At 55.5% G+C, this 137682-nt stretch overlaps 6 protein-coding genes and 2 long non-coding RNA genes across 16 annotated transcripts; 5 read left to right on the top strand and 3 right to left on the bottom strand.

The window, feature by feature from the left end:
- The first annotated feature begins 4968 nt into the window (after window positions 1-4968).
- On the top strand, window positions 4969-7379 carry Ly6l (lymphocyte antigen 6 family member L). The gene is made up of 2 exons (XM_077800755.1): window positions 4969-5209; window positions 7123-7379. The coding sequence occupies exons 1-2, from the start codon at window positions 4969-4971 to the stop codon at window positions 7377-7379; spliced, it is 498 nt and encodes a 165-aa protein (XP_077656881.1).
- Window positions 7380-31737: 24358 nt separating this feature from the next.
- On the bottom strand, window positions 31738-33006 carry Ly6h (lymphocyte antigen 6 family member H). Its single transcript, XM_026409929.2, has 3 exons — window positions 32883-33006; window positions 32264-32383; window positions 31738-31973 (listed from the first exon to the last, which is right to left on the bottom strand). Exons 1-3 carry the CDS (start codon window positions 32947-32949, stop codon window positions 31738-31740), a joined length of 423 nt encoding a protein of 140 aa, XP_026265714.2. The 5' UTR covers window positions 32950-33006.
- Window positions 33007-53199: 20193 nt separating this feature from the next.
- Window positions 53200-65913, bottom strand: LOC144255810 (uncharacterized). The gene is made up of 2 exons (XR_013343947.1): window positions 65383-65913; window positions 53200-53619 (listed from the first exon to the last, which is right to left on the bottom strand). It is a non-coding gene; the product is annotated as an uncharacterized LOC144255810 (long non-coding RNA).
- Window positions 59479-63076, top strand: Gpihbp1 (glycosylphosphatidylinositol anchored high density lipoprotein binding protein 1). The gene is made up of 5 exons (XM_026409878.1): window positions 59479-59524; window positions 61157-61260; window positions 61608-61727; window positions 62198-62311; window positions 62407-63076. The coding sequence occupies exons 2-5, from the start codon at window positions 61209-61211 to the stop codon at window positions 62967-62969; spliced, it is 849 nt and encodes a 282-aa protein (XP_026265663.1). The 5' UTR covers window positions 59479-59524; window positions 61157-61208; the 3' UTR covers window positions 62970-63076.
- Window positions 65914-69525: 3612 nt separating the features above from the next.
- Zfp41 (ZFP41 zinc finger protein) lies at window positions 69526-83926 on the top strand. Of its 4 annotated transcripts, none has more exons than XM_026409835.2 (5): window positions 69526-69670; window positions 71466-71542; window positions 72880-74413; window positions 77119-77240; window positions 81373-83926. In XM_026409835.2, exon 3 carries the CDS (start codon window positions 73015-73017, stop codon window positions 73609-73611), a length of 597 nt encoding a protein of 198 aa, XP_026265620.1. In that variant the 5' UTR covers window positions 69526-69670; window positions 71466-71542; window positions 72880-73014; the 3' UTR covers window positions 73612-74413; window positions 77119-77240; window positions 81373-83926. The 4 variants fall into 4 exon arrangements, with proteins under 4 accessions (XP_026265620.1, XP_026265622.1, XP_077657525.1 ...); XM_026409837.2 differs by having other exon boundaries at window positions 72866-74413; XM_026409836.2 differs by lacking the exon at window positions 69526-69670 and adding an exon at window positions 69678-69799.
- A 69-nt stretch (window positions 83927-83995) lies between these two features.
- Window positions 83996-85472, bottom strand: LOC113197488 (uncharacterized). Its single transcript, XR_003302705.2, has 2 exons — window positions 85385-85472; window positions 83996-84564 (listed from the first exon to the last, which is right to left on the bottom strand). It is a non-coding gene; the product is annotated as an uncharacterized LOC113197488 (long non-coding RNA).
- Window positions 85473-85710: 238 nt separating this feature from the next.
- On the top strand, window positions 85711-93211 carry Gli4 (GLI family zinc finger 4). Of its 4 annotated transcripts, XM_026409833.2 has the most exons (5): window positions 85886-86039; window positions 86212-86328; window positions 86586-86746; window positions 88842-88937; window positions 89567-93211. In XM_026409833.2, the coding sequence occupies exons 2-5, from the start codon at window positions 86270-86272 to the stop codon at window positions 90484-90486; spliced, it is 1236 nt and encodes a 411-aa protein (XP_026265618.2). In that variant the 5' UTR covers window positions 85886-86039; window positions 86212-86269; the 3' UTR covers window positions 90487-93211. The 4 variants fall into 4 exon arrangements, with proteins under 4 accessions (XP_026265615.2, XP_026265616.1, XP_026265618.2 ...); XM_026409830.2 differs by lacking the exons at window positions 85886-86039; window positions 86212-86328 and adding an exon at window positions 85711-85775; XM_026409829.2 differs by lacking the exon at window positions 86212-86328 and having other exon boundaries at window positions 85886-86184.
- Window positions 93212-97914: 4703 nt separating this feature from the next.
- Znf696 (zinc finger protein 696) lies at window positions 97915-104406 on the top strand. 3 transcript variants are annotated; one of them, XM_077801397.1, is made up of 4 exons: window positions 97915-98520; window positions 101293-101438; window positions 102288-102388; window positions 103236-104406. In XM_077801397.1, exons 3-4 carry the CDS (start codon window positions 102373-102375, stop codon window positions 104309-104311), a joined length of 1092 nt encoding a protein of 363 aa, XP_077657523.1. In that variant the 5' UTR covers window positions 97915-98520; window positions 101293-101438; window positions 102288-102372; the 3' UTR covers window positions 104312-104406. The 3 variants fall into 3 exon arrangements, with proteins under 3 accessions (XP_077657523.1, XP_077657524.1, XP_077657522.1); XM_077801398.1 differs by lacking the exon at window positions 101293-101438; XM_077801396.1 differs by lacking the exons at window positions 97915-98520; window positions 101293-101438 and adding an exon at window positions 101479-101710.
- The last annotated feature ends 33276 nt before the right edge of the window (window positions 104407-137682 follow it).

Genomic DNA, 137682 nt, shown 5'->3' with positions numbered 1-137682 from the left:
AGATGAATAAATCGGGCACAGTGGCATAAGCCCATAACCTCAGCTGTGCAGGAGGTCACGTAGCAAAACCCTGTCTCAAAAAAGTAAAAACTGTGGGGGAGGTAGAAGCTTTGCTGGTGGAACTCCAGATTAGTACAACCACTCTGGAAAGCAGTGTGGACGTCCCTCAAAAACTAGGAATGAGTCGGGTGCAGTGGTGCACGCCTGTAATCCCAGTGGCTCAGGAGGCTGAGGCAGGAGGACCAGGAGTTCAAAGCCAGCCTCAGCAACAGCGAGGCACTAAGCAACTCAGTGAGACCCTGTCTCTAAATAAAATTTTAAAAATTAGGGCTGGGGATGTGGCTCAGTGGTTGAGTGCCCCTGAGTTCAATCCCCAAGACACCCCCCCAAATGAACCCCACTATGAAAAGTGAAGGAGGGGGAGATTTCTCAGTCAAAACAACTGATGGAATCCGTGGGCACAAGAGCTGCCTTCCAAGGAAGGTCAGAAGAAGCTCTCAGACAGTTTATTAGAACATTTGCCCCTCAAATAAGAAATTTATCATCCTTTTAAAAAGGGAAGCTCTTCAGCGAGAAGGAAAATGACATAGGTCAGGAGACAGGGTTTTCAACGGGATGAAAGAGCCTGGGAAGGAATCACTGGAGGTGAAACGGAGCCTTTCTTCTTCCTTCACTGTGACCCAGCGAACAACTGTCAGAGTAAAAATAGCATCAACAGATCTGCCCCCGACCAACCGCAGGCCTGGGGAGGGGCAGGGTGGCGGCTCGGTGGCGGAGCCTGCCTGGCTTGTGCGAGGCACTGGGTTCCGTTCTCAGCGCTGCATAGAAATAAGTGAATAAAATAAAGGCTCATCGATAGACTTTTTGTCAACTGCAGATACGGATGACTGGGTGAGGGACTGCAGTCTCTGGGCTTGGGAGGCCCAGGTGAGGGAGGAATGGCCACCACTAGAGGAGACAGGGAGCTCATGGGCCTGGCCAGGGGGACACCCAACTGCCACATGGAGTAGCACGTGCTTGTGGGAGGGTCCTGGACAGGTGGCCTCATGGGGAAGTCCCCAGACAGGAGTCTGTCCAGTAGCACCACGTGGCTGTCACTGCTCAAAAGGGAAGGAGAGCCAGGGCGGCCCAGGGCAGAAGATGGAGAGGGCTCGCCCACCTCCGCGGAGCCTCGCGGTGCGCCAGGGGTCTGGTAGAGCTGGAGCTGCGCACAGCCACAGGCCTCACCCTGTCTTCCCAGAGGTGGCAGCTGTTTGTGATATACCTAGCCTAGTTCTCTCATTAGATCAGAAGCCAGCTTGTCACAAGTTAGGAAGGATTCATTTCTGTTTTCTGTAAAATTATCAGGATGTCTGTATGGCCTGGCCGTTACGTTAGCTGATGTTGTAAAGCTGATTGGAATGCCTGCCCGTGCCCTGAACCCACCCAGGTCTGGTTTTCCCTGACCAGATAACCACCCTTTCCTAAACCTTAGTGACGCCTCATGAATTCTGGCCCTCCCTGGCCAGACAACGACCCTCTCTGAGTCTCTAAGATCTCCATAAATTCTGATGCCGGGGCCAGCAAAAATGTAAACTTGTGTTATGCTCCTCAGAGTGTTGTTATCTGTAACCCCCCCTTTGTGTAACTTTTTGGGCTATAAAACTGGGCCACAAAGAAGCCTCGGGGCTGTCCTTGGCTCCCATGATTTTGAGGGGCAAGGCAGCCCGGCCAGTAGAAATAATAAGCTTGCTTTAATTTGATTTTAATTGGAGTCAGTGGTCTTTTCTTGCGTCGTGGTCTAACAATTTGCAGTGTGCAAACCAAGCAGGCGCCAAATGGCTGGCGCTCTGCCTGTTCTGGTCTCGGTAAGATATTGGATACGCCATAATCAGAGCCCCAGCCGGCAGGCTTCAGGGTGTGGTCTCAGCCACAGTGAGCAAGAATAAAAAGGTCGGGGCTGGGCCCGGCTGATCTGCACAGAGTCCCTAAAACGTCTGTGAGGCACGTCACGTGAGGTGAATGTTGTAAAGGGACACTCGAACTCGAGGGCACCACCAAAAGTGTCATTGAAGCATGATTGATACGCTGCAAGGAGACGAAATGGAATCGTAAAATGCACAGTGAAAACCAGCGACGGCAAAGAAGCAAGGAAGGGCTGTGAAAGTAGCAGGGAAGAGCTGTGATGAGTACAAGGGCTGCAAGTCCCAAAATCAAGGATCCAACTGTGGCCATCACTCTGAGCGTGGACAGTGCAGACCCGGCACCAAAAGGCAGAGCCGGAGGGAGCGGGTGAAAGCACCAGGCTCAAAGACAGGTCGCTGAAAGGGCACATGTGCACACACGCGCACAGAGGTCAAAGGACGGAGAGCCACACACCGTGCAGTCCCAGCAACTCAGCAGGCTGAGGCAGGAGGATGGCAAGTTCAAGGCCAGCCTCAGAAACGTAGTGAGACCCTGTCTCAAATAAAAATCGAAAGGGCTGAAGGCGCAACTCAATAGCCAAGCACGTGCCTGGTGCGTGAGTCCCCGGGGCTCCACGCCAGCACCAAGGAGGTGAGCAAAAGTGAAGGGTGGAGAAACAGAGCACAAAAGTGCTAAACAGAGAGACGGAGCTGCCCTACACAAGAGGCTCCGGATCAGGCAAACGGCCAGGTGTGGAAAAGCCACTAGGGGGCGCCCCCCCCAGAGGACAAGGGCCCAGTGTGAGTGAGCCACCACGCCACACCATAATGAGTGGCAAGGCGGCAGCATCACAGGCAGATGCCAATGAAGCCACACACAGTCAGAGACCTCAGTGTCCCCCTCCGTCACACCTCCAGCAGAGAACCCACCAGGACGGAGCTGGACCAGCAGAGGCACCAGTCAACCAGATGGGCTGACATTTAAGACACCTGATCAGCAACAGAAGACACACTCCTCTCAGGCTTGTGGAGAGCACTCACCAAGGTGGACCACCAGGAAATGTGCACACTCGGCCCAGGAGGGGACCCAAGGAAATAGCGGGGAGCAGGCCAGGGCAGAGGAGGCGCTGGGGAACCCCCATGGCTTCAGACATGTGCATATGAGGGCTTCCCCAAGGCATCAGGGGGGCAGAGCAGCCCAGAGAAAGGACAGCTGAGTCCTGCATGGACACATCTGAGTGGACTGAGTGGATGCACTGGGCAGGGAGTCCCAGTGCAGGTGGATGGGGATCTGGAGCTCCTGCAGGGCAGAACAGGAAGAGTCAGAAGGAAAGGGAAATATGTAAGAGTAAAATAAGAGCTGAAATCCAGGGAATCGAGGGAAAAGGAGAAAACCGAGGACACAGAGCACCGGCTTTGGAAAGGACTGTCTTCCACACTCTACCCAGGCAGGGGTCAGCTCTGCTGCAGAGACAAACCGTTTCCTCAAAAACACAAACTAGGGCTGGGGATGTGGCTCAGTGGGTAGAGCGCTTGCTTCTCATGCACAAGGCCCTGGGTTCAATCCCCAGCACCACGGGGGAAAAAAAGACTCAAACTACCCAAACTCACACAACATGAAACAGAGGAATCCTCAGCTCCAGCTACAAAGAAACTGAGAAACAAGTCTCAACATCCTTCTGGTCTTACTGGAGAATTCTCCCAAAATTTAAAGAATCCCACCATTACCACGGTAGGGGAGAAAACCCTTCCTAACTCCCTGTATGAAGTCCCAATTTCCCTGATGCCAACACCAGACAAAAATTGTGCAAAAAAAGAATGTCACAGCTCCGTGTCCGTTCCTCATGCACATGAAGGCAAGCTCTTACCGAAATATTAGCAAGTCCACACTCCTGCACATTGTAAGAATGATCGTATTCCACAGGTAACCACGGGTAAGAGAGTCAAGACTGACCCCACGCTGGGAATAAGTCATTGTAACCCACCTTATCAAGAGACTGAAGAAGGGTCACATGGGCACACTGTGTGTCCCTCAGTCCTGGAGGCTGCAGTCCAAGACCCAGACCTGCTCCTCCTGAGGCCCCTCCTGGGCCTGTGGAGGGTGCCTTCTGCCTGGGTCTTTGCCAGGTCCTCCCTCTGAACATGTGTGTGCCCTGGACTCTTCTCCTAACTGGACACCAGTCCTACTGGATCAGGATCTGCCCTACGGACTCATTTTATCTTAATCAAACACTTTTATAGGCCCTGTCTTCAAACGCAGCGCATCTTGAAGCCCTGGGGGTTTGGGCTCCACTGTGTGATTTTACCGCCAGTGGATTTTCTTCAGTTGCTTTTTTTTTTTTTTTTTTCATGTGGCGCTAGGAAAGGAACCCAGGGCCTCACACGCTAAGCAAGCCCTCTGCCACTGAGCTACATGCCCCGCCCAGTTGCCTATGCTTTTATGAAAGCATTTCTATTTTGTGTTCTCCTCTTTGTGACTTTACATAAGGGTAGACGTTGGAAATGAACACGTTCCTGTGCGACAAAGTCCGCAGACAGGTCTGGATTCCAGAGCCCTTCTTTCCACCCGGAGATGGCTGCTGGGCTGCTGGGCTGCTGGGGAAAGGCCACTTGTTTCCCGCGGAGTGGGACAAGAGACTGAGAATCAGCGTGGGGCGTGTGACCATGGGAAGAACCAGCAGTGTGGGTGCTCAAGCTGCCCCTGCGGATCAGCCAGCCAAGCGCCCTCGGGCAGCAGTCACCGAAGAAGGAAAAGTGCCTCTGAGCCCCTCCCACACACACACCTGCTCGCGTTCCGCTGCGCGCAACCTCCCCGAGGCGCCTCTCCCTGGCGCCTGCTCTCCAGGAGCCCCGGGCCCTGCCGCGCGGGTCTGCGACCCAAAGAAGAGGACGCAGCAGGCGCAGGCCGAGGCGCGCGAGCTGCCCCAAGAGGCGCCGGTCGAGGAGACTCGCCGCCCGCCCGCCCCGCTGGCTCCTCCCCGGGGCCGCGCTGCCTGCCCTACTTCTGGAGAGCGCGGACGCCCGGGAGGCTCCGCGGGTCAGGACCAGGGCCCCGGGGCTGCAGCAGAGGGTCCGCGGGGGCGGCATGGGGCGGCTGGTGCTGGCGCTGTGGGCGGCTCTGGTGTCCGCGGAGCTCTCCCGCGCCGATGTCTGGCCAAGTCAGGGCCGGGGCGTGCGCTCTGCCCATGGCAGCGCCTTGGCGCGCACAAGTCAGAACCTGAGCTGCTTCCAGTGCTTCAAGGTCAACAGCTGGAGCCTCTGTCAGCCCGCCGTGTGCCCCGCCACCGCTCAAGTCTGCGTCTCCAACGAGGTGTTCCTCCTCAGGAGTGAGTCTGTCCAGCTGCCGCGCCTGGGTCCTCATCCGCCGCCCACGAGTAGGCTCCGTAGTAGGCTCCGGGCTTTGGGCTCCTCTCTCCCACCCTCCACCCCACCTCCGTCATTTGAAGTACCGACTCTTAAATGTCACTCCCCCTAAGATTGACACCAGGACAAAGGCCCCAATATGTCGCTGAGTTCGCAAAAGAGCAGGGAGGCAAAAGGAGGGTCCTCCAAGAGGGATAAGCCTTGCAGTCCCTGGGCAGTGGCACACGGAACCTGCCCTGCGACCCGGAGGCCACCACTTCCAGGGCGGGGACTTAGGCCATAGTGCTTCATTTTAAGAACGAGCTTAGAAAAGATGGTGAAGAAGAACGCCAACACCTTTCTTAGGCTCGTGCAAACACTTTTATTCAAAGTATAAAAAGAAGTCTAGAGAGGCCCAGGTAGACCGACAGAAGAGTTCCCGGCACACACCACCTCCTGGTGCTGGTTCCTGCCAGGTGGACCTGGCTCCCTGGGGACCTGCCAGTCTGGCGGAGATATCTTCTCCCTGTGGCTTCAAGTCCCAGGGGCCTGGATGCAGTGTGGTTCATTTATGGACACCCCACTCCCACCTGTGAACCTCGGGAGGCTCCTGTGGCCTCCTCCCCTGGGAATGACTCAAGAAGATGCATAGGGCACCGGGGCTTCCTGAGGGAGATCTCTGAAGTGGGCACCTGGGCAACATGCAGGCAGTCTGTGGAGTGGGCTCTGACAGGACGCCCTTCACAGGACTGTCCCGCTGTCCCGGGTCAGTGTGGGGCATGAGCCTTCTTTCCCTCCTTGGCCATTATGCAGAGGTGGGGTTTTCTGCAGGGAGGGCCATCAGACCAGTTCTCCAAGCTTGAGGCTCCTGTGTCCCTACAGCGACAGCCCCCACCCAAACCTCCCCATTTGTTAATTAAAATGAAGGAATTTTCCTATAGTGAGGGAGCGGACACTGTTGTCCACAGCCTTTTCCCCAGCTTGACTCTTCATTTAGCACTGCGCCCTTCACCTTTGGCTCTTGGTCTGAAAGGCAGTGTGACAGGAGGTCAAGCGAGAGTCTCTTCAGGGGCCACCTGTGCAGGTGCCTCCTGGCCTTGACCTTTGAGGTCTGCACCGCCAGTGCAGTCAATGCGTGGCTCACTGTCTTTGCCGGAGGATTCCCTCAGGTTATCCCAAGTCCCGTGCCGCTGAGCAGCGATGTACTTTGTGTGATGTGTCATACAGTGCAGTACAACGTGATATAGCACACTGCGATTTAATACGACATGCAGTCATGCAGTCTAATGTAATCCGCATGATACGCTGCAATGCGATATGACATAATGTAGTGCCATGCCATATAACCTATTGCAACTTAATGTAAGTAATACCAGGCAGTATAATAAAACATAATTCAGCATAACAAACAACAAGAGAGCAAATATAGTGTAAGATAACAGTTGAATTCTACCCCAAATGGCCTTTTCTCTGGTTGGGTTTTGATGGTGGCTGTCCTTTAGTGTCCTGAAAGTCAGATCTCCCCAGAAGCTCTGCATCTTTGGGTGAGTAGCTTGGAGACCTGGAGCCCCGCTGGGCACCCAGCAGGTTCTCTGTAGCCACCAGTCCTTTCCACTCTGCTCCCTTCGCCCCATGTCCCCACGACTGGCCCGCACTGATTTGGAAGGGGATCCGAGGCCTCATCTGGGTGCAGAGAAGAGCCCTCACCTCTTTGCTGAGCCCCAGGTTGAAGGTGACCTTGGATGCCATGCTCCCTCAGCTCTTCAGGCCTCACCTGTGAAGGGACAGCAGGAGGCTGTCCCCAGTGCCAGTTCCAGCTGCCCTCCTGACAAGCCCCGTCCCCTCTCTCCCTAACCTGGGGCCTCTGGAGCCACCCGCTGCCTCCTTTCTTCTGCAGGGTCAAGGGTCAGAATTCGGATCAGCAAGAGGTGCGCTGTCCGCTGTCCAAACTCCAACAGTGAGTTCGAGTGGTCATCCAGCCCTGAGCTGCGGGGCAGGATTGTCAGGCGCTGCTGCTCTGGGCAGCTCTGCAACTCGGCGCCTGCCGTCTGGGAGATACCCTGGGCCCTGTTCAGGTGGCTCCTGCTGCCAGTGGCCCTGGCCTGGGTGTCTTCTGGGCCCTGTTGTGAGGACGTGCCCCGCACCCCCTGGTGACTCCTCTTGTCCTGCGCCTCCAGCTGCCATCTGGCCTCCCTCCCAGACAGGAGAACACGCCCTCCCTGGACCCTGCCACTTGCCCTGTCCAACGGCTTTTCTCAAGAAGCCAGTGCCTGCTGGCCAACTCCTCCTGGAGAAGGGCCGTTCCCTGTGAGGGGAGGGAGGGCCTGGCGAGGTCAGAACGACTGGCCCACACCCGACTCTCATGGCTCCACTGTGGCCCCCCACCCGTGCTCTGGGACCACCGCCTCCCTCCTCTCAGAGACAATAAACTCTCACTGCCCCACAGCCTGGCTCCTGCCCCTTCTCTCTCCCCAGCCTCAGATCCCTGTCCCTCTCCCAACTGCCACCACAAGCCTCTGGATGGAGTGGCCACGCTGGACAGAACATCCAGTCGATAGCCACATTGAGGCAGGACTGTCCCTGAAGCTGGGGCCCAGCACCAGGTGAGCAGGAGGTCCTAGGCTTGAGTCTGGGTCCTAGGAGGCCTGCTGGCCACTGCGTGAGGAGGGAAGGGGACAGGGGGTGGAGGCAGGTATCCTGCAGGACGCTTGGCAGTTCTGCTGAAGAAAGGGAGACCTGGTGGGCGAGGGTCACCAACAGAGGAGCTGGAGAACCATGTGGAGCTCAGGCTGGCCAGGCGGAGTGGGCACCACTGGACATGGATGTCAGGAAGGAAGGGGCTGCTGAGAGACGACCTTGGTGTGGATGGTCTGGCGTCCTTCTCCCGGCTCCTCGTGCCTGCTGCCTCCCATCATCCCAAGGCGTTCCCTCCCTGGGCCACAGTAGGCCCGCGGCAGGTCTGCGTGACCCTGGGCCTGGCTCCTGATTCCCGGAGGCCACTGCTGAGTCCCAGGACCCCCTGCTGAAGCAGAACCCACTCTGAATTTCAGTCCCGCCCACTGTCGGGCTGCTGGGCTTTCCAGGGATCTTGGGCTTCAGGAGTCCCTGGGTCCCTGAAGCACCCAGCATGGGGGCACCCAGCATGGGGGTGCCAGGAGACAGGTGCTGAGGGGCAATCCGGCTGTGGTGGGTGGGCTTGGGGGCTCCCCCCGGGGCCCAGTTCTCTTGGGAAGACGTGTGCAGGCGTAACCTGGGTTCAGTATTAGGTCAGTGTCTACAAAACAACTAGTTGCAAACTTTTTTCCTGGTTCTGATGACCAAACCCAGGGCCTCACACGTGCTAGACCAACGCTGGACACTGGGCTACACCCTTCGCCCTTCTGTGATTTCGATTGGGATCGTGTTGAATGTGTAAACCAAACTGGGGAGAGCTGGCACCCTAACAGTGTGGAATCTTCTAGTCCATGAACATGGGGTATCTCCTCATTTTTTAAGATTTTCTTTAATCAGAGTCTTGTTCTTTTCCACATAGAAATCATTTGATAGATTAATACCTAAGTATTTCTTTCTTTTTTTATTTGTTTGTTGTACTTTTTTTGTTTGTTTTTTACAAAAACAAAAGGTGCTATTTTAAAAGTTACTTTTTAAAGTTTCAAATTCCCTTTGCCCATTGCTGATGGACAGGGAAACAAGTGGCCTATTAACTGTGTCCTCTGCCTTGCTGCCCTCCCTCGTCACATCTAGAGGTCTTGTTATCGATTCCTTGGGCGCTGGCTCTTTTTCTGCATTCCCTGCTGGGAGACTCAGGCCCTAGGCCAGCTCACCCGTGAGGGTGCCCAGTCAGGTCTCTGCCCCTGGCCGCCTCCGAGCTGGCCACGCCCTGCCCTCCCCTTCCTCTGCTCCGCCTGTTGCTGTCAATTCAGTTTCTGATTCTTGCACTTTGTGCTGGTTTAACTCCTTTTGCTTTTTTGGAACTGAGCCTGGGTAGCTCTGCCACTGCACCACGGAACCCCATCCCCAGCCCTTGTTACTTTTATTTTGATAGAGTCTCATTAAGTTGCCAAGGCTGGCCTTGAACTTGTGATCCTCTAGCCTCAGCCTCCCGAGTCGCTGGGCTCACAGGCGTGGCGGCTGTTTTAACTCTTTGTAATACGGGTTTGGTGTCTTCATTTCTAAGCCTCTGGTCATTGGTTCTGCTTCTCTCGCTGTCTTGGTCCTGAATCAGCAAACTGAGCTTGGGTGTCTTTCCTCAGACTGCCTGTGTGAAAAGAAGGGAGGAATTGCGAGCACGGAGGGTGGCCGTGCTGGGGACCCTCAGTAACAGGACCTTGGCAGCCTTGAGTGAAGGAGCTGGTGGGGTGCCTCCACATCTCCTCTGTCCTCCTTGCCCAGAACAGCAGCCCCAGACACTCCTGTTCAGAGACTGCCACTTCTGGGTCTGACGTGCGGATGGCTCGGGAGGTCACAGGGCCCAGCGGAGGCTTCTCGGTGCAGCCACCCCGACCACAGGCATTCCTACCAAACCCAGATATCTGGAAATTAAATCATGTGTTTCGATTAGTTCACGTGTTAAAGAAGAAATTCCAAAAGGGGTTTTCAGTCCCTTGAGCTGAGTGGTGATAAGAATCATGGCAGCTTTGGGTTTGAATGAAAGTGGCTCTTGAGAAATGTACAAACCCTCGCATCAGGGAAGGGGCGCAGAAATCAACAGGCCATGTGTCCAGGTCTGGGACTCCAGAAAGTCGGGAAACAGCCCAACAGACCTACAAAGCCCCTCCTCACAGAAGGGGGAGCTCTGGCAAGATGGAAAGAGGATGAAGAGGAAACACAGATGGACGACCTGGTGACAACCACGCCACCGACTCATCTGTGCAAAACTCGAGGTGGGAAAGCGCCCACTGCCCAGCCCAGCGCCCCCTGGAGGCAGCGGGGTGCTGTGAGGGGGAGGCAAAAGCTGACCCCAGTGTGGCCCCCCAGCACAGGTGGGTCAAAACCCACGGATGAAATGGGAAGCCCACTGCAGAGAAGTCGATTAAGCCACCGCAGGCACTCGCCCGCTTTTCATGGGACCCTCGGCACCCAGGAAGTTCCAAGTTCCCTTCTCAGAGCAGAGCACGGCCCGATGCCGCTGGCCTGAGAAGGGAAACCGCAGCATTTTTGTATCAGTGCAACAATCTTTTTTTTTTTTTAATATTTATGGGTTTTAGTTGTAGATGGCCACAATATCTTTATTTTATTCATTTATTTTTATGCAGTGCTGAGGATGGAACCCAGGGCCTCGCAGATGCGAGGCAAGCGCTCTACGGCTGAGGCCCAGCCCCAGCCTCTACGATCTTAATAAAACATCAGCCAGACAAAATCTGTAGCACAATGAACAGGAGCATGGGGCAGAAGCAGTGGCAAAGGTGTCCTTGTGTGTGTTCAAGACCAGCCTCGGCAACTTAGGGAGTCGTGAGACCCTGTCTCAAAATGAAAGATGAAATGGACCTGAATGTAGCACCGTGGTAAAGTGTCCCTGGGTTCAGTCCTCAGTACAACGAAAAAGAAAATTATCTAGGAAAACTATGAAAAAGTTGGATCATTGGGAAGTAATACTACTAGAAATTAAAATAGACTTTCAAAAATCTCAGAAATGTGCATGGTGAGAAGTTGTCATGCAACAGACAACCAAGGAAGTACAGTAGAAAGACCAGATAAATGCCCAGGAACACTGGAGAGGTAGGGGATATCGTGAACAGTAAAAGACCAGGGACGCTGGGGATCAGGGTGCCACAGAGGAGGAGGTCAGGCCTCCAACCAGAGGTCGATGTCTCAAACAATCAGTGCGTAAACAAATGAGCGGCTGCTCGGAGAAGTCAAATCGGATCTGCACTCAGGCATCCAGGTATCGTACATAAGATCTAAGTAGACGCCCCAAGAAAATGGGAAGCGAGGACCTGTCTAACCTGGGTGTGGGGGAGGACTTCCCAGGTGCACCTCTAGATCCAGAGAAGACCACTACTCGAGTACATGAAAAAAGACGTATTTCCTACGGGGTTGTGAGCGCGTGTACACACATGGCCATAAGGACTGGGCAGGGTGGGGAAAAGGCAGAAGCTTGGTGGAAAATTTGAGCAAAATGCAAAACTAATTAGCAAAAACAATGCGCAATACCACTCAAATATATGAAGAGGTGTCAAAAATGCAAATTAAAATGCCCCAGGAGAGGGCAGCCCCTCTGCATTTCCTGTGCAGCTGAGGGCACCACTGGTTCTGGCACAGGTCAGAGCCCCAGTCTGTTCTCCACGCTGCCCACAGCCACAGAGCAGAGTGGAATGCCCAGGAGCCCCGGGAGGATTGCCGCAGAAAACAGCACAGGAGATTGGGAAGCAGGCAGAAATTCTGAGTGTCACCAAACTAGTGGGAAGTCCCCTTCTCATTTCTTCTGGCAGTGCCACAAGGCAGACCTGCCTGCAAGTTGCAAGTGGACACAGAGCATGGACAGAGAGTGTCCCTCAGGCCTCTCAAAGTGAGGGGCGGTGGGACTGGAGCCTGTGGGTATCCAGGACTCCGAGGGGGGCTCGCTTCCAGGCAGAGGAGCTGCAGGCCCAAGAGGCAGGCGAATCCCTTGGCCCCTCTCCCTCCCGTCCCCCTCATGACCCAGCACTGTTGCAGGGTAGAAGTGAGAGTGACCCAGCTCTCTGGCCAAAAAGAGGGACCCCAGGTAACAGCAAAGACGGCAGGTAGCGTGTGCGAGGGGAACTGGGAAGCAAGCCCACCTCGTGTGAGTCATCCATGAAGTCCCAGGCTCACACCCAGGCTGAGCCGACGTGGCTTCGCCCTCCACAGCGTTCTGTGAGAACTAGACCATGCTGCCACCCTCCGAGACTGGCTGCCGGGACCTAATGCTCAAAGTCTGGCCAGGAGGCTGCCACCCACAGCAGCGATCTGCAGCTGCATGCAGCCCAACCAGGTGTACTACCTGCTGAAACAAACCCGGATGAGACTCGGCATCTCACAGCACGTGGCCCTGTCACCACCCATCCTGCCATCGATGCAGAAGATCAGGAAAATCTCAAGTAGCAAGGAAGAGGGCAGGAAGAGATGCCAGTCAGGGGGACACAGATGCTGGCACTGTCACGTGGCCCTGTCACCACCCATCCTGCCATCGATGCAGAAGATCAGGAAAATCTCAAGTAGCAAGGAAGAGGGCAGGAAGAGATGCCAGTCAGGGGGACACAGATGCTGGCACTGTCACGTGGCCCTGTCACCACCCATCCTGCCATCGATGCAGAAGATCAGGAAAATCTCAAGTAGCAAGGAAGAGGGCAGGAAGAGATGCCAGTCAGGGGGACACAGATGCTGGCACTGTCACGTGGCCCTGTCACCACCCATCCTGCCATCGATGCAGAAGATCAGGAAAATCTCAAGTAGCAGGAAGAGGGCAGGAAGAGATGCCAGTCAGGGGGACACAGATGCTGGCACTGTCAGCACAGCACCCTTAACATATTGTATAAAAACTCTCCAAAGAGGAAAGGCAAACACTCTTGGGAGGAGCAAAGAGGCATGAACTGTCTCAGGGAAGCAGAGCACACAGAATGACCCATCGGCAACGAGGAATTAGAAATATAATCTGCAAAATAAATAGCAGAACAAGACAAGAAAGAAAAGCACCATTTGACCTAAGTCCCCTGAGGACAGATCGCTTCACTTATCCAAGTCGAAGCAGGGAGAAGAGGCAAGGAAAACCAGGGAGAGGCCGGGACGGCGGGTCCAGCTTTCCAGGGGGAGGAGGACGGTGCGTGGGGCGCGCGCTGCAGGAAACTGGCTGACAGCCGTCCAGTTGGGAAAAAGCTAAACCCAAGGCCTGTGGACCGGAGGAGCCCCGTGGGCCTGGAAGAGGATGAATCCAAGAAACATATGGCCAGGCACCCTGTGACCAAGACCCATGTTGTCACATGCCCACATCGGGGAAAGGAGACAGAAACCGGAGCAGGGACAGCAGGTGCCACTCTGCAGAAGGGCCCAGGTCACAGAGGGAATCCAGACCCAGAGCCTGCCCCTCCTTGAGAGGACAAAGAGGCTGAATGAGCAAGAGAGACACTGACCCAGAGGGACGCTGGGCTGGAGTAGCTGCCGGGACACCGCTGGGATCTGAGCAGGTCTGCAGATATGACAATAGGTGCCGTCGGTGTGGATTTTGTGATTTTTGATCATTGCACAAGTCGTTAGGTAAAATGTTAGCTTAGAAAATCTGTGTGAAGGGTACAGAATAATTCCTGTACTTTTTTGAAACTTCTTAAAAAAAACTGAGATTATTTCAAAATGAAACGTTAAGAATGAACCCTCTCGGGGCTGGGGATGTGGCTCAAGCGGTAGCGCGCTCGCCTGGCATGTGTGCGGCCCGGGTTCGATCCTCAGCACCACATACAAAGATGTTGTGTCCGCCGAGAACTAAAAAATAAATATTAAAAATTCTCTCTCTCTCTCTCTCCTCTCTCTCTCTCTCTCTCTCTCTCTCTCTCTCTCTCTCTCTCTCTCTTAAAAAAAAAAAAAAAAAGAATGAACCCTCTCAACGGAATATCAGCCTCTGTTCTTTGATAGAAGCGAATGAGGCTCTAAAGGGCTCTCAGCAGCCCACGTGTGCTGCATTGCAGACGAGCTGGGTTTTCCTCAATTCACATTTTAGAAAAATACTGGAGAAGAATGTGTTCATTTGAAACGTGTTTCTTGAGCTATACCTGTGTGGTTAATCTCCACCTTAGTCGGGGCAGGTGACAAGGATGGAGGGGAGAAGGGTGACGAGGACTTGGAGAGGTGATAGAATCTGGACGCTGTGGCAGGAGGCCTTGCTGGAAGGTCTTGCTCAGCTCCCCGGCACCTGGGCGCCGTGGGTGTGAGAGCCCGAGGGGCCCCTGGGACAGCCTGTGCTTGATGAAACAGGCTGTCCCCGTCCCTCAGCCTGGGGCCACCCTTTCCAGGCTGGGGGACACAGGTCCCTCACTGAGCTGTCCCCAGGTCTCCCATGGTGTGGATCAGTGCCCTGCTCCTCCTCGGGGTCTGTTATGTGAACAACTGGAGGCATCAGGGCAGAGGAAGAGGTGGGGGCCAGGGGCGGTCCTGGGGCAGGTGGGAGGCCAGGCCCAGCTGCTCCTCCTCCCTGTACCAAGGCTGCAACTGAAGGGCCCCAGCAAGCCTCCTGGCTCCTTCTGTCCATCAGGGCAGGGGTGAGGTCAGGCAAGGGTCCTTGGGGTGCAGACCCAGGTGGAGACCAAGGGACCAGGAGGACTGGGCAGATGGCACAGAGGGCGTGGGGGGCTCCAGCCGAGGCTCTTCTTTCCTCCCCGCCAGTCCCAACCATATCATCATGAGAGGGACCCTCCCTGTCTGTGGCTGGCCTGGTGGGCACAGAGCAAGCGGGGAGCAAAGCTGCCCATCAGGGCTGCTTGCTGAAGGACCCCCTGGCCAGTGTGCTGTGTGCACATCGTCCTGCAGCTCTGCAGGGAGGAGGAGTATGGTGGTACCAGCCCATCTGAGATGCCTCTGGGGCTCAGTGTCCCTGAGCTGGGGTGCCCCTGGGGAGCCCCCCTCAGACAGCAGCCTGCAAAGCTGTGGCTGTGACCCCCAACACCAGCCTGGCCTGTGAGCCTGTCCTCTGCAGAGCCCAGGATGTCCTGTGCTGTGCCAGCAGGTGGTTGCCAACATCCGGAGCCCCTGCGGCCGGGCACAGTAGGCAGCCTCCGAGCTCAGCACCCTCTTCCTGCTCCTCCTGGCAGGCTGTAGCGAAGACTGGCCCAGGGACCAGCCTGGGCAGCCCCTCCCTGATCCTAGAGGGCTCACCAAGGGCCCAGGTTGGCCTCTTCCACTTCTGTCTGAAGCCCAGTTCTTGCCATTGCTGCTCAGAGGAGCCATCTGTGAGACAAAGAGGGCGCAAGGCCGGGGGCCCACAGAGGTCACAGAGAGCCACGGACTGGGAGATGAGGGTCAGCCTGGAGGAGACCACCAGGAGGCGGTCAGAGGCCCAGAGAGCCGTCCTTCTAGTTGGGCTCAGGTAGAAAGAGAATTTGTATCATCTGTTTCCTTCTGTGGGAAGACTCTGGGGAAGGGAAGCCCCTGCCCTCCATCGGGAGGAGCGTGAGTCAGGGTGGGTCCCCACGTGTCTGCAGAGGAACCGCTCGGGCAGGCTGCCTGTTACCTGGCCTGGCTTTAGCTCACTTCTGAGTGTTTTTCGAGACCAGCATGTGTAGAACTGGCTCCTGATTCCCGAAGGCTTAGCAGCCCCCTGGCCAGGCGGCACCCAGACCGCTGAGTCAAGGCAGCGGGACAGTTTCTTCTTTCTGATGCTTGGCCCCACTAGGCCTAGTGGAGAGGCACTAGGGGAGGCCGGCCTCCCCTCAGTGTACCTCTGTACCAACGGACACAGACGCCTGGCCGATGATGGCCCCCAGTGCTGAGTGCTCCCCCTGCTGGCCCACGTGGTCCGGGGCACCAGCTGGCAGTTGGGCGATGATGGCCGCAGCCCCCTCCTCGCAGGCCCGTTGCCATCTGCTGGGAACTGCTTCCTCACACTGTCCAGGCACCTCCGTTTCCTGTGTGGGGGTCTGTAGGGCAGCAGTCCCACGTGGCCTGGACAGTTCTTGCATTGTCCTCTCCTGTCTTCTCCTGGGCTCTGCTCGCTCCCCAGCTCTCTGGGTTCTCCTTGTTCAGGCTGGGAGGTGGGACGTGGGATAAGCAAGCAGGCTGAGGGCTGCTGAGGCTGTAGCTAGCGTCCTCCTGTCTGTCCTGGGGTAGGTCTAGGGAGGCAGCAGGGGGCTGTGGGGGCCGCTCAGCACTTGGGTCTCAGCCTCTGAGCTGTTACCTCCCCCAGCTGCCCATGCTCCTGGGGCAGAGTCCTCTAACCACCTCCATCCTGACAGTACAGCCTAGTTAGGGACTGGCCACACCTGGGTCTGGACACCCACCTGCCCTGGGTTCCACGCAGCCCAGCCCCAGGCCAGGCACAGGAGCAGGGGAGGAGGGGAAGTGGGTGCTGCAGCCCAGTTCTCCCTGGTTGACCCCTCCCGGCTGTGCCTCTGTGTCCTCCCAGGTCCTGACCACCTGCAGTCTAGCCTCATTTCTTCCTGGCACCTGGAGGCTCTGGCTGTGAGACCTTGTTCCCTGTGTCAGGTGTGGCAGATGTCACCGGGGGCTGCACCCACAGCTGCATCTTCAGGCTGCCTCCCGAGTGGAATGATTCCCCCAACAGGACTGTTGCACCAGGGCCCTGTGCTGTGCCACACCCCTGTCCCACCGGGATGTGGAAGGGCAGCCGGAAGCTCCACAGGTGCCTGTTCAGCTGGGGCTCTGCTGTGAGGACCCTCCCTCCTGCCACCTACCCCAGGCCCTTGATGTCTCCACCCCCGACTCCAGCCTCTAGCCTCTGTGGTGCAGAGTCCAGGATGCCCACTCTTCCTGAGCCTGGCAAGTCCAAGAGACAGCCCAGGGCTTGCCCCCTGGCCCACTGAGGCTGCTGAGTGCCTGAGTGTCCCTGTTCCAGCTTGCTCCCAGAAGCCACCTGAGGAGGGGCTGTCATCTTGCCACCTCCTGGCCAGCCAGATGGGCAGCACCTATGCCTGTCCACGGACGAGGTTCCACGTCCCACAGGGCAGCCAGTGAAGGCCCGTGAGGACAGAAAGGAGCTTGTGTCAATGAACACAGGAGGTCCCTGGCTGGATGCCAGCAGGGGGCGCGCCTAGTGTCCTCTGTCCAAGGTGCTGACCGGACCAAGCTCGCTCCGCCTTGGCTTCCCCGCACTTCCCGGACAGCACGCTTTGGCCTAACAGAGGAATGCGCCTGAGATGCTCTCTCGGTGTCCGCAGGGTCAGGCGGGCCGGAGGGGCAGCGCCCAGCTCCCTCCAAGAGCCTCACCGCGACCAGTTTGCGGAGGCCAGCGTGGACGCCGTCCATTCGTCTCTCTCCCTGGCGCTGAGCTCCTCGAGGCAAGGCGGGTGGGGACTGTAGTCCCCTTGCTGGGCCTCCTTAACCCCACTGTGGGCCTGCCCTGCAAGGAAGTGGCTCAGACCCTCAGAGCCACCCGCCAGCAGGGGCTCAGCCGGAGAGAGCCCTGTTGGACCAAGGCGTCCCTCCAGCTGCAGGGAGGACGGGATCCTTCAGGAGCACTGCCTTGCGTTGCTTGAGGGACCCTCGAGCACCCGCCCATTCGCACACCCGACCAGCAACCACTGACCGATTCTCCGCATCCTCACGGTCCTCATTTTCCACTCTTTACTGCAGCCGTCCTGGTGGGTGGGAAGGGGTCTCTAACTGGGGTCTGGGTTTGGTTTTCCCGATGGCCGGTGGCGTCAAGCCTCTGTCATGCGCTCGGTGGCCCTGCATGGCTTCTCTGAAGAATGCCAGTCACACCCATGTTCACAGAGGGTGGTGCTCCTCCGCGGGACAGGCTTCCCAGGGACCAAAGACGACGCGGAGGTGGATGAGAGGTGGCAGGGGAAGACCAGTGGCACCCACGCTGGACAGGCACCTGGCGTTTCTCCAGTGGTTCACCAGAAACTAGCACCTCCGTCCCTCCTGGTGAGCACAGGTCGAGGGCAGCTGGGGGGACCAGAGCTTGCCCCCGCAGTGTCCCTCCCAGGCCACGGCGGGCGGGGAGGGCGTGGAAGTCGGGCCACAGGAGCAGGGGTGTCACTCGCCTGCCTTGCTCCTGGTGTGACCAGCACCCCAACAACAGTCCCCCGGTGTGTGTCGAGAAAGCTGTTCCGGATGACACGGGTGGCCATCTGTGGCAGGAGTGGGGAGGGTCGTGTGCTCCCAGTGGCGCAGAGCAGGACGGCTCTCCTGTCCCCTCGCTCGGCTGGACTCCCAGAAATGGAAAGGGGTATTTGGGAACAAGGTGTTTTACTGTCCTCCTTTTCCCTAATGGTGACCCTCCAAGTTTTAATTAGGCGTTTCCTTCATCCTGATTGATTAATAGTAGCTCCTTCTATATGCTGTGTCTCAATCTCTCACCAGGTAAGTGATCTATAAATACTTTTCCCATCCTCGGGTGGTCTTTTTACGATGTCCTCTGATGGCTGGACACCCTAGTTTGACGCTGACCTTTATGGGTGTCTTGAATTTATCCCCTGCACAGGCGGCTGCCTGAGTGTCACTTAGCGGACCTTTCCATGACACTTAGCGGGTCTTTCCCTCTCAAAGTCAGAGCAGTGACCACTCCAGGTTCTCCTCAACCACCTTCAGAGTGGAGGACTCCAGTCACTGTCACCCCTGTGACAGAGCTGAGCCACGACATTCCTCAGACTGTGACAGGATGGGAAACGGTGTCATTCTCAGCTCCACCCTGCGCCCTCCCTGTCCTGTACTGGGGTGCCCACCCTGCACCCTCCCCACCTCCACCAGCCACTGCCGCCTTGGGCTTGTGTGCAGGGGCTCCACGGGGGGGGGGGCGGGCCTTCCTTTCTGGGCCCAGGTCTCCATCATTACCAGCAGCCCACACCACTGTTCCTGCTGTCTCCTTAAACTACCTGCTGCCCACCTGGCTGCTCAGGCTCCTTCTCCTGGCCCCACTGCCAGCCGACAGAGCCCAGACACAGCCCCGGGGCCCTGGGACAGCTGAGTCTCCTTCCCAGGCGCCCACCCTGCCGGTTCCCTTGGCAGGAGCTGCGGCAGCTGCCCCCCTGGGAAGGCTGCAGCCTGGAGGCGGGGTCCCCCAGAACCCTCCACCTCAGCAGCGTGGCCATCGGGGCGCGTGCTCAGTCCAGGCCCTGTGGAGTCTGCTCCTGCCCCTCTGGGTGCTGGCCGCCTTCTGCTCATCAGCAGGTCTTTTCCTGTGCTGTCCTACTGGTGGGCACAGGCTGAGGTGATGACCACATGCAGCAGGTCGACACACCCACAGCCTGGAACACGTGCCGTGTTTTGTGGTGGGACATCTGCAATCCATTCCCTTGTGATTTTCATGGGTACATATGTCATCAGCCAAAGTCAACGTGGTACCTCAGATCTGCAGAAATGCCTCTGCTGAAATTGACCTTCCCCCCACGTGCCTGTCTCACCTGGCCCCTGCTGACCACTGCTTACCTTCCACTGGAGTCCACTTGGCTCCGTCCACATGCAGGCAAGACCCCCACCATGCAAGACCCCAGGGCCTTAGGAGCTGTGTGCCCGGAACCTGGGGGGAGGGCCGCTACCTGCCCACGTTCCAGCTGGGCTTTGCTTATCTGTGACAGTAGCCCTAGGGACAGCACAGCACTTGGAGTGGCAGGTGCCCATCGGTGGTCTCTGACCCAGGAACCCGCTCTCATTGCCCTCAGGAGGTGCCACAGCTTGTCACCCAGCAGTGGGCCCCTTGAATTTGTGACGGACCTCTGAAGACTGGTCACTCAAGTGGGCAATGTAAATGTGACCAGCTGGCTGTGCCAACTAAAGGATACCCTGAGATTCTGAGGGGAAGGCTCTGGAGCAGAGAGGCAGCTGTCCCTGCACCCATCCACCTGTCAGGCGCGTCTTCCACTCTGCCTGAGCCAGAGGTGCCAGGGCCCAGCACCCCTCTGTTAAAGCTGGCACAACAGGCTCCTGAGGGAGATTCAGGCTGGCCGGGGCTTGACCCTGTGCCTACCAGGGACGCCTGAGACCAGGAGCAGGCGAGCTGTGGACCTGCCCCTGCAGGTGGGGCCATGGGGAAGCAGTAGCAGCTGCTCATGAGCCAGGCCGGTGGGTCGGACAGGCCCCGGCTTGATGCAGCGATCACACACACAGGAGGGCACTCAGGGGCCCGTGAGCTCCAGGAAACACTCCCCACGAGAGCCCAGAGAAGGACACTGCGGCCCGACTCCCAGAACCGCTGTGCCCACAGGCAGGGCAGCTGTAGGCAGGCCCTCCCAGCCAGGGCTGGTAACCCAAGCATCACCCGGAGGACTCTAAACACAAGGGAGCCGGCCCCCAGGGGACCCTCCTTGCTGGTGACCATCTGGCTGTTCTTGAAGGACCTCCAGGAAGCCACCTGGACTGGCGCAGCTGGCCTCTGGCTCCGCATGGCTGAGACCTGCTCGGGCAGCTGCCTGCATGGGAGGGGTACATGGCTGCCCTGCCCACGTCGCAGCTGGACCTGCTCCTCCCGGGGTGGACTGAACACAGCAAAGGAACTCCAGAGGCAGCCGGGCAGCCGGGATGGACAGCCTTAGCAGGTAGAAGCAACCCAGTGGCCTGATGGCATGGTGGAGTGCATCCTGGGGGTACACCTGGGACATCTGGGGGCTGTAGTCAGGGCATGCAGCTGTCCCCGTCCTGGAACGCACTGTTTTGGAACTACACCACGGTTCCAAACTGAGCCACTTCACCTTGTCTCCAACGGACACAAGCGGTGGTCAGTTAGGAGAGGCCCCACCCTGATGGAAGTTCTGCAGGGACATTGGTGTTTGGTCTTGGGTCCTGAGTCAGGAGGAAATCTTGCTCCTCAAGGCTCATCCCGGCGAAGGCCTGCCTTCCCAAGCAGGGACACCAGAGGGCAGCATTGGCCGAGGAGGCCCCCCGCACCAGCAGTCAGTGACTCCAAGTAGGCGGCCTTCAGATCCATGGGAGAGGGCTGGCCCCTCTCTTCTCCAGGAGAGGAAGCTGCACTTTCTAGTCCCCGAGCCTCTGGTGCCTTTAAATGACAGTGGCCAGGCTGAGCTGGCAAGTGATTTATGTCACAGCAGGACATGGCTTGTCAGAGTGACCCCTGCTGTTGTTCTCCATGGCCAGAGTTCCAAAAATATAAAGAGCCACCTGCCCTTGCCATCCTGCCACCAGCTGGGGCTGAGCATGTTGTTCCCGTGGGGGGATGGGTGTAAAGGTCCCTTGTCACAGTGACAGCTGTCTGCTGTCTGCAATGAGCTACCTGAGAAATGGTCACATCCAATCAGAGCACCTAAGGGCCAGCACACCCGGGGTTGGGAGCCAGGGGGCCATGGAGGTCTTTCTGTCACAGAGGATGGGAAATGACACCATGAGCTGAGTGCCACCTAGCAAACATTTCCACCCTTTCTGCCATGGCTGTGCAGTACGACCAAGAATTTATGAATTTGTTGATAGAATTAAACTTTTTAAACAGCAGGTTTATGCCAACAATGACCCAAGGAGGGGAAAATAGCTGGGGAGGCCCCCTCAGAGCCCTTGGCTGCCCTGCCGCAGCACCTTGAAAGGTGGGCAGGAAGATGCATTTGGCCTTTGAAACATTGCATGCACAATCGGCACCTCCAGGGGGGCATGAAAATGTCTTGAAAACCCCCCAGGTGATGAGGATAAAGAGACGCAGAGGTGCGGCATACCCTGGGGCCTTCCTGGAGTTCCTGAAGGACAGCCCCTGCCCTCCCAGGGGTCTCTAAGTTGAAAACAGAGTCCACACTGGAATCTCCCCAGGCAGGAGCCGGGTGGGACAGCAACAGGGTGGGGAAATCAGTGTTTAGCTGATGCCCCAGCCCAGGGGCAGGTGACGGAGGCCCAAGTCCAGACCTTGGGCCACAGTACTCTGGCGGGGTCATCTAAGGCTAATTCTCAAGGACCCTCCTCACTAGCAAGTACAATGAGTTCTCCATGTTTGCTGTGGTGGCGGCCCATGAGGTCACTGCAAACAGAATTGGTGATCGCCGGACACACAGGGTAAGTGTCCTTCCGGGCTCTGACTACATTTCAACACTGATCAAGACTTACCTCGTTTCATGTGCATTTTTGCTTAAAGACACTTATCCAGGGCACACGGTTGCCTCATTCACATCGAACACAGCAAGGGCACGTTGGTGCCTGCCCGAAGCTCACACCATGGCCTCTTCTCCCGCCCACTACAGCCCCCCATTTAGCGACCCTGGCCAGTGCTGTGCGCAGGCATCCAAACAGCAGAGTCGCCAACGAAAATGTGAAGAATGTGGTGCCAGAGGGCCATGAGAAGACACTTACAGACAAGGAGGAGGGTGGCTTCGCGTGACCTCAGTGGGGAGCCTGTGTGTGGGGTGACTCAAACACTTTGCCGCTCTGAGCATGTCCACAAATGTCAGCAAAAGCATTGATTTGGGAGTTACAAATAGATGTCAGCAGGTAGAGTTCATAACTATGGACTCTGAGCCAGCCAGGGTCCACTTTGCGCAGATGTCAGCGGGGCACAGAACGGGCTCCGGGTGCCTGCAAAAGGGGACACAAGGCCGCAGCGTGCCCCTGGGGAGCCGAGCGGCATCGGACCAGAGAGGTGTCTGGAAAGGCGCTGGGAACGCTCCCCAGGCTCAAGTCTGAGTGTCCTGGTTGTCTAGTGGGTAGACCCCTCTCTAACCATAGTGCTCAGCCACACCTGCCACCCCACTGCGACCTCCTGGATCAAGATGCCCACCTGCTTCTCCAAGCCCAGTTCCAGTGCCATGTCTCAGGCCTCCCCCAAGTTTCCCCGACGTCAGCACAGCACCCAAGGGTCTCCCTGCTGCTGAGTCTGCCTCATGCTGTCCTCCATTCCAGATCCCAAGTGGCTGCTTTTCCTTTGAGACAGGGTCTGGGCATGTGGCCAGGCTGGCCTCACATTTCAAGACTCAAGTAACCTCCCGCCTCAGCCTCCTGAGTACTGAAACTACAGGCACCACCACACCACCAGGTTCTGAGTGACCTTTTGAAACACAAAACAAATCATGTCACCCATTAAAACCCTTGGGTGGCTTCCCAGTGCTTCAAACAGCCACCGACAGTCTGGCCATGAGAATGTGACTTAAATCAGCTGGTTTTCCTAACCAAACACTGCTCACTCTCGGGCACTCTGGCTGCTCAGTTTTCCCCTCCAAGGGCACCTCAGGGGGAAGGCAGAGGGCACGGGCAGAGCGCTCAGCACATCCGCCAGTCGAGGCAAGGAGAAGGGCCTGGCTTCCACCTTCAGGCTCATGCAAGGAAGACTGCCGGGGCCCGGCATGGAGGCACACACCTGCGATCCCAGCCACTCAGGAGACTGAGGCAGGAGGATCTCAAGTTGGAGGCCAGCTTCAGAATCTTAGGCCCCAAGCAACTTAGTGAGACCCTGTCTCAAAAACTAAAAAGAGCTAGGGATACGTGGCTTGGTGGCAGAGTATCTCTGATTCACCTCCCACCCCCACCAAAATAAATAAGTAAGTGAAGGACTCCTGGGCACAGCAGGGACCGGACCCCCACCAGGCCCCTTTTCTCTGCACCTAGAACACTGCTCCCTTTGGGGACCAAATAAGTCCACTTCAGCCCCATCCTTGACAGCGGGAAGCCTCCAGCATTGCTGAGGTGTCCCGCACAGGCTTTGCTTCCCCAGGCCACCTGTCCCCTGGGTGCCAGCTCCAAGCTCCACCGGCTCTAGGACTCCTCAAACGGGCAGCAGCCCTCTCTGGGCTCCCCAGGCTGATTTCCAGAGTGGAGGTGGGCAAGCCCCCGCCAAAGACACCAGGGGCAGGGTGGGGGTGCAGTGGGTGGCCGGGGGACGCAGCCCTGGGGACAGGCCCCTTCACCTCCACCCACACCCTCAGAGGAGGCCTTACCTGGAAACGTCTCTGCAGGGCCAGAAGGTAAGGACAGAGACGACACTGTCCTGGTTCTCCCCGTGGGCCCTAACTGATGCCATGTCATCGTGGGAGACAGGAAAGATCCACATGACGGCAGAGCAGCTCAGACTCACGAGGCCCCAGGGACTCCTGAGCCACTGAAGCCAGAGGCAGACATCCCCTCCCAGAGCGTTCACGCAGCGTGGCACAAGCCACTGGTCCGCGGTGATGTGTCACAGCAGCCCCAGGAGACTGAAGCTGCAGGTACCATCTGTGGCTGCTCAACAGACACTTCTGTCCCTGGAGCCCACAGGGTGGCATGAGGCCATCCTGCCTGCCTCTGTGGCCACCGCCCACGGCCCCTCTCCCCGTTCCATCCTGCAGATACGTTCCTCCACCACTTATAGGCCCCTGGGAGACGGGTAGCTGGGCCATTCACAAGATGGGGTGAGCTCCCCGGAGACCCCTGTTCAGCACTGAGTGAGGCCGAGGCTTGGGCCCCAAACACCAAGGTCGAGGGTCTTTTGATGGGTTTGACTTGAGGGCATGGATAGTTTTGACGCCTCCAGTGAATAAGTTTGATCTTGTTGACATCTCTGATCTGTGACACCTTCTCATGGTTGGGCCCTTCATGGTCTCCTTCCTTCCTTCCCTCTACTCATGTGACAGCATCTGTGAGCTCACCACCAACACTTCCCTCCAGACAGGTAGACAGACAGACAGACCGATGCAAATATGATAGACCGATGGCCCAAATGTCTTATTAAGTGCAGCGGACGTGGTGGCCTGTGCCTGTGGTCCCAGCTACTCGGAGGCTGGGAGGATCACCTGAGCCCAGGGGTTGGAGACCGGCTCAGGCAGCACAGCAGGGTAGTGTCTCAAAAATAAAAGTAAAACACATGCACACCACAGTTTATTAAGCATATGAAGCTTTATTTCTCCTACCACCTGCCTATAAAGCACTGAGAGGTCACGTGTATCCAGGCCTCAGCTTTCTGTGGCCTTCTGGGACTCATTCATTCAGTTTCTCATTGTCAACCTTCGTCCAGTGAGTCTGTGGCTCATCCCCTGCACCTGGGGTACTTTGTCCCTCTGTGTGACATCACAACTCCCTATGCTGTCCTGTGGGTGGGGATCTTGTCTGCTTTGAGATTTCCATAATCCTGGAGTGGATCTTGGTGGAGGGTGTGAGGTAGGGATCCAGGGCCCCGTCCCCTGGGGCCAGCCCCTTCCTAGTTCCCAACACCCAGGGCCCTCGTTCCCACCTGTCGGACCTGCCCATCACCCCCTGGTTCTCTGAATGCGCCTGGGTCTGTGGCCGGTGCCTGGCTCTATTCTGCCTCCATCTTCCCTGCTGCGGGTGAGTCTTGACATCGGACAGCAAGAGTCCCAGCTCTCCGTTCTGACCCTTGATGCTCTCCAGCCGTGGACCCTGAACAGTCAGTCCACCCTCAGCTTCTCAGCTGTGAGTGGGGCAAAGGTGGCTTCCCCCACCTGGGGCTGGGAACCACAGCAGTGTCCACTGGGCACACAGGCACCCAGGCCCCACGCGGTCCTTCCTTCACTGCTCTGATGGCCATTTGGGATAAACCCTAAGTTTGGGGCTGGGCTCCCTGGAGATCTTAGAGGCCAGGCCTCCCTGTTGCCCCCAAGTGCTGAGCCCCATGGGCTGGCAGGGGACTGACAGCAGGGAGACTGTCACTCTCAGGAGGTGTCGGGCTTAGCAGGGCCACAAGGGTAGGCCCAGCCCAGCCCACACAGTGCTGTGTGCCCCAGGGGTGGCTCAGGGCCAAAGTGGGGCCACATGGGGCTCCAACGCAGTGCCTTGACCTCTTAAGCCTCCCTAAAGTAGAAATGGGACATTCCGCCTGTGTAATGGCATTTCCCAGAGGCTCTGTAAGGAGGCACAATGAGACTCACAGCCACAATAAAAATAGTGACCACATAAAAATTCAGAGAAAATAAATGTCTACTTGGCAAGAGAGCACCCAGGAATGGATAACAAGGAGGCAACTGTGGGACGGGAAAGAGAGGGAGGTCGGGAGCAGAGTGCCTGGAGAAACGCAGCCCCCACGACCATGGCCGCAGGAGAGGATCATGCAGGAAGGGGAAGCCAGTCACACCTTGGCAGCGATTGAAGGTTAAGTCGACCTGGGTCTGTGCACTGGGGCCACTCTAAAACAGCCAGTGCAGCAGCGTCTCTCACCACCAGTCAGCGGCAAAGTCCAACAGCCCAGGACCCAGGTGTCTCCACCATCGCTGGCGTGGCCCTAAGCAGCCACACCTGACAGGTGCATGCTCCACAGGCCCAGAAGGCCAGCCCCAGGGAACTTGCCCCCACACCCAGGTCAGGGGCACTTGGCCAAGGTTCTCCACCACAGCACTCAGCAGGGAAACAGGTGAATGACCCAAATACGCAGCCCGCGGAGGACAAGAGCAGGAGCCCAGCCGGAGAGCTGGCAGGCGTTGGCGGAGCACCCGGGAGGGCACCCATAGGGCATGATCTTCAAGGCGGAGACCAGGGCTGTCGGCAGCAAACTCCCCCATAAAGAGCAGACCACTGAGCTATGTCTCCTCGTACTTGCACAAGACGCCCCCGTGGAAACGGCGGGAGGACGCAGCCCGGGCTCAGGCCCACTTCTGGCTGGAGTACTGTGAGTTGGTGCAAATGAACAACATGCAGGAGCCCCCTTGCCTGATTCCCAGGACCAGCCCCCGCCCCTTCCTGCCCCATGCAACCTCCAGGCATTGAGGGGGAGCTGCTAATCCTCCAAATCCCACCCAACCCACCACTTCCTGGACTAGCATTCTGCCAGTGTCGAACAGAAGGAGCCAGAGGCTGGGCTTTGGGACCAGCTCGGCCTCCTGGGGCACAACACCCCTGAGCTGGGTGTGCCCCACCTCCGACCCAGAACTAGGCTTTCTGCTGGGATCGCACAGCAAGGAAGCAAGAGGGAAATCTGGATCCAGGCAGCCCTGCACTTCCTGCAAACGGTGACGGCTTCACGTCTCAAAGTCCTACTTCCAAATCTGCTTCTGGGTGTAAAGTGGGCATAACAAGACCTAGAACTGGACATGACTGGGTACAAAGAAGGGGAGATGGATGTGGTCTCCCAGCACCTGGGAGGAGGCCGGCACCAGCGACAACAGAGAGAGCAGGGGGGCACAGGCACCTGCTGGGGCCGGGAGACCCTTCCTGAGCGGGGGAGGCAGACGCCTGGGGCCTCTGCAAGGCTGTGGGACTCCTCGCCCCAGTGAAGATGTCGGAGGAGAGCCACAGCAGGTCTCAGCTGAGGCGCCCTAGACGTCCCACGAAGCACACGCCCTATGTGGCAGTGGGGTGGAAGAATCACAGGTCACAGGGCCAAGGTGGCTGGCAAAGCCCCTTACTGTACAAGCTCTTCATGAAGCAGAGAAAATACTTGGCAAAGGGGGTTTCTTCAAAGTCCATCAGCCGTTCCTGAGTTTAAAAATATAATTGAAATATGAATAAACAGTCCAAATTGAATAAAGACAGATTTGCAAGCACAACAGCAAACAGCTCCTGGTGTGCAGGAAAGCCTTCTGTGAAGAGACCTGCGGCCCAGGCCTCATTCAGCCACGCTCTGCAAAGCAGGCAGTGACCTGAAGCCCAAAGGAGAACGGGAGGACAGAGCTGCTCATCTGCAGGTGCCATGTGCACCCCTCAAAACCTAACAGGTGCCGCTCAGGGCTGCAGGGCTCAGGGACAGGGGCTCTCCTCCGCACAGGGGTGATGTCACTTGCAGCTACTTCAATCACCCAGACATTCTCTGCAGTTCAGCTCCTGCTCTGGGAACCCTGCTCCCCTCTGGAATTGGGGGACTTCATTCTGCAACCTCTCAGCCCCTAGCATTCGGCCATGAGACTTGGAACAGGTAGGGTGGAGCCAGGTCAGCTGGGCACCATGCTCCCACACCAGCCCAGTGCAGGCAGACCATGGGGTGGGCACCAGAGAGGACACTGCACACACAGGGGTGGACACCAGAGAGGACAGTGCACAGAGTCCACCATGCAGCCAGAAAAGGAACACATGGTGATGTCCCTGCCATTGTATTTCCACACCCACCTTTCTCTGGGCAGGAACCCATCTCTGTGGACGGAGCACACTCCACAGCTTCTCCCCAGGGCGGCATCCAACTGGGGACGAGGGAGCAGGGACAGAGCTGTCTACTCACACCATGGTGCTGACCACCCATCCACACAGGCTGCCGCCAAAATGACCTCCGCCCTAGTTTGTGTGGCCTCGCTGCCCCTTGTTGCTGGCCAAGCTACTACTTACGGCATTGGATGCCACCTGTGCCCTCCACACCGTCACTCCCCAGGCCTCCACCCCCAGGAGCACTTCCCAGGAAGCTGGGCACCTCTGGGCCCATCAGCCTCATCTCTCCTCTCCCCACCTGCTCAGGGTGCCTCCTCCTGGGTTGAGGGAGGTCCCCCTGCACCCAGGCCCTATTTTAAATGTCTGTGAGGCTCTTCCTGGGGATCTCCGTGTTCCTCAGAAAAGCCAGGATAGGGTGGGTTTGGGGTTCTGGAAGACGAAGACCAGAGACCCACGTTGCCTGCCCTGCCCCCGCTCCCCTAGACAAGCAGCCCCCTCATTCCCGTTTGAGTGAGGTGGGATGCTTAGGAACAGATGTCCCCAAGAGAGTCAAAACACCAGCTTCCCACCCCAAAAACAACCAGTTAAAGGAGAAGGAAAGGAGGAAATCCCATTTATAAAACCAGGGAAAGCTACAAGTCACCAGCAACGATGTATCAAGAAGGCGCCAAGCCCCAGGGAAGGGGAGTGGAGCAGCAGAGGGAGGCTGTGCAGGCGCTGCGCTGCCGGGAGGGAGCAGGAAGGCGCCCAGGGAGGGCGCCAACCCCAGGTCCAGCCCATCAGATGGGTGCTCCGGGCCTGGCCTGAGTCACCTCCAGAATAAGGCGGGAGGAGCGGGCAGAAGGGCACCGGCCTGAGCAGGAACTGAGAGGCTATGAACGCTGCCACAGCCAGAAAAGCACAGCATGACATGGGGTCCCCACGGGTGACGGGCCAGAGGCACCCTGAGGTAGGACGCATCATGTTATAAAGCTGACGTTTTAAGTCATCGGGGAAAGGTGAATTATTTAATAAATGGCGCTGAGAAAAAGGGGCCACTTGAGAGAATACCCGCCCTTCTGCCATGAATTGGACGTCTGAATGCAGCAACCAGGTCTGCAAACCTTCTGGAGCGTCCAGAGACTGTGCAGGGGGGTGGAAGAGGTCCTGAGATGCACAGCCTGAACACACAGGACAATGACCGCCGTGCACAACGGACATTCAGGTGGCGGACACAGCAATGGACCAAGGGTCATGCACCACCCAATCTGGGGACACCCGAGTCCCTGATACACAAGAGCAAAGGCCAGAGTGGAACGGGCAAGGGTGGGACAGACTGCATGGGGGAATCACAGTGGCTAACCAGCATGGAGTCCTTCGGCTGCACCCACAACTCTCTACGTGGATCACAGTGAGCTTCTTGTTATCCACTGAAGGGCAGAATGGCCGAAGGTGGCTAGCCCTGGCCACAGAGGGTGTGAGGAATTCAACCAACATGGCCTCACTGGAGCACCTACCTCCCAGTAAGATTTCCTCTCTGGCTCAGCTTTCCACTTGTGGGAATCAATCCTGCAGATGTGTCCCTTGGCCCACAGGGCTGTGAGGACACAGGTGGTCCCCTCACAGTTGCTGACGACATGCTGAAAACAAACCCCTACGCCCAGCAGTAGGGGAGGTTCAGTAAGCGCAGCAGCCGCGCAGTCCCAGGGAGCTCAGCAGAGGTCAGAAACAAAAGGTCGACCTAGAGGCACTGACCTGGAAAGAGGCCGCTGGACCTGCTGGGGAGAGAGCACCCAGGGCCCCCGTGGGCCAGCGCTGGCCGGAGGACGGAGGCTCCTCAGGCAGCGGAGTCTGTCAGCAGGACCGGCTTGAACTCCAGGGAGCATGCCAGCTTAGGGAGATGGGCCACTTGGCGTCCCCTTTGGGGTCCCCTCAGCTTGCTGCCCCTCATTCGGGAGCCCCTCAGGTGGGAATCGGAGGCTTCCTTCTAATTTCACATCTTCAAAGAGTTGGGAGAATTTCACTCTCTTTTGTTTTTAGATGCTTCTCTCAAACAATAAATCCAGCACACCAAGACTCGTGTGGACGCGGGCTCAGAGCACATCCTCAGCCGGTGGCCTCCACCGCCCAGCTCCAGGCTTCCCCAGGAGCTGCCACCTCCCTGCTCCAGGGCTCCCCGGCTGCAGCATCTTGCCCCTGGGTTCCAGAGATTCTCTGCACATCCCCCCCCGCCCCAGCTGGATCCCCAGCACCCACAAAACACCAGGCACCTGAGGGGGCCACACATTTCACTGAAGGGTGGGACAGCAGGGGTCCAAAACAGGGCAGCAGAGCAGAATTCAAATGGAAAGGGGAGATGGCTCTCCAGGGGCAAGTCCCTAGGCTGTGCCACGGCACGGAGCCAGCGTCACTGTCCAGCAGAGACTGGAGGCCGCACCCCACACCTTGGTCCACTCCTGCAGGGCCTCTGGGAGCAAAGCTGATCCCACAAGAACCACTTCTGTCTCTGAGGAACCCAGGACCCAGTATGGCAGGAAGTCCAGGTCAGTTACAGGTGGCACAAGGAGCACTAGCCAAAGTCCAAAGACTTGTGTGAAAATGGGCTCAGAGCACATCCCCACAGCTGGCGGCCTCCTGAGAAGAGGAGCAGCATGCTGTAAACCTGGGCCACGAGATGAACCCCATGGAGCTTCTGGCAGAGGGGCTCAAGGGGACGGGAGGCTGGGCTGGACTGGAGTCATGGATGAGATCTGAGCCCCCCAGCTGGCATGGAAGACCTAGGAGGGCACCTTGATTTACCTGGGTGGGTCTCCCTGTCCCTTGGCACAGGTGCCAGCCCACAGGAGGTATAGCATCCTCATGCCCTGGCCACAGGACTCCACCCATGCTCAATCCCAACCGAGGGTAGGGTGAGCTGCAGATACCCAGCAAGGGCTCATGTGGCCTGCAGCAGCTCCAGGGGCTCTCAGCCATCCCAGAGCCTCATCATCCAGGGACCCCAAAAGAGCGGCTGGGAGCAAGAGGTGATGAGTGTCCACATAGAACACAGCACTCAGGGGTGGGTGTGAGCCCAGGCGCTCACGTGAGTGTGCACTGGGACATACCAGGTTGAACTGGTGCTGTGGGGATGTCTTGGTGCCTATGCCAGCAGACACCTGTGGCTGAGCGGGGTGTGAGCACAGTCGAGGATCCAGGGTGCGTTGTCTGGGCATGGTGTGGGGGAACATCTGTGCACGCTGGCCATGTGTGCACACACTGCTGTCTGTGTGTGTGCTGAGGTGCAGCTGTGTACACCGTGGTGTCTGAGGGTGCACCAAGGTTCCCACACCCCACCTTTGGCCCACCCTGTGATCCTGTTCATCCTGACCCTCAGCCCCCCATGCCCACTGCTCCCAATCCTCACTAGGCCCAAGCAGCCCCCACTCAGGGCAGCTTCAGGCAGCCCAGTACACCCACCCACCACCTTGATCCCTGTGGTGACACCACAGGTGACAGATGCCCCCACCTGACTGCCATCTTAGCCCCTCCATGTTCTCCGCCAGGACCTGCCCGCCCATCACACCCAGGCTCAGACCCGAGCCTCAGGACTCAGAAGTGACTTTATTTCTCTGTAGACGATGCCCTTTAGGCCAGGCTTCTGGGCTGTGCCTGGCTTGGCCTCACTTCCCCTAGGGGACCTTGGGGTCCCAGCTCCTGCCCTCACCCCCAGTCCCCAGCCTCCTGCCCAGACACCAGGTGTCCTGGAGAAATCCAGCTGCCTGGGACATGGAGCTGGTGAAAAGGCAGGAGGTCTCACATAGGGAAGGTGAGAGCCACAGACCACAATACTGGCCAGTGGTGTCCCCGCCTGGGTCAGACCAGCCTGGGGTGAGGCAGTGCCAGCCGGACTCAGGGGAACAAGCTCAGAACCCTGCGGGAAGGAGGGACCTCAGGGCCCAGCCCAGAGGAGGGCAGGCCCCAGGCTGAGCAGGAGCCCCCCAGCCAGGGCCCAGGGATTGCACCCCACAGCGGCTGCCTGGTTGCACAAGTCCTTCCCACAGCACTCCACGTCGACTCTCAAGATCCCAGAGTTAATGAACCCCATCAGATAGTCTGAGAAAAAGTGCCGCTTGACGAAGTCACAGGAGGACGCACACATCTTGTTCACGGAGTGATCCTTCCTGCCTGGGGAGACAAGGGACTGGGACTGGAGCTCCACCTGGACCCTCTGCTTTGTCCCCAAGACCCTCCAGGTCAGTTTGGGGCCAGGGCCACAGAGCTGAGGCCTTCAACCCACCGAAGCTGGGATCTACAGAGAAAGGGGTCCTAAGGAGCCAGGGAGGGAAAAGCTGGGCAGCATCCTCCCCGCAAACCCGTACTCATCCCCGCCCAGGGTGGCTCAGAGAACCACACCTCTGACCTCTCCCCAGGGTCTGGCCTTCAACAGCCTCACCCCCACCCTGATCCCAACTTACTGCTGCTGGGGTCGGTGATCCGGACACTTGCACACACAGTGTCCGATGGCTGGCACTGCTTCGGGGTGCAGTGGCTGGAGTTGGTGGTCAGGGTGCAGTCCTGGCACCACAGGCCATGAGCTGGGCAGAGCATAGGGCTCAAGATGACCAGAGGAACTGGAGCCTGACCAGCCAGGTCCTGTCCCCTCCATCCCCACCTGCCCTCCTGGCAGAACCCCGCCCACAGAGGTGGCTCCAGCTCCCACTGGACAGGAATGAGCAAGCCACACCCCGTGTCCTGCACACTCCTGCCCCGCCTCACAGACACCCCCAGAGCTGGGTGGGTCCCAAGCTATTAAGGCCCAAAGAGGACTTGGTGGGTAGCCTGGTGGGGCTCTGGGAAGAGAAGAAGTGTGAGAACCCGGACAACTGGGCAGCAAGGAGTGCCCACGCAGGACCAGCAGCCCGGAGGAAAGGTGCCTGGCGCCGTCGGGGGCTGGGAGAGACCCGCGTGGCTACTGCCAAGCGGCAAGGGCCGGCTGGGGAGGCAGGGGCTGGGAAGGGGCGTGGTGAGAACCCGAACCCTTGGAGGATTCGGATATTCCGGTGACCTGCCCCTGCCCCACGGACCCCAACTCACCCGGCGCGGGACACAGCAGCAAGGCCAGCAGCGCCAGGCCCAGGCTCCTCATGGCTGCGGGCAGCATGCTCCGGGTGGGCCTCGGGGAGGCGCGGGGGCTACGGGTGGGGGTCCTCTGGGGCGCAGGCCTTGCGGGGAGAAGCCTCGGTCAGGAGACCCAGCCCTTGGCTGAGGCGCAGGGACCCTCCCCTTTTCTGGCCTCGGGATGAGTCCTCCTCCCAGAAATCCAAAGCTGGGGGTCGGCCAGCAGCTCGCAGAGCCCCACCCCCACCCATCCCCCAGCGCGTCCACCATCACAGCTTCCCCGCCAGGGAGAAAAGGTCTGCCCTCTCCAGCGAGGTGACCACCCAAGCTGCACCCACCCCGGGCCCGGCACCTGCAGCGGTACGGGGGAGGGGGGCGTCTCTCCTCCCTGGGGAGCTGTCAGTTCGTTGGGTCAGGCACGACAAGAGGAGGTGGGAGCGGACCGTACCTGCCGACAGGGGAGGGGTGCGCGCCTCGTCCCCACCCCTACCCCTGGGCTGGGGGGCCGGGAACCCCGCGCCTGGTCCCCTCCCCCGGCTCCCGCGCGCGCGCCTTGGCGCTCACCGCGGATCAGGGCGTCGAGCGCGGGCCTCGGGGTCGGGGGGCGCACTCACATCCCTGGGGTGTCCGCACTCCGGGCTCGGGCGGCGTGCGCGGCGCGGGGAGTGGTGCCCTTCGGTCTCCCTGCGGACCGGAACCCGGGCGCAGCCTCGTCTTTCGGGGAACGCAGCCGCAGACGCGGACCCCGCGCGAGGGGCGGGGCGGAGCCGGGGCGGGGGCCGCGCGGGGGGCGGGGGCGGCGGGGAGACGCGCGGGCGGGGGGCGCCTGGGGCTCGCGGCCCCGCGGCAGGTCGCTGGCCCTGGCCGCGCGCGCCCTCTCGGGTTCCCGCGCCCACCACCGCGGCCCGGTGCACCTCCCCCACCTCCCCACCCCCGCCCCCACCTCCCCCTACCCAGGCGTGGGCAGGATCCCTTCCCCCTCCGCTTGGCTGAGATCCCCTTGTAAATTCTCGGAAGAACGTCGACTGCGAAAGGAAGAGAAGCGCACAAAGACGCAGAGGGAGGGAGGTAAAGCCGCGGTGCTCCGTGCAGGTCCCGTCACCCACCGCTGGCTCAGCCTCCCAGCGTGGGGCCCCTCCCTCCCAACCCAGTCCTCGGTTCCTATTGCTCCAGGCAGTTCTCCTCGGGGCCTCGAGAAGACCCCCACCCTCAGCCCCAGCCGAACCCCAGGGACTGCTGTCACCAACCACACCCACACCCGGAGGGCTAGAATCCTGGCGAGGCAGCGCGGGTTTGGACCGGCTTTCCCTTGTGCCTGGAGTCGGTCTCAGCCCCACACTAGGTAAGCCAGAAGCCACCGTCCTACTAGACCTGCTTTCATTCTTTTGGCTAGAAAAAGTGCCACTGTTCTAGCGCTTGCGTCGGCGCTGGAAACGCGGTGAGAAGATAGAGGTAGGTCTTTGTCCTCCCGAGTCTTACCCTAGACAAATGGTTGCACTAGTACTATATCTTTGCAAGATGTGAGTCAATGTTTATTGAGCACATACTATGTGTTCCTCCTAGTCTAGAAACTTGGTGTATGCTATTCAGTACGATGGACAACGACCCTACTCTGCAGAATTAACCGTTTCCATCATACCTGCACAAAGGTTGAGCTCCCAGCTCAGGGTCACACAGTTGACCAGGTGACACGGCAGTATCGGGCTACAGCAGCTAAACATCTCGGTGCTCCTCCTCTGTGTAGCTTTGGAGGACTGTAGGCAAAGAAGAGATGGACAAGAGTTTAAGAGGACCGGGATTTGCATTTGGGTGGGAGAGAGCTTCTCCAAGGATGTGATCTTGAATTGACACCTGGAGGAAGAGTCAGGATTTAGAAGGTGCAGACATCAAGAACTAGGTCACAGCTCAAGCACAGCACTTTTGAAAATATTACAGAGCTCTCAAGAAAGTAAGAGGAATTTCAATAAATGAGTAAACAGGAGCCCCAGAGCTTGCCTGCTGAGAGGAGGCAGACACGGAGCCACAGGTGCCCTGGGCAGAATCCAGACCTGCACTTGACGGAGATCCTGGGTCTTGGTGTGGATTCTGCAGAGACAGAATCTGGGGCAAGGATTCCAGGGCAAGCTGTGTTTGGAGGTGCAGGGAGCGTAACTGGGGGTAGAGATTAGCATTCAGTGGTCCAGGGCAGGGAGGGAGGCCAGTAAAGGTGTGGTTCTGAGCAGAGTACCAGAGTGGGCCTGGAGCCTTGTCACAGGGAGAAGTACCGAAAAATGACATCAAACGAACCTGAGTGCTCTCGCCCCACAGGTGAGGAGCTGCAGTATTTTTTAAGCAATCCAAGGAGTCATCAAGGGCTGCTCTCGGGTTCATTCTCTAGTACCCACATAAGGTGGGCAAAGTACCTCTTTTCAGCTCAGAGATGCAGCTCCATCTGTAGGAAGCTATAGCCAAGCATACCCACACGGTTGCAGATTTGGGGGAGCATTTGCAACAAACCCCCAAAGTGTATGGGCAATGGGGTAGGAAGGGGGCTGGGCCTGAGACTCTGTAGAAAGCTGAGCCGCCAAGGGCACCAGAGTGGCCCACAGCAGCGGCCAAAAACAAAAGTGTGACATCTCTGCAGGTCAGCAACCTCCAGTGTAGAGACTGGTTCACAGGACTCACCTGACCAGCCATGAACTCAGAATAATAAAATCAGCTGCATCCAAAGAAAACAAAGTAACACTCAACAGAAACAAGGTCACAGTAGGTTCAAATCCCCAAATACTCACTACACTGGAAGTAGGAAAGATAGAGTCAATCTTCTCAGCATTCTGAAGATATATTAAAGAATGGAACAAGGCACTATCCAGCTGACCAGGGTCCATCTGGAAAAAAATAAAATCTTTAGAAATGAGATGGAAAAGTCAGAGAAACATTGAAAGAATCACACTAAATGAAAGAAGCCAGTGTATGTGTCTCTCACACACACCCCATTATATATTGTATCTTTACATTTATATGAAATCTCCAGAATTGGAGAATCCAACAGAAGCAGAAAATAGATTAGTGGAGCCTGGTACTGGGGGAGGGAGGGAGGAAGGAGAGGGGCTGTAATAAATGAAAATGATAAAAATCTCGAATTTTGGAGTGATGAAGATGTTCTAAAAATAGATGTGAATTGTATCTCAGTACAGCTGTTGTTTTAGAAAAAAAGCCTGTAGATGGGTTAGGCAGTCAGTTAGACACAGTTGAAAGGGAAATTTGTGACCTGGAAGATAAATTTAAAGAAATTATCAAGAATGTGGCACAAGGAATAAGGCAAGGTTAAAAGTGTAAAAGAAACATAAAAGCATGCAGAGAGCCAAGGGAAACCCAGCTGAAACTCCAAGGAAAGAGCTGTGTGGGGAGACACTTATTAAAAAATATTTCAGAACTGGTGAAAGGCGGGATTCCACAGGGAACATAAGGTATACTAACTAGAACAATGAAAAGAAAGTTTGCCCCAGGTACAAAAGAGTGAAGCTGCAGGCAGACTTCTAGATTCTTCTAGAATCTTCCGGCCCACTCTGCACTTAGCAGCAGTCAGAGGGTCTCATGGCTCTGGGGCGCCAGCTGTGTGCTTCCCGCTTCCTCGAACCTCTCCACTGCCCTCGCTGAGCTCTGCCCATGCCAACTGTGCCCTGGTGGTGGGAGGCCACCAGAGTGGTCTTCACTGGTGAGTGCCACTCCCCTGGGTCAGGTTCTCCAGAGAGATGGACCCAGCGGCTGAGCTAATGTGTGGACATGTGCTCTGAGGAGCTGGTGCTCCCGGTGACAGCGGCTGGCAAACCTAGAGCCTGCGGGGCCGGCTGCAGGCGGGAGACCAGAAGCTGTCCCCTGGCAGGATTCCCTCCTGCTCAGGGGTCCCCAGGCTACTCTTGGGTTCTTCTCAGGCCTTCGACTGATTGGGTGAAGCCCACCCATACCGTGGAGGACAAGAGGCACCAATTTAAATGCTAATCTCATCCAAAAGCACCCTCACAGAAAAGTCCAGAGCGGCCTGCAGCAGCACTCGAGAATAATGTCTGATTGACTTATTACCTCAGCACCATGGCTCAGCCAAGTTGTCACAAAAAATCAGCTCCTCAACAGGCATCTTTTACTTATAGTCCAAGGACTTCCGGCCCGCACTGCAGTTCTTCCCATGGCCTGCAGTGTGATGTCAAAGCCCTGGGGTTGTGGGCTCTGATAATTGCCCGCGTTCCCACCTGGCTCCACAGTCTCCCCTGCTCCCGTGTGAGGGCATCCGGCCTTCCTTGACTCCTGGACACGGGCGGTCTCTGCGCACCTGCCACAGCCGCGAGTAGCTCCCTTCCTCGAGTGCAGAGTGGGCCGGAAGATTCTAGAAGAATCTAGAAGTCTGCCCTGGATGCAGACGCCTTTAAGAAACAGTAGAAAAACAAAATTTGCCTCCCTAGATGTAGAAAATCCCCCATATCAAGTCTTACCATGAAAGATTTTTCCTTTTTCCTCTCACTCTCCTCACATTGATTCCTAACGTATAAATTCCAAAAAATCTTTACCTAATATTTCAAAATATAAAAATTTACAAAAAATCAGAAAAAAATCTTCTGGGAAGTACAAAGACTTCCCAGTCCCGCGCTTTTCCCATGGGAGAGGAACAGAGGTATCAATGTATCCTATTAATCACCTTAATAATTCTTTACATTAACTTATGGTCTCTAGAATTGCAAAATTAAAATTTTTATCTAAGTCACAGATTACACTTCTGTCTGATTCACTTACTTTCTACAATTCAGCCCACCATACTCTGCAATCCTAAACACGCTTAACTTCTGGAGAGACATTCCAAACCCACTACATTTCTAAAATCCACCCTGGAGTCCCAGTTCAGGCCTCCATTTGTCGTGACACGTGACTAACCCAGTCAGGGTCACCCCAGGTGAACTGGGCTGCACCAAGTAAACACACAGAGACAGAGAAATACCTTTTTCTCTGGTTCTGTGACGGCTCCTCCAACCCAGCTCCCACACGAGGCAAGACAGGCAAGAGAGAGCGTGCTCCTCGAACCCAGGTGTTATTGGGGGAGGCTGTTCCATGGAAGGTTCTACCCCCAAAGGGCAAAGGGGTAGGACTACAGAGGAACAGGTGAGTGGACTCAACCCAGCAGGTGACATCTACTCCTGGAGCCATACCGTGTTATCTGAGCTGGGGTAACGCCCAAGTTACTGTGACCTGTCCCGGCCGTGCCAGAGGAAGGCAGTGACTGTTCAGAACCCCGAGCCTCGGGATTTACAGGCGTCTGCTTCCAGGGCAGCTCCGACAGGACAGGGAATCAGTGGGCAACAGTGGCTCAGCAGGGCACCAGCTTGGAACGGTCTCTGCTCAAGACACCTGCCCGGGCCTGCTGGGGCACAGACGGGCCTGTGTGCAGGAGGTGGGGCCGGCCCTCCCACCCGAGGCTCGGGCAGCACCTGGGAGTCTGGGAGGCCTGGGAGGCGTCCAGCCAGAGGGCCTGGGAGCACCCAGAGCTCCAAAAGCCTGCACTGGAGGCCAAGATATAGCATGACAAAGAACAGGTGGATCCCCCTGCCTGAGGAGGGAGGGCAAGGAGCCACGGGAAGGGGTCCCATGAGGGGCCGGCAGCGGGTCCCAGCCTGAGCAGCAGAGGACTCGCTCCTCCTGCCAGGGGAAGAGCACTGCTCGGAGGCCCAAGCTCTGCAAGCTCCGTGGTGAATGCCACAGCGCACAACACCCGGCCAGTGCTCCCGGGTCCCGGCAGCCAAGTCTGGGTGCTCTCTGTCCCCACGTAGGCTGAGGGTGTCCCCGCAGGGCTCACACGAGGGGCCTCTTCCCCCTCAGCTTCCATCATTCCTGCCAAGCCACCCCTCCAGGTCCCTGGCCAGGCCTGAGGCCTGCACGACAGCCCCCACGTCCTTCCGCCTCCAAGAACCCCCTCCTCACCCCCACCCCTCTGCCTCGAGTCCCTGCTCATCCCCTCTCACCAGCCTGAGACTCTCCCTCCTGGCCCTGCTGGGCTGCGTCACCAGGGCTCCCTACGGGCAGGCGTGTGTGGGCGTCCCCACCCCAGCACAGATCAACAGCCCAGCACACTGCCCTGGGGGTCCCACAGTCAGAGGAGTGTTCCTGGAGGAGGTGGCACCGTCAAGCCCCAGGCTCAGACAGCCCCTGTCCCTCGTGCTGCCTTCCTGCAGCTTCTGCTCCCTGTTCCTCCCCTCCACACCACCACGTCCAGCTCTAGGGGCCGAACTCCCCTCTTCTGTCCACCTCTTTGCAGTATGAAAGCTGGGCTTCCTCTGAGCTGGCTGCTGGGGCCCTGCACATGCAGTGGAGGTCAGTTTTCAGGGCTGCTCCAGGACCTCACCCTGCCTGGACTGCAGGCCAGCAGTGCAGCACCTGGACAGGCAGCTGCCTGAGCCTGCGGGTGCGTGGGCCTGGGCTCACCACGCCAGCTCGCCAATGGCTGTCTGCAGTGCTCTGCAGGACCAAGATCTCAGGGTTCAGGCTTCTTAAAGTCACCTGAGAGACACACCCTGGAGCAGCTGAGCCCACAGCACTACAGGGAGCACCACAGCCCGAGCCCACCGCCAGTCCCGCCTCCAGGGACGAACCTGCACCTGCCCAGCCCTGCACGTAGCTGGGAAAAAGAGAACCAGATCCTGTGCCAGGGAAGGTGGGCAGCGAAGCCTCCTCCTCCTCCCCCTGTGCCCGCACACACTCTCCACTGCTTCCATGCTCACACACACTTACATTTACACACACTGTTCCTCATGGTCATACTGAGAACTCCAAGTCCCCCTGGTGGCTCAATTCCAGTGTTCTCCAATGCCACACACTTGCTGTCCCCATGTTCTCCTGGTATCTCACCTGTCCCCCTGGCTGGCCCTGCCTGGGGCTGCTTTCCTGTGAGGCACAGGGAGAAGGACACAATGGTGAGCTGCCACTTGGCAGGTGTGTGGCCCCTGCCCGTCCCTGTCTGTAAACGAGGCACTGCTACTAGGCACAAACAAGCATGGCACGGGGGCATCACGGAGGCCACAGTCACCTGCTCAGCAGGGCATCTGGAGAAGAGATGGCACCACCCTCTCCCTCACCCATCAGCTGGTCCTGACCTCAGACCTCCCCATGCCTGGCCCACTGCTGACACAGCCACAGCAGTGGAGGGCTGGCACCCGACTGCTTGGAGCTCATGCCAGCAAGGAAGGGAGAGCAGGGAGGCGAACAGGAAGGTGGCTACAGGGTGCACTGTGCCAGGTGAGGAGAGAAGACACCAGTGTGGGGGTGGGGGGCTGGCTCTGAGGGTGAGGCTCTGCAGACTCTGCATCCTGTCCTGCAGCCGAAGGAGGGCAGGGTAGGGCCACCAAGATGGGGAGCAGGCAGAGGCTGCTCGGGCTGGACACTCTGTTCTCCCTACCCCTCGTCCCAATCCTGGGGGAAGCCATGAGCCAGACCAGGTAAGTTCAGATGGAGCGCAGCCCAGCCCCACCTGAGAACAGGAGCCAATCCCGCAGGGCATCTGCATTCCTGCTCACTCATGCTGAGAAAAAATAGTGTTTTAAGCTCCCAAATTTGGGGGCGATTTACCACACAAAGGATAATAAAGGTGGGCAGGCCTGGCCTGTGCATGACCTGAGGGAGGTGAGGATATGGGAAGGAGCCAGGGTGTCAGAGAATAATAGGTGAGGAGGGGAGGGCGGCCTCTTGGGAAGCTAGAGGCTGAGACCCGCTCTCCCAAGCGGGGCTTGGTTGCCAGGGAGACGGAGATCCTTAACCTGGTTTCCAGGCTACTGCCTTCCTGCAGTGCACGTGGGCGCAGTTCAGCGCATCAGGATTTTTGCAAACAAGCTTAAGTGTGGTGGTTGTGATCAGCAGAAGGAAGGGCTTCCTTTAATAAACAGAGTGAAAGGACATCAAGATGTGGCCAAGAGCCCAGCAGAGGGCTGGGAACAGGGCCTTGACTTCCCTCTCCCAGCCTGACCTGTCAGACGCTGCCTATTTCCTGGAACGCAGGGTGACAAGGGACAGGACTCTCTGACAGTACCCTGAAGTCTAGGAAGACTCTAGACTTTTTGTGCTCAGGGTCCTGCAAGTGATTGGAGAGCCTGCTGTCTGCACCCAAGGCCACCTCTGGCCATGGCCCACGTCAGATCCGGGGGCAGCGTCAGAGGCAATGCTTTGGGGCCATTGGCTGCTGGGCCTGTGGGAGCTACAAAAGGGGACAGAAGCATAAGGACAGCGAGGCAGGGGTGGGGGACTCAGCTGTGTGGGCTCCTGAGCTCCCTGCCCTGCATTTGGGGCCAACATAGTCGGAATCCCTCCAACTCAGCCAAGACTGGACATGGGTAGGTCACAGGAGAGACACAGCCATCCCAGCAGCTCATGCCAGGTTGCAGAGAAGGGGTTGTTTGCCAAGGCTGGCCCAAGGACAAGTGCCCGCACGTAATCCAGAACAGGAGTGACACACAGAGGAGAAGGCCATGTGGCCACAGCCAAGGAGCACCTGGAGCCTGCAGGTGCCGGGAGGGTAGGGAGGAGCTCTCCTCGGACACTCAGCAGTATGGCCCCACGACACGGTCCCGTCTCATCTGGATATGCCAGGTGCGGGGAGTGCAGCTTGGTGGTAGAGCACTTGCCTGGCATGCAGGTCCCCAGCCACACAGACATACACAAGACATGCAGGACTTCTGCTCTGAGGCCACCAGAGCACACGTGTCTGATGTCCCTTAAGTTTCTGATTTGTCATGGCAGCCACAGGAAGTCAACATGCTGTCTAGCCAATGGGAGCCTCTTCCAGTTGACCCGTGCGTCCTCTGACAAGGCTTCTACGCAGTATTTTGTTATGAAAAACTTTGAGCACACAGAAATAGTTGGAAGAATTGTACAATGAACACCCCGATGCCCAGGGCCTAGAGGGCACCACTGACCAGGCTCTGTTTGCTGTGTTAGATATCCGCCATTCCTTAGCCCTTCGCTCAACCCATCCTACATGCCTGATGGATCTTGAGGTCAGCAGAAGACACCTGTACACCGCCCCTAAAGACCTCCCATGCACATCATGGGCCACTCAGCATAGGGCTCGGTGACATTTGAGGCAAGATTACATTCAGTGAAGTCTGTGAATCCTGAGTGTGCCCTTCCAAAGTCTGACAAATGCATGTAAGCACACAGCTCAAACCCCCACCCAAATGCCGACATTACCATCCCCCCAACCCCCACCCTCTCCCCTCACCAAAGGCAGCCCCCGTTCTGAAGCGTGCACACTGCGTGCTGTTCCGCACCTTGGCTTCCTGGCTGGCTTCCTGCGGGATGGACTCCTTTGCTTTGCCAGGTGGGACTCAGCCGACAGGAGCTTTCTAATCTCTTAGGTCGATCGCTGGGTGTGGAGTAGCCAGGCACAATGGCCAGGTAAATGGTAACCCAGAGTGTTTGGGCCATTCTGTGCTCCCCCAGCCAAGTGTGGTGGTCACGACTGCTTCGTGGCATGCAGGGGCTGGTGCTGCAGCGTGTCCCAGACCATTCGGCCACCTCCCCGCCTGGCACCCCACATTACTCGGTAGCCTTTCTCTTTCGGTGGTGACAGTACTTGAAGCCAGTAGTCTAGACATTGCTCACTGTGGGCGTCTTGGTCCGTTTTGTGTTGGAATGCCCTGACCCTGGGTGACCTAAGGAGAAAAGAGGTTGATTTGGCTCACAATTCCAGTGGCTGGAAAGTCCAAGCCTGCCTCTGGCAAGGGCCCTCCCCAGCCCTCAGAACACGGAGAAGAGCAGAAGAGGATCCTGTGCAGAGGTCACGGGGCCAGAGAGGAAGCAAGCAGCCAAGCAGGAGGCTGGTCAGGCTTTGTCACCGCCCCTCTCACCAACCCAGCAGACCTGACCCACTCCCAGAGACAGCCCTGGAACCTACCAAATTTTGGTAGCCCTGCCTCCTAAAGGCCCCACGGTCCCAACACCACCCTAGGGACCTTTGGAAGACAAACCACACAAATCCAACCATAGCACAGAGTTGTCCTTGCCTCCAGGTCTCTGCACTTGACAAATTAGAAAATAAGTATTCTATTTCAAAAGGAATAAGTCACATACTCATATTCTCTCTCTCTCTCTCTCTCTCTCTCTCTCTCTCTCTCTCTCTCTCTCTCTCTCTCTCTCTCTCCCTTTGATACTGGGAATTGAGCTCAGGGGCACTTGACCACTGAGCCACATCCCCAGCCCTATTTTGTATTTTATTTAGAGACAAGGTCTCACTGAGTTGCTTAGCACCTTGCTTTTGCTGAGGCTGGCTTTGAACTTGCAATTTTCCTGCCTCAGCCTCCAGCGCCACTGGGATTACAGGCATGCACCACTGTGCCCAGCCTGTAATCTTTTCATTTCACATTTAGGATTTTTTTTTGTGTGTGTGTGTGGTGCTGGGGATTGAACCCAGGGCCTTGTGCATGCAAGGCAAGCACTCTACCAACTGAGCTGAGCTATATCTCCAGCCCTCAGATTTAGGATTTCTTGTTTTTACTTAACTTCTTTGATTTTTAAAATCCTCCATCTCTTTCCTCTTATGCTGAGAAGTTCATCCCTAATAACAATAACATTTATTTGCTTTATTCTGTGATGCACATGTAGTAGTTTTAAAATGATGGCACTAACATTATTATAAATAAGACTAAGAGTTCAGGGTTTCTCTGTGGTCATCTTGTTCCTGGTGTGTATTACACAGGATGTACCTTGGGTCCATGCAGTCATGCCGCAGTAGCCCTGGGAGGCTTCTGACCCTTTCTGTTCTGAATAATGCCACAGTGAGGACTCTGTCCCTTGGTGTGGCTGGCGTACCTCTGGAACAGCCTCCTGGCAGTGGGCCCAAGGTGACCCATAGGCAGCTTGGCAAGGTACTGACAAGTGGAGTCCTGCATCCCCACAGCCCCCTGCCTTGGGCACCTGTTGATGGCTGAGATGCCACCCAGGTCTATCCAGTGGGTGAGAAGTAGTATCTCAGTGCAAGTTTAATTGGCATTTTTCTGAATATGAAGACGTTTGAGTCGCTTCTCACAGAGCTAAGAGATATTCGTATGGATTTTTCTGGAAACTCTCTATTGGTATGTTTTCCAGTTTTTCTGTTTTCTTCCCCCTGACTTTTCGGAGCTCTTTATGTATTCAAGGAAACCAGCCCTTGGCCTCTAAGTGCCGACCTCCACACCTTCCTTCCCTTCTCCCCCTTCCTCTCTCCTGTCCTTCCTGGTCGTGGCCACTGTCAGGCCCCTCTTTCCCAGCGGCCAGGCTCCCCCCAGCTGTGTGGTGGTGGCAGGTACTGTGGAACGAGGCACCTCCTTGGGGGTGCTGGGCCTCCCCCATGCCCTTGGCTGACAGGTCAGGGCCTGCGTGTCTGCGTGGTTTGCCCCTCTGCTTGGCAAAGGGGGCCTGCCTGGTGCAGGGGCTGCAAGGGAGGGTACCTGCTCAGTGCTTCAGCTGTGGGGAACCCCCAAATTCACTCCCCTCCTTTTTCAACTCTGCCCTGCCTCAGGAGGCCTGGGTCTGGCTTCCCCAGTTTCATCTGCCCCTGTCCACCTCTCCTCCTGTCACTAGCACTCTGATGGTATCCCTGCTATGCCATTCCGCTGCCCCCACCAACCCCGATGCCACATGTGCCAGGGTTCAGTACCTGCCTGTGAACAGCTGGGTTCAGTCAATGTCCAGGAGGGAAGGACTGGACGCAGGACCCCTCCCACAAGAGGCGCAGAGGGGCAAGGCCAGCTTGTGGAGGGGCTCAGGGGAGTCCTCCAGGAGGTCAGGGTGCAGACGTAGGAGGGTGGCCAGGTTTCCTGGAGGGGCTGGCAGCTCCCACCCCACCACCCACGCCAAGGACTCTAGGAGGCCACGTTTCTGCCCACATCCCTGTGGGAAGGCACCTGGGAGCTCCCTGGGAGCGGGAGGCAACATCACTGAGCTGGCGCCGACAGGCGAGCAGAACCCCAGCCTGATGAACTTGGGGCACCATGCGCTCCAGGGGGCGCCAGTCCCACAGAGCAGAACCCGGGCCACCCGCAGGTCTCGAGGTGGCAGGGCTCCGGTGCACCTGAGGGCCGCCTTCGCCACGCCCACATGGTGTGCCTGCGCTAGGGCTGTTCACTTGGCTGGCAAGGCAGGTCCCGCGCACCCCAAGCACCTGCTGGTGGCGGTGGTGGCACTGGGGTACCTGCACCCCAAGGGCAAACCGCTTTTCAGTGGCTGTCCCTATCCTGGAGCCAGAGGTTCTGGGTAGGGACCCAGGCCCCACGCTCTGGGCAGGGATGGAGACTGGATGAGGGCAGGCAGAGATTTCCTGGGAGCGCGGGGTGGAGGAGTTGTGCTTGAAGGAACTAGATATGCCTATTCCCTGGCTGTGCCCAGGCGTTTCTCCCACCCGGCGGCTGGCGCTCATGACCCTGGACTCCAGGCATTCTCAGAGGCCAAGGGCAACGTCCTGCCAGCTGGAGCTGCAGCAGGCCTGAGCAGAGCCAGCACCTCCCCAGAGCGTGGAGGACCTTCCCAGGGACAGGAAGTTCAGGTACATGACCCAGGTTAAGTCTGTCCTTGGCAGAGGAGCCATTGGAAATGAGGCTGAATTAGCCCTGTGTGGTGGCCCACCTGCAATCCCAGCAGCTGTGGAGTCGGAGGCCAGTTCAAAGCCAGCCTCAGCAATTTAGAGAGATCCTATGTCAGATAAAAAATTTTAAAAGGCTTGGGAAACTTAGTACTTAAGCATGCTTGGGTTCAATCCCCAGTACCAAAAAAGAAGAAAAGAAAAAGAAACAAATGAACGCGGCTGAATTACTGAGAAGCAGCTACATCTGATGAACACAGCTTCCTCCCTCAAACCCAGGCACCTCCTCGTGGTGACCCTCCCCTGCAGAGCCGGGCTCTGAGGGACCTAACTTTTGGGTCTGAGACTGTCCTCATCACCTCTCTGTCCTCAGGGAGGGTCCAGCTCACTGAGAGGTGAGGAGCCCTTGAATGGGCCTTCGGGGAGTCCCTGGGAAGGGCTCCTGCCTCCCCGTCGTCCACCTCTGCACTTATCCTCAGTTACCCCTTTCTTTGTATTGACGTTGCTTTCTCTGACTTCCTGAGACAGACGTGGCTGATATTTAAGGCCGACATTCTGCTGGGTGGAACTTGCCATTGTGAAGTGGCCTTCTTTTTTTTTTTTTTTTTTAAAGAGAGAGGAGAGAGAGAGAGAGAAAGAGAGAGAGAGAGAGAGAGAGAGAGAGAGAGAGAATTTTCAATATTTATTTTTTAGTTCTCGGCAGACACAACATCTTTGTTGGTATGTGATGCTGAGGATCGAACCCGGGCGGCACATGCCGGGCGAGCGCGCTACTGCTTGAGCCACATCCCCAGCCCAGAAGTGGCCTTCTTTATCTCTGGTGTTTATGTTTGCCTTCCAGGCTCTGTGTCTTCTGGGGACACAGCTACACCTGCTCTTGGGGTGGCACTGGGTGCCTCTCTGCTCTCCAGGGACCTATGGATGTCTGCAGAGGATCCACTGGGCTGTCTCTCCAGGTGGAAACCATCTTTCTGGGGCACCATCTTTCCCTCCTTCCCAGGTGCCGAGCTCTGATGGAGTGCAGCTGAGGTCCCCTGCCCTTGGCCTGGCCTGCCTGTCTTGACACCCCTTCCAGATAGTCCCTTCCCACCCTCCCACTCACCCAGGTCCCGACCCTGAACACTCCCGCAGATCTTGTCCCCTGTGGTCAGTTCACTCTCCTCACACTGAGGACATGTGGTTGTTCTGGTCACTGGTGTGGTCAATTGGTCACTCAGCTACCTCAGTCGTGGAGGGCAGAGACGCGGAGTCAACACACAGACACCGGGAGCTGGTGAGGAAGCTGGTTGGTGACAACCACGGTCTGCATACAACAGCCCGTTGTAAAATAGCATCCATAAGCCAATCATCTTATGCCTAATGTAACCACACTATGAGGAAGTTCTAAATGTGGCTGTCCCGTGGTGGAAAGCAGTCTGGAAGGATCTTGGTCCCTAGGGGAGGGGGCCTGAGGAGTCGGGGGTTTCATGCCCTGAAGCACCTGACTCCTGGTTTCCTGGCCTAGTGGCCTGGAGGCTTGGCGATGCTGACCACAAGTGCTGAGGATGTGAGTTCCCAGACGGCTCTCTGGAGCAGAGCCCTCCACCCTGCAGGTGTTCCTGTCAGGCCTGAACGCGCCTAGGTTTTCAAGCACCCCAAGTTGCTCCTAGCTGCTGGCTGTAAACCCAAAGTTATCCCAACAAGGGCAGGTGCCTAGGGTCCAAAGTCTTCAGCTTCACCCTAACCCCCAGCCAGTGCAGGCACCCTGCTCCACAGTGAGGGTGGACTCCGTTGACACCTAGCTCTCAGGTCCTTGACCTCCTTACCTCCAAGGTCCTCTCCCCGGCTCACCTCATGGCCCTGTGGTCTCCCCAGGTCTCTCTCCCTGTGTACTCCCCTCCTGCCTGCTCCCCTTCAGCCCTGGTCGGCATCCTGGGTTCCCTTTCTCCTGGTGACCAATAAACTCAGCCCTGCACAAAGCCCTGCTCCAGATTTCCCCTGCCACAGGGACAGCTGAGGTCCACTGAAAATCGCTGCTGAGCCTATCAGCCTCAAACCTCGGGTGCTGGGCACCCCGCAGCCCCTGCTGCTGTGGAGAGTTCACACTCTATAAGTCACCTGTGACTGAATCTAGGACTTACCCTGATCCAGGATGACCACATCTCAAAATCCTGGACTCAATTACACTTGCAAATACAGATTTTATCCAATAGGGCCATATTCACAGGTTCTGCTCCCCTGGGGGCACTGTGCAGCCCCTATGCCGTCCTTCCTGGAAATAGCATGGGGCTGCTCAGGGACCCAGAGTGGAGCAGGTCTGGCCCTGGACTCTGAGTGGCTGTGCCCTGGGAAGTGGCCACACAAAGGTGTTGTTGGTCTACTGAGCCCCACAGTGAAGGTGCTCCCCAAAGCCACCCCAATGGGAAGAGGGACCAGAGTGGCCCACTGGTCTCCTGCATCTCAGCCTCCCAGCCACCCGGGAGCCTGAGCTCCAAGGCTTTTGACAGATTCCTGTTCTGCTCCCGCCAACCAGGAGCCCTACGTGCCTTGGCGGCAGTTACACGTCCACTAGGGGCAGAGGACTCAGCACATCCCAGGGTACCTGAAGTCCCTTTGCAGCTCCTGCCCCGCATGCACACACAAGGCACTACGCACAGTTTGCAAGCTGTGGGATTCTGTGCAGAGGCTTCACGCATCCACACGGCCGGAACATCAGTCTGATGTGTTCTTGCTGCTGGCATCTGAAGGGACAAGCAGAGAGCTCTTTTCTTCTGTCCACCCCACCATCAGCCAAGGGTACCACCTGTGAGCCTGGAGGCCGGGGAGTAGGGTTCTCTTATAGGAAGACTAGAGGCTTTGACTGCTACAGCTGGGATGGTAGGAGGTGGGTTGTGATGGAGGAGAAGGAACAGGCCTTGGCGGGAGAGCAGCAGCAGGGTGGCATGGGCAGGGCAGGAAGAAACGGGGCACCTGACACCAGACCCTGCCAGGCTGGCACACAGCAGCTGTGCCCAGGGAGGCCAGCAGCTCAGCTGGCACGCTCAGCCGCCACGGGGACACAGGGGACTTGGGGATCACAAGGTGGTCCAAAGGCCTCAGGGTGCTACCTCAAAGGCCTGAGGCACTAAAGCCTGGTGGGGGCTGCTGGGAGCAGGGCTCAGAGCCGCCCGGCTGGCTGAGGAGCCCTGGCCCAGCAGGGAGGGACAGCACCAGCCTGGAAGGTGGGCAGTGGGACTGCCTCCCTCCTCTTGGCCACTCCCCGCCTAGGAGGGCTGGGTCTTTGGGCTGTAGGGTGGGACAAGCACTGGTTCTGCCCCTGAGGGTGGCCCTGCCCAATCCCTCCCGCAGCTCACTCTCATCTAGGCAAGCTCAAGGACCATTCGTCCTTGAGGCCTTGTGACCCAGCTGAGGTCCTTCCTGTCTGGCCCAGGAGGGCCTCCTTGGGAAGGGCTCTGGGGGCCAGCAGTTCCCTGGGGCAGGAGCACAGTGACACCACCCAACCTGCCTTTACCCACTGGCCACACACCCAGCCACACAGCCATCTGCTCCCCCGGTGAGTCCCCCACCCCACGTCCAGCGTCCGGTGGGGTCCTGCTCTGAGCAGGGGACACAATGTGCCTGCAGGTGTCAGCCTTGCCCTGGCCACATTCAGTCTGAGGGTGGCAGGGTCTGGGGCTGCTCTGGGGCAGCAGCAGCATCCTAGGCCAGCTTAGGGGTCTGGTGAGGACAGTCAGAAGGGGGCCCATGGCAGTGATGCAGACTCTGTACCTGCTGCAGGTGTGGCCCTGACTCGCCAACCTCTGCCGATGGCTGGGGCAGTGGCTGAGGCCGTGCCTGACCACAGGGTGCCCTCCTCCTGGGCCTCTGTTGGCCAACCTCTTCTGTCCAGTAGCCTTGTTATTGCCATTGAGTCCCATGAGTGAAATGTCACCAAGTCTGTCCCCCAGGTAGGGCCCAGGAGGCAGAGTCCTGACTGGGGAGATGGAGGGTGCATGGAGGCCGGGGGGGGGGGGGGGCACCTGCGCTGGGGTAGCTCCCTGGGCTTCCTCATCTGTGGCATTAACCCAAACTGCACATGGCCTAAGCACACCTGGGCACTGAGTCCCCATGCTGTGTGGCCTGGGGCTCGAGGAGCTAGCTGTGGCCACTGAGGTCTGTACCCCCTCCCTCCTCTGTGCATAGCACTGCAGGCCCACATGTGGCCCAGCTGAACCTGTTCCTGTTCAGAAGGCTGCCCAAGTGCAAATCGTCCTTTGCTCCAGGAAACTCTGTTAAATGTGACTTGACAAGGCTTGTGGACATCAAGTTCCCACAACTCTGTTTGCTCAGGAAAGCAAGTCTGGCCCAGGAATGCAGCAGAGCCCCGAGCCCTTCAGCTGAGGGCCAGCTCCGCCAGTCAGCCCACTGGGCACAGCAGAAGCTTGTGTGGTCTGAGGAAGCTCCAAGGAGGCAGAGACAGGGCTGCTAGTGGCCACCACTGCTCCTGCAGAGGGGAGTGAGGCCGGGCCAGGCACCCCCCACCCAGGAATAGCAGCAGAGGCCTATACTCTGGCTCCCCACTCTTCCTTCCAGAATGTATTCAAGGGTCGAGGTGCACACACTAGGGCCCAAGGCTGGGCCGAGTGCTGCCCCCACAGCTGGCTGCAGCTCCCCTGAAGCCCATGGCTCCAGGGTGAGGGCGTTCAGCCTGGTCCTGGCCTGCATGACCCAGGGAGTCTTACCATCCAGGACTGGCCCACAGGTCAGGCCCTGCAAGCCCCACCTCCCCTCTCCCACCCCAGATCCTGGCCCCTGAAGGAGCAGCAGGACTAGCTCCTCTTGGTTCGATGAGGCTGCCCTTCCCATGGTTATCTAAGACTCCAACACAAGCGCTAGGTGAGGACGGGCAGCTCCCTCACCACGGGGTGCAGAGCAGGAACCCCACACCCTCTTGCCTCCTCCTGCAGGGATGGCGCCTCCTCTTCCACCCTCCCCAGGGGAATCTACCTGAGGTTTCTCAACCTGCCAGGAGCCCTTGTGGCCATGCCCACCCAGCTTCCCACCCTCTGTGATGTGCAGACACTGCCATGGGGTTTTGTGTGACCAAGGCTGGGGACCACCATGGTGGACAAGGGGCTCCTGCTCACTGGGCCCCTGACTTTGGGTTCTGCAGCAGCTGGTGGCCCTGCAGCCACATGCACATCCTATGCCACCTTGTGGAGGCAGGGCCAGGCTCTGCACATCCGCTCCTTGCCTTCCAGGGACTTGGGAGTCGCCCCATGCTGCCTCCTGCTGGCTGTGAGCTTGGGCAGGCAGGGGCCAAGCTTTGGTGGACGCTCAAGGAGCCCCTCACCTATCCACGTCCTGCTTTTCTGAGTTAGGACAAGAGAACCGGCATAATTATGTTTCGAGTCTTTCCTATCTGTCAGGTGAGAGGGATGAATGTCGACTGAGATAAAATAAATGACACGCACAAAGTCTACCTGGCTCGTCATTTCCTAGGGGAGACATCAGTACCCCACACAGCAGTGGGAGTAGAGAAGGCTGAGCCTTGGGCCCTCAAGCCTGAGGACGGGCCTTCTCAGGGAGGATGGGCTGAGCTACTGCTGAGAGGGCAGAGCACGGACTGGGCCAGCACTGACCAAGGCCTGTGAAGGACTTTGCGGCCTGCTGTGCCAACCACAGATGGGTATTAGCCACCTCCACTGTGGGGGTCAGGGCTGAAGGAAGAGTCTCCAGGTCGCCAAGGGTGTCTAATGGACACTGAGGGCTCCTGGGGCATGGGACCATATGGAGGGAGAAGTGGCAGCCAGAGGAGGACAAGAGAAGAAGGTGCATGTCCAGGATGGGAATACCAAGGTTCTCAGAGACTGTGATGTGTCCCCTCGTGGGCTCCTGGGTATGGGTGGGGTGAAGGAATAAGTCCTTGGTCCTCCCACCCACAGCTGCTTCCGGAGTGCTCGTTCCAGGGAGGAAAGGAGCCTGCGCCTTACTAGCTGTGTCCACCACTCATTTCTGAGGGTTCGCCCTGTCCCTGCCCACCCAGGGGAGGAGGGTCTAGCCTCTGACAGAAGGGAAGAAGGTCAGTTACAGAGGGTGGAGGGAGCCCAGAGCAGGGACACAGGCACAAGGGCTGACATATGTGAAGCCCACTTCTGTGCAAAGGCCCCTCACCCAACACCACACCAGCCCCATGCCCTGGTGGCACTGCTGGCCCCACCCCAGCTCCACAGTGGCCTTCTCTGGAACACCTCCCTAACACCTTCCCCGTAGAGGAGTCTGATACTCCCAGAGACCAGCATGGGTGCCATGATGCCCAGGTCAGGCCACACAGCCCCCAAGAACTGCAGGGCCCACAGCACCCCCTCAGCATAATGCCAGCACTGACCTGCCTCTGTACCCCACCTCACCATCTCCGGCTGGAAGGAGGATGACAGCTGGATGCCCCCTGTCCACAGCCAGCATGGAGCTCTCAGCCTAGGGCTGCTGCTGCCAGAAGGGGCAGTGTGACCCACGTGGAGGAGGGACCCAAGATCAGTGGCCACAGGGGCCAGCCCCTGCCGCAGTCTGGCTGGGCACAACTCAGGAGCCACTTGTCAAAAGAAACGAACTTTATTTTTAGAACCACACACGCCAAACCACACAGCTCCTCAGGAAAAACCTTCAGAGCCCAACTGCCACCACCAGCTTCCCACAAGCCTCTCCACCTCCCCCCACTCCTCCTGCTCTTGAGGCTGAAGGCTGGGTCGCGTGCGCCGAGCCAAAAAAAGTCCCTCAATGAGCAGCTCCGTGGTCTGAAAGGGCAGGGAAACAGCCCAATGAGCATCACCGCACAGGAGCCAATCAGTTGGCAGCTAGAAGTTGCTGGGGCCGCTGTGATCCAATCATCAGCTGGTAGCTGGAAGTTTGCTAGCAGCTGGAAGTTTGCTGGGGCGCCTTCAGCTGTGGCTCTCAACATCTCCCCCTCTCTGTTTAAACAACAAGCGTGTGGCTTGGGGACCGTGCCTGCCTTAGGTTGTCCAATAGTACATATGGTCCTTACCATTCATCAAATGAGCTGACCTCAAAGCGTCAGCCTCCTGTCTTAGGTTGGTACCATTGCAATTGGATCTTACCCGTCATTGACTACCGGTCCAGCATACAGTTACACCTGTGGATAGGTCTTTGTACCAGCAGGGGGGTGAGGTTATTTGCCTCACCTCTGTTGGCCCCCAAATTTTAGTTGAACGACCATGACAAGCAGAAGGGAGGAAGATACACCAAGCCAATTGACAGCTCCTTTTGGAAAAATTGTACCACCGATGACACCATCAGCAAAAATACCCCAACACTACCACAAGTCGCTGCACCAACAGATAGTTCACAATGCATACAAGTGAGTTCACAATGCATACAAGTGACACATAGTCCAGGCAAGTTCTGCAAGCAGTTCAGTGATGGCTATTGCAGAAGCTGTAGATTGGTTTTATCTTTGTCTTCACCAGCACTGGGATGAAGATAGGAATTCTGGCAATAATTGCTAAAGAAAAAATTATGTAACATTCCAGAAGGCACTAAAAGAAAACAATTTTCTTAACAATTTACATTATCTTGAACAGAATTATTAAATATAATAAAAAGGAAAGGTGAAAGTAAACAAACAGATCTGTTAACCTCCTTTTTTGTTCACATATTAAAACAATCCTCAACAGCTGTTTACCCAATTTAAATTAAACAATTTAAATCACGTGAATAAAAAAATATTTGGATCCATTTTTTCATGAGCGCTCATCATATATGATATATGGACATATGTACATACAAACATACAACATAAAACACAAGTGTGCACACATAATATAATACGTATAACACATAACATAATAGTAAAGGCCTTATAACTTTTAACTGGTGAAATCTCCATTGCAATGTTTAAAAACTCTATAGTCAAAAAATAGAACTGATCAGCAAAACATTAACCTAGGTCTGTATGAGCTCAAAAAACAAAATAGAACTTCATGATGTGAGAAAGGGTAATAATAAAATAGATATTGAAAAAAGCATCCTGGTTCTGTCGCAGATGTAAGGATAGCCAAACTGGAGTTCTGGATAACAGCTGTTATGGATTTGAGCCAAATCATCTTCTTTTTGGTCTGTAGAAATCGCTTTAGTTAGTCTCCCTGGAATCCAAATTCACTGCTGTTCTCCCTGTGGAAACACACAAAAAGACCCCCGACTCCAGACAATCACTGGGTCAGGACATTTCCATTGTCCTGTTAGAATATCCTTCCAAAGTACCTTGGGCTTATGTACATTTTTTGGACACATATATCTTTCCACAGCACTAAGTCCTGATGAATCCAAATTTAAAAAGTTTAGAGTAAAAGGGTTATTTTAAGTTTATCTTTGGGGAATATATACCCCTTCCCAATTCCCTCTTTTTGCTTTAATAAGTACATTTTAATAGTTTGATGAGCTCTTTCAACTATGCCTTGTCCCTGTGGATTGTACGGAATTCCTGTTATGTGAGTAATGCCAAATTATGAGCAAAATTGTTTAAAAGAGGTAGAGGTATAGCCAGGACCATTATCTGTTTTTAACTGTTTTGGAATGCCCACAGTGGCTAAATTTTGTGAGCAATGAGCTATAATATCTTTAGTTTTTTCTCCGGCATGAAGGGAGCCCATCAAAAATCCAGAAGAAGTATCAACTGTATCATGCAAATATTTTAATTTTCCAAATTCTGGCAAGTGTGTGACGTCCATCTGCCAAATATGGTTAGGTATCAGTCCTCTAGGATTGACTCCAAGATTAACTTGTGGTAAAAAGGTCACACAATTTTGACATTGTTTTATTATTTGTCTAGCTTGTTCCTTAATTATTTTAAAATGCTTTTGTAAAGTATTAGCATTGACACGGAACTTTTTATGAAAATTTGTAGCTTCTTCTAGTGTAGAGAAAATATGTATGTCATGTGTAGTTTTATCTGCTAAATCATTGCCCAAACTAAGGGCTCCAGGCAATCCTGTATGTGCCCTGATATGTCCTATAAAGAATGGATCTTTTCTGTCCCAGATTAGACTTTGTATAGTGGAAAGCAAAGAGAAAAGAGTAGAGGAAGGGGAAATCCTACCAGCATCTTCAAGGGATACTATAGCATTAATTATATACTGACTATCAGAAAATAAATTAAATACAGAATCTTTAAACATCACAAAAGCTTGTAATACTGCATTAAGCTCTACCTTTTGAGCTGATTGTTTGGGTACTAAAAATCTAAAAGTTTGATCAGGTGTAACTATTGCTGCTGTACCATTATTTGACCCATCAGTGAATATATTTGGAGCATTCATGATAGGTGTTTTTATTGTCATTTATGGAAAAATTACAGGATGCAATGACCAAAAAGACAATAAAGGATTAGATGGTAAGTGGTTATCAAATGAAACATTAGATTTGCACATGATTATTGCCCAAGTACTTAACTCATTGGCTAACTCATCAATTTGATTCATAGTATAGAGGAATAATAATTTTATTGGGAGAAATTCCAAACACTCCCCTTGCTGCTTTTATTCCTTTGAGTATTAATTGTCCTACAGCCTCAGGATACCTAGTAAGAATAGTGTTAGGAGAATAAGATAAATGTATCCACAATAATGGACCTTTTTGCCAAAATACTCCTGTAGGAATATTTTTTGTTGGTAGTACAATAAATAATAAAGGCAAACTTATATCAATTCTATCCAAATGCATATTTTCCATATATGTTTCAATGATTTTTAATGCCTTTCTTGCTTCAGGCATTAACATGCGGGGTGAATTTGGATCTGATGGACCTTTTAGGATATCAAATAAAGGTCCCAACTCTCCTGTTGGTATGCCTAGACAAGGCCTTAACAATTTATGTCTCCTAATAACTTTTGAAAGTCGTTAAGTGATTTGAGTTGATCTACTCATATTTGAATTTTTGGTGGATGGACCATGGTTGAGGATAATAGAACTCCTAAATAATTAATTGGAAAATTTAATTGTACTTTATCTATTGCTATCTCTAGATTATAATTTTTTAATAAGTTTGTAAGTGTGGCATAACATTCTAGCAATGTGTTTTTATCTTTGTGTGCTAATAATATGTCATCCATATAGTGAAATATTTGTAGTTCAGGATTTTGATTTCTAAGTGGCTGGATTGCTTTGTTAACATAAATTTGACACATAGTTGGGCTGTTAGCCATCCCTTAAGGGAGTACTTTCCATTCATATCTCTGATCAGGACCTTCATGATTCAGTGCAGGGATAATAAATGCAAAACATGGACTATCCTCAGGATGAATTGGAATTGAAAAAAAACAATCTTTAATATCTATAACTAAAACATACCAGGTTTTTGGCAAAGCAGACAATTGAGGAATCCCCGATTGAGCAGGTCCCATAATAACCATCGCATTATTAATGGCTCTTAAATCTTGCAATAATCTCCATTTACCAGATTTCTTTTTGATGACAAAAATGGGAGTATTATGGGGAGATACAGAAGGTTGTATATGTCCTTCTGCTAATTGTTGTTTGACCAGGTCATGGTCTACTTGTATCTTTTCTTTAGTCAGGGGCCACTGAGGAACCCATACTGGTCTTTCTGATTTCCAAGTAATTTTTATTGTCTCAGTGGCCCTTTCTGAAAATCCAACCCATGTCTGTCCATTCCTTGATCTATTTGTATTGGTGCTGCTATACCTTGTTCTTGTTTTTCTAATCCTTTTCCTTTCCTAAAACCTTGTCTAGCCATAATAGTGGGTGCATTTTGATCGATGTTATTTGTTAATGTCAAACCTAATTGATCTAAGACATCTCATCCCCATAAATTTACAGGGAGATGATCCAATACATATGGTTGTATAGTTCCTTCACATCCTTCAGGATCCTTCCAATCTAATACCATTGCACTTCTAAGGGGATTAGTCACCACTCCTAGGCCTCAAAGCCTTTGAGTGGCTTGTTGTAATGGCCAATGTTTTGGCCATTCTCGACGAGAGATGATGCTAAGGTATGCACCTGTATCCAGTAGCCCATTAAATTCATATCCTTGAATATTTAGTTTTAGCATGGGGCAAGAGTCTAAATTTAAAGAAAGCATAGCCCAATCTACACCTGTGGAGCCTAATCCCTTGGAACCTCTTTCTACAGTACAACTGAAAAAATTTATCATGCAGGCTGGGTATTATTAACAACTTTGCTATTCTACCTCCAGGTGAAATTACTGATATACCTCTTGGAGAACTAGGTATAATTTTTATTTCACCTTCATAATCGGGATCAATTACCCCAGGACTTATCATAAGTCCTTTTAGAGTAGAAGAACTGCATCCCAACAATAAGCCTACTGTTCCTTGGGGAAGAGGTCCTTTTACTCCTGTGGGAATGATTTGAACTCCCATCTCTGGAGTTAGTACTGCTCTGGCAGAGGCGTAGATGTCCAACCCTGTGCTCCCTCTGGTTTGTCTGATGAGGGATTTAATGGGTAATGTGTCCTGGGCACTACCCTGATGGTGTTGCTGGGTTCCTCCAGTGCCCCGTATATTTGTGGTCTTGGGCATTGGGCTCCCCTGTCCATTTTTTGGCAATGGAGCCCGATGCCTTTCTCCACGATATCATGGGTAAACACCTGGTCCTTGTCTGTTTTTTGATAATGGAGTACCCTCTATGGTGGTTTGAGAATGGCATTCATTAGCCCAATGTCTCCCTCTACGGCATCGTGGGCAAATACCCGGTATTCTACTCCTTTGATACCTAGTTTTGTTAAACTCTCCTCCTATGGGGCAATTCCTTTTAAAATGTCCTGTTTGTTCACAATTGTAGCATGTTCTTGGCCTGGCATCTAAAGCCTGTTTTACTACAGCTGCCACGATTTGCCCTTGTTCATTAATGTCTCTGGCATCTAAAACCTGTTGTACTGCAGCTGCCACGACTTGCCCTTGTTCATTAATGTCTCTACATAATTTAATATATGTGTTTATCTTCATGTTTCCATGGTCTAATGACTTCTCTGCACCAATGTTTCGCTTGCTCATAAGCCAGTTGTTTTATTAATGGCATTGCTTGTTCTGTATTCCCAAAAGCTCTGGTAGCTGTTTGAATAAGCCTATCTACAAATTCAGCGTAAGGTTCATTAGCTCCTTGTATTACCTTAGATAATTGACCTTGTAAACCTCCATGTCCTTGTAAAGTTTTCCATGCCCTAACCGCCTAAACAGCAATTTGTGCGTATACGCCAGGATCATATGCAATTTGTTGCTGCTGATCCTCATAAGGTCCCTTTCCTAACAACATATCTAGATTTCTCTGAGGATTACCAGCTGCTGCGTTTTGCCTAGCCGTCTCCTTGCAAAATTCCTCATTGGCAACCTTCCATAGCACAGCTTTACACATATTAGCCCAATCTGCTGCCGTCATGTTCAAGTTGGTAATGGATTCGACCAAGCTTACAGTGAAGGGTGCTTGAGGACCATAGGTTGTTACAGCCTCTTTTTGCTGCTTCACTTTTTTGAAATTTGAAGCATGGTGAATTCGCTGCCCTCCTGCCTGCTCAAATACAGGGCATGTTAATATTTGAGATCCTGTCTCAGGATCCCATCTATCAACTGCAGGGGTTGGGGGCCTCCCAGCATATGGAGGTGGCGCTGTTGGTTGGACACTTACGCCCTCTGGTGATAGAATGCTGTTAGTAGCAGTCTCCTGTTGTAACTTTCCCCCTGATGGCTTTTTCTGCTCTAAACTTTCTTCCTCTGTCTGACTAGCTTGAGAGACCTTCTCTTTCACTTGAATCTTTTCCTTTGTCTGACTAGCTCGAGAGACCTTCTCTTTCACTTGAATCTTTTCCTCTGTCTGACTAACTTGAGAGACCTTCTCTTTCACTTGAATCTTTTCCTCTGTCTGACTAGCTCAAGAGACCTTCTCTTTTACGTGAATCTTTTCCTCTGACTAACTTGAGAGACCGTCTCTTTTACTTGAATCAATATGTCTTCTCCTTCCTCTACCATTGTCTGAACTGAAGGCTTTGGACTAAGCAAACCAGATACCAACATCCACAGTGGCAATGTGCCAACTGGCAGAGTCCCTGGGCTTTTCTTTTCCATTCTTTTTAAATCTTCACCATGATGGTCCCACTGTGATATATCTAACAACTCCTCCTCCAAAAGCCATGGGCTACATTTTTGTATTGTATCAACGTATGCCCTGACTGCTCTTGGTTTTACTGAGATGCCTCCTTCCTCTAACAATTTACTTAACACTCTTTCGGTTTGTTTTTTACTAATTTCTGATCCCATATTTCTACTATAATACAACCCAACAAGATGACGCCAAACAAAACCGAGACAGAGTGAAATAAAAATGGAACAACACAAAGTCATTATATCAGCCTTTCTATCCTCCTGACGTGTGCATCCGTCCTTTCTCCCTATCTGTTCCTCAGACACAAACAGTTTTTCCTCAGATGTGAGCGGTTTTTCTTCCGTCTCACTCATCTCCAGGGACAGGCAACTTAAAACAAAAGCAAAACAAAAAGAAAGAAGAATCTTAAAATGGCTACTCATCCTCTCGCCCTGCCCTCAGGGGCGAGCAGTTTACCTTATCACTTACCCTCAGTCGCTCCCCATATGGGCCACCAAATGCCGCAGTCTGGCTGGGCACAATTCAGGAGCCACTTGTCAAAAGAAACGAACTTTATTTTTAGAACCACAAACGCCAAACAAAACAGCTCCTCAGGAAAACCTTCAGAGCCCAACTGCCACCACCGGCTTCCCACAAGCCTCTCCACCTCCCCCACTCCTCCTGCTCTTGAGGCCGATTGGCTGGGTCACGTGGGCGGAGCCAAAAAAAAGTCCCCCAATGAGCAGCTCCATGGTCTGAAAGGGCAGGGAAACAGCCCAATGAGCATCACCGCACAGGAGCCAATCAGTTGGCAGCTAGAAGTTTGCTGGGGCCCCTGTGAGCCAATCATCAGCTGGCAGCTGGAAGTTTGCTGGGACCCCTTCCACTGTGGCTCTCATCAAGCCCCACCAAGCCTGGGAGCAGAGGCAAGGTCAGGGCCCAGAGGCACAGGAGTCTGCAGGTAGGGGGCTGGGTGACTGGCTGTTTCTGAGGGCACTTTGGGGCATGGGTATGGCCAAGGGGTAAATGTGGGCTGGGAGGGGTCAGAGGTCCTGCAGGAACCATCCTCAGGGCCACAAGCCCTCAGCCCTTGTCCTGAGAGCCTCAGGGGCCCTGCCCTGGGGAGCTTGAGTGAAGCCTGGTGGAGGTGAGCTGGGCTCTGCACACACTGAACTGGCCATTTCCACCTTCAGACTGGGGGGCAGTGCTGGGGGCACCAGGAGTCTGCCATGGAGGAGTCATGGCAGGGAGCCGTGTCACCATCATTGGTCATAGGCCCTGGCCTGGCCAGGTGTCAGCTCCCATGAGTGCTGAGCCAGATCCACAGCCTCTCCTGGTCTGGGCAGGGGGAACAGTGTGTGCTGGGCACACAGGGGTATGCATTCCAGAACCAGGAGGGTGTGTCCTCGCAGCCTAGGTCCTTATGGGAAAGAAAACTGGCCACACCACTGCCCCCTAGAGTTGTGGAGGATCAAACAACCAAGGCTAATTTTAGCGAGTCCAATGTTTGTCTTCGCTCCACAATACTCAAGAGCTCTGGCCTAGGCCTGGGATGGCCAAGGAGGCGCTGGGCTCAGGAGGAGGCTGCTCAGCTGGCCTGGGACCATGGAGGGTGGCAGGTGGGGGGCCCTGCCTCCCTAACAGGGCCTCCCTGGAATCCAATCCTGCCTGCCCAGACCATAGTACCTACGGGAAGCTGCTGGAGGTGGGGGGCTGGACCCCTACTGGGCTCCTGTCCAGCATCTGCCTCTGCCCCCTCAGGAAAGGGGAAGCCCCAATGCTGCAGTCTGCACCTCCCCAGAGGCATGGGGACACCCACAGGGAGACTGGGGCTGGTGGCTGCCCCAGCAGAAGGCCAAGGAAGGTGTGTCCCAGCAATCCCAAAGAGACCCCTTGTCCTCCCCAGCCAGCTGTAGCTCAGGCGCAAGGAGACCAGGGGACTTGCCTTGAACAGCCTCACCATGGCAGGATACCCAGAAAGAATGGGGCTGAGACGGGGTGGCTGGCAAAGGCTATCTAGGGAGAGGACACATGAGTGGGGACAATGAGGCAGGCACAGCCACGTGGGTACAGCAGGAACAGCATTCCAGGCAGAGGAACAGTGAGGGCAAAGGCCTGAGGACAGGGACAGCGGAGGCCCTGGTCCCAGCCAGCGCACAGGCAAGGAGGTGGGAAGGGGGCCACCTGAGCACTCTGACACCCCAAGCGGGATGCCCACTAGGGTGCAGGTGCCTGACACCCAAGCCCCTGTGGCTGTGTGGCCAGGGTCCCTAGGAGGAAGGGACAGAGAGGCACTGCCCCAGGCTGCATGGCAAAGCTGAGGCTCCAGGGCCCAGGAGCCATGGCGGGGCCAGGAGGCCCCTGAGGCTGCATTCACCTTCTGCAGCCCCCCAGGCCACAGGTGCAGCACAGGTGGACAGGATGCCCCAAGACTGACACAGTGACTTCCCCTCCCCCTCCAGCCCCAGAGGTCCTGGAGGAAAGCAATGTCCTTGGCATGGTGCCTTCAAACAGCGTAAGGCCCATTGTTTGAAGCTGGAGCTGGTGGGGGCCACGGAAGCCCCGTCAATGCCCTTCGTCCCACTTACTGCAGATTCGAGCCCTGAGTGAGGACCAGCAGAGTGCATCCAGCAGCGCCCAGCAGGATGGAGGTGCTCAGGGCTGTCCTCCTGGCCCTGCTGCTGTGCGGGCAATCAGGTGCGGGCATGAGGGGGTGGTGTAGTCCTGGCCCTGGGAGCCCCATGGGCCCCCAGTCTGGGGACAAGGCATGGGTTTGGGGAGAAGGAGGGATGAGGCTGGTGTCCCCAGGCTAGAAGGAGGTGGGTAAGGCTGTCCTGGGCCCCCAGAATCATGGCCCCAGCTGGGACCAGGTTCCCCTCTTCCCCAGCACTACAGGGCTTTGGGAACATGCTCACTTCTGGTCTGTTTCCTCTTCTGTGAACCACACAACCCATGGAGAGAAGGGTGGACGGGGGTGGGGGGCACTCCACTCGAGTGTATATCCTCTGTACCTGGGTAGCTGAGGTTTATAGGCGTCCCTGCAGGGCCAGGGTGTGGACAGGCACCGGAGGAAGATGCTGATGACATGGACTTGGGGCCGGACAGCTACGGTTATGATGACGACGACGAGGAGGACGAGGAGACCAACGTGGCCCCTGGCACAGGTACCCTTCACCACCCGGCCCAGGGCCCTGTCCCCCTGCCTGGCTGGAGGGAGCCTCTGTCCTCACCTTCGCCCTGAGGGTGGAGCAGAGAGAACGCAGGCGCAGCACACTGCCAGGGCTTGTCCCACACCAGGAGTCCTTGCCTGCCCCAGGCTGCTCTCTGTCCCGTAGCCTTCAAGTGCCAGGCTGCCTGCCCAGAGTTCTCAGATGCACCTCCAAGCCCTCAAGGCCAATGGCAGGGGCCTGGGGCCTGGGGCCTGGGGCCTGGGGCACTGCCACAGAGCAGGTAACCAATGGAGGCACAGAAAGTTCACCCTGCTGTCCCCATGCCTCATCCTGGCTCATCCTTCAAGAACCCCCAGCAAGGGGCCCCCAGGGTAGGCCCTGGGAGTGGCTCAGGGGAAGGGTGGATGGGGCTTGCTTGAAAAGGCCCTGCAGACCCTGCCCTGCTGAGCAGGCCGCGCCCACAGAGCGCCTGCAGTGCTACTTCTGCCAGTCCCTGCACAGGGGCGAGAACTGCACCCACATGCAGAGCTGCCCTAGAAACGCCTCCTGCATCACACTGATCTCCCACGGAAACACAGGTGAGTGGATGTAGCTGGCACACACTTGGTGGCCCCCAGGGCAGGAGCCCACCTCTGTGCCCCTACTTCAGCACCTGTTCTCCACCTTCCCCCAGACTCAGGTTTCCTGACCACCTACTCCATGTGGTGTGTGGACACGTGCCAGCCTATCATCAAGACAGTAGATGGAACCCAGATGACCAAGACCTGCTGCCAGTCCACCCTGTGCAATGTCCCACCCTGGCAGAGGCCCCAAATCCGGGATCCTCTGGGTGGCAGGGCAGGCAGCCCACAGGACGGTGGAGCTGGCCATCCCAAGGGAGGCAGGGCAGGAAGCTCCCAAGATGGCAGAGCTGGCCATCCCCAGGAAGGAGAGGCAGACAGCCCCCAAGACAGCGGAACTGGCCATCCCCAGGGCGGTGGGGCTGGCCATCCCCAGGACAGCAGGCCTGGACATCCCCGGAGTGGTGGGGCTGGCCATCCCCAGGGAGGCAAGGCAGGCAGCACCCAAGATAGTGGAACTGGCCATCCCCAGGGCAGCAGGCCTGGACATCCCCAGAGTGGTGGAGCTGGCCGTCCCCAGGGTGGCAGGGCAGGTGGCCCCCTAGGATGTCCCCAAAATGTGGGTACAGCCCTCCTGCTCAGCCTCCTCACCAACCTTTGGGCAACGGGGGCCTGAAGACTTGCCCTCTCCTACCACTTAGGCCCTGGCCTGGCGCTCTGTCCAGTGCCTCCCCTACCCCATCTCCAGCCTGAGAATAAACCTGGAATGTCCTTCATGACCCAGCCAGCTCGGGCTCTCTTGGCCAGTGTGTCTGCAATCCCTCCCAAGGTCCTGTTGTAGCCAACACAGGACGTCAGTCCTGAGGACAGAGAGCAGGACACCAGAGGCTCTGGGACGGGCCACCCTCTGTCATCCAGCCATCTAGAGTGGCGAGGTGGGGCTGGACCCCATACCACCATCAGGGCCATGGCCACTGTAGCAAATTACCACAGACTAAAAACAACACAAGTCCACGCTCCACACTGAAGGCCAGACACGTGAAATCAAGGTGCTGGCTCCAGGGCTCCATATCCTCTGCAGCAGACCCCTCTGACTCCCTCCAGAGCCCCCATGACATGTTCAGGGTCCACCTGTACCACCCAGAGCAACCTCCTCTCAGATCCTCCTCTCCATTGTGCTGCTGAGGCAGCATCTGTGGGTCCTAAGGATTAGGGCCTGGGGATTGTTACCCTCTCTGGATACCAACCCTGTGTCTGGCTGTGTCTAGGAGCCATGGATAAAGCCTGACTACAGGATTCAAGGAGGCATGGTCCACCAGGAGGGGCACTTGTTGGGACCTTGTCCAGACTGCAGAAGCCAGACTGGAACGCTGCAGCCTGGGCTGGACTCCCGGCCAACTCCTGGCCCTGCAGTGTAGATTCAGGCTCCTCAAGACTAGGGTTTAAAGTTGAGTCTGTTTTAAAGCCACATTAGGGAAAGTATTGAGAATGAAGAGGCCCCCCCCTGAAGAGGCACAGCCAGCCCGTGTCCAGACTGGCCTGGCCACTTGCCATTTCACACAGGCCTATGCTCCTCAGGACTCCCACATGTGGCTGGGACCACACCTGGCTGTGGAAGAGCAGGGGCATTGCTGGACTCCGGGACAATGTCTAAACACAGCTCTCCTGCCCAGGGGCCTTGACCATCCATACACAGGACCCTCCCAGGGGCCACAGGTGTCCAACCCCCACACGCAGCCGCAGCCTGTGCTCACCACCATGGGGGGGAACAGAAGGTAAAAGGAAGGACCCTGAGACTGGAGGTCCGAGGTGCACAGATCGGAGGGTAGGCAGGAGAGACAGAGCAGGACCTGCCCAGCACCCACCAGGCCTAAGACTCCGGCTCTTGGGGACTGAGTGGGGAGCAGACCTGCTCTTGGCACAGACGCAGGCGTCAGGGAGTGATTAGGTGCCTCCCAGCAGGCCCCACTTTCAGTCTCACGATTCTGACTTCACACTACTGCGGAGCAGCTTAGCAGACGGCTGGAGAAGCTCTGAGCTCCATCTCTGCCTGGGCATCTGCGTGCCCCCAGCCTAGGATCTGGCTGCAGAACTGGGTCCCTGAAGGTTCTGAATTGTGTCACACAGCTCCCCAGGCAAAAGCCTGGCCCTTCACCCCTCAGAGGGGCCTGGCTATGCACACAAAGGCCTTCTACCCACATGAAGCCCCAGAGCCTCGTGTGCATTTGTGCATGCATGTGTGAGTGTGAGAGAGCTGAATCCAGCACCTTGTGCATGCCAGGCAAGCACTCTACCACTGAGCTACACCTCCAGCCCTTCTTATTTTTTGAGGCACGATATTGCTACATTGCCGAGGCTGGTCTTGAACTTGCTATCCTCTGGCTCCAGCCTCCTGAGGGGCTAGGGAGCCTGTTAGCAGCAACCTCTTGCACTCTTCCCTCAAGCCTTGCTTCTCCGCAGCCTCTGGTGTCCAGGCCTTGGTGCACGCCATGGCTCCAGGGAAGCACAACTCCACCTCCATATGAAGGGACCTGACATGCAGAGAGCAGCTCTTGCTGCTTGTGCTCACAGCATCAACTCAGCAAACTCCGGGGTCTCCTGGCTGGGGTGAAGGTAACCGCAGACCTAACCTGGCACATCCCCACATGCGTGACAGCAACTGGGTGGTGGCAGAGATTCTCTGCCTTGAGCTGCCGCTGTCCTGAACACCTGGCTCAGCTGCCACCATGGCAAGCTGTTAGGAAACAGACCACCCCTCTCCCTGCCCTGGGCCCCAGTGCTCTGTCTGCCAGGCAGGGGGCATGAGCACGGGCTAAGATCCCTGCCCAGAGCAGAGGCCCGGAGCCAGAAGGACAAGGGCCTGGCAGGGCTGGACGAACTCCTCGGGCACAAGTGTGGTCAGCAGAGATTATCCCTGACCTGGGCTCACAGAAGCCAGCCCAGCCAGCCCAAGGACACCCAGGAGGGGTGTGCAGCTTGGCCTGTTGGAGAAAGTCGGGTGTACCCCACACGGTGACGCAGGAAGCCCTGGTCCCCTCTCCAGTCCAGGTGACCACAGCCACCTGTGCACGTATTGAGAAGGCACTTACCTCCCACCTGGCCTGGGGTCCTTGCAGCCACACCTGGCAGGAGTCCAGGCCACGCCTGGTGGGTGTCAGTGGCAGTCTCCTTCATTTTCCTCCTGGAACCACCAGCCTGAGCATGGTCCATGCACAGAATCCTGGGAGAGGGCCTCCTATTGTCTGGCAGAGCACTGGGGACATTTCCACTCCTATTCCAGACCCCAAGCTTGGACAGGGAACCACTGTGGGCTCCTGAGGAAGCTCGGCCCACAGAGACCTCTTTGTGGTTGCCCTCAGGTTCTGGCAGCATGGGGGGGCTCTTGTGTGGGCACTTTAGGGCAGGCTTAGGGTGGGGCTCGTGCTAACCGCAGGAGTGCCAAGGGCAGCTCGGTGCCTCCCTGTCCATCCCTCCTCGTCCCCCTTCAGTCAGAGAATGCAGCCTTCCACCTCAGACCCTGGTGCAGAGAGCCTCGGGTCCACCTCTGCTGTGACCAGGAAGCAGTGAACGGCCGGAGCCGAGCGGAGCTCTTCAGGGAGGAGACGGCCAGCCTCATTCCATGTGGGGGTGGGGGCCTGGGAACAGGGTGGGGTCCCAGGGAGAACAGCAGCCACACTGGGAGGGCCTCCAGCTGCCCAGTGAATGCCAGGGCAGGGGTAAAGTGACAGAGAAGTCCCTCCTCACGGCTCTGGGGCTGGAGTCTAAGGTCAAGAAGTGGGTGGAGCTGGTTTCTCCTGGACACATGTGCACTCGTCCTCTCTGGGTGTCCTCCTATGGCTCACTCTGATGACCTCGTTTTACCTCGGACGCCTCTATGAAAACTCGCCTCTCCAAATACAGCCACACCGTGAGGCAGGAAGAGGAGCAGGGCAGCACACGACTCCTAGGAACCCGGGCACCGTGACAGAGCTTGTGGCACTTGAGACTGGGAAGGCAGGGGGTCCGGTGCTTCCAGGGAGCCCGCAGCACTGACCACCACACTCAGCAGTTACCCACACACATTTGTCACTCACACCCAGTGTACAGGTACATACACGTCCTGCTGGCCTCTGGCTAACCACAAGGATGGCAGATGTCTGGGAGCACGGCGCCTGGAGTGGCCCGTCAGGACATGTCTATCTGGAAGTCTAGGAAAAGTGGACTTCTGCCTAAGGCCTGAGGGGCTGAGCAGGCTACTGTAAGCTGCCCTGTGCCAGTTGTCCTCACACGGTCATTTAGCTGACCCTCATCCTCACCTGGGATCAGGAAGCATGGGGACACAAGCTGGAGACATGTGGCTTGGCTCTGGCAGAGGCATCTGCAGGGGTACTACCATAAGGAGTGACCCGTCTGCCCCAGGGGCCAGTGGTACCTGGGAAGGAAGGGGGCACAGGCTGCAGACCAGCCCCTGGGAGCAGGCCCAGCACCACACAGTGTTCCCTCCTTGCACAGGACCCATCATGATCGGCTGGCTCAAGAGTGCAGGGTGCCCGTGCCTGGCTCCAGGGAGTCGGGAGGGGGCTCTGTGGGGTATGCAGACCCTTCCTGGGGCCCAATGGACAGGTCTGGGAAAATAAGTCACCTACAGTACCCAAGGGCTCCTCAGATCAGGTGTGTCTTGAGTGTTCATTCCTACTCCAGAGTCACCTACCCATCCCTGCTCTACTGAAGGGAGACACAGGCCAGGAACTTGACTCCTCTAAAGTTCCTTGGGGATTTCCTGCCTCCCCGGACAGGAAGCCGCAGTCCACAGGCACCTCCTGCTCCTGGCCCTGGACTATGAGAACTTGCTGAGGCAGGCACTGTCCCCAGAGCAGGAAATTCCTGAGGAAGGAGACTCGTTATCAGTGCCCTCAGAGACCACAAGGGCTTGCAGAAGCTGCTGAACACGGGAACAGGGGGCACCACCAGAGGCAGAGCTAGGCTTCCCTCTCCTCTGCACCCAGGTCCCAACACAGACAACTCTCAGGAACTTTCCAGAAGAGACATCACCTGCTTGGTGCCATGGGAGACAGTACCTCCTCATGCTGTGCACATAAACAGCTCCTGCCCACCAGACTGTAGGGTGGGGCAGGGTGCCACTGGTCCAGAGAGAGCTCCTGGAAGTCAGGGATGTGGGAGGTAGGCTTGACCTTCCAGCTTGGCTGCAGAGGCTCCCTAAGGAAAAGGTGCTTTAGTGTCTCAGGTGTTCAGCAAAGAGAAGCTGGGACCACACAGTCCAGCGCGCTCCAGCCCAATTATCCCATGAACATGGTGGGCAGCCATACCAAAATAGAAACCACTCAGCAAAAGACCCAGGGAGGGGACACAGGAACAAACGGGAGTGGGAGCATCTCTGCAATCCACACATGGGACAAGATCATATCTACAGTGCATCTACCTACCACCTCATGAGGGAACAACTACCCAGCTCAGAGGGGAAAGACAAGCAGACCACAACAGGCATGTGGAGAGACCCATCACCACTAGCCCTGAAGACACAAATTAAAACCACAGGGAGGTGTCCCCACACACCACACAGAATGGCCAAAATAATAGTAGAACCACCAAACTGGGGTGGGTGCAGGGAAATGAGGCCATACACACATACTACTGGTGGCAAGGGGAAGTTGTATGGCCACTCTAGAAAAGAGTGTGGCTGATTCTTACAAAACTAAATGTGCAGGGCTGGGGTTGTGGCTCAGCAGTAGAGTACTTGCCTAGCATGTGCCAGGCCCTGAGTTCGATCCTCAACACCACATAAAAATAAATAAACAAAATAAAGGTATTGTGTACAACTAAAAAATAAATACAAAAAAAAAAAAACACCCTAAATGTGCAATTACCATATGACCTACTCATTGCACTCCTGGGCACTGATCCCAGTGATATGAAGGTTACCTTCAAACAAAAGCCTGAACATGAGTGTTTATAGCAACTTTGTTACAATCCCAAACTGGAAACAGTGCCAATCCCAGTCACTCCTAGGGTGAATGGTCAAACTGTGATGCACACACCAGAGGGCACTTCAGCAATAAATAGGAGGGAACATCTACAGAGGGACACCCAGGGAGAAAAGGAAAGTTCCGGGGCGGGGTGAGGGTCCCCGACTTCATTGCAGCGTTAGTTTAAAAAATGAAGAGAACAGATCAGCGCTGCTAAGGATCTGAATGTGATATCGAACTAGTCAGGCAAAGTGACATTCTTGGAGGAAACTCAGCAAAGTGTACAACTGATTGCTCAGTATATCATCATCCTGGTCATCTGAGTTACTGGGGACGGAACTCCGGGCCTCTGCTTGCTAGGCAAGGGCTCCACCTCGGAGCCACGCCCCAAATTCATGAAGACCTCTCACTAAATTGTCTAGACTCGCCTCCCACTCGGGACCCTCCTACTGCAGCCTCCCGGTAGCTGGGATCACAGGCTTGCGCCACGGTGCCCGGCTCTCTATTATTTCTTAAAACCGGGCGCGAATATACAATTACCTTTTACTTAAAAGTTTTAATTAAAAAGCAAAGAAAGCAGCCTCGGAAAGTCCTGCTGGGGAGAATATTGCAGGTATGGACCTCGCTGGACTGGACTATGCGGAGAAGCCTTTGGCGGAGCGCTTTCCGGGCTGCCTACCCCTGAGCACGGGGGACCGCGGACCGGGCCCCAGCGGCCCTCCTGCCTCCGCGGCCGGGGGAGGCCAGGGCGGCCAGGGCGGCCGGGGAGACCCAGGCTTGGCAGGCGCAGGAGACCAGCTGCAGGCTGAGCGGGCTCCGAGGAGTCCCGCGTTTGAGCTCTGTACCTTTCCCATGGCCACATGGGGAACGCCTGCAGCTGGGCCTCCTAGGGAAGAGGCTCTCTGACCTCCCAGGGCTGGAGGCGCGAAGTCCCAACAGCTCAGACTCTGAGCACAGCAAGGGGAAAGTCGGGAAGGGGCGGGCGAGAGGCCCAGGGCAGGGGGGTGGCGCGGTGTGCGCCCGGGGCCCGCAGAGGAGGGGCGCCGCCTACCGACTTCCAGGCAGCCTTCCAGGCTCTGTGCCGAGGAAACGGCACCGCCCTCACCCGGCCGCGCGTCAGCACCGAGAAGCCGCGTGACGTCCTAGAGCGGCGCCGGAAGAAGCGGGACCCGGGTGGGGCGGAACACGGCGTAGCACCACCGAGAGGCCGTGCGACGGCCTAGAGCAGCACCGGAAGGGGCGTGTCGGCGGGAGAGCGGGGGGCGCGTCTTCCTGCGGGCTCCTCACGCTGGTGCGGTGGGAGAGGCGGGCCGGGCCCGGGCGGCGGTGCTCTCTGGCCGCCCGCCCCCAGCCGGGCTCGGCGGGGCGTCTGCTCCTCTGGGCCGAGGCGCTCGCCACCCTTGGGCTCCACCAGGTATCTCCTGCATTCGCGCGCGGCGGAATGGGCAGCAGGAGGGCCGGGCTCGGGCTCGCTCTCGGGCGCTGGCGTCGGAGGGCCAGCTGCGGAGGCCTGCGGCAGGCTGGAGCGGGTCCGACTGGCCAGGTGGGAGCCCGTCCATCCAGGGCCAGCCCGCGAAGGGGCCAGTCTCCGTGGTTCCAGGTTCCCCAAGGCAGGGCCGGGGGGACAGGCTTCCAGGGAAGCCCTCCTGCTGCTGGGTGCCCAGAGCTTGGAGAAGCCTCATCAGAGAGATAAAGGAGCCACCCCGAAGTTGCACAGCAGGCCAGGGAGCAGCAGCAAGGCTGATGTGGACTGAGTGGATAACTGCTTGTGTCCACAGGCCCGTAAAGTGAGGGATTCCGTTTTTAATGGTTATTTTATGTTATAAGGAACCGCTTCAGAAAACACTCTTAAGTCCAAATTCAAATCCACCAGAACTTTACTTACCTGGCCAGGGACTGTCACCCACCCGTAGAGACTGAGGCTCTGTGGGAGAACAGAATTTCCTGGCCTGTGTCTTGGGAATTTAAGGATGAAAAACACAGCTCAGGGGCTTTTCTCAGCGTCATACAAGCAAGCCAATCATAGATGCTAAGACAGTAGTTACCTGCGAGCCCTAAGCAGGACTGGAATTTTCCAGTTATCAAGCAAGCAAGTTAGAGAAGCTAAAAAGCATCAGCTTGCAACTCAGTTAACTGCATCTTGGGTCTGAGCAGGTGTTAGATAACCGTATCCTGAGTCGGAGCAGGTGGTTAATGGGGGCAAGAATCTACTTCAAAGTCTTGGGTCACCAAGACCACCGTGTCCTGAGTTGAGAACATTTTGTGGGGTATAAAATACAGAAAAAAAAGTATATTATGAGAAAACAGCTTTCATTTCAGTTTTTCAGAAACAGCTCTTGTAACAGTTTTTTAATAGAAGGTAGTAAAATGGAGGCCTAGGCCTATGACAGTTCTTGCTTTATAATGGTCTTTTCTCAATTCTAAAAATCTTGTATCCACCATCTATATTTTTAACTAATCTATAACCTATAACTTACACTTTTATTGATTGTGTTTATCAGTTCACACTAGTCAGTGTGGACACAGGTAGAGAAGTGAGCAAACCTAGTCCCTGCCTTCATGCCTGCCCCTGGAGGGCCAAGGGCACCATCATAAAAAGTATTCTGAGCATGTCAGGACAGGGGCTGGGGACAAAGACAGCCCTACCCTCAAAACCCCTGCCTCCTAAGGAGGCTGGCACACCATGATGAGCCGCCCGAGAAGGGAACACTGCTGTGGAGCTCAGGACTTCACACTTGTCCTGGAGAGTAGTCTCCTGTGGGGCACACTGTGTGTTCTAACAGTCCCTGGGTCACCCGCGTCCTACTAGTACCTGGCCTCAAAGTGCCCTGGGGCTCGGAGCCTCCGAGAGCACCCCTGCTCTTCCTAGAAGAGTGGTGCCGCGTTCCCAGAGCCTCCGCCAGCACAGAGGACTGCTTCACCTGCAGCTCCGTCTCCCACCAGACCTGAACGTCTTCTCCCAGAAGCCATCTCCAGGCAGAGCCCACAGGAAGGGGTGTTGGCCTGTAGCTAAGTCATCTGAACGCTTCATTGGGAAACTGCCCTCTCCAACTCCTTGTGAGGTAGAACTCTGGTCACTTGGGGCCACTTCCCCTTGTGGAGGGGACGGCCAAACATCCCCTCCCAACTGAGCAAAGAGAATTCAAAGGATTTATATTAAAATATTTCACTTAGGTGTGTGTTTCACTTCCGTTTCCTATTCACACTAGACCCCAGCTTCAGACTCCAGCCTGGTTGACCAGTACAAATAGGTGGAGTATTGTTACATGGAGCACCACATTCTGAGGTAAGAGAATGTCCTAGTGGGCGAGAGTGACCATCCTGAGACTCTTGACACTTTGCTAAGGACACTGTCTGCCAGCGTGGTTCCAGGAGCCAGGTAGTCCACCCTCCTTGGAGCTGCAAGCAGAAGAGTGCTCCCCGTATCTTATGGGGCTATCTTTTACCAGCATCTCAACGGGCCTGATGTTTTTCAGGGTGTTGTGCTGGAATCCATCAGTTAGTACTTAGAGGCAAAATAATACACAGAAGAAATGGAACAGGGTTTTTTTTTTTTTTTTTTTTAAGGGATTGAACCCAAGAGCAGGATTCTTAACAAATGAAAAGGTGCAGCTGACACCAGGTGCAGAGACCTGGGCCTTGCCTGTTACTCCTCTGGCTCTGGTTGACTAACTCTCATGTGAACTGGTGCTGAGGTTGGGACTCTGTCACGTGGACGTGTGGGTGGGAATTCGGGTCTTCTCCCAGAGTGGTCCTTGCAAGAGGCTGACATTTCTATAGGACAGTGTCCAGACCAGGCAAGCACAGGCCTACTTGGTAGTTAGCTGCAGCTTTGGCCCCAAGTCTGAATGAGAAGAGCCAGTTGCTCAGGCAAGAAGGTGGTGGGGGAGTCACCAGAGCAGTACCACGGCTGCCACCCCTCCTGAGAGGCCCGGTGGACGGCAGCAGAGATCAAACAGTGTGCCCCGGAAGTGATATCGTTCAATTTTTTAGACTTTCAGCACAGTTAATGACGTACTTCCATGTCCAGGAGCTTTTCCAAAGCCCTGGAAGAAACTGTATAAACTAGAAAAATTATTCATTTGGTTAAAGACGAGAGTAACTTGAGGGAAGTGGTGTGTGGGACTCTTGAGAAGGAGCCACTGAAGGCGAAGGGCCCTCCTTGTGCAGACCTGCAGGGGCAGGAAGGATGGTGGGGGCTTGGGACACTAGAGCCAGCTGGTGAGAGGAGGGAGACGTGAGGGCCGGGGTGCGGAAGCCTTGGTAGTACGAGTGGAACCCTTTGGGGATTTGAGCGGGGATAGGTGTGGGATTTGCTGGCTGCTGTGGGCCAAGGGGCTAACCCACGTTTCACCCGGCTCAGCACTAAGATGTGGGTGATGGAAACACCCCTCAGAAGCCCCTATTCCAGAGCATGCCCACTGATCCCAGTGTGAAAGGGACAGTTAGGGAAGTGGAGAAAAGAAAGCCACGTGGTGGCCATTCATTGCTCGTGCACACAGAACCCTGCTGGACACTTGAAACCCTGCCCCAGCAAGAGGAGGAAGCCGGGGCGGGTGAGATGAGGTGGGAGCTCGTAGCACCAAAAGCACCTTGATCTGGTATTCAGTCTTGCCCTTTCAGCCACAGAGCCCGTGGTGCCGTCTTCCCGGTACAGAGCCTCAGCCACACGCCGCGGGAAGCTGCCTCGAGGGGCGTGGTGTCAGGAGGAGGAGCTGGGAGCCCTCAGCTTCCAGGGTGCCTTCTCCCAGGATCAGCATGGAGAAGCCTGCAGGCAGGAAAAGGAGAACCCAGGCCCCAGAGGCAGAGGCAGGTGTGCAGAAGGCCACTCTGAAAGGAGAGAAAGCATCTGGTGGCAAGAGACCCAGCAAGAGACCCGCAGCACCCAGAGAGCACCACAAGGAGCCGAGTCTGAGCCCTGAAGACGAGGCACAGCTCTTTGATGCCTTCGACGCCTCGTTTAAAGATGACTTTGAGGGTGTCCCTGTGTTCATTCCTTTTCAGAGAAAGAAACCCTATGAATGCAGTGAGTGCGGGCGAATCTTTAAGCACAAGACGGATCACATTCGCCATCAGAGAGTCCACACTGGGGAGAAGCCCTTTAAGTGTGATCAGTGTGGGAAGACGTTCCGGCACAGCTCTGACGTCACCAAACATCAGAGGATCCACACTGGGGAGAAGCCCTTTAAGTGTGGGGAGTGTGGGAAAGCCTTCAACTGTGGCTCCAACCTCCTGAAACACCAGAAAACCCACACCGGAGAGAAGCCATATGAATGCCAAGAGTGTGGGAAAGCCTTTGCCTACAGCTCCTGTCTTATCCGGCACCGGAAACGCCACCCACGGAAGAAGCATTGAGTGGGGGTGGCCTTCAGGTCACAGAGTTCCCGCTGGGGCACCAGGGCTCCCTCATGCAGCATCCGGTGAGGCCTGGCCCTGTGCTGTGTGCTGCGCGTGCCCGGCTACCATCCCTGTGGTCACCAGGAGAACCCACCCATCAGTGTGATTGGCAAGAGGCCTTTCTGCGTCAAGCTACAGTGGTGGCACGGGAGCCGCTCGGGGCTCCTTGCAGCCACAGCCATTTTCCATGCTGCTCTGTGCTGCTCAGTGCTCAACACAGAACACACCAGCCTGTCACCTGCCATCCATGGGGCACCTGAGGACACCCCTGTGTTCCGTCCCCAGCAGGAGTGGCGTTCGTAGTTGGTGAAGGCTGATGGCTCCTGAGTGGCCCGCCTATAGTGTCCAGTCCACTCTGGTCCTGTTACTAACACCTTGAAGACTCCATCTGTGGATGCTCAGCCCCTTGGATCCCTGAGTTTAGTCCCAGGAACTGAGCAGGCACCTGGGACCCCGAGCTGGATAGCAGTGGTCTGTGACCAGCTCTGGCTTCTTTACTAGGGTACCAGGCCCCAAGTTCAGCCCCTGTCCCTGGAACTGAGCCACACCTGTGCTCTCCCACCCAGCCGCCACCCCAGATGGACAACCTGACTTACCCAGACCGACCCGTCAGACGTGGGCTCCTCGGCTCCTGAGTGCTGCCGCCTGGGGAGATTCCTGCCCTGGCCCTGTGCTAGGCCCCCAGGGTGCTACCTGCAGCTTCCATCCATTGACCTTCAGACATGGTGGTTGCCCTGCCCCCTTGGTGGCCTCCACTCAGGTTAGTTCCAGTTCCCTGCCTCTCCCCAAGTCTGTAAGTCCGCGTGGCTGTGCTGGCCCTTCGTATCCCAAGAGTGATTTGGATGGGACTCTGTGCTCTTGGGGACTGGCTTCTAGGAGGGCAGCAGAGCAGTGCCAACCAGGAAGCAGGGCAGCTTTTTACTGGGAGAATGCTGGCACCCATGTTTTCAACTGGGAGTAAAGACTGATAATGGCCTAATAGAGTGCTGTGGAGACTCAACCCTGAAAAGAGCTTCCCAGCCAGAGCTGAAGACCGTGTGTCATTCAAGCAGTCACAGAAAGCAAGGGACACCACCCCAGATGATTGAGAGTGGTCCTATTCCCAGTGCAAATATTTTGCCAGGTGAACAGCTTTTACTCTCTGAATCCCCTAGGAGCTGTGACGCTCAGTGCCACTGCATGACCAGGTGTCCCCTGAGGCAGCCTCCCAGCCAGATTGGCCACATTAGTGTCACAGGCATCGCCACCCTTGCAGAGTGGCCTGCCAGTCTGAACACACTTCCAGTCCCTGTGCTCGGTTCTACTTGAGAACACTGCACAGTGTACACAAAGCCTGCTGCTTCCTGGCAGTGTATGCTGGCTGCCCAGCCAAGGAGCCCACTGTGATTGATGCTGGGGGCTGTAGTATGGCCAGCAGCTGCCCCATGCAGAGCCAGTTTTCTGAAGGTTCACACGGAGTTCCTAGCACCACACTCCCTTTGCTTTACACACACACTAGCCTAGACATTAGGAAAAAAATTTCCTCAATCAGCAGGGCACAGGGGCATGTGCCTAGGGTCCCAGCTACTCGGGAGCCCGAAGAGGGAAGATCACAAGTTGAGGCCAGCCTGGGCAACCCAGTGAGACCTGTCTCGGAGGTGAAAGGGCTGGACTGCAGCTCAGTGGTGGAGCACCCCTGTGTTCAATCCCTAGTACCACCAAAGAGCAATAACTCACCTAAACTCCAAAAACAAGTGAAGGCCTGACACGGGAGTTCAGCTTGTGGCCCAGTTAATCTATAATGGCAGGTCCTGGAGCCCAGCCTGTCACTTTCGCATGACCATTTTTTGGTCCACAAGACAGCACCTCACAGACTCCTGGAATATTCTGAGGCCAGGCTCTCTGGGGCTTCACCCAATTCACTGCTCTTGGCCTGGAGTGCAGGGCAGCCATGGCCCACCTGGACAGCTAGCTCCTAGTGATACAGGGGACATTGGCTGGTACTACCCCCACGGGACAGAGGATTTCAGGTGAAGAGCCTCCCCTGCTGGGACCTCCTTCTGAGTTGTTCCCAGGGGCTGTCCTGCCCAGGCTGGATCACCTCAGTCCCAGGAGGAAGCCCATAGTCTCAGAAGTGCAGATCTGTTGAAGTGGAAGTATACAAAAGCAGGTGTCAGAGTTGGTATAGGACACTGTGTGCTCACTCTTCTGTAGCATGTGGTCCTCAGTTGGAAGAGTTGCCCACGTTGCTGGGATGTTTGAAGGCACTAGGTTGTCAAGCAGTGTTTGCCTCCTAGCCCACGTCTCAGTTCCTAAAGGTGAGAGGTTTTCAGGGTTCAGTATCATGCATGATGTCTGCAGCTTATATTCAGATGTTGAACTAAAACCAGTGCCAACAACATGTGTGTTCATATTGAGCTGCAGAGCAGATTGGCCAGTGTTGGTTCTGAGTGACGAGGTCTGAGGCTGGCACATGTCTTCTGTGAAAGGCCGGAGAGCAACCGTTCCTGGCTCTGCAGCACACAGTTATCACGTGGTGCAGCCCAGTCAGAGACGGTGTGGGGCGAACGAGCCAGGCTGGGTGCGGGCCAGAGCCTGTGGACCAGGCAGCAGCTGTCACTTTCCCACTGTGGTACAGGGTTAGGGCATTGAACCCGCAGAGCTGGCAGACTTTTTCTTTGCAAACTTTCCATAGGTCTTAAAGTCCTTCAGAACTAGATGTTGGCCAGGAAGTTGGGAGACTTGGGTAGAGGACATGCATGGGAGCCAGAGAGTGGCCAAGAACGGCTCAGTCCGTGTCCTCTGATGCTTGGTGTGCCAGGAGGAGGGTGACCTAGACATCACAGCAGTCTGAGTATTCACGTGCCCCCGTTGGTGTCTGCATTTGGTTTATTTATTTATTTATTTTCCTCCTTTTGGTACTGGGGATTGAACCCTGGGCTGCTCTACCACTGAGCTACATCCCTAGCCCTTTTTATTTTATTTTGAGATAGGATCTCGCTAAGTTGCCCAGGCTGGACTTGAACTTGTGATCCTCCTGCCTCAGCCTCCCAAGTAATAGTGGGATTTTACACATGTGCCACCATGCCCAGCTGCTTTGTGTTTTGTTTGCAATAATTTCTCCCTGCTGTTATTGGGAAACATCACTTTTTTTTTTTTTTTTTTTAAAGAGAGAACTTTTATTATTTATTTTTTAGTTCTCGGCGGACACAACATCTTTGTTGGTATGTGGTGCTGAGGATCGAACCCGGGCCGCACGCATGCCAGGCGAGCACGCTACCGCTTGAGCCACATCCCCAGCCCCGGGAAACATCACTTTTAATGAGTGCCTAATGATCTGTTGACTAAGAAAATCAAAGCTGACTTAATCATCTCCTAGCCTGGTCACACAGATTTGGGCTTAAATTGTTATAAATAATGCCATGAGAAAAAAATAAAAACTAACAAAAGAAAATGATGGCATAGTAAGTGCTTTTTTCCACTTAGGACCTGTAGGTTGTGTCCCAGATGCAGAGTTCCATGTTGCTGAGCACCTGCCCCTGGTCCGGGCCTTGAAGACACTGCAGCAGTGTGGACAGAGGGCTGCCCTGGCCACCAGCAGCTGACAGGTAGGTTCTTACTCTTGCCGGCTCACTGAGAGAGAAGAGGTGTATTGTAACCTAGTGTCCGTGATCTCTGTGAAAGGAGGAGGTGCTAGAGAGCATGTAGGCACTGGTTTGGCCCTCGGCTACAGTGTGGGACCTGGAGTGTGTTGCCCAAGCACCTTGCGCCTCATTCTCCAGTGTGAAATGGGGTGCTGGTGGTGCTCAACCCCAGAGGGTCTCCAGAAATCAGTGATTTGATGCATGAAGGTCTAAGTACAGGGCTGGTTCATACTGAAGGTTAACAAATGCTAACTCTCAGCAAGGCGCAGTGGCACACATCTGTGAGACCAGCTACTCAGGAGGTTGAGGCAGGAGGACCACAAGATTAAGGCTAGCCTCAGCAACTTATGAGACCCTATCTCAAAAATTTAAATAGGGTTTGGGATGTAGTTCAGTGGTAGAGCACCCCTAGGTTCAATCCCTGGTACCACCAAAGAAAGAAAAAAAGACTAGTCTTCTCACATGTTTGTGTTCTTAAATGCTCATTCACATGTGTGGAGGGGTGCCCTGGATGTTTCTCCCAAGAAAAAATGAGAGCAGAATTTTTAAAAATCACCATGGAGAAGAGCACATGACAAGGTGTTTTTTTTTGTTTTTGTTTTTTAATACAGTTGGATTTTTATTTATTTATTGGGGGGGGGGAATGCCAGGGATTGAACTTGGGGGCAATCGGCCACTGAGCCACATCCCCAGCCCTATTTTGTATTTTATTTAGAGGCAGGGTCTCACCGAGTGCCTTAGTGTTTCACTTTTGCTGAGGCTGGCTTAGAACTCGTGATCCTCCTGCCTCAGCCTCCCGAGCCTCTGAGATTACAGGCACTGCACCAACTCGCCCAGCAGATTTTTTTTTTTTTAATTATGGTTCATGGTTATGAGAAAAATCACCCACCCAACCCCAAATCAGTCAGCGTTCTCTTTTGCCATCTTTCTGGCACAGACAGACAGTGAGCTCATTTCCTTTTTTCTGAGGCAACCAGGACAACACCAAGCACCAAGACCAGATGATGCAGGTTGACTCGGTCCAGGAAAAGAAATCCCTAATCGCCCAGGTCAAAGCCAAAACAGTGGAAGTGACAGAGCTCCTGGAGTCAGTGCCCCTGAGAGCCAGTGGGACAGCGGAGGCCTCAGGCCCAGAGGCCACAGGGTGCTGGCAGAAGAGCCAGGACCAGTGAGCCAAAATCAGAAAGGAGAATGCAGCCAGAGAGGCTCAGGGACTGAAGGAAAGGCTGTGAAAGCGCGATTAGGATCCGCGTGGTTGAGGGAGAGGACAGGTGAAGCGCTCGTCGTGTCGTGGTCTGTATATGAGTTGACAGAGCTCATGTGTGTCAGCGCCAACAGGCCTCAAGGTGAAGTGGCTGTGACCTCACCAGCAGTGATCCATGATGGAGATTCACTGGCAGGTGGGGCGTGGCAGGGTCCTGGGGGTGTCTCAGGATTACTGAGCAGAGCCTCTGCTCCCTGGTGCCCTCTTCCCAGCTGCGTCCTTCAGCCACACTCCTACTGTCATGCTGTCTTATCTCAGGCCCCATGGAGTGGAGTCAGCCACCTACAGACTGAGACCTTTCAAACCCTGAGCCCCAAAATAAACTTATTCCTCCAAAATTATTATATTTTTAGTTGTGGATGGACACAACACCTTTATTTTTTATTTATTTATTTAATTTAAAAACTTTTTAGACATTGATGACCTTTATTTTATTCATTTATTTATGCGTGGTGCTGAGAATTGAACCCAGTGCCTCACACATGCCAGGCAAGCACTCTACCACTGAGCCACAGCCCTAGTCCCCAAAATCATTCTTGTGAGGTCTTTGGGTCACAGCAGTGAAAAAGCTACTAAAACAAGTAGTGAGAGGGGAGACAAGTTCAGATTTGAGAACACAGAGATGAGAACCGCCGAATACACCACACACAGGCAGGAGCCCGGAGAAGCAGCCAGGCTCCGAAGACAGTGTACCCAGCCACTTGTGGAGGAGTCCCTGCAGAGTCCCGTCACACCCAAGGAGATGGTCAGTGGCTTACATTCTCCCCCAAAGAATCCCAATTCAGGAAACCCCAACTCCAGTTATACGTGATGGAAAAACAGGAAATAGTGGGGTACACACGTGTAATTCCAGCAACTTGGGAGGGTGAGGCAGAAGGATTGTGAGTTCCAGTCCAGCCTTAGTAAGACCCTGCCTGAAAATACGTAGTTGAGTGGGAGAAGACAGGAGCTAGAGGAAACATCCCTTTATTTTATGGGACAGGTATGACTTTGAAATCCAAGTTACAGCTCTGTTTCTGTGTCACATACACAGACATAGAAATCCTAAACAAAACCCTAGCAAGCAAAGTTCAGTGGAACGTACAATGTAGCATGACCAAATCAGGTTTACTTCAGGAAGGCAGATTTGGTTCAAGGTTGTTGGAGTGGGACTGGCAATGTAGCTCGATGGCAGAGTGCTTGCCTAGCATTTGTGAAGCCCAGCTTCTATCCCCAGTACTGCAAAAGAAAGAAAGAAACCCTGATCATCATGATTGACAGGTAATGTCACTGTGTACACAGAAATCTGAAAATCATCACAGAACTACTGGATTTATTAAGACTTTAGTAAGGTCATGTAGAAGATCAATGTTATAAAAGTTAGTTGAAATTAAGACCAAAGAGAAGAGACAGCAGAGGTGTAAATGGACATCACTGTATAATGTTGATAGCAGCATCATTTACAGCAACCTAGGAAAGATGTAAAAACAAAAGTGTGAGACTTATGTAGAAATTTTACATGTCCTTTAAGTAAATGATCTAAATAAATTAGGAAGCTGTATCACAACACCAACAGTCCTAAAATTATAAAGACATTATCTCTCCCTCAAATTAATTTAGAATGCCAATCTAATTACGTTTCCAGCTAGGTTGTATGCAGAGCCCCAGTGATTCAGAAGTGTGTGTGGAAAAGCCCATCAGCAAGACGGCTGAAGAAGGGCCAGGTGGGGTCCTGGGGAACCTGCCCTGCCACAGCCAGAGCTTCTCAGCTTGGCAGCAGTCAGGTGTGGGGACTCGGGGGGCCTCAAAGCAAAGGCAGGGCCTAGACCCAGAGCGTCCCCAGACCTTCAAGGTTAGCAAGAAGCAAGCACCTGCTGTGTTGGGACCCCACTGAAGCCTCTGGCTGACACCAGGTACTCACCCTGACTGCTGCTGCAGCAGGTGCACCTTCCCAAGCCAGGGGCACTTTTTTTTTTTTTTTTTTTTTTTTTTTTTTTTTTTTTTTTTTTTTTTTTTTAAGGAAAAAGACAAGTAGCAATTAGAAAGCAGACAGAAGACAGGCATTTCACAGAAAAAAATGTGAACAGCTCATAAGTCTATGAAAAGATCTTGATCTCAATAAGGAATACAAGATGGGACGGCAGGGAGATAACAGATTCAATAAAATGTGTGAGTCTCCTCATCCACTCAGGAAAGAAGATAAGCCAAGGAACTGTCATCTGTACTGTTGGAGTGTCCCAAGGTCAGCAACTTTGGGAAACAGTCTGGTGTTTCCCTGCCAGTTGAAGGTCTGCACCCCATTAACCCAGAGACTTCACTTACTATTGCCTCAGAGAAACTTTGTACATCTGCCCAAGGAGATGGTTGTAGCATGCAGTGGTGGTCATGGTGTGCTGTGTCACAACCTGGAAGTCCCCATGTGTCTCTAGTGCTGCCGTGCAAGTGTTTCCATGGGCCCAGGGGCGTCCACAGCAACAAGGCAGCTGCAGGGTGCACTGGGAGATGATCCTGGGCAGAGGAATTAATCCAGAAGCCGAGAGTGTGCGGTGGGGCTGTGAGTGGCAAAGCACAGGAGCGCTAGAGGTGCTGGGAATGGGCGGGGTGGCTGTCAGGTCATTCCACCCCAGCCCCAAGTCTTAGAAGCAGCAGGCGCTTCCTGCACGAGAGTGCCACACGGTCTGGACCCATGCTGCCCGTCCCCCTTCGCCTCCTCTGAGCCCCTCCACCAGCTCCTAGCACCCCTGCTCCCCCTTGGCAGCACCCCTGCTCGCTCAGTCGGCTTTCTCCCAGCCAAGGGACGAGGCAGGAACTCCACCTCTTCCCTTCACTCCTGTTATTTCTCATCCTTTCCAGGCCGCTGGAGAGGACCGTCCCAGCAAGGTGTCCTGAGGAAAGGACCCTGGAACCAACCGGCAAGACCCCATGTTCCTGCATTCAGAGGGGAGTAGAGAGGACCAGTGTCCACATGCAGCTCCTCTGGCCATCCAGGCTGAGGCCTTGTACACCGCTGAGGGCACAATAGAGATGGCCTCTGGGGACATGTAGTAAGAAAGGCGGCGGGTAGGGTCGAGCAGAGAGGCCCTGTCAACACAACTGCTCCGCAGCAAGTGCCCATACTGCACACCGCTCAGCCACATCAGGCAGCTGCCCACCAGGGACAGTCCTTGCTCACTGTCAGCCGCCAGCCATTGCAGGGGCGCTTTTCATACCAACTCCATGCTCAGAACCCTCTGGACACCTGAGAAGAGTCCTGGGAGAAACGGGACAGTCCTTGAGCCATGTGACGGGGCTCCCTCACAGGAAAACGATCGACAAAAGCCAGAAGCTTCTCAGGAGCTGGAGGAGCCCACCTAGGCAGTGCCACTATAACCACCATGTCCAGCAGACACTGCCCACTGGGTCCTTGACCTGGTGTTTCCCAGGCAGCACCCATGCCAGGCCCTGTGGGGAAGCATGGCCTGCAGGTTGCAGCTAGGCCTTGCCCACAGAGAGGCTCTGCCAGGGACCGGACATCACGAATCCAGACCCGGTGTTCTGGTAGCTGCTTTTCTCTCCCTGAAGCCTTCTCTGGCACACAGGTGGGCAGGCTGGCCAGCAGCATGGCCTTGGCCTGTCTGCCTGCATTTTCTGACTCCCAGTTATACCTGGGCACCATTCCCTGTATCTCAGATCTGTCCCAATTTGGGCACAAGATAAACTCATTTCCTTCCTGTGCCAGTGAGCTCAGACACCAAGACACTGTGGAGGAAGGCAGGATGCGGGTGTGGGGAGAGCCAGGTGCTCAGGAGCATGGGGTAGGCTCCAGGTGAGGAGCTGGGCCCACACACTGCCGCAGTCTGCAGAGAGCAGACGGCTCTGGGCCTGTGTTTTCCAGAGCCTCATACCTGGAACTTGGCCCCTTCTTCCTCCTGAACACCAGGTACATGTTCAGCTCATGGAGAACAGGCAGGCCATCCTCAACTTGACTGCACCCCAGGACTTGTGCTTGTCTGTGGTGCAGCTCCAGCTGATGCCAAAGTGGCACAGGGAGAACCTCGGACCAGCAAGGGTCCCTGGGCTTCTGCAAGCAGCACCCATGCCAGGCCCTGTGCAGACTCACCTCAGCTACCTGTGGGCTCATCTCAGTGTTTGCACCTCTTTGTTTTCCTACAAACAAAGGACTCCTGGTGCAGCTGGAGGCAAGTATCATAGGACTCTTCTGACCTGTCTGGGGCAGCACCCTGTGCACCTTAGTGACGCATGTACTGCTGTTAACAGTCATGTTCTGGCCTCTTGTGCTGTGGCAGATACTCTCCCTAGTCCAATTTTTCCCACTATAATGTGTATTGTCCAAAAATTTAACTCTCCAGCTAGCCAGAGTTGCTCCACGTGTCTTCAACTTTGGGGTGAAACTGTTTGTGGCTCCCTCCACCCTGAGGGCTGCCTTGCGGGGCCACCACAGCTCTGGTCACCGAGCCTGCCTGTCCCTGCTGCTCATGGACATGTGTCCTCCTGGAGTGGACGTCTGCCTCCAGCCCGTCTGCTGTGTTCCATTGTGCCTCCTGCAGTTTGGGGTGTGCTCAAGATTCCCTCAAGGAGGAGGCCACTGGCTTCCTCTCCAGGGAAAGTGAGGATGCCCCTTCCCAGGTCCCCCCAGTACAGGGTGGGACCCCAGCTGGCCACTGCCCCCAGTGAAAGTCTTTAGGATGCTCCCATTAACCAAACTCATGAGAACCTGACACACACGAGAAAACTAATCACTGCCTTGTAATGGGAGTGCCCCTTCCCAGAGACAGAACACCACCCTGCCTTTCTGGCTCCAGGCAGCTGGGAGGGAGGCTGGTTGGAGTTTGGTCAGTTGTGCTCACCTGCAGTCAGGACTTCAGGGAGGCCTGGGAGGTGTTCTGGGCTCCTCCCTGGCACCCTGTCATCCCCAGCCCCCCTCCCTGAATTCCAGATAACATGCAGACCCTTGTGCCCTTGCTCACACATCCTTCATTTTGGGCTACCGTTCTCAGCAAGGGGCAATTCTGTCACCAGGGAACACTTGGCAATGTGGGGACAACTTTGTCAACAACTGGAAGGATCTGGTGGGTGAAGGGGAGGGATGCTACTGAGCATCCTGCAGCATACAGGCCAGCCCCCAAGATGGCTAACAGGAGGTACATGTACCCCAAAGGACAGTGGGCCCCAGGCCCAGGAGCTGTGGCAGGCTGAGGGATGGTCCATAAGCCCACGCAGCAGCCAAGAGCAGCTGAGGTGTGTGTTTGGTTAGGGTACTGGGAGTTGAACCTAGGATGCTTTGTCACTGAGCTACAAACCCAGCACTTTTTATTTTGACGTTCTCAGATTGGCCAGGCTGGCCTTGAACTTGATTCTCCTGCTTCAGCCTTTTAAGTCCTGGGATTTGCCAACATGCGCCGCCACACCCATCTCTCCTGCTCTTTTTCTTTTTGAGTAAAGGGCATTTTATTCAGTAAATAATGCAATTTGGATATTTACATTGATTATGAAACTTTACCAGTTCCAGGTTTATTTAACTGGCCAGAAAGGCAGCCAAGGTTTAGTGTCCCACTGAGAGCACAGCAGGGGCAGAGCCCGACTCAGCCTGCAGGGCCAACCTCAAAGCCACCACAGCTGCCCTGTCCAACCACTACTGCACTCCAGGGGGCCTGGTCGCCTGCTCCACCTTCTCCCCACCAGCAGTATTTGCCACCTCCAAAGTCAGTGTCCAGTTGGAGCCAGCACAGGCCTCATAAGGCATGATGGGTCCTCATAAGGACCACTGGGGTCAGGACCCCAGAGGAAGGGGTCCTGAAGTCTGTGTGACTTCAGCAGGACCAAGGAGGGGGACAATCAGTCTGCAGCCCACTCTCCTGCTCAGGAACTGAACCCACATGAGGATCTTGAGTTGTCCCAGGCTTGCTGTCCACCAGGGCCCTGGTAGTCCTGTTCTTTAGAGGAGGACTCCTCCCCAGCTGCAGGTCAGTCTCTCAGCTCTTGTCCTGGACACCACCTTGTCACAGGAGAGTAGGGAGCAGGAGCTCCAAACCTCAGTTCTGTGTCCTGGCGAAAGAAAATCTAAAGTCAGACATGAAAAGCTAAGCACAGGAATGTTATGAGTGATTCGTAAGTAGATAGAGATGGTGAACAAATGACCCTCCAGATTCTGGGTATACCTTCTAAAAGGAGATGGTGAGGGCTGAGGTTGTAGCTCAGCAGTAGAGCACTCGCCTCACCCTGGGTTCGATCCTCAGCACCACATACAAATAATTAATAATAAAGTAAAAAACAAAAAAGGGAGATGGTGATAATGCTCAGGTGTATGCCATAAGACAAAAGCCGCAGCGGTGGAGATGGTCTTACTGCCTCTGCAGCGACTTTGCTCAGAAGGATGCTACAAGAGGCAAGAGAGTATCAGCTTGTGTGCCAGCTGGAAAACAAGGTGCCACTGCAGTCGCCAACTGCATGAAAAGCTGAACAAATGCAACAAGATGACCCAAGCAGACAGAGCATGGGCGTGACATACAAAGGAATGGTGCCCAGAGAAATCCAAGGCAAAAGGCAAGATTTCAGAGACTAAATTGGACATAATCTCAGCCAAAGCCTGAAGATGAACAAGGTGAAGTTTAAATTCCTGTCCTGTAGGTGGGTGGCGCTGGTCCCAGTCGAGCTTGAACTCCAAATCTAGTTCTGGGGTCGGAAGAAAATTCTAAAGTCAGACACGAAAAGCCAAGCAACAGGAATGCATTACGAGTGAAAGCTAAGAAGGGCTCCAGCAGAGAGCACCCCCAGGGCAGAGAACGCCCGAGTCGACACTTCACTGCGGCTTCCCGTGCTTGCCCGGAGGGCTGGGGTCCACCGGTGCAGTCCTCCTGAAACTAACCTGGAGCCGGTTAGCTCCTCCCGGGTGTCAGGCGGGGAGGTTTGGACCCTAGCTGGTCCTCTGCGGAACTGCCACGGCCACAGCGCATTCAGGGGCCTCCCGGAGAGTCGGCCGGTGCTGGGCTGGGTGCAGGGCTCGGTGCGCTACGGAAGAGCCCCTCCTCACGAGCTGCCGCGCTGCTCTCGAGTCGTCAGGGCAACTCGCAGTCCCCGCGACGCCGCCCGCTGCCCAGCACCCCGCGTGCGCGCCTGCTCTCCCGGGGGGAGTCGAGGGGCCGCGGTGGGAAGGCCACCGAGGCGCGGACCTCCGGCGCCCAGAGCGCCCCGGAAGCGCGCGGGCCGGCCGGCGAGGCAGTTCCGGTCGGCGCAGGCGGCCCCCTCCCGCTCGGAAGGTGAGTGGGCGCCGGTGCGCCGGTTCTGCCCGGCCCGCGACGTCCCGCGCGGTGACCGCGGCCATCGCTGCACGCGGCCCCGAGGCGGCGCGGGGAGCAGCCCGGGTCGGGCGCGGGAGGAGGGCGGGGCCGGCGCAGGCCACGCCCGCTGCCCTCGGCGCCGGCTGCGCGTTCCGGCAGAAGGCGCGTTGCTGCAGACCTCCCGCGCCGCAGTGTGGAAGAAAAACGCTCTCACGCTGGACGCGAGCTGTTCGTGCAAACCAAGTTAAGGAACAGTGTTTGGCCCCAGATGAGTCTCGGGGTGTGGCGGGCAGGCCGGACTTGGGGGTTGCCCCCTGCGGCCTCCGACTCTGCAGGGCGGGAGGAAGAGCCTCCTGGGACCCAACCTAGCATCTCCCTGCCCCAGCAGGCATGTTCAGCTTTTCATCCCCCCCAGGGCCAGGAGCCCCCGGCTATGGTACAGGAGGTTCCCCTGGAAGTGTCAGCATGCTCTTATGGTGGGTGAAGCCTCGGGTTGGAAGGACATTCAGGATCCTTTGCTGAAGAACTTGAGGTCAGCCCCTGCAGGTCTGCTGGTGCTGTCCAGGTGGCGTCCTAATAGGATTTCACATTGAACAAAACATCCCAGGTCCTTGAATCACCTCCTACCACAAGCTGGGCACCTCTCCACTTGCCCTTACCTCTTTCATCCTTGTGTTCCTGAATGAGGAACACTGTATCATATGGGGCTGCTTAGGAGCTGGTGTGATGTCCCATCTCCCCACAGACTTCTCCACCACCCTCATCTGCCTTGATTTTCATTTTCTTCAGGTCCCAGGTGCACACACCTTCAGGAAGTCTCCGGAAGATGGCGGCTCTAGGAGCTGTTGAGGAAGTTCTTCCTGTCCCATCTCCCATCAGTCTGTCATCATCAGGGACACCTGGAGCCCGGCACCACACAGCACAGCTTCACCTCCACAGTCGTCTACACGGTACTCATCTGGCCCACTGTGTTCCCTCTGCCCTACCTCCACACCATGGAGCCCCCATCTGACCCAGCAACCCAGCTGCTGAGAGGCAGCAGCAGACAGTTGTGCAGCTTCTGGGAGGCAGGGGCCTGAGGGGCAGCGCTAGGTCAGGACTCAGCCGTGGGAGGAGACCAAACCCATGTCTGGCTTCCTAGGAAAAAGCCCCTGGGACCATTTCTTCCCTGGTGTAGAAAGAATAGCCTCAGAATCTGGGCCTGGTGTGAGCAGGAGTGAGCCAGCACCCCCAGCCCTGTCTGAAGCTGTGTTCCCAAGCAGGAGAAGAGAGCCCAGAGTTGTTGCTAGGCTGCTTTGGGTATGGAACCTGTGGGACCTGCAGGGATGGAGCCATTGGCCTTGGTTTTACCCACAGTGTGTGTCTTTACTGGTCACAAGTAAGGAGCAGGCAGGGCACACTGTGCCCCTGGCACACCTGGCTCTTGGGTCATGGTGTCCTGAGGCTTCCTCTCTGTGTTGGATAGCCAGGCTCAGTGCTCCTAAGAGCCTGAGCCATTGACAGTAAAGACAAGGTCCCTCGTAAGGTATGTCCTGGCAGCCTGCACCTATGTTTAGGAGCTGGTGAAAGGTCCAGGAAAACAGCCTTCCTGGTGCCCAAGGTTCTCAGTCTCGGCTGTTCTTGTTAGTCTGTCTACTGGCATAGTGACGCTGAGGCTTGTGGAGCGTGACTGCTATACCGGGTCTAGGATGAGCTTTTCAAAGCCCAGCCACAGCCTTTCACATGCACACTCACAGATAAGGACAGAGAGGACACAAATAGCCAGGAAATCACATGGTGCAGCACAGGCCAAAATGGGAGTCGTGAGCTCTGCTGTCTGCTGCCTGACGGCAGGACCTTTTGCCCCTGCCCATCCCCAGGAGATTGCTGGGAAAGTGCTTCTTTGGAGCACCTTGCAGTGGTTCCCGAGAACTAGGTGGAATGTCTGGAAGGACCTCAGACTCATTCTGTGCCGAGCCTTGTGGGGCCACCCCTACCACCATCTCACCATCTCTTTCTCCTCTCCAGTGGTTTCTGGACTTTCAAGGGCCCCTGGCCTGTGCCCCAGGGTCTGCATCTCAGAGCCCAGAGCTGAGCCCCTTTGCTATCTGGTTTCATAGGAGTGCTCCAAGGCCCACAGATCCCTGACAGACCCCAGTGTTTCCAGAACCTGCCCAGGGTTCCCCTGCCAGTTAGAATTCGAGCCAGAACTTCTTAGAGCCAATCCTTCCAGCTTCCAGGTCAGAGTCTGAGATGAGCCAAAGGAAGCCCACCCAGGAGCCCTGAGTCCCAGTGATCGTCAGAGCCCACCCTATACCCAGTCACTCCTGGAGACTCTCTGGCTGGGCTCATACTGGGCACTTGGTGTCCTGCAGGAGGAGCTGGCTCCTTCCTCCTCAGAGGAAATGAAGGATGCAGGGGGCTCGTTAAGCAGGGTGCTCAGCTGTCCCTGTGGGCAGCAGGCTGAGATCTGTGTCCGAAGCTGAGACCACCTCCTGGCTGGTCCAGCCTCTTAGCGCAGGCTAGGAAGCAGGTGTAGGACATAGTTGTTCTTCTCCCAGGACCTCCGTGTTCCTATAGAGACATAGGTCAGGAGCCATGGCCAGTTTGGGGTGCTGAGGGTCTGACACAGCTCCTCAGGGTCTGTGTGGTATCAATATAGGGGCATTGGAGGGCAGTGGGGCCTTCTGATGGGTGCATGGGAAGGAGGCCAGGCCAGAGACTGCCCAGCTTTTGTCTGCTTACAGAGCAAGGGAGGGTAAGTCCCAAAGCCAGGTTCTCAGGAGGGCTTCCTAGGGCAGCTCTTGACCAAGCTGGGGAGGAGGAGAAAGGGTACTCCTGGCTGGGGAGGCTCCCGGCAGTGGCACGGTCAAGCTGCCCTCTCTTGTAGAGGTGATGGGGAGATGCTGGGGAGGTGTATACGTGGCAGTGGAGGAGGTGGTGCTGTGAGTTAAGGGCTTGGCCCAGGTCACGTGGCATCCTGTAGGTGGCCTGGGCAAGTGGGGCTGATTCCAGGGAGGCAGCACTCTGGAGGGTGGGGCCTGAGCCATAGCCCCCAACCCCTAGGCTCTCCCAGCTCCAACCCTGAGGTGCTCTCCCAGCCATCAGAACTGGATCTCCAAGACCTAGAGGAAGTGGAGATCGGCAGAGACACCTGGCTTGGTGAGTGAGGACCACCGCCCACCCTGCCCGGCACTCGGAGCGCGTCTCCCATTGCCCTGGAGCTCCTGAGCACCAGGCTCTGGGTACTCCCACTGCTGTGGCTGGCGGCTGCCGCCACGGAGTGGGGCTACAGTACAGTTGTCACTGAGGCCACCGCCACCCCATGGAGCTCTCTGAGCAGGTATGAGCTCATTGGATCTTGCCCGTCTGGCAGGGCAGGCTTCAAGAGAGGCTTGTTCCTTGTCCCTCAGTACTTGAGCCCAAAGGATCAGTTTTGAGAGTTCTCCAAGTTCCAGATCCTTGCCAGTCCTTAATGTCAACCCTGGGGCCACGTCCTCCCAGCTCAGAGTAGACATGCAGGTCTCGTTAACCACTGTGTCCTCTTAGCCAGCCAAGGCCCCGTACACATGCTCAGGTCACCGTCTGACAGAGCCCAGCTGCCCCCCACCTTATGTTTTATCTCAGCTGTTTGGGGCGAACACCTTGGCCACTGTTCGGTGCCTCCTTCCACCTCACCAGTCCCAAGTCAGGCTTGCCCCGCCAGATTCTGCTCTTACTTGGTCCCAGACCCTAGAATGCCGCAGTGGGGCTGGAGCTGGGTACCATCTGTCTGCCGTCTCTCCTTTCAGACTCAGAGGCAGAGCCTGGGCAGGCTCCATCATCTCCCCACCAGCATGTTTCTGAAGACAGGGTGGACTCAGAGAGAGGGGCACTGAGGGGCCTCCTGAGGAACTTTCCCCATAGGCCCAAGTGTGGGGACAGCTTTGGGCAGGAGTCCAGCCTGGAGCGGCCAGCAGACCAGCCTCCAGGGCCCATGCCCTGCACCCTGAGGAGGAGTGCCTGGTGCCTGGCACTCCTGCCGCAGGGAGCTTCAGAGACCGAGGGCAGCCCTGAACAGGCTCCAGAGCTGGGGTGCAGCTTGGGTCCCAGTCCACCACAGGCCAGTGCACGCGGCACCAAGCCGCACCGCTGCGAAGCCTGTGGCAAGAGCTTCAAGTACAACTCGCTGCTGCTGAAGCACCAGCGCATCCACACAGGTGAGAAGCCCTATGCCTGCCACGAGTGCGGCAAGCGCTTCCGTGGCTGGTCTGGCTTCATCCAGCACCACCGCATCCACACCGGGGAGAAGCCCTATGAGTGTGGCCAGTGCGGCCGCGCCTTCAGCCACAGCTCACACTTTACGCAGCACTTGCGCATCCACAACGGCGAGAAGCCCTACAAGTGCCGCGAGTGTGGCCAGGCCTTCAGCCAGAGCTCCAACCTGGTGCGCCACCAGCGGCTGCACACGGGCGAGAGGCCCTACGCCTGCAGCCAGTGTGGCAAGGCCTTCATCTGGAGCTCCGTGCTCATTGAGCACCAGCGCATCCACACGGGCGAGAAGCCCTACGAGTGCGCCGACTGCGGCAAGGCCTTCCGCGGCCGCTCGCACTTCTTCAGGCACCTACGGACCCACACCGGCGAGAAGCCTTTTGCATGTGGTGCCTGCGGCAAGGCCTTCGGCCAGAGCTCCCAGCTCATCCAGCACCAGAGGGTGCACTACCGCGAGTAGCCAAGCCTGGCCTGCAATAAATCCTGTGTGTGGAAACAGGAGCTGGCTTCTGCTGGGCGAGGTGGGCTGCTTCCCAACCTGAGGGCCACCACAGGGGGAGGGCCTGAGGCCAGGAGCTGACCTGACCCTTCCAGAGCCTTGCCATGGAGCCGTCAGACCTGCCCAGCACCGGGTGGGACCAGTGGGAGCACCTGGAGCAGGCGGGCGGACGGGGGGCTGCCTTCCAGGCTCCTGCCTTCCTCCAGCAGCCTGTGGCTGCTCAGGCTTCCTGTCGACCCTGGGCATAGGGTCTGCAGCAGCTGGGTCTCCTCATGGCGTGTTCTCCCTGCACAGCCCTCAGACCTGCTCGTTGTCTCCTCCTGGCTCTTCCATTGAGGGCTTGCAAGGTCAGCAGGCTTCCACGAGAGGACCTCCCCGACCTGTGTTCTCCCTGTCTGGCCTCCCATGCTCCTGCTCTGAGAAGGTGGGGACCTTGAGTCGTCGGGGCTGGACAGGTGTGCAGAGGGGTCAGGCTTTTGTCTTCTGAAGATCTTCCCAGAGAGTCCTGTGGAGGGAAGGGCAGAGCCCGGTGGAGAGGGCAGGCTCCAAGCAGCCAGGGTTCCGGGCACCTTTCCCGCCCAGCTGTTCCCTCCAGAGCAGCTGAGGGACAGCAGACTCCTCCAAGATGGCAGTGCCCAAGTGTGACCTCCCTGGCCCTCCCCACTGCTGGGCTTGCCAAGGGTTCCTGCTGGCAGGTCCCCGTGGTGGCTGGGAGGCACTGCCCTGCTGCACTGGTGGTGTGCTTTGTGGCTGTCATCAGCCCTTGGCCAGCCTGTTTCCCAGGGGCCACGGAAGTTATGAGGTGACACATGGCTTCCTGCATGTCACAAGCAGTGACCAACCTCAAGTCTCCTGATGGGTCACCACAGCCCTCTGCAGCCCCTTGAGGAAGGCACCTGTGGCCACCAAGTGCTGTTTACCCCCACCCTGTGTCCCCATGCCAACTGAGAGCCAATCAAGAGGTGAGAGCTAGAGGTTAGGCTGTTGCCTGCCTCCCCCGCCCCTCGGGGATATGTGGGCAGCGCGAGACTCTGCAGGCAGCCCAGCAGCCTCATCACCAAGGAGGGGCTCCATTGGCAGCAGTGGAACCCAGCAGCATCTAGGGGAGGTCCTATGGTGCTCCAGGGCTCCCAGCCTCCTGGAAGTGGCCTTCAGGCACTGTGTGGGGCAGGGCCAGGTGCCCCAGAACTAGCTGTGGGTGCTAGTGGCTGGCAGGGCAGCTCTTCTGTGCTGGGTCTAAACCCTTGCTGAGGCAAAGTCACCGTTGTCCCTTGCTGGGCAGGACCACCAAGATGAGCTGAAGTGGAATTTGCATCTCCCGTGGTACACTTTTTCCTCCAAGCCCTGGCAGTCAGCAGATTCCCAGATGTTCCACCTGATCTCCACCCAATGTTTCCAGGAAATTCAGAGTGGACGGGGTCAGGCATGGCTCCTCAGGACCGTTCTACTTACCCTTGCCCATCCCCATCAGCATTCACTTGGTTGGGGCACTTCTCTTATCTCCTGTGCCCCAGAGGGACCTGGGCACCATCTCCCCTCAGTTATTCCTGCCCTGCAGGAGGTATCTTGTCTGGGCCAGCCTGTGAAGGGCTCCTGCAGTGGCTGTTTCCAAACTGCAGAAGTGACCATTTCTGTGAGCACAGCGTCTGCATTTGGTCCCAGAGAAAGGGACCCTAGAGGGACACTTGAGCCATCAGGTCCTGGAGCTGCCAGAAAGGATTTTGTGAGGCAGTTTCCAGGGATTGCAGGCAAGGGGAGGGAGGGCTGTGAGCTGATGAATCCTAGATGGAACCACTTGGTTTTAGAGTATGAGGATCTGCTCCAGGGTGCCGTGAGACAAGAGGCAGATATATCCAGGGTCACGCTGCATTTTATTGTGGAACTTGCTGACAAAAGCGAAGTTGTGATAAGATCAATAGCATTCTCAAAATTTGGATCAGAAAGGGGCATATATATGAATCAGGACCAAAGTAACCTCATCCTGGCTAAATTGTACCTGGTTTATCTTAATATGAAAGAGTGGGTACATCCCTGGAGTCTGGGTCTAACCTTGTGCATTGTTTGCTAGTTGGTGAGTGCAAAACCAGTAAGCACCGCCAGGAGGAAGAGTAGAGAGGCATATTACTTGAAGTCAGGAGAACACTGGAGATAATTCTCAAAGCAGTGTGTCCCCCCCAAAAAACAAAGCAATGGACTTTTATTGGGGAAATGAGCATATTTCCCTAGGAGACTCATCACTTGTAGAGGTGGGCACACTGCTGGGAATGCTCAGTTTGAGGTCACAGCACAGCCTTAAAAAAAAAAAAAAAAAAAAAAACCCAGCTGGCGATGCCTCTGGGCAGAGAATTCAGTATCACAACGAGCAAAGTTCACTCCAGGTCACCTAGACTCCGTGATCAGCAGCTTGCACTGGTTCCTTGTAAGTTGCTCTGGAGAGTTTGGTCTGAAACAAAACACCTCTGATGGAGCATTAAGTCACTTAAGGAGCGGCTTCTCCCTTCCTCCAGGAAGCCTAGGCGTTTGTCCCTAAGTGTACCAGCCCAGCGCTAACAGTATGATTCTGTGGTTTGTCTATTACAGTTTGCTGGGGAACTATGCAGGAAAAACCAGTTAGGGTTACTCGGGGGCAATTGTGGGGGTAGACTCAAGATGGCTGTAGTCAAGCTGAATCTACCCAGGCTGCACGTGGCTGTGGCAAAAAGGGTCAATCCTGGGTTTGGAGACTGCTGTTGGACACAAGGGTTTTATTTTTACATAAACATACCTGTATGGTGCAATGGATAAGAAAATCAACTGTGGAACTTAAAGGACAGCTCTACTCTTATCTGTGTAAAATGAGATCAATTTCTCTGAACCTGTTTCCTGGTTAGTAATATGATGAAGTCGGGTTTTCAGTGTTTTGAGAGCCCTTGGGTAAGTTGGGACTTCAGTCGCAAAGCAGTTAGCAACCCTGCCCTTCAAGGGGATAGAGGAGGCCAGATCCTGGTGTTGACCCTGTGCCCCTCACGGGATACTTCCTTCATCTGGTAGGTAGCCTTGTGTTTAGCTGTGGACCTCTACCAAGGTTTCCTCACTTGGGAGCGTGTCTATGCTGGCAGACACCTGAGTGGCTCTTGTCTGACCCATTTTGTGGAAGGCAATCCATCTTTGCCCCCGCGGTTCCTTTCTAAGACTCCGCTCCTGCAGCTGGTCCGACTGTGGCTAGACTGGGTTCATTGCTGGACGCTCACGTTCCCACCCCAGTCCTGGCCAGCACCCCCTCTCTCCTGGACCACAGCTTCAACCCAGAGTTGGATTCCCTTTTTCTTCCCACCTACGCCCCCCTCTTCCCGCAAGCCCTTATGGCCTCTAGGTCCCCTTGCTTGCCCCGTCTGTGCCCCACCGCCGCATCCCCCAGCACCTCGGACAGCGCCGGGCGAGCAGCCGCGGTCCCCGGCTGGGCTTGGGAGCCAGCCCTCGGGAGTGCCTGCGGCGTGGGGCGGGGCCTGCTGGCCGCGCTTCCGTCTCGGCGGTGCGCGTTCCGCGCGCTGGAACTTGGGCCTCCGGGGCCACGGAGCACCCCCCCTGCCCCCGAGCCGGCCGGCCGCGCTTCCTCCGGGGCCCCTCTGGTCCCGGTCCGCCCCGCGCGCGGCGGCCAGCTGGAGCTGTGAGCGTGGGGCGTGTCCCCCGCATCAAGCCAGGGACCCGTTCCGCAGGCGCGCCTTGAACGAGGCCGGTACCGTTTGGCCAGCGACACTTGGTGGCCACCGTGAAAGGAGGGAGGCTGGAGGAGTGGTGGGGAAAGCTCCGCGAAGGCGCGTCCTGGAATGTCGGGACAGCGCCTTCTCCGTGCAGCCCACCGGGATCGCCGAGCGTCTGCCCCTGTCGCCTTCTCCTGCACACCAGTCGGGGCGAAAGGGATGCTCCTGCTGTTGCCGCCGGAAGAGACCCACCCTCCTGGACCTTGCCTGGACACAGTCTGTCGGCCAGGCAGCTAGGCGCTGCCTGCCTCCTGCGCAGTCCTGTGTCCCTTCGGAGCGCACCTGGGCTCTAAGCACAGCCCGGGGGGTGCCTTCTGAGACCCGCAGGACCGGGAAGTGTACATCCCAGCCAATGGGCTCTGGCACCGGCTCTAACCTTGTCTCCCGCCTCACCTGCCCAGGGGGACCGGCCAGACTCCGTCAGGCAGCCAGCATCCCAGAACACGGTACTTACCTCTCCAGCCCCCTTCTTCGTCCCTCAGGCTCGAGCGCCAACCCTGCTGCCTCCCCTCACTCAGCCAGCAGCCTCCATGGGCTCTGCCAACAGCCCGCCCTTGCCTGCTGCCCTACTGGGTGGGTGGGAGGTACCACACCGCAGACCTCAGGGAGGAAAGTTGAAGTCACATTCTTAAAAAGCACGTTTTTAACAAATTTCTTTTTCCCCAAAGCATTTGTTTATGGTCTTTAAAGAGATTTTAGAAAATGTAAAAAGAAAAGAAAGAAAAAGAATAATGGAAGCCAGGAAACGTTTTTCCTTCCTGTCAGTAATTATGAAGAAGTGTTTGCCTATATTTTCAATCAGTTCTTGGTTTTAAAAGGAACTCAATGCTTAACTCATCCCTAAAATAACCTTCCTGACCTGAGGTCTCAGATTTGCCAGGATCTGTCCTGGAGCCCTTGTGAGGCGCTCCAGGGGGATGAGGCCCAGTGAGGCCCTACACACAGCTGTGTGCTGAGCCCAGGACTGGACTCTGGAGCCCACACTGCACTCCCACTGCCACCCTGTCCTCCCTCAGTTTGCTGTGACTGGGAGTGGATGGCGTGTTTCCAGGGAGGATGCCTGGATGGGGTCACAGGGGCAGCGGTGTGAGCAGGGTCCTCCAGGCTCCCCTTCAGGGTCCTGGAATGCCCATCCATGCTCCTTGGGAGAGACCTTTTATCCCAAATGGGAGAGCTGATCCTAAGTGTGTCCCCAGCATGGGAAGCAGGTTTGGCCAGTTACGCCCCAGGCATTGCCCAGGGGTGCTTCATGCATTCCAGTGCATCTGGTGTTAGCGGAGGTTTCAAAGTCAGCAGGATGCTCCAGAGAGCCTGGCTGCTTGTGGGCCACTTTCAGAGTGTCCAGCAGTTGGTGACTTTGTCACATACCTCCTTACCCACTCTAATTCGGTACAGCATGCTGGCCCCAGGCAGCTGAGGTGAAAAGCACTGACTCCCAAGAGTCACATAGTTCCCCATGGCCTGGGCGGAGGCAGGTGGGGACAGAAGTCCACCTGTGTGCTGGGGGGGGGGGGCAGGGGGACTCAGTCTTGTAATTCACATCTGGTAACTCCCAGCTCCAACTCGGGCCTTAGGCGGGGCGTCGTCTGCCAGCAGACGGGCAGTGTGGTTTGGTGCAGATTCAGGCTTTCCTTTGGGTTCTCATAGGCAGCCTGTCCTGGCAGGAGAGCCGGTTGCCCTTTGCCAGTTCTGCCATGTCCCTTACAGGAGCCAGGTCTTCCCTAAGCTGTGGCCCCGTGTCTTCTTTAAAATGCAGTGTCCCTCTTTCCTCACCTCTCCAGCCCACAGACCACCCTCCTGGGTCACACTAGGCCTGTGGGACATTCTCCACCTCTCCTCAGAGGCTGCCCAGGCAGCGCTGTGTCCAGCCAACTCCAGCCCAGACTTAGCAGAGAGCAGGACCACATCACCATGCCCTCTGCTCTTTCTCTTCTGTGACTTATTTTTAGGAAGAAACAAGAAGGTTCTAGAAATTAGGAACGCACTGTGCCACAGCAGCTCAGTGAGGACAGGGGCAGGTCGCACAGCTGCCTGGATCTGTGTTTCCCTACCCAGATGAGACACAGAGGCCGCTCCGCAGGGAGCTGGGGCAGAATGCTTGCTGGTGACAAGCACAGTGGTGGGCAGACAGGCCCACAGAGAGGTCCTTGGACAGTCCTGGGAGCAGACAGCCTGTCCCCTGCTGACTCCGTGAGGTCCTGTGCCCCGCCTGCGCCTGGCAGTCACCTCTCCTTTGGTCCTATGGCCTGCCTTTAGGCCAGGGAGCAGGAACCCACTGAGCTTTTCAGCCCTGGCACCTTTAAGGAGTGCTAAGCTTCGGTGACTTAGGCCTGCGGTCTGCATTTGGAGGTGCAGGGCTCAGGCCCTTTCCAATACCCACAAGTCCCGCCACCGCTCCCTGCTGCACCTCTCCCCTGACTCAGGCAGTGGCAAGGCCCTACTGAGGTGGATGGTGCCAGGCGTCCATCCTCTGGAGGAGTGCAGTATGTTTCTGGGAATGGGCTGGTTTGTTTCTGTATTCCTTTAATAAGTATAGTTGCGACTTCTCATATGACCATTAAGTATGAAGGAAAAAACGTGACTTTCCCAATTAATGCAAATACTTCTAAAGAATGAACCTGTTTGCTCTAAATGATTCATCTGTGGAACTGTAAATTGTTAATGTTTAATGAGAAACCCCCTGTAGGAAAAACAGTCAAGGAAGTTTTTGAGAAATTAAATTAAAATCTAGAGAAGAAGAATTCATGTTAAGAAGACAGATTAGTGCTTGGTACTGGGCAACTTGTTTTTGTTCCTGTGCACAATGATTTGATGCTCTTACTCTTGTTTGATTAAAATCAGTAGCCTCTCTTTTCAAGCTAACCACTTGCCATAACCGTGGCTGTTCTAGTCAATAAGTCAAGAAAGAATAGTCAAGGTGTAGGCCAGTAGTCTGGACATTTCTAACTATTATTAAAAGCTAACTAACAGAAACAGCTTAAAGCAAAACGCAAACTGAAAGTAAAAATGCTTGCTTATGCATAAGCCAGGATACATTCTTCTATTTTAATTGTAGCTACCTAATATTTTTGTTTCTTTGAGTAATGATTCCTGTTTTGTAACCACAAAGTACTGTGAGCCTGCCAAAATGACAAGTTTGTATGATCAACTTCCCAAGTAGAGATGGGGATTCGGCACCTTCACTCTGTGTCTGTGTTGGTTCGCCGCTGCCTTTCGCCATCTCTCGCCGACTCCTCGCCATCCGTTCCTCTCCTGAGACCCCCTGCCCGAGCTGGACTCCGACAGCTCCCCACAGCCCCGTCCGCGTCCCCACCCCCCGCGTCCAGGACAAAGCTCCTAATTTCCCTTCTCCCTGCCTCTCACGAAAACGGACGCTCTTGCCCCCCATGGTCCGGGCACGACCAGAATCCGGTGACACCGCCCTGTCCCTTTCTGGTTTCAGACCGTGAGGACCAAGGAGCGCAGAGCAGGGAGGCCTGGAGCGGGCAGCGCCCCGGGGCGCCCGCGGGGGAAAGCCCAGCCCAGCCCGCGCCCGGCCGAGGCCTCCCCGCCGCGCCTGGGGCCAGGGCGCACGCGTGCGGCGAGTGCGAGGGGCCTTCCGCCGCGGGAGGGCGGGCGCCGCCCAGCACCAGCGCGTCTCTCGGGGAGAAGCCGAACGCGTCGGCCACTGCGGCCGCGCCTTCGCGCACAGCTCGCACTTCGCGGCACCTGCGCTTCCACGCCGGCGGGAAGCCCTTCGCGTGCCCGAGCGCGGCCAGGCCTTCAGCCAAGCTCCAGCACCGCAGGGTCCTACGGGCGAGCGGCCCTAGGCGTGCCCAGACCGCGGCCGCGCCCTCAGCCGCGCCTCCTTCCTCAGCGAGCACCGCCGCATCCACACGGGCGAGAAGCCCCACGAGTGCGGCCAGTGCGGCCGCGCCTTCCGGGCGCCGTCGGCTTCTTCCGGCACCAGACCGTGCACGCGGGCGAGAGGCCGTTCCGCTGCTCCGAGTGGGCAGCGCCTTCCGCCTCAGCTTCCATCTGATCCAGCACCGGCGGGTGCACGGCGCGGAGTGCGCCCGGCCCGCCGCCCGCGGAGAGAACCCGAGGCTGGCCGGTGGCGCGGGGCAGCGGCGGTCGGACGCGGGGTGGCAGGGGACCCGCACAGCGCCTGACACCTGCGCAGGAATTGCCCTCCTGAGATGGCTTTTGACAATGCCGGAGACCAGGTCAGGAGCTGGGCCAGAGGCGACGCGGCCTGACTTTGGACCGGCTTCAGGTGAACCATGCTTTTACACCATTTAATTGTCTGGGCTTTATGTCCAGGCCTTCACCTCCCACTCCGACCCTTCACAAGAATGGCGAGAACCTACTGGGCCAGCCCGAAGCCAGGCCCAGGGGGTTCCTTGCCCCTTCCCAGCAGATGGGGAGAGAGGAAAGGCCTTGGCCCGCAGGGTTCAGAGTCACACTGCTTGGTCAAGGAGAGATGGAATTTGCAAAGGAGCCAGGTGCGGGGCATGGCGGGAGGGACAGGAGAGGGATGAGCAGGAAAGAGAGGAGACTCCTGCCCAGGGAAAAGGGCTTGAACTCTGTCCAGTGGGTGGTGCGCAGCTCACCTGAGCCACAAATCAAGATCAAACAGGAAACATCAATAACTGGGGGGAGGACATCTCCCCAATACAGAATGTTCCATGGGGATGGGGGGAAGGGCTTTTATACTTTATAGGTCATCCCCTTTAGTTGTTTTGGTTTTATATGTGTTTTGCAACACTGCGTAATTTTTTTTCAAATAAATATGCAGCATATGGTGGGTATGCATCACAGATGTTTTTATTGATGCAGTAATGAGAAAGCCGCAAGCACACAATGGTGAGGGATGGCAGGAGACAGGTGCAAGAGCCCAGTTCCAGGGCAGCAGGCTGCAGGTGCCTAAGGGAGCTTGCTGGGGCTGACCCAGGCTTCTGCACTGGGGATAAGTGCCCAGGGGCACTGTAGCAGGGCAGGTATCCTACCTACCCATGGCCACTCTTTGCCCCTGCTGTGGTCCTAGGCCTGTGGTCTGCATTCTCCAACTCCGCATTCAGAAGCTATGAATGCATCAGAAAAGGAAAGGATCCTGGCAATGAGTGGCCTGCTTGACCACCATGGGCAAAGTGGCAGCCAAAGGCCTCTTCATCACATTCTTCCTGCCATCTCTCCCAGCTTGCAGCAGATTCCCACTGTCTGATTTTTGCTGAACTCATTGTGCTGGGGACACAGGAAGAGCCCCTGTGGCTTCTCCACATTGACTAGGGATATCCTAAGGGGTTAAACTATTCTGTCAGACTGGGTCCTGGAATGACGTCCAAGACACAGTGCCTACTATCTGGCCTTCACCAAAAGGCTGATCCTGTGATGGGATGAGAAGTGGGCCTCTGTAGTTTCTGGCTACTACTCTTAGCACAGCAAAGCCTGGCGGAGCAGGGGGGTCCCCCATTTCCTAGACGCCAGTCCTTCCTCTCAAAATGCTCATCTATAAAACAGACTCTCGGGGTTACTGAATTAAAGGCTGACTGTCGTGGCTAGGGACTGTGGAAGAGAATGGTGACTGGAAGCCAACACGAGTGGCCGGCCTGCCTGTGTCGTCCCCTGAAGTCTAAATTAGTGGAGGGAGAGAGCACACGTGGCGTGTTGGAGACAAACCAATCAGCAAACATGGCTCCCTGTGCACACACAAGTCCTGCCTGGCACCCCTGCAGCCCCCTCTCCAGGGACTTGCCAGCTCTGAGTGTTCTCAGCCGGAACTCTTGGAGTCAAGTGGACCCACCAAACAAAGGTCAAGTGTCAGAGTGCTCCTCTGACCTGGGAGCACATGGGATCTGAGGAGGAGTGCTCAGGTTGGGACCAGAGCCTTCATGCCACCTGGTCTCTCTTAAGACTGACTGGCCTTGGTCCCCAGCTGCTGCAGGCCTGACACCATCTCAGCCCAGAGCTGCAGAGGGTGGAGACCTCTCTCCCAGTCTCTGGAGACAGCTGGCAGAAGGCCCATCTTGGATGAACAGGCAGGGGAAGAATTCCAGAAAAATCTGGTGGGAAAAGGTAGCTGTCTCCATCCCAGACAGGAGGGAAGGCTGCTGTCAGGTGGTGTGAAGAAGGAGCCTCAGCAGAACCAGTAATGGGCCCCAGATGCATCTCTGAACTGTTGGGAAGGAAAATCCAATGCAGATCCCATGGCTGAATCTGCCTTGTGCCATCTTCAGGAACAAATGTCAGTAACACATCTGCATGACGGTAAAGTAGGTGCATTTGAAGAAAATCCTCTCAGCATCTTGGTGTGCAGGCCTAGCCATTGTGTCCACTGTCCACTGGTCCAAGAACATACTCTGCTGGGACTTAGACATGAAACAGCTTTTCCCTATATTATTTCTTTTAAAGAATTCATTGTTTGTTCGTTTGCTTTATGTGGCACTGAGGAGTGAACCCTCAAATATGTGAAGCAAGTGTTCTACCTCTGAGCTACACCCTGACCTTTTTTAAAATTTATTTTGAGGCAGGATCTCCCTAAGCCGCCCAAGTGACGTTATGCTTGTAATCCTCCTGCCACAGGCACACAAGTAGCTGGGATCCTCATCCCCTCTAGCTCCTTTTTATTTTGAGAGTTTCCTGCCTCCGTGCCCTGAAAATCTAGGATCACAGGTGTGCACCACCACACTCTGCATCCCCTCTTTTTTTTTCAAGCTTATACATGTCATATTTTACTTGTTTATCAAGAGGTCATTTTTGAGGGGCTGGGGATGTGGCTCAAGCGGTAGCGTGCTCGCCTGGCATGCGTGCGGCCTGGGTTCCATCCTCAGCACCGCATACAAACAAAGATGTTGTGTCCGCCGAAAAATACAAAAAATAATAAAAATTAAAAAATGTTAAAATTCTCTAAAAAATGTCATTGTTGATAAAACACCTTATTTTCTTATTCAATAAGTAGAGTGTACTTCAGAGAAACTGGAAAATATAGAGTAGAAGAAGGAAATCACCGGTTTGCGTCAGTGGAAAATGCGCCTTTCTTTCCTTACAGATTCCCCCCTCACCCTGCCCAGCGGTGCGCGTGCGGCCACCCCTGCCCCGTGGTGCTTCCGGAGGGCCTCTCGCAGACCACCGGGCAGTCGGCTGCCAAGTCCGGCTACGGAGCAGTGGCGGGCGCCTGGAGAAGCCCGGCTCCAGGTCAGCCTTTGTGCCACGCCCAGTGTGGCACTGTCCCCTCCCGCCGGGGTCCGACCTCGCCTTCGGTCGCTGGGTCAGCTCCCCCGCCTTCCTCTGCTCCCGGGGATGGCAGGGCCGGACGCCCAGGACCGTGGCCAGAGCGCCCGCTGCCCGGTGGGGCGTGGGAGCCAGGAGCGACAGGGCGGGTGCCGGCCGGGCCGCTGCCCCCAGAGCTCCCTGCTGGACTCGGGCGACCCGAGAGCCCCAGCTCCGGCCGAGGACCGGAGCCTGAGGTTGGGAAGGTGGCGGCTGGGCTGGGCTGGGCACAGAGCAGCAGTCCTCCCGCGCCCAGAGCGCCCCGGAAGTGCCCGGGGGCGGGGCCAGTGGGTGGCACTTCCGGCTGCGGGCGGGGCGGGCCGGCTGCTGGGCGGTGATGCGCGTCCTGGCAGTTGCCAGGGTCCCCCTGTTCTGGCAGCCCCCGCTTCCGGACGCAGTTGGATCCGCTCGCCTTGCTGCAGCATGGGGCTTGGAGAAGCCAGTCCTCAGCCCCAGCTGCACCATCCCATAACCTTTTCTTGTTTTAAAGTTTTATGTTCAAGTTTTTATAATTACTAAGAAAATATTAGGACCCATGGAAATTTCTCTAGACTCCCAGGGGCTGACCAACCTTCTGGGTGCACTCACTGCAGCAAAAAGCCACCGCCGGCTGCAGTGACCATTTGGTCTTGACCCTCTGGAGGGCCAGTGATGGGAGTGGGGCTGCCCCGGGGAACCCCCAGGTCCCCTTCCCAGTCTCTTCTCTGACCTCAGCTTACCCTCTGCTGTACCTAGCTCTCCCTATCATTCTGTTTCTTTTCTTCTTTTACCCAGGCAAGAATCGTTCCCTTTCCTGTTGTTCTGCAAGGTGCTGCCAAGCCTGATCTCCAAAAGCCTGTCCAAGGAGAGGGAAACCCTGATGGAGGCCCCCACAGGTGAGAGGTGTGAGGGGACAAGACCACAATGAGGCTCAGAGGAGTTGGGGAGGAGGGGGGCAGCTTAGGAATTCACCCCCTACCCATCCATCTGCCCAACTACTCAAGATTTAGCCAGGGCTCACCTTCCTGCCCCCTCATCTTCAACACTCCCTGCTACCTCTCCAGGTGCTTTCCTGGCCACAGCATGCCTCATGCTCCTTCTTCCTGGCTCCTTGCCTGCTAGTTGGCCTAGGTTCAGGAGGTGACCAGGGAGAGTGAATGAAAGAATGGAAGTGCTGGTGAGTCTTCTGCTTATTGTCCAGCTGCCCTGTCCGGCTCTAAGTTCTAAGCTCTCTCTGTCCCTAAGATGCAAGGCCACATCTGAAGTCCATAAAAGCTGAGGACTCATACCTCAATGTATTATTGTTGTTCCTATTAGTGCTCAGAACAATGCCGTCTTCCCTTGGTAAGGAAGTGTGCACCGTCAAAGCCTCTGCATGCTCAGTTTGCCAATTCTTGCTTAGTGGAAGCCTTGAGTCAACCAACCATGGCCACCCAGAACACCCACAGACCCAATACACCAGACTCACACCTCCCATGAACTGAGAGTCAGCCCCATGTCCACAGACAGATGCCTGTCCCTCCAGGGGGTACCAGATGCACTGTTCCAGACCCACCCCTTAAGCCCAGACCACGAATGTTAGAAAATAGGAACTGGATAGGCAAAATAATAGATATCCACTGCGTAGGACTTTAATCTTACTCCTCAGTCATGACCCTGGCTTGCTGGTGCCATCTCAAATTCACCTGTATCATGGTGACGGTCATCTTGTGTCTAAGCTTGTGCATGTCTGATCTCCTCTAGCTGTGAAAACTACATTTCCAGTGTGTGCTGGGCAGGCAGTGCAGACTGTGGGGCTGACTGCACAGCTGGAGGCTTCAGGGGCAAGAGGATGCCTTGAAGAGGCTGTGCCTGTGTTCCTGCAGGGGCCGCCCGGAGCACCCAGGTCTCAGGACCTTGGTGAACATGTGGACGTGGCACAGAGGCCTGGAGAGGGCCCCAGGGGACTGGGGACTGGTGAGAGAACTGGAGGGCCCAGCCATGGCCAGGGTGGTGTGTCCAGATCAGACAGCACACTTAACTCAGGCCCGGGAACAGATCAGCGAGGCCGCTGCAGAGGGCGGCCTTATCAGTGTGACACCTGTGACCGGAGCTTCAAATGCCACTCAGATGTGGTGAAGCACCAAAGCATCCATTCTGGGGGCAAGCCCTACGAGTGCAGCGACTGCGGGAAGGCCTTCATCCACAGCTCGCACGTGGTGCGGCACCAGAGGACTCACCACGGGGACAAGCCCTACGTGTGCCAGGAGTGCGGGAAGGCCTTCAGCCAGAGCTTCAACCTCCTCAGACACCAGAGGGTGCACACGGGCGAGAAGCCCTACGAGTGTCCCGAGTGCGGCAAGTCCTTCGGCCAGAGGTCGGACGCCGCCAAGCACCGGCGGATCCACACTGGAGAGAGGCTGTACCCGTGCAGCGACTGCGGCAGGACCTTCGCGCACAGCTCCAACGTGGTGCGCCACCAGCGGACTCACCGCGGGGCGAGCCCGTACGCGTGCCCGGACTGCGGCCAGGCCTTCAGCCAGAGCTCCAACCTCCTCCAGCACCAGCGGGTCCACACGGGCGAGCGGCCCTACGCGTGCCCGGACTGCGGCCGCGCCTTCAGCCGCGCCTCCTTCCTCAGCGAGCACCGCCGCATCCACACGGGCGAGAAGCCCCACGAGTGCGGCCAGTGCGGCCGCGCCTTCCGGGCACTGTCCGGCTTCTTCCGGCACCAGAGGGTGCACACGGGCGAGAGGCCGTTCCGCTGCTCCGAGTGCGGCCGGGCCTTCAGCCTCAGCTTCCATCTGATCCAGCACCGGCGGGTGCACGAGGCCGAGTGAGCGCACGCGGGGTGCGCAGGGTAGGGGCAGCACCTCTGGGGCCTCCCACACCGCAGGCCTGTTCTCACTCTGTGCAGCCAGGGAGACAATAAAGGTTTCTGCCTCTGAAAGCCTCCCTCTGTCTGCACCCGGCGGGAAAGAAGGGTAGGAAAGGCCGGCGTCGCTGATGGGCACGGCAGGCTTTCCCAAGGTAGAGACCTGAGGGACCCTGGGCAGTGCTGGACGGTGCCAGCTTTGCTCTGTGGTCAGCAGGCCTCACCTGTGCCCTCATAACTTCCCTTCATCTCATTCTTCAAGGTGAATGCAAAAAAGATATCAGGAGACTGCTTCTAATAGACAACCAAGAAACAGAATTTTTTAGAACGCAAAAGAAAATAGGGGTAGTGTGGGAAATAAGAAAAGGTGAACAAGATTATAAGTCATAACCTTGGAGAAACTGCAAGGAAAGCCAGCTGTGGGTGAGGTCGACAGTTGCTTGAGCCCAGGAGTTTAAAAAGAAACTGTAGCATTAAATAACAACAGAATATTACTTTTAAAGGAAAATTCAAAAAAGTAAAAGGAAAGATAGATAATAAAAAAAGTTAAGATGAACAGACTCAGATTTGTAATATGAATAGTTTTTCACACTGCTCACTGCCTGTAGAAAGATTGGAATCCAAAGACCTCTTTTGATTTTGAACCATCTCAGTCCCTTTTCACTAAGACTGACACAAGTCCCTTAAAAATATCGTTGGTTGCCTATGAAGAAAATTACAGTCGACTTTATTAGACAAAAATGCACTTTAAGTTTTGAGTAAATATTTTCTCAATTTTGTATGGTGTGTTAGAATGCTGTGGGACAGCATTTTTCAAGTTTTTAGAATCCCTCTTGTCTAGCTCAGGGAGTTTGTTCTAGAAAGTATCTAAAACATTTCTAAGGCCTTATAAAAAGAGTGTCATGGCACCACCTTGCTTCTTTGCCCTCAAGCTTTTTTTTAAAGAATCTTGCTGACCAGGGACAAGATGTGAAATGGTGTTATTTCTGGAACAGTGCCAACTCCAGTTCTGTCACATACTCTGGTTGCAGACTGGACAGTTTCTTCTCTGGCTTCTTCACCCTTGAAGCCTGTGCAGGTGGAGACACTTTTAACACTCTCCTTATGCACATGGGTCTCCTGTTTTCCAACACCTCTTTTTTGAGGGGAGTGGGGCACACTGGGGACTGGACTCGGGCACTGGACCCCTGAGCCACACCCCAGCCCTATTTTGTATTTTATTTATAGACAGAGTCTCACTGAGTGGCTTAGTGCCTTGCTGTTGCTGAGGCTGGCTTTGAACTCATGATCCTCCTGCCTCGGCCTCCTGAGCCACTGGGATCACAAGTATGATTATTACTGCCCCTGGCTTCCCCCACCTCTTGCTCTCTGCTAGCAGAGTGCTGATTTCCTGGACTCTGTCCGATGCTGGGCTCAAGGTCAACGCTGTATGGGACTTGGGTGCTGGTTTTTTCACACCTATCTTGGCTCTAAGGGATCCACAGACTGAGCGACTAATGCCACAGACGTTGATTCCTCATGGTTCAGGGGCTGGAAGTCCAGGGTCAGGATGCCAGCAGATTCTGTTCCTGGAGGTGGGTGCTCCCGGCCTGTCGAGGCCCTCCCTGTGGCATGCTTGTGGAGGGAAGCCCTGCAGTCCTGACTCTTCCCAGAGAGCCCCACCCCACCTGCCCACCACCTTTCAAACTCATGAGCACCCTAGGACTCTGTGCCATCACGTGGGGGATTAGGACTTCAACATGGGGATCGGGGGGGCCACAACAGCACCCCATTTTTTGGAACCTGTTTTATGTTAACATTTGCTGAGTAACAATCCACCCCCAAATCTAGTGGCTCACGGTGATGGCGGTGTTGGCGGCCCCTGCCTGGCAGGCTGAGGGGCGAGTGCAGTTACTGCAGCTGTGAGGTGAACCCAAAGGTGTGCGTGGGCTTCGATCTCAGGGACAGCCTCCGAGGTGTGCAGTCCCTCGGGAGGAGGCCCAGCCTCTGCCCTGGAGCTCTCCGCTCACCGCAGCCCTGCCCACTGTCCTGGGCTGGCCCGAGCCAGGCAACCTGGAGAACAGAGCAGACTGGAAGTTCCCGGGTTAGTCTCATCTGCACAGGAGGCAAGGGCTGCCTGACCTTCTGTGAGATGGGACTGTCAGGCCGACTCACTGCTGGCCCCTTTCCCAGGCCCTGGTCCCACCTCCACCACCTGGGAACACCTGTCCTGCAGCTGCGCTGTGGATCCAAGCACAGGAAGGCCCTGCCCGAGCAGGTCAGGCAGCTCGGCCTCCTAGAGTTGCTCCCATGCCGGGAGCCCAGCTTCGCCTCGGTGACTCTGAGGAGCTGGACGCTGAAGCCCCACTGTGGGGGCCTGGCCTGGAGGGCCACCAAGGGCCCCCTGGGGCTGACCAGGGGCCCTTCACACAGGGAACTGGAGCCCCCTTGTTGGGATCGTAGTTTAGGCTGTGGGCGAGGGAGCCCCAGGTGAACCCCCTGAGGGAGCCAACAGCTGCAGACAGTCGGGGAGCAGAGCACTGCACACACAGGGCCAGCACCCCAAAGCCGGCCCCTGCGGTAGGGTAGACCTGGCGAGACGGCATTGGGAAACCGAGGCAGGGCAGCGTGAGTCGGCATCTGTGTGTGGAGGGTCTGCGTGGCATGCCTGACGCTCAGCCCAGGGAGATGGGAACTGGAGAGTGGCCACTGGGCAAGGGACAAGGGGTCTGTGGCCTCCATGGAGCCGGGAGTGTGAAGACGAGGCCCTGCTGAGGGGAGGACAGGCAGGCCCTGAGGGGCACTGAGGCCCCTCCCCAGGCCCACCAGAGGCTCCGATGCGATGCGGTCTCTGCTGTCCAGGAGGCTCGGCCTGGCTGAAGTCGGAGCTGGGACGCCAGCAGGTGAGAGCCAGGGCGACATGCTGGGGCGTGACGTCGGGGCCTTGGTTCCAGGTCACCACACCACCAACGCTCGCTGCTCCTCCCACACAGCGCCTCACGATCGTAGTAACCGCCGTTTGACTTCAGTAGTGAGAACCACAGACAGCTGAGACGGCCTCTCCCTCTGCTCCCCGGAGACCTTCTCTCCACTGAGCCTCTCGCACCTGAGGGGAAACAGCATCGGCCTGATGTCTGCCCACCTCCAAGGCCAAGGTAGAGTAAGGGCAGCGGCCTTGGTGTAGCTGGGAGGCCAGAGACCCCGTGTGTAGCCCAGACCTGCTGTCCCTGGGACCCCCCCAGGGGCACACCCCAACCCCAGCGCATCAAGACTGCACCTGCTGTCACCCAGGTATCACCAAGCAGGACCCTCAGGGAACCCTGGTCCTTACCACCTCTCTCCCCCTGGGCAGGCTGAACATCAAGACTTCCAAAGCTCAGGAAGGAGGAGGAAAGACACAGGACTTGGCATCAGGGACATCTGGTCCGGCAGGATCCCATCACAGGAAGGACCTGTGCCCACCCGGGAAGACAGGCGGGGGCCCAATGGGACCCATACGGGCCTCCTGGAACTCCAGCACCTGTGGGCCCTGCCCGCCGTGCTGACTCGGGGGCCAGGCAGCTGAGCGCGGCTGTGAAGGGCTCAAGCTGTTCCCCCTGTTTGTGGCCTGGCTGCTCACCTGGGCCAGCTGCTCCTCCACTGCTCCAGCAGATGCTGCTGCTTCTCTGGGAGACTGGCAGAAGGAGAGGCCTCGGTGCCAGGCTGGGCCAGCAGCAGAGGAGACCTCACCTGCGGCTGCCAGCTCTGCTACAGCCTGCTTTCCCACGCACACCTGCCTCCTCCCAGTCACAGGCCAGGTGCGAGGGGAGCGTGGAGTCAGGTCAAAGACCAGACCCCAGCTCCACACCAGACCTGAGCAGCTGCTGCCTGAGCCACCAGGAGCCCGCCGGGGAGGAAGGGCAGCCCAGGCTGCTGCAGGAAGGGGGAGGTGAGGGAGCCGCGGGCTAAGGGAGGAGAGGAGGCAGACACCGGCCACAACTTCTGAGAAGGCGCTCAGCCCTACTCCTGCCTCTCTGAAGAAAAGCAGATTGGAAAAACAGAGAGGTTCCTTTCACCTTGACCACCTCTGCCACCTGCCAGCAGCTGTGACGAGCCGGGCACCAGCCCACCCTCAGCCCCCTGCCACAAACACCTACATGCGTGTGGCCAGGCGGGCTGTCCTGAGCTGGCCAGCGCAGGCACTGTGGCCAGCGTGAGCTACACCACAGCACTGATGGGCTGCCACTCAAGCCTCGCACAGTGCGAGGTGGACAGTGGCCACACCCGGGCAGGGCACTTCTGGGAGAGTCACAGGGTACTGAGTTCAGGGCTGTGACGGCCACACTTCTCACCAGGGCGGTGGTCTAACTGTGACGTGTGCTCCACAGACACCATGGTCAAGATCCCTCTGGACGCTTGTCACCTAGAGGAAACACAGAGGGCAAGGGGATGCCATGGACAGCTGGACACCCTCAAACCAGGCAGCGACGACTGTGGGAAGCTGGAACCCCAGGCCCTACGAGCTCTGGCCAAGGTCCACCGCTGCCCTGGCTGGAGCCAGCAGGTGGGGCTCCAACCCGCCTCCCGCTACAGGTCCACCTGGGGGTGCGCAGTTTTAGCCTGGGAGGGGAGCCCGAGGCCCGCCCTGGGGAGGCAGTGTGGCTGCCAGACAGCAGTGCGGAACCCAGCGGGGCAGGTGGGGGCACTCGGGGATCCGGGGTCTCACCTGCCCGTCACTGGGCCAGCTTCCTGACTCCATTTCTCAGCAAAAATGCTTTTGTCCCTCTTGTGTCCAGCAGGAGGGTCGGAGGAAGGCTGGTTCTGGGTGAGAAAGGGGGAGAGCTGGGAGGGGCAGCTGGCATCACTGAACATGGACACGGGTTTCATAACAAGGAAGTAAAGGGCCCACGGCCTCTGGGTCCCGCGTCACACCTGCCAGGCCCCGGAGGTTCTGCGCCGTGCCTGCTGCCTCTGGTCCTGCCAGCACCTTCTCTCCCTGCCTTTGCTCTGTGTCCTCTGAGTGATGAGTCTCAACCATAGGACCCTGTGCGCTGAGCACGGCCAGGCTCCCACACCACGGGCATGGACAGCGGGGCCCACCTGGGACAGGATTTGCCACAAGAAGGAAACACGGGGTGAAGTTGCGCCCCGCTGGGGCGGTAGGCAGGCGGCCTGCAGGGAGCCGTGCCTCCTCTGCATGGAGAGGCCGGGGCAGTGTTGGGCACAGCTTGCCCCAGTGTGCACCACATGGCCTCAGGCTCCACAGCCTGCTGCAGGCCAGCGGCCTCCCTCCTCCCCAGGACTTGGACACTGCAGCCTTCCACCAATCAGGCAGCGGCGGCAGCCAGTCCCAGCACAGCTCATCCCTGGAACAGGGCCTGTGGGCCAACCTGGGGCGGAGCGGCAGGCTCTCCAGCCCTGTGTCAGTGTGGTATGGGGTCAGAGCAGGCATGGGGCCTGCTCCCCTCTGGTCAGTGCCCACGGCTGCTCTTGCAGAGAGATGGAAGCCTTCCCAAGGCATGAACCCACCGGGCACACAGCACCCGGGGGCCCAAAGGCCTCACAAAGCCTTGCCTCTTAAAACTGCTGCACTCTGACTGGCCTGCCCCTGAGCCTGTCCTGCAGCCTCACTCCCAGATGCCACTCCTCCTGGGAGCCTGGACCCACATCCTCCCTAGGGCGAGGCCAGCAAGCCACACCACGCTCTGCTGAGGTCCAGCCCCAGCGGGGGAGGCGGGGGAGTGAGGGTCCAGGGTGGTCCCGAAGGAGGAGTGGCGAAAGAAGAAGAGTCGGGCCGACAGGCTGCAAGTTAGGAGCAGCCTCCAGAAGACATGTGTGTGCCCTGGAGGGACCTTTCTTTCTATCCCTTTTTACAGGTGTGTTTTCAGGTAGTTAATGGATAGCTTCAAAGCCCGAAACTTTTTTTGATTTACATAATTTTCAAGAGTTACAGTCTTTTCTGACACACACTGATTATCTAAGATATTGAGTACATTGTTCAAAATGTTTTTCTGTAACCTTAGACAGTCATGATTAAGCTTTCACGTTTTCTCCTCAATCACTGGGTGCTAGGCCACACGACTAGACCAGGCGACTCCTGACCTATTATTCCCTTCTAACTCTAGAGCATACCTGTAATTATTTCATTCACCTTTAGCTTTAAAGCATACTTATGATCATTGGTAAGCTTTCTTACTTCTAAACTAAAATCCCAGTAAAACACACCTAAAGTAGTGAAAGTCTATTATTTAAAAGCCTACTACTCTGAAGTGCCTCTAAAATATATCTGTGTTAGTTTTTCATTATTCTACTTTAATTTCCAAGGTAATTTCCTTTTTTCATACGACCTATTCAGCTGCTTTCTTAAAGAACTTCCTTGATCCTTGGTCAAATCACACCAATTCTTTGTAATCTCTAACTCAAGGGCAGGCTTCACACCACAACCCATTTGTCGTTTACATTAACTGTGTGTTTTCATTCCCATCATAAGTTTCTGTGTAAAGCGAAGGAGGTCTGTTGGTTGGGGAGTGTTTTTTTATTGGCCTCTTGTCCTCGAGGGGTACCATAAGCTACCTACGTGGTCCTCGTACTATTGCACAGCCATTGTTTCTCTGTAGCTAGGTGTTGTACAGGTTGTGGCTTTAGCATGGGGTTGGGGGAGGTGGGGTGAATTGTTAACCATGGGATAATGTCTCTCGTTGCTCAGGCTTGAGGAATGACGCGATTGTTGGTATCCTGAGAGACTGAAACGCGCCTCATGGCCTGTCTCCGACGTATCCTCCGTCTCCTTCTGGGACTTTTCCTGCAACCTCAGGTGATACATCCTGTTATTACTGATTGACATATGCCCTGTTATCCAAGTCATGAGGATCATAAACAAAACACTGAGCATTACTAAAGGTTCCGGTTTCCAGATGGTGTGTCGCTGCAGCATCCCCCTCGCTGGGACCCTCAGACAGCGGGTGCAGCAACGCATTCACCAACGCTCTGGGTGCAAAAGACCCTGCAGGCAGAGCCCCCAGCCCTCAGTCTCAGGCACCCATGGAGTCGGCCTGCTCCCTGTCCCCTCCCCTTTGTGAGTGCAGCTGGAGTGGAGGAGCCCAGGTCACAACTCTCCAAAAACAATTCTGCAACATTTCAGTAATGAAAATTACTAAAGCTTCTGATCTGATCATTTAAATTCTGAGATCCTATCCTAAGTAAATTATTTATAAATTATAATGTCAGAGACATATAAAGAAAAAATAAATAGTCCAGCAAATTCATTCAATGGAATATTAAGAAATTAAGAAAACATCTTCGCCTGCACCTGCTAACAAAATAGCTGAGCCTGTGGGCTGGGGATGTGGCTCAAGCTGTAGCGCGCTCGCCTGGCATGCATGCAGCCCGGGTTCGATCCTCAGCACCACATACCATCAAAGATGTTGTGTCCACCAAAAACTAAAAATAAATATTAAAAATTCTAAAAAAACTAAAATAGCTGAGCCTGGTGATTTAAAAGAAGTATCAATTTATTTCTCACAGTTCTGGAGGCTGGCATCCAGATCAAGGTGGGCTGCCCCCTACTGCCAAGGTGGTGCCTTCTCATGGGGTCGGGGGCAGGTGGGCAGGTGCCCTCTAGCTTCTCCCAAAGCACGGACCCCCACCTGGCACACAGCTCCCTCCTGACCCAACCGCCTCCCAAAGGCTCAGCTCTTCATACTGCTGCTCTGCCGACGGATCCCACAGGAATTCTGGAGGGGAGGAACATGCAACCACAGCAGAAACGGCGTGGGCTACCCTGCGTGGGAAGTGCACACAGGTGGGCTCCGCGGGGAAACTCACATCGGCACACTGACCACAGTTGCCAAGACTTCTGGTGAAGAGCCAGAGCAGGGAGACAGCCATGCAGCCCAGGCCAGCTCCTGCTCAGCCTGTTTCCCATCCTCCTTTTCTGCAGAACTCGGAGGAGACCCCACCTGGATGGGAAGCCTTGTTGGCCACAGGCCCCTTGCATTCCCTGCTTGGCCCCGCTGGCCACCAGGACAGTCCACCTGCCTGTCTTGTTCATGACCAAGAGAAGTGCTAACAGAAAAGAAGCAGCACCCTGGACAAGCAGCTGACCCGAGGCTTGCCAGGCAGGCGGCGAGCCACGACGCGGACAGACCTCACAGGCCCTCCCAGGGACAAGACAGCATGGGGCCGTGGCCCTGGGACGGTCAGAGACCCTGCTTTCCACAGCAATCTGCACGTCAGCTCAGACATTACACTTAACTGCAGACAGACCTAAGGGAGAAACCTAAACCATGAAACTTGTTGGGAAAAATGCAGAAGAAAATCTTTGTGACCTTTATTTAAGCAAAGACTTCTTAGACCCAAAGCACAACCCATAACAAAAAAAAAAAAAATGACACACTTTACTTCACCCACCTCAAAAACTTCTCCAAGGACACTTAAAAGAATAACATGACAGCAGGCATGGTGACACACACCTGTAATCCAGTGGTCTGGGAGGCTGAGGCAGGAGGATGACAAGTTTAAGGCCAGCCTCAGCAATTTACAAGGCCCTAAGCAAATTAGTGAGACCCTGTCTCAAAATAAATATAGAAAGGGCTGGGGATGTGGCCCAGTGTTTAAGCACCCCTGGGTTCAATCCCTAGCACCTAATTACATACACCCCAAAAAAGAGAGAGGAGGAGTGAAAAGAGAAAACTTTCTGCAAATCATGTTTCCCATAAAACTTAAAATATAGGACGAAAAAGTATTAATCAAGGCTGGGGCTGGGGCTCAGGGGTGGAGCACTTGCCTAGCACATGTAAGGCACTAGGTTCAATCCTCAGCACCACATAAATAAAAATTAATGATTAAAATAAAGGTATTGTGTCCTCTACAACTAAAAATAAGTATTAATCATAAAATTAAAAAAATACTGATAAATCAAATAATTGACAAAGCAACACTTTCTGTTCATCCAGAGACCACAACGAGCAGACAACAGATAACAGGCATGTGGCTCGAGGCTCCCGGGGCCCACGGGGCCCACCTGGAGCAAAGGACCATACCCAGCGTGTCTTGAGAGTTCCAAATCACAAAGGAACACGGAAACAATTCAATGTTTCAAATATCTAAAAGCCCATAAAAGAAAATACCCAAGCCAAGCTCAGTAGCACATCTGTAATCCCAGTGAGTCAGGAGGCTGAGGCAAGAGGATCTCAAGTTCAAGACCAGCCTGGGCAACTTAGCAAGGCCTTAAACCAAAAAATAAACAAAAACAACAAAAAAAAGAGGGTGGGAGTGTGCCGCAGTCTGGCTGGGCACAGTTCAGGAGCCACTTGTCAAAAGAAACGAACTTTATTTTTAGAACCACACACCACACCACACAGCTCCTCAGGAAAAACCTTCAGAGCCCAACTGCCACCACCGGCTTCCCACAAGCCTCTCCACCTCCCACAATCCTCCTGTTCTTGAGACTGATTGGCTGGGTCGCATGGGCGGAGCCAAAAAAAAGTCCCCCAGTGAGCAGCTCCGTGGTCTGAAAGGGCAGGGAAACAGCCCAATGAGCATCACCACACAGGAGCCAATCAATTGGCAGCTAGAAGTTTGCTGGGACCGCTGTGAGCCAATCATCAGCTGGCAGCTGGAAGTTTGCTGGCAGCTGGAAGTTTGCTGGGGTGCCTTCGGCTGTGGCTCTCAACATCTCCCCCTCTCTGTTTAAACAACAAGCATGTGGCTTAGGGACCGTGCCTGCCTTAGGTTGTCCAATACTACATATGGTCCTTACCCGTTATTGGATGAGCTGACCTCAAGGCGTCAGCCTCCTGTCTTAGGTTGGTACCATTGCAATTGGATCTTACCCGTCATTGACTACCGGTCCAGCATACAGTTACACCTGTGGATAGGTCTTTGTACCAGCAGGGGGGTGAGGTTCTTTGCCTCACCTCTGTTGGCCCCAAAATTTTAGCTGAACGACCATGACAAGCAGAAGGGAGGAAGATACACCAAGCCAATTGACGGCTCCTTTTGGGAAAATTGTACCACCAATGACATCATCAGCAAAAATACCCCAACACTACCACAAGTCGCTGCACCAACAGATAGTTCACAATGCATACAAGTGAGTTCACAATGCATACAAGTGATACATAGTCCAGGCAAGTTCTGCAAGCAGTTCAGTGATGGCTATTGCAGAAGCTGTAGATTGGTTTTATCTTTGTCTTCACCAGCACTGGGATGAAGATAGGAATTCTGGCAATAATTGCTAAAGAAAAAATTATGTAACATTCCAGAAGGCACTAAAAGAAAACAATTTTCTTAACAATTTACATTATCTTGAACAGAATTATTAAACATAATGAAAAGGAAAGGTGAAAGTAAACAAACAGATCTGTTAACCTCCTTTTTTGTTCACATATTAAAACAATCCTCAACAGCTGTTTACACAATTTAAGTTAAACCATTTAAATCACATGAATAAAAAAAATATCTGGATCCATTTTTTCATGAGCGCTCATCATATATGATATATGGACATATGTACATACAAACATACAACATAAAACACAAGTGTGCACACATAATACGTACAACACATAACATAATAGTAAAGGCCTTATAACTCTTTACAGGTGAAATCTCCATTGCAATGTTTAAAAACTCTATAGTCAAAAAATAGAACTGATCAGCAAAACATTAACCTAGGTCTGTATGAGCTCAAAAAACAAAATAGAACTTCATGATGTGAGAAAGGGTAATAATAAAATAGATATTGAAAAAAGCATCCTGGTTCTGTCGCAGATGTAAGGATAGCCAAACTGGAGTTCTGGATAACAGCTGTTATGGATTTGAGCCAAATCATCTTCTTTTTGGTCTGTAGAAATCGCTTTAGTTAATCTCCCTGGAATCCAAATCGGCTGCTGTTCTCCCTGTGGGAACACACAAACAGACCCCCGACTCCAGACAATCACTGGGTCAGGACCTTTCCATTGTCCTGTTAGAATATCCTTCCAAAGTACCTTGGGCTTATGTACATTTTTTGGACACATATACCTTTCCACAGCACTAAGTCCTGATGAATCCAAATTTAAAAAGTTTAGAGTAAAAAGGGTTATTTTAACGGGCTGGGGATGTGGCTCAAGCGGTAGCGCGCTCGCCTGGCATGCGTGCGGCCCGGGTTTGATCCTCAGCACCACATACCAACAAAGATGTTGTGTCCGCCGAGAACTAAAAAATAAATATTAAAAATTCTCTCTCTCTCTCTCTCCTCTCTCACTCTCTCTTAAAAAAAAAAGGGTTATTTTAAGTTTATCTTTGGGGACTATATACCCCTTCCCAATTCCCTCTTTTTGGCTTAAATAAGAACATTTTAATAGTTTGATGAGCTCTTTCAACTATGCCTTGTCCCTGTGGATTGTACGGAATTCCTGTTATGTGAGTAATACCAAATGATGAGCAAAATTGTTTAAAAGAGGTAGAGGTATAGCCAGGACCATTATCTGTTTTTAACTGTTTTGGAATGCCCACAGTGGCAAAATTTTGTGAGCAATGAGCTATAATATCTTTAGTTTTTTCTCCGGCATGAAGGGAGCCCATCAAAAATCCAGAAGAAGTATCAACTATGACATGCAAATATTTTAATTTTCCAAATTCTGGCAAGTGTGTGACGTCCATCTGCCAAATATGGTTAGGTATCAGTCCTCTAGGATTGACTCCAAGATTAACTTGTGGTAAAAAGGTCACACAATTTTGACATTGTTTTATTATTTGTCTAGCTTGTTCCTTAGTTATTTTAAAACGCTTTTGTAAAGTATTAGCATTGACATGGAACTTTTAATGAAAATTTGTAGCTTCCTCTAGTGTAGAGAAAATATGTATGTCATGTGTAGTTTTATCTGCTAAATCATTGCCCAAACTAAGGGCTCCAGGCAATCCTGTATGTGCCCTGATATGTCCTATAAAGAATGGATCTTTTCTTGCCCAGATTAGACTTTGTATAGTGGAAAGCAAAGAGAAAAGAGTAGAGGAAGGGGAAATCCTACCAGCATCTTCAAGGGATACTATAGCATTAACTATATACTGACTATCAGAAAATAAATTAAATACAGAATCTTTAAACATCACAAAAGCTTGTAATACTGCATTAAGCTCTACCTTTTGAGCTGACTATTTGGGTACTAAAAATGTAAAAGTCTGATCAGGGGTAACTACTGCTGCTGTACCATTATTTGACCCATCAGTGAATATATTTGGAGCATTCATGATAGGTGTTTTTCTTGTCATTTTTGGAAAAATTACAGGATGCGATGACCAAAAAGACAATAAAGGATTAGATGGTAAGTGGTTATCAAATGAAACATTAGATTTGCACATGACTATTGCCCAAGTATTTAACTCATTGGCTAACTCATCAATTTGATCCATAGTATATGGAGTAATAATTTTATTGGGAGAAATTCCAAACACTCCCCTTGCTGCTTTTATTCCTTTGATTATTAATTGTCCTACAGCCTCAGGATACCTAGTAAGAATAGTGTTAGGAGAATAAAATAAATGTATCCATAATAATGGACCTTTTTGCCAAAATACTCCTGTAGGAATATTTTTGTTGGTATTACATTAAATAATAAAGGCAAACTTATATCAATTCTATCCAAATGCATATTTTCCATATATGTTTCAATGATTTTTAATGCCTTTCTTGCTTCAGGTGTTAACATTCGGGGTGAATTTGGATCTGATGGACCTTTTAGGATATCAAATAAAGGTCCCAACTCTCCTGTTGGTATACCTAGATAAGGCCTTATCCAATTTATGTCTCCCAATAACTTTTGAAAGTCGTTAAGTGATTTGAGTTGATCTACTCATATTTGAATTTTTGGTGGACGGACCATGGTTGAGGATAATAGAACTCCTAAATAATTAATTGGAAAATTTAATTGTACTTTATCTATTGCTATCTCTAGATTATAATTTTTTAATAAGTTTGTAAGTGTGGCATAACATTCTAGCAATGTGTTTTTAGCTTTGTGTGCTAATAATACATCATCCATATAGTGAAATATTGTAATTCAGGATTTTGATTTCTAAGTGGCTGGATTACTTTGTTAACATAAATTTGGCACATAGTTGGGCTGTTAGCCATCCCTTGAGGGAGTACTTTCCATTCATATCTCTGATCAGGACCTTCATGATTCAGTGCAGGAATAGTAAATGCAAAACGTGGACTATCCTCAGGATGAATTGGAATTGAAAAAAAACAATCTTTAATATCTATAACTAAAACATACCAGGTTTTTGGCAAAGCAGACAATAGAGGAATCCCCGATTGAGCAGGTCCCATAATAACCATCGCATTATTAATGGCTCTTAAATCTTGCAATAATCTCCATTTACCAGATTTCTTTTTGATGACAAAAATGGGAGTATTATGGGGAGATACAGAAGGTTGTATATGTCCTTCCGCTAATTGTTGTTTGACCAGGTCATGGGCTGCTTGTATCTTTGCTTTAGTCAGGGGCCACTGAGGAACCCATACTGGTCTTTCTGATTTCCAAGTAATTTTTATTTTCTCAGTGACCCCTTCTGAAAACCCAATCCATGTCTATTTATTCCTTGATATATTTGTATTGGTGCTGCTACACCTTCTTGTTCTCCTCATCTTTTTCCTTTCCTAAAACCTTGTCTAGCACTAATGGTGGGCGCATTTGGATTGATGTTATTTGTTAATGTCAAACCTAATTGATCTAGGACATCTCGTCCCCATAAATTTAGAGGAAGATGATCCAATACATATGGCTGTATAGTTCCTTCACATCCTTCAGGATCCTTCCAATCTAATACCATTGCACTTTTATCGGGATTATTCGCCACTCCTAGGCCTAGAAGCGTTTGAGTGGCTTGTTGTAATGGCCGATGTTTTGGCCATTCTTGACGAGAGATGATGTTAAGGTCTGCACCTGTATCCAGTAGCCCATTAAATTCATGTTCCTTTGTAATCCTACCCCTGGCCCTTTTGGGGATAGAATGTTCCATGGAACCTCCCCTTGTGTGTCCCCTATATAAGAATAAAGAATTCTGATGGCGCTGTCTTTCCAAGGATGCTTAAGGTCGCAGAGCTGTGTCTGGATTATTAAAAAGATAATTATGTGTGGTTTCATGCTTTCTTTGTCATTTTCTTGAGTTATTGGAATAATCAGATTTTTTGAATCCAGCGTTAGGTCGCCAGTGGGGACAGATGGAGCTAGCCCAGCTCCAGGGTGCAGGCACTCAGCCTGGATACCACCAACGACTGAGATCAGCACCAAGGCCTCTGGGCACGCCCTCTCACCCCTATCCTGCAGACAAGGACACTGAGGCCCAGCAGGGCACAGTGGTGTACACCTAACTCCACCAACTCTGGAGCCTGAGGCAGAGGACTGCAAGTCCAGGGCAGCCTGGCAAGTTCGCCAGACCTCATCTCAAAATGAAAAATGAAGAGGGCTGGGGATACACTGGGTTCAGTCCCCAGTAGGGGGAAAAAACAAAAACACGGAAGTCCAGGTTAAACAACCACTGGCCAGCTGCAGAGGAAGGCTGTGGACTGTGGTGACACTCTCTCCCTTCAGAGACACCACGCTGGGACGCAGCCCCCACCAACACTGACTGTAACTGCTGCCCAACAGGTCTTCAGGGAAGTGCTCATCTGTGCACCTGCGAGGGACAGGGCCAGCCAGCACCAGCCTCAGCTGCGGCTGTAGGTGGCTGAGCTGTCCTAAACACCGCACAAGACTCCGCCCTCTTAGGTCTGCACAGACCCTAGAGGAGTCCCAAGCAGCTCTTTGGCCCCAGCACGCCCGCAGGGCCTCCCCCGCAGTCCTCTGGAGGGCGGGGACACGCAGGGCCGGCTGGAGACGTGGGCGGTGCTGGCCCCAGGCCGTGTCACAGGACAGGGAGCACACGAATTTGCCGCTTTATGGTTGCGGAACCGGCCTGGAAACCCAGACAAGTTCCAAGCCAACACCGCAGCCAGCCGCGAGGCCCAGGCACAGCCACTAGGAAAAACAATTCCAAACTGGGGACGAGGGGCGGGTCACGCGGGGAGATCGCTCACACCCGCTGCGCGTCCTCTCGGTTACCCCTAACTTTTCCCAGGGAACCGAAGAGCTTGGCGACCTAGCAGGACGGCACCCGCTGCCGCAATAGCCCCGGCCCGGCCGCCTTCCCCTGCTCTGCGCCCGCCCTCCACACCCAAGGCCCGGGCAGCGAAGCTCCGCCCCGCAGGGGAGGCCCCGCCCACCTCGCCTGCAGGCCCCGCCCGGCCGACCCGAGTCCCTGAACCCGCGCAGCAGGTGCTCTCCTCCAGGGCCTGCCACCTGCCCCAGGCAGCGGCACCTGGCAGCTCTTTCCTTAGCAGGGTGGAGGGGACTCCACTCCGACGGAGGGCCGTAGCTCATCCCCTACAACTCAGGCTACTAACCAGCAAGGAACACGAAACACCAGCACAGCCGGGACAGAACTGGCAGGGCCAGCTGTCCAGCCCACTGCAGCTTCCAGGAGTGACCAACAGCCGCACTCGAAGCCCTGCAAAACCACCTGTGGACGAGCCCCTCCCACTCCACCAGCTGCTCGGGTTCCCACTGACATCTAGTGGCCGGAGGCGGGACTGAGACCTTGGCTCACCCAGCTTACCTGGGGCTCCAGGACCCAGGGGCTCTGCAGGCAGCCCTGCCATTTCTGAATGGGCAGCACGGCTGCTGCAGGTGGACACGCAAGAAGGCAGCAGGGACAGTGACGCCCGCCTCCCACCAGGTGTGCTAAAAGGGTGCTGTACTATTCTCACAGTACTTTCTACAAAACAGAGCTAAAACCTAGCACAGTGCTGCCTCAACGGAACACTGAGGCCCGAATTTGCACCTCGGGTTCCCGGGTTTTGTAAGGGGTGTGGCGTGTCAAAACCCTCCCACTTCTCCAGACACAGAAACACAGCTGACCAAATCCAGCTACTGCATGATAAAAAGCACAACGCACACACACACAAACCCATTCCACAAGCTAGGCGCCTTCCCCCACCTGGCTTCAGCCAGGTGTGGCTCCAGCAACAGGCCCACAGCCAAGCTCCCACTCAACGGGGAGACGACTGGCCACATCCCCAAGGCCAGGAGCAAGACCAGGATGTCAGCTCTCCATCACTGCTCAGGACACAAGGAGGTTCTAGCCAGAGCCTGGAAGCAGAAGAGGCAGAGACTCCAAATGAGAACGGAAGACTGAGCCATCTCTGCCTCAGTGTGGAGGGTCTTTAGAAAACCTCGATGAAGCCGCAGAAATCTATTAGAGCCAATAAATGAATTCAGACAAATTTCACAGTATGAGATACTACACACACATCAGTTTTGTGTCTTGACCTCGGCAAGGAACAATGCAAAAAGAAAATTAAGAAAATGATTCCATTTACAACAACATCAAAAAATGAAGTAAAATACCAATCAATAAACTTACCCAAGAAGGTAAAAGACTGGTACTCAGAAAACTGCACTGCATCCGAACATGCGTGAAAGAAAACCCACATGAAAAGGGCCCATGTTCCCCGGGCGGGAAGGCTTCCTGGGGGAAGACGGCAACTGCCCCAAAAGATCTAACACCCAGGGCAAGGCCACCAAAAGCCCAGCTGACTGTTTTTTTAAAATATTTTCTAGTTGTTGATGTACCTTTATTCTTTAAATATTTATATGTGGTGCTGGGATCAAACCCAGAGCCTCACATATGCCAGGCAAGTGCTCTGCCACTGAGCCCCAGCCCCTGCCCCCTTTTTTTTTAATTGACAACCTGGAGGAGGGGCTGGGGCTGGGGCTCGGTGGTAGAGCGCTCGCCTAGCAGGTGCCAGGCCCGGGGTTCCATCCCCAGCACCACATGTAAATAAAGTATGGTGTGCAACTGCAACTGGAAAATAAATGTTAAAAAAGAACCCAGAGGAGCCAAGATCTTTGATGCAGGAGTGAAGCTGAGGAGCCACCTGGCCCGATGGCACTCAAGACCATGGCGCTGGCTGTGGATGGACGTGCTGGTGAATGGGGCAGGAGGAAGGTCCAGAGGCAAACCGCACCCCTCCAGGAGCCGAGTCCAGGCAGGAGAGGGGCTCTCCCGCAGTGGTGCTGGTGCTCCGCTTCCCAGGCCAAGCCCACTGTGCACTGGCCGCAGCCCTTCCTCACGGGTCTCCAGACTTCTCCTTTTCTCCTGGTCCCCTTCACTGCTCACGCTGTGCCTGCCGTCCTCTGGGCGGTGCACACAGCTGTCCTCCTGCCAGGCACTGCCACCTGCAGGGCTCCCTCTGCTCATGGGTCTTGGAGCGTGGCCCAGCAGAGACCCCTCATGCCCACCACGGGACGCCTTCGTCTCATCTGCAGGACGTCCACAGGACCTCAGGACCTGATGCAGAACAGAGGGCACACAGCCCACAGACTGCCTGCCCTGGAGGCCGGGAGGAGGGGGCTGGCAGCTCAGTGCCCCGCACTGCCCAGGGACCGCTCTGCACTACAGGCCTGTCCCCGATGTCACCAGAGCTTCAGGCTGCTGTGAATGCCTCCAAGTGAGCTCTGGAAGCAGCCCCTGGTGGCACCGTGTGGCCCACCAGGAGTGGTACCAAGGCCGTGGGCAAAGGCGCCAGCCTGAGGCCACTCCCAGCTCCGGACAGACGTAGGCCACACCGCCAGCCTCAGCCTAGGCACAAAAGCTCACTGGAGACAAGGAGAGAGCCATCCTGGTGCCACTTCTCCACCAGGATGGAGAGAGGTGCTGAGTCTTCAAGGAACACCCACAGCCGCTGAGCCGCAGAGGGCACAGTCGTGAACCCTGCACCCCAGGACCTGGGCTCACGCCTGAGTAAAATGAGGGAAACAACCCTCACATGTACAAGGCCCTGGGTTCAGTCCCCAGCTCCAAAAAGTGAAATTAAATGAATAAAATGAGGGAAATACATAAGCATAGGGAAAACTGGTGTGAAATTGTGCAGCCCCACCCGGATCCACCTCCAGTCTGCTCCCCAATACAGCCCTTTGTAAACATCAGACCCCCAGCCCCAGACCGGGCTTCTCGCCCCCAAGATCGTCAGCATTCTCCCTCAGATGTGCATCTACTTTCCCAATAAACCTCTGACCCTACCTTAAGTGGCCAGTGCTGAAGTTCTTTTGTGTCACGCATGCCAACAGCCCTGCTGTTCTGGGTCAAGTCCCCTTCTCTCCGGGACTCCCGGGCCCTTCTTAGGAGACATGCCTTCTCCCGTGACACCTATGAGACAGTCAGACACTGTCCACCACTGTCCTGTACTCTCAAGAAGCACTTGCCATGGTGCGTCCGGCGAGGCTACGCGCTGGTGCCCCGCCTACACCTGGGCTTGGGTGCGAGGTACTCCCTGGGCCTCTCCTCTGGGCAGGCTTCACGTGGCTCGCGGTCCTCGCAGGCTGGTCTGTGCATATCTAGAAGGCAGGTCACCCAGGACTGTGAACCCACTGCTCACTTGGACAGCCTGCTGTTTTAAGAAACCGTTTGAAATAGCCTTGTAGAAGCCCCTCTCTCTCTCCATACAGGGACCTGGACCCAGGGGGTGCTCCATCACTGAGTCGCATTGCCAGCCCTTCTCGTTTCTTATTTTGAGACAGGGCCTTGCTAAGTTGTTGAGGCTGGCCTTGAACCTGCAACCCTCCTGCCCCCAAGTCCCTGGGGTTACAGGGGTGCAGCACTGATCAACCCCTCCCATCCTCTCGATGGACTTTTTCCTCCTCTCTATAAAGTGTGCTTGGAAACAATGGTGGTGAATCGAGGGTGGCAAGTGGGGCCTGGCCTGCTCCTCACAGGCCGGGGCTGGACCACCCCTGACAGCAAACATGGGCCATGGAAGAGCAGAGGCAGCTCCCTGGGGTCTTCCAGGCCCTCTGTCCTGCCAACGACACTGAGAAGGCAGTCCTCTGCAAGCACTTCTGAGAAGATGCATTAGAAATGAGCAGAGGCGCAGCCAGGACAGGCCCAGCAGGCACAGCACAGAACGCCCCTCTGGCCACTTGCCAGGACAGCCAGGCCCCTTGCTCTCAGCACCCCACACGGCCGACAGGAGGTTCCGTACCTTGGTGCTGGCTCCCCTGCCCTCCTCTGAGCACCAGAGCCCAGGCTACGTGCAGGCCTCCAGCAGAAGGAAGCCGCCTCGGAGAGCACAGCCCAGTGGGACTTCCCGAGGCTCCGCGGAGGCCTGCTGGACGGGGGCCTGGGTCAGCCCAGGCAGCCGAGAAACCGTCCCTATCACAGAACTGGGGAATGGTATGTGGGTGGACATATGTGGGGCCCAGGCAGGGGCTCATCACCAAGATTAGCGCCTGTCTCCCTCCCACACCTGGGCCAGACTGCTCTGGAACCCTGTGCTAACGGGAAACACTTTCCCTCTCGTGCCCCTCTTCAGGGACACATCCTGCGCGGCCTGGGACAGCACAGGGCCTTGGAAAGATGGCACCTGTGCAGCCCCTGCAGGCAGACTCCAGTTCCAGGGGAAACAGACACGCGCCCCCCTGGTCATCCGCTCTCACGCCACCGTCCTCCCGGAATGAGCCTGGCCACCACTGCCAAGGCCGCCTGCCCGCCCACTGTGCGGCTTCACAGCAGACACTGGCCCAGGAGCCCAGGACGCCGGGCAGAGCCTGCAGGTCTCTGGAGGACGGCTACAGGTCCACGCCCCCCAGGAGCTGGGCTGGGCCGCAGCTCCCTGGCAGCTGTCACTCACAGCCCACGTGGAGCCCCCTGGCCCCAGGCGGCACTCCCACACCTCTGGCTGGCACTTCAGCAGAGAGCTGTTCTGTTTTAAATTAAAACACAGATAAGGCTTGCATTAATTTGAGTAGAAAGCTTAGCACCCCAGGGTTCTGGTGAAGTACACAGGAATACATTAGAGAGCACCAGACACTCGGGAAGGGGAGGAGCTGAGACTGCAGCACGTGGATGAAGCCGCCTTCCGAGATGGTGTCCACACTGCAGTCCAGCACAGCTCCCGAGCAGCCCGAGGCTGGTGTCCAGGCTGTCATCCCCACGGCAGTCTGCGTCAAAGCCTCACACCCAGGGTGGAGGTCACTCTGGAAGTGGAGCCATCACTGCATGAAGCCCTGACCCAGGGACGCAAGGCAGGAGCTGCCCATGGGGTCCCTGGAGGCATGGGGCCTGGCTGGGCTTCTGCAGCCCACGGTGGCCTCGGGGCTCTCCAGAGCCTCCTGTGGGGTTGGAAAGTACTGTGCCCCCCACCAGAGCCCCTTTGCCTGCCTGGAGCCCACGGCCAGCCTCCCCTCACCCCTGTCTGAGCCTGTCATCACCACAATGAACCTCAAACACACAAGAGCGGTGACCAGAGTGTACTTACAGAGGACCAGTGGGAGCCGTCACTCAGGCCCCCAGAGCTTGCCGAGAACCCCGTCATGCCCCCACCTGCTCTGCTCAGCCCAGGAGCTTCCAGACCCCCCAGGCCTCCTGCAGGCTCAGCTGTGGGGTCACAGGAGATGGCAGAAGTCCTGAGATGCTGAGGACGTTCGCCTTTGACACTCACTGGTGACCAGCAGGAGGCAGTCTGTGCAGGGCCCCCAGTCTGCTTCAGGGGTGACTCGGGGCGCAGGGGGGCAAGGCTCAATGGCTTGAGGACGAGAGGCCATGTGGATGGGAGCAGTGAGCAGACATGGCCGACGGCTGCCAAGCTGTGGGGACAGATGACTAGAAGAGCCCAGCTGACCACACCGCATGGCAGCATCCTGGAGACCAGCCTGAGCCCCCGCTCTGACCCAGGAACTGTGAGCGGACGCCCAGGTGCCAGCCAGCCCAGCCCACTGAGGGTGAGGGCAGAGCCGGGGCCTGTCCAGGAGCACACACCTATTTCTGGTACTGGGGTCGCACTTTGAGCCCAGGGCACTTCACTCTCCAGCTACATCATGAGTCCTTTTGAAGTTCTTTTGAGACAGGGTCTGGCTAAGTGGCCCAGGCTGGCGGAAAACTTGTAATCCTCCTGCCTCAGGCTCCAGAGTAGCTGAGATTAGATGCAGATTCTCCATGCCTCATCGCACAATCCCCATGGGGCCAGGGCCCAGGGACCCCACTGCCCATGTCTCACGAGGGAATACTTCAAGCACTTCCAAAGTAAAGGGGCAGTGAATGAGTGCCCGGGAGAACATCTCCAGCTCAAAGACTAGGGGCCCCGACCCCTTGTTGATGTGACACACTCACCTGCCCCAACCCAAAGAGCACTCGAGACATGAGGTCAGCAAAAGATATAGGCCCGGGCTGGGGACACAGCTCAGGTGGCGGAGGGCTCGCCTGGCCTGCACAGGGCCTGGGTCCAATCCCCAGCACCAAATCAAAGAGAGAAACAATAAAAGGCTTTACTGACGCCTTCAAGATCAGGGGTCTGCCTGAGCAGGGCACCCAGATCAGGGCACCCAGCACTTTGTCCCCAGCTGGTGTGCCAGGTGCCATCACCTGGTTTTGCCATCTCCTTCCTACCCGGTGATGTAAAGAAGTGCACCTTCAGTTGTCCCCACCTCCCTTTGTTCTCTTGTGGAGGAAGGTCCCTGGACTGAGTGCCTTTGACATGTGTGAAGTTCGTCTCTGTGGCTCAGGCCCCTCCACTCCCCCGTCACTGTGAGAAGGGACCAGGGACCTCCTATTTCTCACAGTGGAGCACAGCTCCCTCCCTATGATGACTGTGAGGGTGTCCCAGATGGCACAGTCACCACACTTCAGGGTGGCTCACATCACAGCTTAGAGCTCTTTTTTCTTTTCTTTTCTTTTTTTTTTTTTTTTTTTTTTTTTGATAGCATTATCACACTTAAAAAAAATAGGAAGAAATTCTTAGTGATCATCAAATACCCAGGGAGTATTCAAGGCGTGGATTCGTCTGCAGCATTGAATTTTTCCTCCATGGGGCTGGTGTCTGCTCTGCTGGGCAAAAGGAGCGACTGACACCCCACCCAACAAAACAGAGCAGGGAACAGGGGAGGCCAAACCAGGTCGGGAGGCCAAGCCGCTGCCCTTCCAGCTGCTGCCGGCTCCCGGAGGACAGGCTGTGGATGCTGTGAGGTCACCAAGTGTGCCCTGACAGACAACAGGTCATCATGTAAAAGGGACCAAACCCCAGGGGGCCCACAGCCCAAGGAGAGGCCAGTCCCGGGGCTCTCACTGAACATGGCAGCTCACATCACCACCCTGCTCCGCTCGGTGGATTCGGAACTCCTGCTCCAGAGAAAGCCAAGGCGTGGATTCGTCTGCCTTTGGAACAGAAGCAAGGTGCACCCTCCCAATTCCATGGCCACCAACAGGATCTACCCACCCACCCCGCCCTGGGCCTCTGCACCATCCACTGCACTTTACCAGGAGGGGACAGAGGACAACCCACCTGCTGACAGGATCCTCTTGGCCCAGGGCTTCTTTTCAAAATGGAGACTTTCTTTCCTCTTTGGAGTACAGCTACAAGTCACAGGAGAACATAGTGACAGTACAGGCCCCCACACCACTACGGACAGGGGGGACACATGTGGCCGCAGGGGACAACAGTGACTCCCAGGAGGCAAGTGGATGCCCAGCAGCCGCATCAAGGACTCCTCCAGGCAAATGCCAGCCCCTCCCTGGACAGGGCAAGGTCACCTGACCCTGTGCCCGACACCAGCTCACTGTACCCCAGGCCCAGCAGGGAAGCAGTATGCTAGAGGCAGACCTGGCCCTCCTGAACCTGGAATCACGGTGACCCCAGGAAAACAAGCGGCCTTTTCCAATTTATCAGAATTGTGGGGGGAGGGCTTTGCACACCCTGTGAAACACTCGCTGGCAGTTCTGGGTGCCGAAGAAGCCCGCAGTGCCCAGCCAACCAGAGGCCACCCACCACCCTGCCTCCACCTTCCGCTTCCCTGTGGTCTCTAGCTTGGTCTACTCAGGATTCCCTCTCTTTCTATAAGTAAATATATATATTAATGTGAACCACAGGGAGAAGCCGTGGAGCCAGGGAGAAGCCACACCACGGTTCCACCAGGCTGTCCCGTCCCTCCCTCCACCGAGTAGGGACAGGTCCAGGTAGGCAGCTGTTGCAGAAGATAAGCCAGCAGGCGAGGAACCCCAACTGGCAAAACTCGGGGCTCACCAGCCAGAAGAGGCTGCTTCTTCCCCAAAGACCGTCACCCAACAGGAGCAGCCTCATCCTTCACAGAGACCTGCTTCTAGTCAGGCCCCTGCCATCTCCCTGGCTCTTACCTGTGTCCCCCGATGTATGAAAGCAAAGGACATGGGCCAACAGGCTCCACAGAGGCCCTCAGGGCCAGAGGCAGGACGGTTCTGCAGGAGGCCAACCCAGACCCAAGGCAGGGACGTGGAGTGGCCTGCTGTGCCCACAGCCATGGTCCACCTGGAGAGCAACACCAATCTGCGTCTGCCACCACCCAGAGATCAGCAAAGGCTTGTGAGGTCTGGTTCTGACAGTGGTAATGGAGCTGCTCCTGAGCCCATCGCTGCGTAACCAGACTCTCAGAGCAAGTCTCAGCACCAGCCCGGGTTGTCCTTAGCTCTATGTTCTCATGTTCACATTTCTAATATCAAACACTTGGAACACCAGTATTAACTCCACGAACATAACTGGTTTTCCAGTTTTAGCTGAGCACGGCCTTTGATGCTTCAGACCAAAGAAAAGGAAGAGCCCCTGAGAGGGAGGTAGCTCGGGACCCTGAAGTGTGAGGGGGAGGAGGAGCCGGTGAGAGCACCCCAGCTCAGTCCCCAAGGCTAGTGGGGCGGGATTGCAGGCACATCAAAGCCCTTCAGCAGAGACCACCAGGGAGCAAGCACAGCAAAGGGTATACAGCAGAACTTCCACCTGGGCCCTGCCACCGGCCCTCCTCCTAGGCAACCAGAAGGGTGCAGCTGGTCTGGGGCTGGGTCAGGCCACAAAGCTGGGCAGAAAATGGGACACCAAGGGGAGGGGCATCGGAGGGAGAGGCACCATGAGGGGAACGGGACGCCAAGGGGTGGGCTGTTGGGGGAGGGGACACCACTGGGAGGGACTACCTGGGGTGCGGCCAGGGAGCACGGTGGGCAGGATCACCAAGAGCCGGCCAGGTGTCAGGGGAGGAGGGCTGAGGCCGCCTTCCCACGGCTTCGCCACAGCCTGCAGCTCCCTAGGGCCCTCACCACCCACGGCCACAGCGCCCAGAGGCCACCACAATTAGCTTGGGCGGTCAGGGGCCGCCCACTGCGGCAGGCTCCCAGCAGTTTCCGTGCCCCGACCAGACCAGGAGACGCAGCTGGGGCCGGCGGGGGTCGCAGGTGCAGCGGAGCTTCTACCATGCAGGCCGCCTGGCCGGCGTCAGGAGCTGGGTCGCTTAGCCGTCTGTCCGAGGGGCGACCTTCGATCCCATCTGGACCTGGACGACGACGGAGAGGACTGAGGCCGGGGCACCGAGGGCAAGCGCGCGAGGCTGGGAGGCTCAGAGGCTCGGGAGAGGGTCCTCCCCGGGGCGCAGGTGGGCCAGGTGGCAGGCAAACAGCAGCGGACCGGGTCCAGGCTGTGGAAGAGCCGGGTGTCGCAGTACCTGGACTCACCCATCCCGGGCCCCTGGGAAGATTCGCTGGGGTTCCGTCCACCCCCAGCCCCCGTGGGCCAACCCGGGCACTTCTGGCACCGGGGCGTTGAGAGGAGAGGGGCCTGGCACCCGGTGTGTCCAGCCAGGAAGGGCCGAGCAGGGTGGGGATGCGCTTCACCACCTGAGTGCGTTTTAGAGAGCGTGACATGCGCGTGGCCGTGCTGCGGCAGGGTGGCCTGCTCTGCAGGGTGGGGGACAGCAGGAACCTGATCCACAGGTCTGCAGGGGCGGGCCGGCTGCGCACTAATTGCAATGCAGGTGAGTCCCGTGCGCAGGGACCCCATGAGTAGGACCGGGAGTCAACGCTGTCTTCTGACCTCACTCCCGCCCCAAGGGAAACAGGCGGCACACGCGTCCCTGCCTATGCAGGCTGTTTTACCAATCGCCGTGCCTGTGTTTGAGGTTATTAACGATGCCATCTTCCTGCCTTTCTAACAAATGCGCGGGCAGATCGCAGCCCCGTGTTGGAGAATGATGACCACTTCTCCTTCCCAAGCGCCCGCCTCGCCCTGCCAGCCGCAAAGCGCTGCCCAGCCTTCGTATAGCCTGCAGCTGCGCCTGGATTCGAGGCCCCCGAAGCTGCGCTCGTGTACTCAGAGCTGTGGCGTGGATCACGCAGAAGGATCCCAGGAAGGCATACATCACACATTTGTCAAGAGCCAGCCTCAGCGTCTGAGAGGAGAGTATTACCACTCAGTCACTGAGATTAAAAAGTATTCAGACGTGGAAAATAGAAACAGGTTTTCAGGGAGAAGGAGGCTTTGGTTCCACTGAATAATGCCCCCTCTTTTGCTTGGTAGATAAATGATGCCTATTTCCTGATGATAAATATTTCCCAGGGCAGCTGTGTCTAGGTGGTCTCAGAGTTGGGGTAAAACTCCTTGTCAGTTGACCGGTTAGACAAGTAGCAAAATATTCTGTAAATTGGGTCCAAAAACGTCCCAGCCCAGGTCTTTAGTAATGGCATCAGGGTCACCTCTATTTATTCTGAGTCTTTCCAGGTTAGGTCACAGATGAATATGTGTCCTTGGAATTGAAACTTTTTGTGTGTGCAGGGGATGGGACAGGGCTCATGCATGCAAGGCCAGCCTCTAACCCTGAGCTGCACCCCAGCCCTGCTATGAATCACAGCATCTGAGAGGCACAGCCCCACATCTCCCTGCAAACCTGAGCACTCCTGCTGAGCCTGGCCACCTTGCCCCCTGCCTCTCCTCCAGCCTCCAACATCCCCTCCTGGCCACTCAGCTGGGACCTTGCTCCTTCCACACCCACCCAACACTGCCCTGCCCGTGCCACCGTCCTGTGCCCTCCTGTGTGAGGGTGCACAGCCTGCACGCTGTCAGCTTCAGATCTCGGGGACACCCGCCTCCTCCCATCTGGCTCACTTGATCCCCAGCAGTGGGGTCTCCACCATGTTCCTCTGCATCCTCCGCCCCATCGTCCTGACCAAGTAGGAGACAACTCACAGGTCACTGGCCCTGCTTGGAGCACACCCCTTCCCAGGCTTGTGGGAGCCACTGGTCCCTGTCCCTACCATCCCGGGCTGCCCTTCCTCTTCTGACCACCACATGAACTGTCTGGCGCTCTCCCAGGGACCATACATCGAAGGCAGCTGAAACGCGGACTTTGCCTCCAGCCTGGATGCTGAGCTCTGGACTCCCTAGCTGTGACACCTCCACAGGTCATCATGAGACTGCAGCAGTTCACCACCCCAGATCCAGCTGTCCCCACCTGGTGGTCAGTGCCAGAGTCATGGTGAACTCCTTCACAGCTCTTCACCACACAGCCCAAGCGGAATCTGCCAGCAAACCTTCCCAAGGCCAGCAGTCTGCCCAGGGCTAGGATGGACACTAGAGGCCTGGGCTGACTTCAGTGTGGGAGGGAGCAGCTGCTTCAGGCCTCCTGCCACGGTCCGTGCCCAGCAGCACCAGCCCCAGGCCTCGCAGAGGAGGCAGCCCTTCTGCCCAACTGACAAGGACAACTGGTCCCCTCTCCCCATATCCTTTGTCCCAGAAGCCCACGGGCACTCCCGCTTCTTGTCCTCTGTCTTCCCCCCTTCCTTCCTCCAAGGCACTCAGGGCCCCTTGCTCCAGGGCCCGGGCTGCACAGCCCACAGGGGGCCTTCAGGGGCTCTCTGTCTTGCCCCCCGTCGGCCGTCCTCAGCGGTACTGTGGGTTTGTTTTAGGGACTCTTGTCTTCAGACAGGAAAACACACATGTCTGATCTCTGGGCCTCTGACAGCCTGTGCGGGCCTGTGACTGGGGAGGGATTGATGGCCCGTCTCACAGGAAGCCAGGTACATCTTTCACTAGCGGTGGTTTCCAGATGACGAATGGCTTTCTCACCATGCGGGAGTGTTGATTGTATTTACAAACAATTCATTTTTCACATTCCATTGGTCCTGGCCCAGCATCCCGAGACACCTCACAGATGATGTGTGGAGGGCCATTACCACCGCTGATGAAGGCTTCCTTGGGCCTGTGAGGCCGGTACTCCTCCATCAGGAACCCGAGGCTGTGCGCTCTCCCCAGAGACTCGGGTTTGTCTTCAGCTGTGCTGTTTGTGCACCCTCTGAATGCAGGTGACTCTCAGGCCTCCAAGACCTGATGTCCACCACCAGAGACCAACAGCTAGTTAAACTCTACCTCCGCATTCTGAAAACAAAATGAAAAAACACCAACCTGTAAGTGAAGGGCGCCAGAGTGTCTGTCGAGTAGTAGAGACTCGAGAAGAGCTGGCGAGGGTCGCAGCCCGCAGCAGTCGGCCAGCGTTCAGGGTCCATGTCTGACGGAATTCCCGGGTTGGCCTGTGAAGAAGCAAGGGGTGTCCAGGCAGCTGGCTCTGCTGCTTTGGGGCCTGTGGCGGAGGGAACCAGGCCTCTGGCAGCCAAGAGCAAAGAGAGAGAAGGGGCGGCCCCAGGTCCCCTTAGGGCCCACCCCCAGGGACCTGCCCCCTCCCACAGGCCCCTCCTCCCGTCAACCCCTGGGCCTCTGGGGTACTTTTCATGTCCAAACTATGGAGGGTCGAGCCAGCAGACCCCAGAACCAAATTTTTCTGCACACACTGGAGAAGGGACCGTCACCAAAGTGGCCTCACCCAGGCCTAGAGGGTTTTTTACCATCAGCTGCGCTCTCCAGATGGCACCATCTAGACCACCTCCTCCCGACATGTGCGTGGCTCTGTGGTGACGTCCCCGAGGTTGGTCCAGTCAGGGAGAAGGGCTAGTCCACGCAGAAGGAGCCAGGTGCTGCCAGAGCCCCAGCCGCAGTCCCAACACTGCCAGCCCAGGACATCTCGGCCCGTCGGTGAGTCTGTCAGGACATCTGTGTCTTCACCCGGGACACGCAGAGGCCAAAGAGGAGCCCATTGCTTGAAGAGCGGCACATTCCCAGTAGGATGGCCACCCCACAGGCAGGGCCTGGCCCCGGGAGCTCTCTACAGGAGCAGAGGCAGTTCTAGCCCCACCTGCCGCGTCCTGTCTGCAGGAAGCTCGCCACAGCCCTGTCCACTGCTGACCCACTCTCAGCCTCCGCACACCGAGATCCTCCACCTCCCCGCACCTTTCTCTCATATTTCTTTCTTTATTTTCTTAGCCTTCAAAAGTGTAGTAGGGCTGGGAGCAGTGGCACATACCTCTAATAATCCCAGCAGCTCGGGAGGCTGAGGCAGGAGGACGGACGGCAAGTTCAAAGCCAGCCTCAGCAACAGCGAGGCGCTAAGCAACTCAGTGAGACCCCGTCTGTAAATACAAAATAGGGCTGGGGTGTGGCTCAGTGGGAGAGTGCCCCTGAGTTCAATCCCCAGTACCAAAATTAAAATAAAATAAACGTACTGATGTATTCCTCCTGTGACAAGAGCAGCCATCCAGAAGGATGTCAAGAAAGCCCACCACCCTCCCCACCCTGCCCTGGGGGACCGGAGGGGGACAGGACCACCAGGTCTGTGCTTCTGCCGACTGCAGGGGGGTGTTGGGGTGTTCCCAGCGTCTTCCGGGGGAGCTCCCAGGTTCCAGGCTGGAGCACAGCCCGGTGGGCCCGGGTCCTCCCGCTGCCCACTCCCCAGCCCGTCCTGTGTTTTGTGCCGATTCCTACATGCAAACCCTCCTTCTGGAGCACCGGGTGGGGCTGCTCTGTGAGCTGGACGTACCTTGGCATATAAACTCACCCACTTCCCTGAAGTTTTCCTTGACTCCTTTAAAATCCATTTTAGGAGCTTTTTTATTTGGGGTTTTGACTCATTTGTCACATCATGGATTTTCTCCTCTTTGTTTCTGATGACTTTTGCTAAACCAGAATATTAAATTTCATGTCATAAAACCTTCAAACATTTTCCTTTATGCTACCTGGATTTTGTGTTTTATAAAAGTTACATTTAACACTGAAGTTAGAAAAATTATATCCTATTTCTTCTAACACTTCTAATTTTTTAGTTATCTGCATTGAAATCTTTAAGCCATCTTTAGGGAGGGTTGGCATTTCATTTATTTATTTATTTTTTGGTCTAGTCATAGATGGGCAGCATGCCTTTATTTTATATTTTTATTTCTACGTGGTGCTGAAGATCAAACCCAGCGCCTCACACAGGCTAGGCAAGTGCTCTGCCACTGAGCCCCAGCACCAGCCTGAGGATTGGTATTTTTATAGATTGTTTTCTTTTCTTTTTAAAAATACTTTTGTTTTATTTATTTAATTAATTTTATGTGGTGCTGCGGGTTGAACCCGGTGCCTCACACATGCTAGTGCTCTACCCCTGAGCGACAGTTTTCAAGATCTAGGGTTATGTCCAACCTTCAAATCTGGCTTTAAGTTGCTCAAGAAAATCAAGCCCGTGTCAGAGGCGGGATGGGGCCCAGTGGCCCAGAGCTCTGCAGCACGCCCGGCCTGCGTCTGGTCCTGCACGCTCCTGTGCGAACCCGCTCCCGGGGGTGAGCCTTTCTCCTCGGTGTCTTCCTGGACGTTGCTCTTGTGCACTTGTCACACTTGTGAATGAAACAGCTCCACTTCCATTTCTAGTTTTTTTAAGCAGTCAATCCACATATTATACAGCATCAGTTTGGGCCGCCACCGCAGAGGAGCACAGACTGGGGCCGCAGGACCTGGGATGAGGTGCTGTCCCACTCAGCTCTGACGAGGGCCCTCAGGTTTGGGGTTGGCAGCCTCTGACGGTGGCTTCGCACAGGGCGAGAGCGCCCCTGATGTCTCCTACCGGGTCTTGGCCTTGTTGCGGCAGGGCACCACCCCTGGCACCTCCTCTGATCCTCACTGTCCCCCAAGGCCCTGTCTCCTAGCGGCACCCCGGGGGAGGGATGCAGCACGTTCATCTGGGCTAGACACCAACATTCCGTCCAAACCGCGGGGTCAGCTGAGGACTGCGACCTTACCGCGTCCTGTGATAACCTGTGGAAGTTCTCGGTGGAGTTTCTCAAGGTCACATGCTCATGCCTCCTCCCTCCCAGGGGTGGCTTCCTGCATCACTCCCTTCACTCGGAGCTTCAAGCAGACTCCAGGGGAAAGTGGGGGTGGGTCGACACCCCCTTCCTGACCCGACAGCCATGGCCTCAAGAGCTCAGCACACAGACAGTCCTACGAGGTCGGTACCCACAGAGCGGCTTGGCCCCACTCACGGTGAACCAGCGGGTGCCGGGGAGGGACAGGTTCAGATGGGCTCCCAGCAGCCCCTTCAGGAGGTCGTCAGACAGTTGCACGGCTCTGGGGGTCCGCCTGGCCATGAGAGCACAGGGAAGGGGCGGTCCTCCTCTGCAGGGGTCTCCTCAGCCAGAGAGACCACTCCCAGGAGCCCAAGGACTCACCTCCCGCCCAGTCTGCTTGGGGAGCCCTGGGTGCAGACCGGTCACTGCTGGCAGCCAGAGTGTGGACCTAAGTGTCCCCAGAGGCCCCTGGTGGGAGCTGGGCTCCGGCTTGGTGCCATTTGGAGGTGGTGAAACACTGAGAGGCGGCCAGTGGGAGGCCCCCGGGCATGGAGGGGGCTGCCCTTGAAGGGCCAGGGAGACACGGCAGCTCTCTTCCTCTTCCATGCCCAGCCATGAGGCATTCCTTCTCCACCATGGACTCGCACCAGGACGTGTCACCACACCACCAAGCAAAGGGACCAACTGGTCATAGACTGAGCCTTCTAAAACCATGAGCCAGATAAGTGTTTTCTCTTTACACAATGGTTCTCTCAGGTATCTGTCACAGTGACAGAACACTAACAGGCACTGGGGGGGGGCAGGGACACTGCCGGTGTGCCTGGCCCTGCAGGGCTCTCACCAGGAGCCCCCGTCTCAGTTCTGATGCCTTCTGGGGCTGGGCTGGGCTGCCTTCCCCGAAGCAAGTGGCCTGAGGCAGGTTCCAGGAAACACCTGGGATTCCGGGGACAGTGACTGAGGGCCCAGCAGGGTGCGCAGCTTCTGCCCCTGGGTGACACGGTCCTGCCTACCCTCTCTTCCCCAGAGTGTGGGCCCGCAGTGTGGGGAGGAGTGTGGCGTCCATCCCTTCATGCGTGGAACGTCTGGCCTGCAGACAGAGCTCACTGTGCACGGGCCAGACCAGGCCCTGACTCGGTGGTTATCACCTGACGCTTTGACAGCAGTGCAGCTCTATGACGACATCCTTGTGGCTTTGAAACTTAGGTGTGTTTTTTTTTTCTTTTTCCCAATCTTCTTTCCCCTGACCTTCTCCCCCCATCTCTCCTTCCTGGTCTCATTTTCTCTGACCCGCCCTCTGGAAAAGCCCCCTGTTCCTGTGACGGGCAGAACCACAGTCCCCTGTGTTTCTCCTTTGATGGCAAAGCAATTTCCTTTTTCTCAAAACTGTGTCCTCGTTATCAGACTGGCATTGGGGACAAGGACCCAGCTTTCGGCAACAGGGTCACTGGCCTGTTCATCTTTTTATCAGTCAGCTTTGGCCTGAAGGGGCACCCCTTTCTCCACAGAAAAGCCCTCTCCACCATGGCTGGCTCTAGGACTGTCAGCAAAGGAGTCTCTGCAAAAGAGTCCAGTGTAGATAAACTTCCTATTTTCATGTCGCCCTGTTTTACCTGGCCACTGGCCGGGAAGACACCAGCACTCCAGGTGCTGGACACCCCCTTACTAGTTTTTCACAAACATGTATCCTGTATAGTACTTTGTAGAAATGTGCAAACAAGGCCTCTGGCCTTGAGCTGGGCTTCACAGAGATGTCTACATTTTTAAGATAAGCTACCAACTGGGCTCTCCCCTTCTCAGGTGTTGTCCTTGAAGAGTTAACTTGCCCAAAACAGTGAAAGAAAACGCTGCTTTTATGTGGACTTCTGAGGCCCTCCCCTGACGTGCTGGGTATAACACTCTGAAACTCCCTGAACTCGGGGCTCAGGGGATTGATTGATTACAGCAAAGTCTGTGCCCTCTGAACCTGGCTGCAGCCAGATAAAACTGTTCCCTGCTGTCTTGGGTGCCAGGCCTCGTCTGTCCCTGCAACAGTCACTTATGTCTTTGTACAAAGTCACCACTGTCCTTGTCTTCTTCCTCTTCTTTCCTTTTTTTTTTTTTTTGCTGGGCTGGAGACGGACCCAGGGCCTCCTCTTGCTAGGCGAGCCTCTACCCCTGACCACGCGTGCCGGGTCCTGGGCCCTCCAGTGCGTCTGCACGTGTCCTCGCGCCCGTGAGTTCCTCCTGCAGCCGCATCCCCCAGGCTTCTCTGGGAGCCACTACCCCTCAGCCCAACCCCTCTCATTTTCTTTCTGATATTGAAAATAACTCCAAATGTGGGGGACAGCAGTGTGGCCAGCTGACACAGTGCATTCCTGGTCTCCCTGCAGCCACCGGTGGCCTTGTGACAACATCCTGAAATCCTGAGAGAATCTTGGGATGTTTTCTTTCTCCTTCTGTGTGTCTGCGGGTGGCTGTGTGTGTGGTACTAGGGACTGAACCACCGGGGGCACTTTACCTCTGAGCAAATCCCAACCCTAAGGGGCCTGGACTGGTTTCAACTCGGGATTCTCCTGCCTCAGCCTTCTGAAACACCAGGATTACAGGCGTGGCCACTTCAACTGGCTCTGCTTATCTTCTTGATGCTTCTTCCCTTTTCCCGGCTCTGACACTAGGTGGAGGTGCATCTGGGCAGGAGGCCTCTACAGAGTGATCTAGGGGAACACAAGAAGCACTGACCCCTGGCTGAGCCACTGGAGCCAACCCCATGCAGTCAAAGGCAAATCCCCACCGACAAAATCTTTTTTCTCCAAGAAATGTATCAACTTTATCTCAAATAATCAGCTATTTTATTATTACTGATATCCACTTTTGGGGGGGGGGATACGGGGGATTGAACTCAGGGCACTCGACCACTGAGCCACATTCCCAGCCCTTTTTTAATTTAGAGACAGGGTCTGACTGAGTTGCTCAGTACCTCACTTTTGTGGAGGCTGGCTTTGAACTTGCAATCCTCCTGCCTCAGCCTCCCAAACCACTGGGATTATAGGTGATATCCACTTTTAATCTTTAGTCATTTACTTCTCTACTTTTTTTAATTGGTTAATTTATTGTGTGTATGTTTATTTTATCTAACATATTCACTTCCTAGTTCCATTTAAAATAGTCTGCAATTTCTGTTTTCACTTCCCTTTAATTCCAGCCTTATTGAGAAACATCTCATTTCCAAATAGTTACATTTTATTTTGAATTCTAATTGGAAATTTCTAGACATCCACTCTAAAAAAAGAAGCTTGTAACCACACTGTTATCAAAGGAATATGTGTACAGTTTGATGAAGCAAATAGTTCTACAAGGCCTGCTAGCAAAACAGCAGCCCATCCT

This window comes from Urocitellus parryii, chromosome 7, assembly GCF_045843805.1.
Source record: "Urocitellus parryii isolate mUroPar1 chromosome 7, mUroPar1.hap1, whole genome shotgun sequence".
In the NCBI taxonomy this organism is placed as follows: domain Eukaryota; kingdom Metazoa; phylum Chordata; class Mammalia; order Rodentia; family Sciuridae; genus Urocitellus; species Urocitellus parryii.
Note: the sequence above shows the minus strand (reverse complement) of the source record. Positions and strands in the feature narration are given on the sequence as shown.

Bases quoted from the DNA above. Each gene is read 5' to 3' on its own strand.
- Ly6l (XM_077800755.1), top strand. From the start codon at position 4,969: ATGGGGCGGCTGGTGCTGGCGCTGTGGGCGGCTCTGGTGTCCGCGGAG. The intron at 5,210-7,122 runs GTGAGTCTGTCC...TTTCTTCTGCAG, and splicing joins CGAGGTGTTCCTCCTCAGGA to GGTCAAGGGTCAGAATTCGG.
- Ly6h (XM_026409929.2), bottom strand. From the start codon at position 32,949: ATGCTGCCCGCAGCCATGAGGAGCCTGGGCCTGGCGCTGCTGGCCTTG. The intron at 32,384-32,882 runs GTGAGTTGGGGT...TGCTCTGCCCAG, and splicing joins GCTGCTGTGTCCCGCGCCGG to CTCATGGCCTGTGGTGCCAG. The intron at 31,974-32,263 runs GTAAGTTGGGAT...TTGTCTCCCCAG, and splicing joins GATCACCGACCCCAGCAGCA to GCAGGAAGGATCACTCCGTG.
- Gpihbp1 (XM_026409878.1), top strand. From the start codon at position 61,209: ATGGAGGTGCTCAGGGCTGTCCTCCTGGCCCTGCTGCTGTGCGGGCAA. The intron at 61,261-61,607 runs GTGCGGGCATGA...GCGTCCCTGCAG, and splicing joins GCTGCTGTGCGGGCAATCAG to GGCCAGGGTGTGGACAGGCA. The intron at 61,728-62,197 runs GTACCCTTCACC...CCGCGCCCACAG, and splicing joins CAACGTGGCCCCTGGCACAG to AGCGCCTGCAGTGCTACTTC.
- Zfp41 (XM_026409835.2), top strand. From the start codon at position 73,015: ATGGAGAAGCCTGCAGGCAGGAAAAGGAGAACCCAGGCCCCAGAGGCA.
- Gli4 (XM_026409833.2), top strand. From the start codon at position 86,270: ATGGTGGGTGAAGCCTCGGGTTGGAAGGACATTCAGGATCCTTTGCTG. The intron at 86,747-88,841 runs GTACTCATCTGG...CCCAACCCCTAG, and splicing joins CCTCCACAGTCGTCTACACG to GCTCTCCCAGCTCCAACCCT. The intron at 88,938-89,566 runs GTGAGTGAGGAC...CTCTCCTTTCAG, and splicing joins CGGCAGAGACACCTGGCTTG to ACTCAGAGGCAGAGCCTGGG.
- Znf696 (XM_077801396.1), top strand. From the start codon at position 101,544: ATGGCAGGGCCGGACGCCCAGGACCGTGGCCAGAGCGCCCGCTGCCCG. The intron at 101,711-102,287 runs GTTGGGAAGGTG...TCTTTTACCCAG, and splicing joins GCCGAGGACCGGAGCCTGAG to GCAAGAATCGTTCCCTTTCC. The intron at 102,389-103,235 runs GTGAGAGGTGTG...GATCTCCTCTAG, and splicing joins CCTGATGGAGGCCCCCACAG to CTGTGAAAACTACATTTCCA.